At 33.5% G+C, this 121,896-nt stretch overlaps 11 protein-coding genes and 2 long non-coding RNA genes across 16 annotated transcripts; 10 read left to right on the top strand and 3 right to left on the bottom strand.

Moving 5' to 3' along the window:
- The first annotated feature begins 836 nt into the window (after nucleotides 1-836).
- Nucleotides 837-3,184, top strand: LOC105328124 (uncharacterized). Its single transcript, XM_011428924.3, has 5 exons — nucleotides 837-997; nucleotides 1,508-1,659; nucleotides 2,517-2,681; nucleotides 2,972-3,018; nucleotides 3,111-3,184. Exons 1-5 carry the CDS (start codon nucleotides 948-950, stop codon nucleotides 3,135-3,137), a joined length of 441 nt encoding a protein of 146 aa, XP_011427226.2. The 5' UTR covers nucleotides 837-947; the 3' UTR covers nucleotides 3,138-3,184.
- Nucleotides 3,185-5,546: 2,362 nt separating this feature from the next.
- Nucleotides 5,547-20,154, bottom strand: LOC105328305 (phosphatidylserine decarboxylase proenzyme, mitochondrial). Of its 2 annotated transcripts, XM_011429231.4 has the most exons (7): nucleotides 20,065-20,154; nucleotides 13,649-13,707; nucleotides 10,556-10,695; nucleotides 6,989-7,225; nucleotides 6,531-6,825; nucleotides 6,138-6,298; nucleotides 5,547-5,919 (listed from the first exon to the last, which is right to left on the bottom strand). In XM_011429231.4, exons 1-7 carry the CDS (start codon nucleotides 20,106-20,108, stop codon nucleotides 5,683-5,685), a joined length of 1,173 nt encoding a protein of 390 aa, XP_011427533.3. In that variant the 5' UTR covers nucleotides 20,109-20,154; the 3' UTR covers nucleotides 5,547-5,682. The 2 variants fall into 2 exon arrangements, with proteins under 2 accessions (XP_011427533.3, XP_011427448.1); XM_011429146.4 differs by lacking the exons at nucleotides 10,556-10,695; nucleotides 13,649-13,707; nucleotides 20,065-20,154 and adding an exon at nucleotides 7,694-8,310.
- On the top strand, nucleotides 20,137-41,131 carry LOC105328438 (squamous cell carcinoma antigen recognized by T-cells 3). 2 transcript variants are annotated; one of them, XM_034481502.2, is made up of 23 exons: nucleotides 20,137-20,341; nucleotides 24,456-24,582; nucleotides 25,526-25,630; nucleotides 25,757-25,941; nucleotides 26,078-26,183; nucleotides 26,323-26,447; nucleotides 26,918-27,073; nucleotides 27,200-27,341; nucleotides 27,536-27,643; nucleotides 28,964-29,026; nucleotides 29,120-29,178; nucleotides 29,310-29,419; nucleotides 29,581-29,693; nucleotides 29,811-29,884; nucleotides 30,666-30,836; nucleotides 31,001-31,184; nucleotides 33,838-33,998; nucleotides 34,288-34,371; nucleotides 34,598-34,702; nucleotides 37,717-37,806; nucleotides 37,914-37,997; nucleotides 38,248-38,411; nucleotides 40,867-41,131. In XM_034481502.2, exons 1-23 carry the CDS (start codon nucleotides 20,168-20,170, stop codon nucleotides 41,054-41,056), a joined length of 2,880 nt encoding a protein of 959 aa, XP_034337393.2. In that variant the 5' UTR covers nucleotides 20,137-20,167; the 3' UTR covers nucleotides 41,057-41,131. The 2 variants fall into 2 exon arrangements, with proteins under 2 accessions (XP_034337393.2, XP_034337392.2); XM_034481501.2 differs by having other exon boundaries at nucleotides 20,138-20,341; nucleotides 30,666-30,839.
- A 3,300-nt stretch (nucleotides 41,132-44,431) lies between these two features.
- LOC105340608 (beta-1,3-glucan-binding protein-like) lies at nucleotides 44,432-53,948 on the top strand. The gene is given in 14 exon segments (NM_001305353.1): nucleotides 44,432-44,463; nucleotides 45,579-45,693; nucleotides 45,848-45,949; nucleotides 46,421-46,552; nucleotides 46,873-47,100; nucleotides 47,428-47,567; nucleotides 48,415-48,489; nucleotides 48,592-48,652; nucleotides 48,795-48,977; nucleotides 49,068-49,145; nucleotides 49,927-50,044; nucleotides 50,506-50,577; nucleotides 50,920-51,058; nucleotides 53,654-53,948. Coding segments are annotated over 13 exon segments (1,668 nt in total). The 5' UTR covers nucleotides 44,432-44,463; the 3' UTR covers nucleotides 53,879-53,948.
- A 130-nt stretch (nucleotides 53,949-54,078) lies between these two features.
- LOC105340606 (uncharacterized) lies at nucleotides 54,079-62,185 on the bottom strand. Its single transcript, XM_011446747.4, has 13 exons — nucleotides 62,028-62,185; nucleotides 61,143-61,237; nucleotides 59,968-60,080; nucleotides 58,850-59,033; nucleotides 57,825-57,929; nucleotides 57,613-57,689; nucleotides 56,840-56,953; nucleotides 56,140-56,236; nucleotides 55,675-55,843; nucleotides 55,410-55,501; nucleotides 54,998-55,165; nucleotides 54,760-54,882; nucleotides 54,079-54,528 (listed from the first exon to the last, which is right to left on the bottom strand). The coding sequence occupies exons 1-13, from the start codon at nucleotides 62,104-62,106 to the stop codon at nucleotides 54,505-54,507; spliced, it is 1,440 nt and encodes a 479-aa protein (XP_011445049.3). The 5' UTR covers nucleotides 62,107-62,185; the 3' UTR covers nucleotides 54,079-54,504.
- Nucleotides 62,186-62,275: 90 nt separating this feature from the next.
- Nucleotides 62,276-66,663, top strand: LOC105340605 (meiotic nuclear division protein 1 homolog). The gene is made up of 6 exons (XM_011446746.4): nucleotides 62,276-62,412; nucleotides 62,504-62,569; nucleotides 65,165-65,338; nucleotides 65,430-65,537; nucleotides 65,684-65,843; nucleotides 66,286-66,663. Exons 1-6 carry the CDS (start codon nucleotides 62,410-62,412, stop codon nucleotides 66,390-66,392), a joined length of 618 nt encoding a protein of 205 aa, XP_011445048.3. The 5' UTR covers nucleotides 62,276-62,409; the 3' UTR covers nucleotides 66,393-66,663.
- A 527-nt stretch (nucleotides 66,664-67,190) lies between these two features.
- On the top strand, nucleotides 67,191-68,829 carry LOC136273941 (uncharacterized). Its single transcript, XR_010712162.1, has 3 exons — nucleotides 67,191-67,703; nucleotides 68,367-68,422; nucleotides 68,602-68,829. It is a non-coding gene; the product is annotated as an uncharacterized lncRNA (long non-coding RNA).
- An 11,538-nt stretch (nucleotides 68,830-80,367) lies between these two features.
- Nucleotides 80,368-85,248, top strand: LOC105340604 (N-acetylglucosamine-1-phosphodiester alpha-N-acetylglucosaminidase). Its single transcript, XM_034481499.2, has 6 exons — nucleotides 80,368-80,720; nucleotides 81,331-81,383; nucleotides 81,538-81,663; nucleotides 81,785-81,971; nucleotides 82,177-83,910; nucleotides 84,796-85,248. The coding sequence occupies exons 1-5, from the start codon at nucleotides 80,563-80,565 to the stop codon at nucleotides 82,271-82,273; spliced, it is 621 nt and encodes a 206-aa protein (XP_034337390.2). The 5' UTR covers nucleotides 80,368-80,562; the 3' UTR covers nucleotides 82,274-83,910; nucleotides 84,796-85,248.
- Nucleotides 85,249-89,692: 4,444 nt separating this feature from the next.
- On the top strand, nucleotides 89,693-95,961 carry LOC117692725 (N-acetylglucosamine-1-phosphodiester alpha-N-acetylglucosaminidase). 2 transcript variants are annotated; one of them, XM_066079705.1, is made up of 6 exons: nucleotides 89,693-90,230; nucleotides 92,413-92,465; nucleotides 93,341-93,466; nucleotides 93,588-93,774; nucleotides 93,968-94,019; nucleotides 94,145-95,961. In XM_066079705.1, the coding sequence occupies exons 2-6, from the start codon at nucleotides 92,420-92,422 to the stop codon at nucleotides 94,157-94,159; spliced, it is 426 nt and encodes a 141-aa protein (XP_065935777.1). In that variant the 5' UTR covers nucleotides 89,693-90,230; nucleotides 92,413-92,419; the 3' UTR covers nucleotides 94,160-95,961. The 2 variants fall into 2 exon arrangements, with proteins under 2 accessions (XP_065935777.1, XP_065935776.1); XM_066079704.1 differs by lacking the exon at nucleotides 89,693-90,230 and adding an exon at nucleotides 90,242-90,699.
- Nucleotides 95,962-97,717: 1,756 nt separating this feature from the next.
- LOC136273940 (uncharacterized) lies at nucleotides 97,718-102,758 on the top strand. The gene is made up of 5 exons (XR_010712161.1): nucleotides 97,718-97,998; nucleotides 100,763-100,815; nucleotides 100,989-101,249; nucleotides 101,361-101,547; nucleotides 101,680-102,758. It is a non-coding gene; the product is annotated as an uncharacterized lncRNA (long non-coding RNA).
- Nucleotides 102,759-103,480: 722 nt separating this feature from the next.
- On the top strand, nucleotides 103,481-115,083 carry LOC105320356 (N-acetylglucosamine-1-phosphodiester alpha-N-acetylglucosaminidase). The gene is made up of 6 exons (XM_066079703.1): nucleotides 103,481-103,677; nucleotides 113,216-113,268; nucleotides 113,444-113,569; nucleotides 113,671-113,703; nucleotides 113,815-114,001; nucleotides 114,135-115,083. The coding sequence occupies exons 1-6, from the start codon at nucleotides 103,586-103,588 to the stop codon at nucleotides 114,244-114,246; spliced, it is 603 nt and encodes a 200-aa protein (XP_065935775.1). The 5' UTR covers nucleotides 103,481-103,585; the 3' UTR covers nucleotides 114,247-115,083.
- Nucleotides 104,821-109,281, top strand: LOC109617679 (putative nuclease HARBI1). The gene is made up of 4 exons (XM_066079701.1): nucleotides 104,821-105,468; nucleotides 106,070-106,182; nucleotides 108,223-108,334; nucleotides 108,548-109,281. Exons 1-4 carry the CDS (start codon nucleotides 105,042-105,044, stop codon nucleotides 108,931-108,933), a joined length of 1,038 nt encoding a protein of 345 aa, XP_065935773.1. The 5' UTR covers nucleotides 104,821-105,041; the 3' UTR covers nucleotides 108,934-109,281.
- On the bottom strand, nucleotides 108,548-111,607 carry LOC136273938 (myb/SANT-like DNA-binding domain-containing protein 4). Its single transcript, XM_066079702.1, has 4 exons — nucleotides 110,874-111,607; nucleotides 110,267-110,334; nucleotides 110,010-110,168; nucleotides 108,548-109,920 (listed from the first exon to the last, which is right to left on the bottom strand). Exons 1-4 carry the CDS (start codon nucleotides 111,089-111,091, stop codon nucleotides 109,616-109,618), a joined length of 750 nt encoding a protein of 249 aa, XP_065935774.1. The 5' UTR covers nucleotides 111,092-111,607; the 3' UTR covers nucleotides 108,548-109,615.
- Nucleotides 115,084-121,896: the final 6,813 nt, after the last annotated feature.

Raw genomic sequence — 121,896 nt, 5'->3', positions numbered from 1 at the left:
GTTTATTCCGCGTTTCACCTGGAACCTCTTTTTCATGTAACGTGAAGGCAATGGTGAATGAGATTATCAAATAACATTTCTGGCGGATATTGAAATTATTCAAATGTTATATCAATTCAAGAATTTTACATAAGTATACTCATAAAGAGCCGTTCTTGTATAAGTGAATGACAGGCAATTGATATATACCTGTATTAATTTTTCTTGGTATGTACAGCTTTTGCAATATTGTAGATCAACAGGCCACCGTCCATGGGTCTTTTATTTATCGTGTGAAAACTTATATCTTTTAGATAAAAAAAAACACAATACAGTTGGATTTCGCGGGAGGTGTTGGGGAAGCTGTGAATATTTTGCTAATTTTTTAATAGCTTAATTAGTTTTCAACGGGGAAAATCAACAGCAAAATATTAAATATATCATCCTTGTAGCCGTTAATTCCAAAAGACAAAAATTTAATTCGCAAATAATAAATGTACTACTTATTTTTGAAACCTCCTGCACTATTTATATGGTTTCTAGACAATACGCAGTAAAAGAAGTGAAAAAAAAATTGGACACAAAACGCCAAAATTTGCATCTGCACCAGAACCTAGCTATAGTGTAATTATTTGAAATTTTCATGAATTCATTATTTTGATTTTAGAGCAAAGTTTTGCTTTGAAGTAAGATGTTTTAGTTACAAGAAACACCCAGGTGAAGTGGTCGAATAAACATGATAAACAACATACGCTCTATAATTGATATCACAAAACAAATTGATTCACAACTTTCCGAAAGAAAAAAGTATTATACAGAACGAATTAACACGCGCAGTCATCATCTTATCTTGTCTAAACTGTCTGTACATGTACTGATAAAGTCTGGGACTGTACTAGTGACGGGGCTGACTGTGGGTGACTATCGTGATATACCAGTACTAAGGAATTGGAACAAGTCTACAGACCATGAAAGGCCTCCTTCTCTTGGCGATTTCCTGCTTTGTAGGAATTCAGTGGTAAGACCCGTTAAGGTTGTTTGGGACACCTCCATGTTGTGACGTACTATTTATCGAAATAAACAATTTAATCATATGTTATTTTATAGTTTCTTTCCCGTAATTGTTACCTAACAGCGTAACGCAGTGGGTTCACTACTAATATGTTAGTCGTGAGTTCAAATCCCGGTGGGTATTTTAAAATTTGAACCCTTCCCCAAAATTTTAAAACGTATTTTTTGGTGATATGTTGTAATATTTGAAAATTCTAAACTGGTGAAAGTTTTTAAATCATAATGAACTTTGATCAACGTCAATATTGACAGATGTCCCATATCACCTTGATTATAAGATACACAGAAATAAGATCACAGTTCTTTTCGAAATGATTTTATTTACTATTTTCAATTTTTTATAAAAATACATTTGATTTTTCAGTTAGAAACAGACTGTTTAACTTGGTTATTGTATGGAAAATACATAATGCCTATGTATTACTGAGTAACACATTTATAATTGTCATGTGAATAGCAACAGTCCACATGGTGGGAACCCCCACGGGGGTCAGCTGTTGATTTGGGAGCTGACCAATAAACTCTGGACCCTGGGGGACCTCGACCACAACGGATTCCTTACCCTTGCAGAGCTTGAGAAAGAATTCATCACCAACTTTGATCACGACGGTAAGGTCACTAAACAATAGACATCGGTTTCTGTAGGATAACAATATTTAAAGTTTTTTTTAGGTCGGAAATGATTGATACATGCGCGGATCCAGAATTTTTTCCGGGGGGGGGTGTAATTGTGTTTGCCGGGGGGGGGGGGGGGGGGGTTCCAATGCATATTTTTGGTAATATAAATTTAAATTTTCAAAGGGGGGGGGTGTCCGGACCTTTTATCATAAGCTTTATATATACTAGTTCTATAAATGGGTTATTTGTCTACAGAAAGCAGTACATCAGACCGATCCTACACTTTTTTTTTAACGAAATACTATACAGGTATATAGTAGTGGAAACCTTGAAAAATACAAGTAAAAACATATAACAAGCTGTCACTGGATAGTTTCGTTCTAATATTTGGGAAGTTTTATTTTAAATTCTAAATTCTTTCTATTTCAAATGGTACATTTGTACGTATATTGTAGCTAGATATGCGTCATTGCCCGCTGAAATTTAGAGCATTTATTTGAATATAGAAATGGATACATTTCTTGATTAAATCTACTGTCCTTTCCGATATATTTCATTTATCAAATAAAATATACAACATGACTAAAGTAGTTATGTTGTATATTTTATTTGATAAAATGAAATATATCAAAATAACATATACAATAAGACTAAAGTATTCATGTTGTACGTATGTTTATTTGATTAAATGAAATATATCGGAATAACATATACAATATGACTGAAGTATTCATGCTGTACATATGTTTATTTGATAAAATGAAATGTATCGGAAAGGACACTACATTACTGAGTAACAAATTGAATCTAAAAATTAACATTCTGTATAACCTCTGACTTTCTTCCAGGGAGTGGTTGCGTCGTGAGTCACGAGTTCGTCCATCAATGGCAGCACAATTACATGGACACCCATCAAGCCTCCGTGCACGTGTTCGAACATTTCGACATGAACAGAAATGGCGCCATCTGTCATGATGATATTGCAGCCCTCTTTACTGCTACAGACCATACCAGTAAGTTGATTTTCTTTAACAAGATGGTTGCTATTTGATTTGTTAAATGATATCACAGAATATCTGTCGCCAAAAAGGGAACGTTGGATTAAGATTTTAACAATGCATATTATGTACATGTAGTTTCCAATTACAGATATGGCATATCTCAAAATCTAAATCTTACAATTTGGCACTTTTTCATGGTTAATCTCATGTCAAAATTATTTCTATAAGATGTGGAATATTGAATCGTATATAGGGTTTTCAAGAATGATAATTTACAATTACCTCATTGCTGTTTATTTCAGAGGATAACCTCTTGGAGAAAGACGAATTTGATAATTTGTTGCTCTTTGTAAGTATAAATCATCTAGACTATAAATTAATATAGAACACAACAAAAAGATATAATGTATATATTATCAAACATTTATTTAATTGTTTCAGATATATGGACAAATGCCACTTCCATAGGAACATTTTATGACATTTTTGTAATAAAGAATCATTATGGCATAACATTGTATAATTGAACTATTTTAATCCTTTATCGATAATTATTCATTTATGACTTCAAGTGCAAATTTGGTTACACCTACATATTGTAACTGCAATATTTAATACTGTACTGTACACATCTTCCCTCACACGTGACAAATAACAGCCTGGTTAATTTGTTCTGTTTCACCTCAAAATAACTTAACAATAGATATGTTTTGAATTCAATTATTATACAGTAAACATAGGGTTAAATCCTATAATTTATACGTTTTTGTATACGATTATTAAAAAAATAATCGAAGAGCATTATCGTAAGTTACTTCAACTTCTATTCAATATAGAAACTGAACCGTATTCAACAGTGTATGTGTCGCCGCGTATGTTGAGGCATGCTAAAGGATTTAACAGGCACGTAGCATCGTTTTTGAAAGTGGGGGGGCCAGACTCATCCAAAAAATCTTGACAAGCAAAAAAAAAAAAAAAAAAAAAAGGAAAATGTTATGTTCCCCAAAATCTTCAAAATCCTAATCCGTGATAACTTCAATTTCACTACTCATTTCCTTATTTTCATATCAATTTTTTACATACTCCCAAAAAAGTGGGGGGGCCAACTCAATGATAATTCCATTCTTTATATGTAAATTTTAAAAAATTTGTTGCTGCGAGAAAAAGTGGGGGGGCCAGGCCCCCCCTGGCCCCCCCCCCCTGATGCTACGTGCCTGTTTAAGGCTAGTAGGCTGGTGAGCTAACGCATTTTTACTCAACTATGGTGATGCAAGATTCACAACTAGCCGAAACGTCTATATCATTTTCACCATTTCCCGGAGATTTCTTATTGAAGTTCTTCCATTTTTCACAAAATTTCCGTGTCATTTCTTCAGCATATCTTTCCCGATTCACCGCTTGCTCCATGTAAACTTCAGAGGGTATCCTTGAAAATTGATTGTTCCCGACATGAACTGGTCGGGATCCTGGAATATCAGGAACAACCAATAGATGCTTGTCCTGTCGTCTGTGCATTGGTCGCTGCAGCCAAGCTTTCCTGCGAAAAGGACCTTCCAGCACGATTGTCTCCCCTTTATCGGTGTCGGTTACAGTAATGGCGGGAACAGACGACTTAACGGCTTTTTCATAGATTTTAGAAATTGTGTACCATGTAGCATTTATGATGGACGCCACCAAAGCGCCGATTGTTGCGGTAAACTCATGTTCTTCGGCGCTTGTTTCTGAAACCACCATAGCGACGATGCCAAATGCAGTGAAGAAAACTAGATAAGCAAAGAAAAACGCTAAGGAGTGCCAGGATAAAATTCCTATAATGACGTGGTTATTCATTCGATAAATGATCATCATTAATTAATTAAAAATCAAAAAATTTATGCAAGCTGAACACTCTTGAGCACGAAGCAATGTTTTATGAATACACAACTAATTTGATATTAGAACACATAGAAATCACGTATGTTTTGTAATTCTACATGTAACAAACTAAATACACTAGAAACTGCATGTCTAAAACATTAATTTTAGCTTCAATTCCCCAGAGGCAGATATTATCTATAGATATATTGGTCTAGATGATAACCACGAAATATTGTACCGGTTTCTCGAATTGGTTTAAATTTTAAACTTGAAGAATATTTGCACTAAAATGTACTCACATCCCCCAAAATGCAGAAAGAGTTGAAGTCTATGCCATTCACTCATGCATTCATAAATAACACCCGTCGGGAAATCTTTGAGCAACAAAGTCAGTTGCATCGCTGTTGCCAAACCAAAGGCAACAATGATTAATTCAAAAGCATATTCTGAAAGAAAAGCACAACTATAGCTCTTCATCCGACAAAAATAGCTAAAACCTATTGACGTGTTTACCTATTCACTAAAAGTTTAATCTTACCGTGAGCAAAGTTATTTTGATTGAAAGTTTGGCGGTGAACAAGAATGACAATTTCCATAGACAAGAAGTACATGGCAAAGGCTTCCATAATAACCCGGAAATTACGCCTTGATTCTACCGTTGTTGTGACGTAAAAATGAGTGAAATGATGTCCATGGTGCTTATGTTCCATGTTAGACATAAAATTTAATTGTTTCTTTTAACTGACCGGGTGTGCACATCCGGGTAACGCTTGATAAGGGATTGAAATAACATATGTACATTTAATAACTACTTTTCCTATTACCGGAAGTTAGCAGTGTATTTTTGCCACAAAACATGTTAAAGGAGAAGTTAGAAGTACACGTGTCATTTATCATTGAACGAAACTGAAAAGATGTTGCAATCAAGAGAACCGAGACAGCATGCCAATAGGTCTAGATACGTTGTTTATGCACATAAAAAACACCGTTACCTACTAGAGACAACATAAAGCGAACATATTCACACTCTTCACATTTATTTCTCGCTTGCAACAAGTTTTCAACATGAAAACTATACAAAAATCATTTTTACTCTTTGTCAATTTGAAAGTAAAAGTGGGATGTATCACAGTTAACGCTGTTCATTTCCGGTCTGCTATGATGTTTTGCACGTTCCCATTGGTTCTCCCATCCGAACCTTCTGGTCGTTGTTGACGTTGAATTTAAAGTTCTCGGGGGCCTCAAATATCAGTACAACGGTAGACCCGAGATTGAATTCGCCAAACATTTCACCCTTCTCCACGTGAATGGGGTTTTCTCGGAAGTCCTTATCGAAGTACACACCAGGGGTATAGCGGGTGTCAGGGTGGTGTTTCACGTTTGTCATCACTTCCTGCAGCATAAAAAAAACAACAGTAATAAAGACAATTTCATGAAAACTTTCCTTGATTTTTGATGTTTATATCCACAATAACTTATCAACTATCGAACTTCAAGCGAAAAAACACACGCTAAACTGCATAGGTATGCCCGGAGTAAAACGGCACAGACCATATGTAGGTATAAATGCTATTGAAATAGTCAAAGATTCAAAGATTAGGACATTTTTACCTGATCGCAGTAGATTTTGATTGAGCCCACGTTAGTGGCACCTACAGCTGTATAAGAGAAGAAGCCGTGTTCCCAGTTGCCCATGTACGCCACGCGTTCGTTCAGAACAAAGAGTCCGTGGATCCAGCGCGCTATTCCTGGACTCACGCTCAACAGTTCACCTGTAAACCATCAAAACAAGACCATGACTTGCAAAGTCACACATGTGGATGCAACCTACTCATAGATGCGATTGAACATAAGAGCTTCGATGTATGGAACTAATTTATAACAGATTGCATTATATACTTTCACAAATACACGAAACAAGTTTATGGTGTAGGTTGAAAAGATTTAGACATTGTGGTGGATAAGTAAAAACGAAGTATCTACTTATTTGATTGAAGTGCTAACCTGGAAAATGGCGTCTGTAGTTAATAGTCCATTTGGCGGCAGAATGAAATCGATGGTAGTCCCCGGGGGCAAGGTACACAACACAATGGTAAAGTTTGTTGCCGGGTTTGACCTTTAGTCCACGAAAGTACTCCTCATCTGTCTGTTTGGCGAAACGCTTGGACTTCTTAGAGTTTGAATTCCATGTTTGGGGACCCAGGAAATGCTTAACCGAGTAATTGATGCCTTTAACCTGCTCCAAGATACCGTCTGTCACTTCACCAAAATGAAGGATCTTGCCGTCTGCAGGGTTTGTCTAGAGGCGGGAAAAGAATATTAATACATGTGTATCAAAAAGCACAGCTTGCCAAGGACAAGAATAATATCGCAAAATCTACTTTGATATAGGACACGCATGATATAGCATCATGTAAATCTTAAACATTTTTTTTCATCTTAAATGTTTTCCTCCTCCTTACCAGTTCCTCCTTTTGTGAGATCAGTCGAATGTCTGGTTTCAGGACACGACGGAAGAATTCTCCCAGGTTTTTGTAGTTCTGTAGTTCTGTTTCCATGGCTTCGTCCACCTTACAGTCGAACATCCAGACGTAGAGTCCCAGCAGGGGGCGCCTCAACACCACTGGCAATTCTAATTGGTTGAATTTCCCCCATGCTCTGGAAATTGCCTTTAGTGGCATTATGCGGTACATTTCAATCTGTAAAAGATTTGCGAGTTTTGTAGAAAAAAAATAAGAAGCGTAAAACTTAATTTTAATAATCTTAAAATGAGTGCATTTATTCTCTTTCTTCAATCAACTGACTAAAAAGTGTATGTATTAGTAAGTCCTTCTTAGTCAAAGTCTAAGTGTCGTACAGTAATAATAACACGACTACGCCCTTTATTTGTTTTAGATCTGCAATTTTAATATTTATTTTCAAATTAGGTAATAAAGATGGTTGATTATAATTTGGGGCCACTTTGGGTCACCTTTCCGCACGGAAAAGCTGTTAGTTGAATTCTCTAAGCCCCTGAAGTTCGGAAGACCCGCGCTTACAACCTGTGTAGAAAATTAAAACAATTCCAACCCAAAAACACGACATCATGCCATTTTTTCCGTTTTTCAACTTTTCAAGAATACAAGAGCAACGTCAATAACCTTAAATCGTAAAGGCTCGCTTCTTACCGTTCGGTTTACATGTCTATGTCCTCGTTTCTTTCGAATGCTGGATCTTTTGCGCACCACATTGCGAACCGAAAGGAGCTTTTTAATCTGAGTCAAAGGTATCCCCCAACCAAGCCCCTGAAACATGAGCTGTCGTCTGTTAATGGTAGTAATTCTGGACCAAGCTTGCCATCTCGCCATTTCCCATAACGTAGCCAGAAATTTTCCGGTTCGTTTTTTTCCCGTTAGCAATATCGCCAGTATGATTGTACTGTACAATATGCTTTGGTCAAAGTCCACTTCAGCGAGTGGGAGAGAAAACAAAACAATCATATTGCCCGTCACCTTTTAGTCGCGTGACTCTTTGCGTTTTCTTATTTGATACAAATCAACTACTGCAGTCAAAAAAGTGCAAATTGCAAATACCGGTACAGTTCTTCTCTAACCAAGTTTTAATAATAATTCAAAAATTTTGAGTTCCGTCGGGTAATTTATCCAAAAACTTCCAACATGCGTCGCAAATCTTCTCCGATGAAACATTGAGTACTTAGTGAAGACCAGAAAACTGTTACATTAAGAAAATTGGATGGTCACTGACGACCAAAATGCGTTCTCCGGCCAGGGAGATTCCGCGCAGTGAATCCGCGCACGGTCAAGTGGGGGTTTATATAGGGAGAGTCAGAGGGATGATAAAGTACACGGTACTTATTTATAGATGCACCAGTTATATCACCTACGTGTATAAGTACTGCCTTTGTGGTCGTTTGACACCCATTTTGATCCGGTGGTTTAAAGGTACTGTACCTCGTCAGCCGAGTTTACTCTAACCTGTATCAAAGTGCCCCCGTACCTATATCACTCCATTTCTCGCCTTTTTAATTTAATATCTCAAAAGTCTATAATACAGTGTAATAATTTTTACTGAAAAAATCTCCCCATCATAGGGAAAAGTAGTTTCATAAAAAGATTTTCTAAAGCTAATTTAAAGCTCACAAATCGCGTTTTACGACAGGTTCCCAGATGTCTTAAGATTTCTTTGCGCAAATTTACATGTAACATTGTGAAAAACTCACTGAAATATTCCATAACTATCTTTTCCCTCTGAACTTTTTTGTGTACAGTAGAGAAATTATTATAAGATTTATTATTTCATTTATATTATTTTTATATTTATTTATATTATTTAGAAACTATTTTTCTGCAGGTCACTCTGAAAATATGTAACGTGAACGCAATTATTAATGTTAATTGTCGTTAGGCTAAAACGCAGAAAAATATATTAAACTGTGTTCTGATTATTGTGCAATGTGATCAAAGTTGATACCAGGAATATGCAGTGTGCCCATCCACAAGGAACATGACCAGAATTTTCCCCTGCTATCTGTGCCTGTTATCTAGGGACAGGATCATGTACCCAGGGCCAATACGACAGCCTCCGTGAATCATGATGACCTTGTAAGGACCAATCAAAGCATAACTGACCAGTCACATACAGCTTACTTTATGTGAGTGAGAAACTCTATACCTAAATGTTACATCATATTGAATACCAGTAATTAATATTTTTCCTATTATAAAAGAAAAATTTGAGATCGAGTGTACAATTTAGCAATAACATATAAATTCTAATAACATTTAACAGAAAAAAAAATTTTAATTTAAGAGTTGTTTCTTAATAAATGTAGTTTTAATAAAATCATGCAATTTACTCTAATTTTCTTGTTGGTATTTTATTTATCAACAATATTTTACGCAGACTTTTTTTCTTACTTCTCTACAGCTTGAAGTTTGACCACCTTTTTTTCATAATCATTTTTTTGGGGGTAAGTATTTAAAAAAAATTCCTACAGTTCATTCATAGATTGATTTAGATATGATTAGATGAAGTAATCTTTAAAGTTAAATAAACTACTTAGTTCAAATTTTTTTTTATTCAATTACTAAACTTTATCAGGAACAAATATTTATTTTTTTCCCTTTGAAAATGCATTTATTTTCTGTAAAATTTTGTCTTTCAAAATCACTTATAATCTAAATACATGCAAGTACCAATCTTTAAATTAAATAATAAAAACCTATAGAAAAAGAATGGAAAAGATATTTAGTTTCAATATTGATTTATTACATTATTACTGGTGAAATTTTGTGATTGATGAAACAAGTAAAATACTGCAAGGATTGATATATCTTTGAATTCTTTATCAGATGACTAGCATGGACAGGGACTCTTCTACCCGAAGTCAAGGCTACACCACCAGTTTCGGGGCTAGCGGAAGATTTTCACAGTTTTTATCTTGTTTGGCGTTTATCACCATAAAACAAAGAGGATAAACTCTTGACAGTTGACACATTAAAAAAACCAACTACATGTGTACGTTCACAAACACATCTTACATAACCTTATTTTATATATAAATGATATATTTTACTATAATTATAATTATATATAAACTGCGTTCATTTTTTATTTTAATATGTAACTATTCTTTTTGCTTTTAAATGTACTGGTATGCATCAAACCCTGTGCCAACTGATATGAAGCCACCTTGGAAAATTGTTATAATAGTCATCTCAAGAGCGAAATATTTATTTTTGAATCAAATTGTTAGCAAATTTATTTTGTTTTTATTTTTACACACTGATTTACCTTACCTACATGCCCAAAGAATAAAGGCTGAGTCAGCAGAGGGCAAGCAAACAAATTTTTAAAGGTGGGCTTACATTGCAGATTGAGACCTATAATTACACATGCAACAAAATGTGAGTTTTCCTCTGTCATTTCTATTTTTACCCCATGCAGTTGGTGTGAAGTCTAACATCGTCATGTCATCATCACACCAAGGCCGGACATTACAACGTTCACAACCCACTCTCTGATCATACCCTGTTATTAGTCGTGTGTCCATCCTTTGTTCGCTGTTCGGAGTTCCTTCTGCCAATGAAATGGAAGCAGACGAAGGCTGTCCCGCTTAACCACAGAGTACCTCCCAAAATTTTCACATATGTCTTTGTCTTTTCAGGACCTGTGAAAAGACTTCACAGCTATGAAATCTGTACACACAAGTGAACATTCACCGCATAAAGTAGAAACCACCTTCCTCATATATCAAATGCATAATAAATCTGTTGGAAATGACACCTATTTAATTTATATTAAAGTAAGAATGGTATAATGTAGATTCCTTAGATAAATTAAACATGAAGAATTAATTTTCGCATATAATCGCAAGAGGCAATCCTACCAGATTTTAAAATCTTGCTTTCATTTTTCAGACAGTTTAGAACTAGAGGAAATTATAACAAAAAATTGGAGATCGCAATTACCGGTATATATTCTAACAATTTGATACAAAAACAGTACAATCATGGAATGAGTACTCACATAAAATAAGGAATTTACAGTACCAGGTAACTTATAAAAGTTTATTTGAATCTTTGATCCAAAGGCTCATGTGAGCATTTCTAATCAAAATTTGTCAGTTGTCTGTCGTTGGCATTGTTGTGTCAACGTTGTTGTTATAAACTTGTCATATTTTCATCTTCTTCTCCAAAACCACTGGGCCAGTTTCTATCAAACTTCAGTGAATTTTTTACACACAAATATTTAGAGAGAAATCTTTAAAATTCTTATTCTCAAAAACCATCTAATCAGAGAAGCTGTATCTTTAGCAGAAGCATACTTGGGGCTTTAATTTGTGAGGGGGTCAAGTTTTAACATAGGAATATACATGTTTAAAGAAAAGTCTTTAAAATATCTTCTTTTCAGACACCAATAGGCCAAAATGTTGTTACTTGTCTGTAAGCATCCTCAGATAGTGTAAATTTAAGTTTGTTCGAATCAAGATCCTCTGGGGTAAGGGTCACAATATTGGGGTGATTTTTTTCAAAACTGAAAAACAAAAGAAGCTCAATTTTTAACTTAAAAATATGCTGAGAAAATTTCTTTAAAATCTTTGAAAATCAAGATATATATACTCCACTAAGTTTTCTAGATATTTTGTATTTGATACTCTAAATATGGTCCAAAATTTTTGTTGGCTATTGTTGCTCCGGTGTGCGATGTGGCCTTTGGGCCTCTTGGTTTTTTTTTCTTTCCAGGATTGACACCAGAATTGATATATGTTGACATCATAACTAGTATACAGTATGTAACTTAAGTTTAAAATAGATATGAATGGAGATCAATGTTATAAAATAAAACTAATTATTGAGTTAATTCAGACTGCATATGGACAGGAATGTGAAATGTATTATACAACCAATTGCAAACAAGATATACCCTGGTATGATAACTTTAACAAAGACCTTAGCCAACTATTCGATTCCCAAATCCATGTTCTTTTGATACATTGAAACTTTTAAAGACACCTCACAGAAGTCATGCTATAAATGTAGAACTAATTGTATGAACTTTCATCAAAGACTTTAAATCAATCCCAAAGTAATATACAAGTATACACATATGTATGTACTGTATAACACAATACATATATAACCTACAGTGAATATGCCTATACATGATTTTTTTTAAGTTCAAGATGTACTTTGTATTAATAAAAACACAACTACATGTGATGCAAACATGTATATATTAAATAGATATATTGAGAATAATGTCTTTAAAAATTAAATTCATGCTAGTTGTCTAACTTGTTGAAACATCAACTTTTGTCAAGTAGCATGCCTGCTTAATACCATGTATAATGCAACTTAACCGAAAGTCGGAATCAATATCGTCATTTTCACTTCTCATATTATAGTACTGCTTCCTGTTTCTAGATCCCCAAGTATCATGTGACACAGTGTATATAAGCAGAGTTTCTGCACTCTTAGTCAGAGTTCTGAACTCACAGCTGAGGGTGAGAAGAAGCTGTTAAACAGCAAATAGGCTGAAACCTAAATAAATAACGTGCCTGCATAAGGCTTTCAAGGAATCTTATGTATGTGTTGTGTCGGCAGGTAAAACAAGATATCAGTGAGCCAAAGCTCACTAGTGATACCCCTGCTCTGATGTGAATATGCAAATTAAGCAAAGTTAACATTAAACAGAAAGTTGGCATCCAGTTGGTACAAAAATATATCCTACAATACGGCATGCCTGAACAAATATTGTGTTAAAATTTCAAGCATCTGTGATATATAGTTGCTGAGAAATCTTTGACGAAAATTTGTTTGAAACATTTGGCTAAAAATAAACAAAGTTGACGTCCGATCGGTACAAAAATATATCCGACAATATGCCATGCATGAACAAATAGAGTGGTAAAATTTAAAGCATCTGCAATAAATAGTTGCTGAAAAATCTTTTAATGAAAATTTGTTTGAAAATTTTGGCTAAAAATAAACCAAGTCGTCATTTAACAGGAATTTGACGTCTGATTGGTACAAAAATATATCCCACGATATGGCATGCCTATACAAATACAAATGTATTGTGGTAAAATTTCAAGCATCTGCAATAAATAGTTGCTGAGTAATCTTTGACGAAAATTTGTTTGTAAATTTAAGCTAAAAATAAACAAAGTCATCATTTAACAGGAAGTTGACGTCCGATTGGTACAAAAGTATATCCCACAATATGGCATGCCTAAACAAATAGTGTGTTAAAATTTCTAGCATCTGCAATAAATTGTTGCTGACAAAAATGTGACAGAAATTTTTGTTACGGACGGACAGACAGACAGACACACAAGGGTAAAACAGTTTACCCCCTTCTTCTTCGGAGCAGGTATAAATATAATTTCTATTGAGGAAGTGTGTGCTCTACGATGGAGTGGATGATTGTAAATATTGCTGGTTTATATCTTTGATTGGGAAATTAAATTTTTATCATTATTCCTCTAACAGAGCAACCGAATCTATGAACCCGGAAAAATGTTACACAATTGAAAATAAAGTATTATATGTGTGCAACTGTATTCACAGTCACTTCTAGCTACTGCTAGTACATTTACATATACATTTTCATGTACTTACGCTTTTTTTCGGGGAAAAGGACAATTCCTCTGGCAGTTCTTCTCACAGTTATCTGCCATCTGCAACATTGGGAGAAAATTTTTTTTAACAAAATGTTGTAGAAAACATGGTAACAGGTGGCCAAGGGGCAACATTGCACCCCTGAGCATCAAAGGACAACTGATTTAGTACTGGTGATAACTCTGTCCAAAGCAGCTTTATGGAGACAAAATACCAAAATGTAATCAGACTGGTAAAATGCACAATGTCAAGTTTTTTTCAGGAAAATACTTGACATTGTGCATTTATCCTACTTCTTCATTCTGATAAAATTTAGTGCGCAATGTCAAGTTTTCTCTAGGAAAATAATTGACATTGTGCATTTTTCCTACTTCTTTATTCTGATAAAATTTAGTGGTTCTTGAGTAGAAGTTAATACAAATACAAATACAAATATTTTATTGGCACAAACACAATTACAATAATTGGCAAAGGCCCAATGAATATATAAGTACATCATTGTATGTTTACAATAGTTGCAAGTACAGTATATATATTTTTACTGATCTATATAGATCAGTTTAACATTTCCTTAGACTAATTGACATCTGTGTTCAAAGCAGTCATTAATGAATTTAACAGTAATATTTAAAATAGTATGTATTTCACTATTTAAACATACATGTAAAATGTATCTTTCTTTGTCCAAGTTATTGGCAATATTTATTTTACTTATCTTATAAAAATTACTAAAATAGCTGTTCCTTAGATGAGAATAGGCTTTACATTGAAAAAGAAAATGAGTTTCATCTTCAATTGCACCAGTTTTACAAGCATTACAATATCTTTCATTCCTAATTGTGGCATTATATCTACCACTTTCTATTGCAAGTTTATGTGCACTTAATCTTATTCTACTAATAGAGGATCTCTCAGATCTTTTCCTGAGTATATCAACATAAGGACTTCTTTTTCTCATATATAATTTTTGAAAAAATGAAAGTTTTTCTGAACTAAAAATTTTTGATGATTGCTCTTGGATACATTGGTCAATGATTCTTTGCTTTATGTTTGGTAAAAAGTGTAGGATTGTGCTTTTATAATTACTAATGTTTGAGAATCCCAAATTGTCTACGATGCCATAAATTTTCTTAGTCCAGGAATTGGAATTGATCGTTCCCTGATATAATTTAAATGCCAAAGAATTAGATGTTATCAAGTGATTCCAATATTTAATGCTTGAGAATGAGATTTTAGACCAAAGTGGTAACCTGTTTAATTCTGCCAAACAACCAGCATTAGATGCTTTGCAATGTAATCCAAGTATATCTTTAAGAAATTTTACATGAAATTTTTCGATAACTGAAATATCTTTCAATGAGAGATCCACTCCCCATATTTCACAACAATAAAGAAGTACAGGAAGTACAATAGAATCAAAAAGTTTTTCTAAGAGCTTACATGGATTATCAATACCAATTACATGTAATATGAAAATTTAACAGATGGATGGATGAACAGACACACAGATTGACAAAAAAAGATCAGAAAAGTTCACTTGAGTAGAGTGAACAATAATGGTGGCAAACAGACTCAGGAAACATAGGCAATCACTAGGCATGCAGATAGAACCAACAAACTTGGTACTCTTGTACAAGAAATGTGCTATATATGGCAGCCTGTCCTGTCTTTAAAGTGATCGACTCATTTGTCATTTCTGATCTGAGGGGGAACACATTAGATGCATATCATATCATTAGGTACATATCATATCATTAGATACAGATACATATCATATCATTAGATACATATCATTAGACACATATCATTCTATATCATTATGAACATTTTTAATCAGATTAAATTCATTGACAGATTACTTTCAAATCACTCACTTATTATGTTTGCAAAATTAATGAATAAACCACCAAGAAAGTCCTTTTTACCGTATTTACAAATTGTCATTTCTTACAAATTACATGTAAACAAATCATCCTAAAAATTCTTTAAGAAATTTCCTTAGTTCAGTTGAAACAAATTTCTTTTTATTACATATTACTGGTAAGCGATTTGTTTGTGAATCATCTGAAAATTTTTACTTGCATGGGCATATTTTCAAATCTTACTAGGATGGCATCAGGAAAATAAATCACACAACAACTAATTATACAACAGAAACAGCTAAATCTAATGGTTTGAGTCACATTATACCGTTATTTTCCATTATAAAACAGTTATTGTCAAAAAAAATTCACCAAACATTTTTATGGCATATTTTTCTCATAAGATTTTCATACGTCACACGAAACACACATTGTGTTTGTGACTTCATATTTTCATTTGTACTCCATCACATTGATTTCACTCAATGTAAGTGGTGTATAACTTCAGTTTTGCCTCCTGTTTATGAGAATTTTGGTTATTCATACATTTATCTTCTTATATTTACATTCTACTGTGTTTTTCCATTAAATTCCGTGATGTTTAAATGCCTCTAAATGCAACACCTATTCACTGCGTATGAATTTACATGTAATTTACATAAGTAGTTCTCAAACAGTGATTTCTATGTAATCGGTTAAAATATGTATTTCATAAATGTTGTCAAAACACCATGTTTTATAATTATTCAACAAAACAGTTGACTTTATTGTTAAAAGCAACATTTCAATAGTTATTTTTCATGGATTATATTTTCATGCTCGTCGATCTCATCTCAACGGTCTCTGTGAAAACCAGTTTAAACCGGTATTACAAATCAGCTGTTCTTGCTGTTACTAATTTACTCCCTCCGTGGTCTTCACTTTATATCGATTTATTTCAGTAAACAATTGATTTCTTCAGTAAGGGAATGTAAATATAAGCATTAAATGATTTATTTTTGACGTCGTCGTGTCAATAACTGCCGTCAGGTGAGCAGACAAATTATCATAACGCGCTAATGCGCGTTATTCAATTTGTCTGCTCACCTGACGGCAGTTATTGACACGACGACGTCAAAAATAAATCATTCAATGCAATATTGTAAGAAGGACTGTGAATGACAGCATCATCTAGCCGCCTAACTAAAATTCATTTTTTGAAAATTGTCTAATTAAAGTTATTTTTTTTAAATAATGTGAACATTTATTATGACATAAGTCTACAGACTGAAATACATTTCAAAAAAAAAAATTTGCTTTGTAAATTTTCAAAAAATAATTAACAGATATGAATTAAAATGAAATTTTACTTTAATATCTAACGTAAACATATGATTATTAAGTTTTGATGCACATATCGGCCGCTAAATAATATTTTCCTCACTCATAGAGACCGATTTTAATGAAAGTAATCTACCAATGTCATTATGATAACTTAACAAAACTATATGATGTGATGGTCAGACTAGTTTGAATACCAGCGCCATACAGCTCAGTTGGTAGAGCACCTGACTAGTGATCAATGGGGACTGGGTTGGAATCCCAGTGTGGTCCCATCCCCTTTATACAATTGGTGCCGTGCCAACCCCTTAACTCCTACCAAGGGATGAGGGCAAAGATCATTGAAGGGGAAGAATGTGACGGTCAAACCAATTCAAATACCAGTGCCAGATAGCTCAGTTGCACATAGAGCACCTGACTTAGACTTAGGGGCCTGGGTTCGAATCCTGATCTTGTCTGTCATTAGTTCTCCCATCCTGTTACAATGAATTTGCTGTGCAAATGAAACTACCACAGTTATCAAGAAAGAGTTCATTAACTTATGTAAATAAGGTCTTCCGTTTCCAATGGAAGACCTTAATATAGTGATTGTAGTGTTTCTTCTTATTTTTTTTTCATTTTTTTTTGTCCACAAGATTTCTCTGAGATGGCTGGATAGATTTTCTGGAAATTTTGAGGAGTGATGGAAATTGATAATATCTCAAGGAGTTTTTTTCAAAATTCATTTCTGGTCGTCCGTTTCCTGTCCCGTGTCAAAAAACCTTGTTCCCTCGAGATCTCAGAATCGGCAAACACTTGAACATCTAAACTTTGTGGGATGATAAGACCCATATTTGTAGATGTGCTTAAACTATTTTGTTTTGTTCATCGTAACTTCCGGTCGTCACCAGAAGAACTTCAAAAATAAATATTTTTACGCATTAAATTTTTTTTCCTTAGAATAAATATATAAGAATAAATCTATACATAGGTTATCTATGCCGATGTTTTATCAATAAAAAAATTCTACTTCCGGTGAGATATCTCAATTATCCCAGGAAGCTTTTTTAAAACACATTTTGTACCCACAAGATCTCAGAAACTATATTAAGTGATCAAAGCACAAAACTTTCATGGATGATAGACATTTAATTGAAGATGTGTTTAACTGGTTTCATTTTGTCTTCCGTCACTTCCGGTCCAAATAGGAAGAGTTCAAGCAAATCGAGCTGTTTATCAGTTAAACTTTTTCCAAATGCTATTTGTAGTTACATGTAGCTCGGTGAAGAATAAATGTACAAAAAGCAAGTATACAAGAAATATTTCACATTGAGCACTTCCGTTTGTCTGTTACCTGTCCCGAGACAAAAAACCTTATTTCGACGAGATCTCTAAAACGGTAATGACTTGAACAACCAAACTTTGTGGGATGATAGAACTATGTATGTATGTACATGTGTTAACACTATTTTGTTTAATCCGGTGTAACTTCCAGTCGTCACAGGAAGTACACCCAATTTTCATTCTTTAAAAATAATTTGGTTATTTAGCATGAAAGTAACCTTTTAGCCATAGAATTACAAAAGATTATCTACACATGGTAAAAAAAAAAACCCAAAAAAGTTCTACTTCCGGTGAGACATCTCAAATAACTCAGGTAGCCTTCTTTTTTAAAAACAAAGTACCCACAAGATCTCAGAAACTGTGAGATATCAAGACACAAAACTTATATGGATAATGGACATTTGATTGAGCATGTGTTTAACGGGCTTCATTTGGTTGTCCGTCACTTCCGGTTCTCACTCGAAGTGCTCAAGCAATAGAATTTTTTTTTAACTTTAGATTTTTTTAAACATTTGATCAACGTGATGAACAGTAACGTACCGTAGGTAAATGTACTAAAATATATTTTTTCCATTTCTTAAATCACTTCCGTTTGTTCGTTTCTGGTCCCGAGACAAGAACCTTTTCTCAAAGAGATTTTATAACTAACAAAACCTTGAACATCCTAACTTTGAGGAAAGACAAAACAATGTATGAAGTTATGTTTACTATGTTCTGTATGATCCCGCGTAACTTCCGGTCGTCACAGAAAGTACTCAAAAATTGACATTTTGTCTTTTTGTTTTGTTTAACTTAGAAATAATTTCTTGGAAATTCCTTTACAGTATATATTATATCCCTTTTCTTTTCACAAGTTAGAGAATTAAATGGATTTTTATGTGCAGATTGATACATGAGGAACGAAAGACCTTTTTGTTGCGATAGCAACAAGAGTCTAGTTATTTTTATTGTTGTAGCTTAACATAAAATTATTTCAATTTTACCCATTCAAAAAAATAAACATGGTTTAACAAACAAAATTAAATAAATGATTTTATATTAGTCTGAATTTTACAGTAAAAATAAGAAACTAAAAATTTTTATCAAGTGAAAATATCCATTATAAATAGTTACGACGAAAAGAAATTCATATCATAAAATCGATTAATATTAGCATCAAAACGTCCATGTGTAACATAACTAAAAACAGCACAAAAGTCGCTCAGACCGAAACGCATCATCGTAAACCAACGGATGATTACGCGTCATTCCTCTCTCCATCATGGGTGATGAAGAGAGGAACAACGCGTAATCAACCATTGGTTTCCGACAACGATATGTCATATATACTTCTTTAAGAGCGAAACGTCTAGATACCTACCTTTCTACAGCTCTTGAACTTGCTTAAAACTCAGCACCGCTCGTAGATGGGCTCGGTCACACAGGTACCTGGTATGTAAACCCTTCGATTTCGTTACACCCAATTGCACACCTGAAACTCTTGGCCAACTTGTTAGTATTCCCTTTGTGGTCTTTGGAATTCATGCATTTTATTCTTATTTCATGTGCATATTCTGTTTGTAAATTATATTTTGACCAGTTTAATTGATGTTTTATAGTATTTTTCTGGTTTGAAAAAGTGCGTAAAACTTGATATGTTCATTGCGAACCGAGTAACACGTACGTCCACACAGGTGAGACCTCTACAGCAAAATACTTTAAACTGTTAAGAGGTCTGCAGCTTAAATAGGAGTTGTAGGGATAACGGTGGTGAGAGAAATATGGCGGACAGTGCCTATTTACGAGCGGTGTTCAGCTTTAAGAAGAAATATCTCATCAAATATATAATATATTTAGCAGCGTGTGTCTTTAATGTTATTTAAATAAAATGTTTTGAATTAAAAAAAAATTGAAAAATAAGGTTTGACCTACATTTGACTGGCTTTCTGAAGCAGCCAGTAAAAAGGCTTATCCATTTTAGGAACTCTTTTCTAAAGGAGGTAAAAAAAATGTAAAACGAATTGAAAGCGCACAAATGGCGGAAAGCATGGAAAAAGCAGAAGCCGATAAAACAATTGAGGAGGAGTGCGATGAAAAAGAGGATACTGAGGATGCAGAAATGCAGTCTGATTCCAGCGAATCAGAAGTTGATAATGATGAGGAGGACGAGGAAGCAAACAAAAAGAGACTTGAAGAACTTCAGAAACAGGTCCCTCTAATATAATATTTGGTTTTTATCTAGTTTTACGTCGCGTCTCTTCCAGCGTTTAAACTTAATCTTGGAGGCAGTTGGAGGTTGGAAGATGATTATCAATGAAAATTTCTGTTTATTTTAATTATATTGTAAATACTGAATTAGTAACAACACGTCGTATTTTTGTTACAGTTTATTTTAAAAGAAACATGTCCAGTAAAATGTCTATATAGCTGTATTTACCTACCTAAAGTAACTTTAATATGAAAATGGTTGGACAATTGGACTGAGTGCAGTTAACATGGTGCAGTTTGATTTTTGTAGAACAATTTATCAGTTTATATGAAACACACAGGTGATACTTTTGTACCTGAGGATACACTTCCTACAGTGAGGTCGCCTTTAACAAATCACTAAGTAAATTCGCGTTGATAGTATGTAACCAAGCCCGAGTTAAATTCATAATACAACATTGTTTTATTGTACCATACTTGACTCATAACATCATATATATCTTTCCCAACAACCAATAATTGAACAAAAATTATTGCTGTACTTTGATGAACGATGTTTTCTCCTTTAGCGAATCATTTTCTCCATTACCGAATCATGTGATATACAGCTGATTTTTTTTGGTTAGGGACAGTGTCGAAATAAGTTTTAATATGCTTTAAAGCATAAATAAGAAAAATGGAAGGCTAATATTTTTTTTCATTTTGAGTGAAGTGTTCATTCTATTGAATCTGACAATTCATGAAAAAATAGCTATGAATTCAATGGTAAAAAAAATGACTGCATGATTTGTAAACTTTGATCCACCAATTTATTAGAAATCATTTAGTTTTTAGTCATTGTAAGTCATCAATATTGTTAATTTTATGAGATACGTGTACATATGAACATCTTTTCATGAAATTACAAAGAAATATACAATGGATCGAGAAAAAAATGACATACGAGGGTTTTCCAAAAATTGCGTAGACAAGTGACGTTTTTCAGTTCATAGAACTCACAGAATGATGAAGTTTGTGTCGCAACGGGTTTAAGTAATTTGCATTGAAATTAGTGTCGATATTAATTAAATACTGTACCAGATTGGGTTTTTATAACATATGTGTACTACATCATAGATTTAAAATAAAATAAAATACATAAAATTGCCTAGAAATGTGTTTAGCGATTGTATAGTTAAGCAACCAAAAAACAAAAACAGGACCAAGTATTGACATCCAGCAAAGAAAAAAAAAAAAGAAACCTCCACTGATAGAAATGGAAGAACAAATATGGGGAAGACAGACGTTTTGAATCGGCGATCATTTGTACTATGAAATATTTTAAAATGAATCTAAAAATGTATAGTGAATGACTGAATGTGCAAACTGGATAGGTGTTCAAGGAAAATAAATATTTTCCATGACCTGTACATGTATGGAATCAGCGATCATTTGTACTTATGAAATATTTTTAAAACAAAATTAAAAAAGTATAGTGAATCTGCAAACTGGATCCATGTTCAAGGAAAATTATATTTTTAGGAAATAATCTACTGAATGTCATCGAATATGAATAACTATAATTTGTAAAGCATGGGTTTTTAAATCAATAAATATTTGTATTAATACAGGGAATTGGGGAAACCAAAATATGGTTGAAATCATAATCGAATGGAAAAATGTTCTAGAAAATGGGAATGAGATGTGTTTTTAAAATCTTTTATTGTTGTTTCTGGGTTTTTTTTTTATTGAAGCAGATGTGCAAATAATCTTAGCGGTATCAATAAATTTTGACATAATCCCTCCATGATCCCCGCATCTCGGTGATTCGTTATTGGTACCCTGACTACCCACAATATTATAGCTAATATTATTATTCTCTGATTAAGAAAATGTTGGACGCTTTCAGTGCTTGTAGACAGATAATTTTTTTAAACATCTGAACCAAATATGCTTACATACAATGAGCCGTTCACATCAGAGCTCGATCAACCGAAAAGTGAAAGTAGTCAGCTGCACGCATGCTTTTTGTCTGCGTCTTCAAAAAGCTTGTTCATGTTTGTTTAGAAATTACGGCATAAAACAAGATAAAATTTAATAATTTCATGATAAGTAATTAAAACAAGAATAACTCTACATAACAGGATATGTTAAGTTAAGTAATAAGTATTGAACCTAGAAAATAGAAAAATACAGAATTGTTTATCTGAAAGTGATTCGTTAACGGAGACGATTCGTTAAAGGCAACCTCACTGTATATCTTTAAGGAGAAAAGGGTTACAAAAAGGGTACATTTTAAAAGCATTTGAAAATAAAATAGCAAATTACCCAAGATACTTGTAGGTCACTATGTTACAGAGGGTACAATGGTAACGCTCATTCAATCTTTATTTTATCTTAACAGTTTTTCATATTGATATTTTTCGCCCAAAGTACTCCTGTCTCAACTCTCATTTTCACTGATTTTCATATATATATGTGTTACCAACAATCCTTGCTTTGCGTGCGGCTTTGCCCGCGGTGCCTCTCGCTGCGCTCAGTATTAAGCTATTTTTATGAAATTTTAATTTCTATGCGAAACAGATAAAAAAAATTGCAAGGAATTTACAACCAATGTTTGCACTGGGTAGTTTTTAAAAAGCAACTTAGGGCAAAGATAATTAAAACATCACTTCTTTTGAGCAGTGTTATTGCAAATCTAGCATGAAAGTTTATGCTACGACTGATGTTTCAATGAGTGATGAGTCAGATGACACTGTCTAGTCAGTGTGTATTACAGTTGTGATTCGCAACAAAGATTCTGATTGTCGCATTTATATAGACCTGCCCATTTATCAAATGCATGTTGAGAACATGATGCTAACACATTGAAACAAATGTTGCAGAAAGAAAACTCATAATAATGTTGTACTCACAAGTTAAAAATTACAGTCGAGAGTTATTTGAGAACAAACTGGGCGATGTTTAGTACATGTGTAAATGATGTTGGTGAAAAAAAACAAAGAAAAAGTTCTCTAAAAGCAAGGATAGGGCATACAGATTAAAGTCACAGATAGTACTTTGCTCGTCGAATAATGTTATTCAGTTTATTGTGAGGATCGAGATTCGTCAGAAACTCTTTAGTGAACAAATATATTTCATGTTACCATTCAAAATGTACACGTACAATATCTGGAATATAGCATAAGTTGGAACAGAATATTTTTCCTCACAAAAAGCTTGCTGCAAAATGTAGATCCATAAATTGTTTTCTGATCAGTGTAAAGTTAAAAATTATCGCTTCACGTAAGTACAACTTTTTGTACAAATGCTCATTGAAGAAAAAAGTATGATTGGATAGCTAAATATACCTACTCAAGGTAGGAAAATAAAGCTATGTATGTAATTCAAGCTATGTTGCTAAATCTAATCAACTGTGTTGTGCAGATTAATGTGTAACATTACATCACTACGGGACAGAAAGAAATGTTTAGTAATGAAGATTTTTCATCAAAATATCTGTTTGTTTAGTACGATGCTTCATTTGATATCATTTACCAGTGAACAGGCTCTGGGCTGGGTTTTGTTTGTTATTTTTGTTTTGTTTTTTTAATGTTGGAGATGTCTTTTTAAATCTTTACCTGTAAATGTATTTATGGTGTTGCACTAGTTGACTAAATAAATTAACATACTATGAAATGCAGTGATGATTGAATAGTGCTCTCAATAATCAATAGTAGTCAGGTTTAGCTAAATATTGAGTTAAAATATCAAGTAAAGACTTCATTTTCAGACCCATTTTAATATTATTAAAGAAACTTGATGAAATGGAGCCATTTGAACAAGAACTTGAGATTTGGGTAATTGTGCCCTGAAAATAGAAACCTGACATATATGTAGACTGTCTATTTCATTGTCAGCCATTTGGGCATGGCTCTTTGAAATCAACAAGATTTGTCCAAATCAAGTGCTGTTCCTACCAAACTGTGAATATTTCACTTAAAGCCCACCAGCATGATTTTCAACTTGTTCATGTTATTTGGATGCAAAATGTTGATAGCTACTTCCTACCAAAAGTCTAAGGTCTTGTCAAGCTGGCTCTAGCTTTTTTTTTCATCTTTATGTATTTATTGAACTGTGTTTTTGATATCTGACAGATAGAAGAAAATACCTACTTTTACGATGGCCATACAGAGATGATCAAAATACTGCGTAATACAGGGGAGCTAGAAAAGCTGAGGGAGGCCCGAGAGAAAATGAGCCAGTACTTTCCATTGACGCAAGGTACATTTCATACTTACAAACCACAAACCAGTATCTTCTCCTATTTCCTAACACCGAGGTTTTAAAAATGGAAAAAGAAAAGCCATAACTGCCTATCTGTATACAAAATATTTAACAGTTGCTACAAGGTAACCCATTGAAGTTATATTTTTACCCAGCTACTGGTACCCAGTATCATACACTTGATCGGTTGCACACAGCTATCACTTAGAGTTATCAAGAGTTAAAAATGAAATATGTATATAAATGGGACCCAGGTTTTACTTCGAAAGATCAAGAACTTTGAGAGGTTGGAGTTAGAGAGATCAAGAGTAAATAAATTTGCTGAATTATATAGAGACAAGACTGCTGCTTGGACTATCTTAGATCTGAAGTTGATTGGAGAAAATTTTTAATGTTAATGTTTTTTGGTGCAAAAATAAGAAGCTCTTGACTTTTTCCTAGCATCATAAGATTCCCTTTAAGTCCATGAAGAAGTCTGAGAGTGAAAGAAGAATTATTGTGGCATCCTTCCAATAGTCTGGCAACAAGGAGTATTTGATTTTCTGATGTATTTACTAATAAATCATTTTTAAAAAAGCGTATAGATAATTGACAGATACTGCTTCAAGTAAGGGGTAATGAAACTTGTCTCTGTCTTGTATCTGTATGTTTTGAAAGAGCATGGTATATCTGTGATATAAAAGGATAACCTTGAAGCAGCCTTTTCATGCCTTGTGAAGAGATGGGTAATCATGATGTTTGATCATGCATGTGTACAGAAGTGATGAACAGGATCCTGTCTGGTCTTGGTTTATATACAAACAAAGAAACATGCATATTCCTCGAGTGTATGTTACACTCTTAAAGTGCTTGCTCTTGCTCTCATTCGAAGTAAACTTAAATTGAAGAGATGTGTAGATTCTTTGTTATTTCATTGATTATTTTGATATTTTACTTTCAGAATTATGGTTGGAATGGCTCAGAGATGAAATTCCTTTGGCAACTGATGAGAAAGAAAGAAAACATGTTTATGACTTGTTTGAAAGAGCTGTAAAAGATTATCTATGTAAGTACATATGTATATGTTGAATTCATACAGAGGAATTGATTTTTCTTTTTCTCACATCCTTTGATATACTGGTATGTCTTCTAGATATGATAGCAATATAAAGCTTTATTTTGTAATTTTCAGCTGTAGATGTTTGGTTGGAGTACGTACAGTTTTGTATTGGAGGAATGGGACAGATTGATGGGATATCCCACATTCGTGATGTTTTTGAGCGGGCTTTGGCAACTGCTGGACTCCATGTGGCAGCGGGTTCCAGTTTATGGGAGGCATACAGAGAATTTGAAAATGCTCTGATGAGTGGATATATGGTAAGTCAGGATAGAATTTGTCTTGATTATTTGAGGTCCTATTGGTTGAATATGGTAAGAAATAATTGAGAAACAGTCAGGAAATGAGTGGAACAATGAACCAAAGATTGAAATGTATGTGATGTTGGTTTTTTAGCCTCAGCCAGGACAAGTAGCAACTCCAGAGCAGGAGGAGAAATTCAACTCTCAGCAGGATAGAGTAGTCTCCCTTTTCAAAAGGCAGCTGTCTATTCCTCTAATGGGCAAGTTTCTTTCCTTACTTTAGCTTGTAGTTATTCTAGATGCCAAGTGATTCTGAGATTTGACTGAGTAATTATACCGTGATTGAAAGGTGAATCAATAAGCTTGAAATGAAGTTTTTGTGCCTTAATTGTTTTATAGATATGCAAGAGACCATGAGTGAATTTAAAGAATACTATGAGGATGAAATAGACGATGGAACCAAAGAGGCCTACAATAAAGCTCTTGAGAAACTTGAAAAATTGATGCCATATGAGGAAGCTTTAGTAAGTGTGTTGTAATACCCTTACATGAATTGGGTGACTGTCGAATTCACTAAATTGAATGGGGACATACAATCTTGTGAAATATCAATTGCGTAATGTCATTATTCTTGGGAATAAGAAGAACCTCTGAACTTAAATTCTGACCTTAATAGTATACAGTGACTAAATGAAATTCTAAAATCTAATTCTGAAGTATGAATTGTATACTGTAAAATTCTAATTAGATGCGAGGAATTAATTTTTGCGTAAAATGGTGAATTCCACATCTCGTGGATTTTAAAATCTTGCTTTAATTTTTCAGACTGATGTAAGCTATTTAAAAGTAAAATTAAAAAAATTGGCTATGTGATTTTTAACTCTCGCAATTTGATGCAAAGACATTGAATTGTGGAATTTTATAAAAGTACTTGCATAAAAAAAGGAATCTACAGTAGATTAAAAGCTTTTATTTCACTCTGTTACTATTACAGACAGCAGCTGAACCTCCCAGGTTGGATGCCTATTTGTCCTACATTGATTATGAGATGACCCATGATGATCCAGCCAGAATTCAAAACATCTTTGAGAGAGCCCTGCAAGAAAACTGTTTAAATTCAGAATTGTGGTTGAAATATGCAAAGTATCTGGTGAGTAGTAAATTCAATTTTAAAAGTGAGGGACACTCTCTTACTATGAACTACTGTCACGTTTTATAATTACATTATATTATGAATATGTTTTACGTTGTTTTGTTTTTGTAATATTTTTGAAAGGATCACAAGAGACTACAGGTTGAGACTTTAGTCTTAGGGATGTACGAGAGATCTGTCAGGAATTGTCCGTGGTGTTCCCAGTTGTGGCAGAGATATGTTCTGGCTATGGAGAGATTTCACAAACCTCAGAAAGAAATCAAAGGTAGACTTATCAGTTTAAATGTTTCTTCTACTACTGTAGTATCTCTTGTGCTCAGTACATTTTCGCTTCACTCAGAGACTGAATATTTCCTTTTAAAAAGGATATCGTGTTAATGCTAGGTAAATCTGTGTACTCAAAGAATATTTGTTATGTACAAATGCTAAATTAGTCGTTGTGTAAATCTGTTTCCTCAGAGTTGGTGGACAGAGCCCTACAGTGTGGTTTTAACCCGGGGGCTGATTACCTGGTTGTGTGGAGTACTTACTGTGATTATCTACGTCGAAGAATCAAATGGAACCAAGGTGAACATCTTGCAACTACTGTATTGTCTCTTGTATTGTACACACTCATGTATAATATGCACCCCAAAAGTTACTATAATACAAGATTACAGGTACATATACCGTATTTCACGGAATTTAGGTCGATACTTTTTTCCCCTGACATGTGGACCTCGCCCTATTCATCGCTTCGCCCAACTTATGTTTTTTTTTTTTTTTGGTTGGAATTTTGCAAAAAATTATGCAACCCTCCAATAAAATCATGAGTGTTTACTATAATACTGCTTGAATTTCTGTGTAAAAATCGTATGGATTTTAATCAATATACTGTAGTAATTTATCATTTAAACAAAATTAAATGTAAATAGATTTATTTCTTCTTACATTTCTTACTTAGATCACTGACTGAATCATTAAATGCTGTCGTGCATTTTGATCGTGTGCTTACGATAACAGGAAATCGATTTCGCGTGGTAAAAGTAAAATGAGAACCGTACAAAGGGTAATTACGGGGGGAAAAATCGTCGGGTAGATATAAAAAAAAAACAATTTGTTTTCATAATAGAATTCATGAACAAGTTTTTTTCTGTATATTTTTAACATAAAACTTTCGATGAAATTTTAGCCAGGTGTCTCTGAAATCAGTCTGGGTAGCGCTGACTTTGTTTATACACAGTTGAACTCTCGGCACGTGCTACTCGTGCCTGCAGGCTTCAATAAGACCAGAGGTTGACTCGTGTGTATATACACAGTAAAAAGTCGCATAGAGACACAGGGTGGCATGTGCTACCGTAGTCATGCCTCCAGGCTAGGTAACTATCCCCCGGTTAACACCAGTTTGTACACATGGCAGGGAAGTAATAAAAAACGATCTTAAATTAAAACCGGCTGTACTGAATTATTTGGTTTGAAAATTTTGACGCAATTTCAGACATTTTCTTACGATGTTTTCAAGAAATACATTTTATTTCCCTTTTGTTTAAAACTGTGAAATAAGATTAAAGGCTACTATATGATAACGTTATTGGTTTAAACCATTTATTCATTAGAACTAGCGGTAATTTTTCGACCAATTCTTCGAAGTCGACCTATTTATACTTTTTTTTATATTATGGCTAAAAACGGCCTCCTTCGCCCAATAAACCGTATCGACCTAAATTCCGTGAAATACGGTATTTTGAAATCTGGAGCCTTCTTCTACCACATTCTAAATTAAAGTACATGCTAAAATAAGATAATAATTTGGTATATCTAATTTTTTAGCTGGTATGTTGCTTTAAGAGAATATTCATAAGTTGCTGTTTCTCATTAAAATGGTTTATTCTCTGTGTGTTTTTATAGACCATGAGGAAGAACTCGATTTATTCAGGATAACCATTGAGAGCGCTGTCAACTTCCTAGCATGTAAGGTTTCTAGTTCCATTTACAACAGAGTTTTTCTGCAGTGCTTCTTGTTAACATCTAAAATCTGATGATTGGAATTTTTTTACTTGACAGATTATGGTGTAGAAGCTGACCCCAAAGGAAGCTTACAACAGTTCTGGGCAGTGATAGAGGTAATGTTAGGGATGAATTGTTCTATAGATCAACTAATTATGAATGAAACACAAATTTTGACACACTTGATTTTCTTTATCTACCTGTACATTTTATAGGTGTTATAAAAAGACTTATATTTCTGTTACAGGGCAAGTTTTGTGGAAATATGACTAGGGCAAGAGAAATCTGGACTGAAATCATGTCAGCAGGCAGGAATCATGAAGCAGCTCTATGGCTAGATTATCTCAGATTGGAAAGGTACATTGTCTGCATACAGAGCTTTATTATAACTGTATTCAGATTCAGTCAATGAAATGACAAACATGTAGCAATGCAGTAATTTGCTAATGTAAATCTTGTACAAAAAGGTATATAGTGCATTAGATTTGAGTTTTTTAATCAATGAATGTTATTAACAGGGCATATGGTGACAACAAACACTGTCGTAAGCTGCTGAATCGAGCTCTCAATGTAGTGACAGATTGGCCAGAAGCTATTGTGGAGGCAATGATCAACTTTGAAAGGGAGGAGGGTATGAATGCAATATATTCAAAGTACCTGTATATTCCTTTAGATTAATATTTATGTAAGTTTTATAAGCTTATAATAATTTTTTGGATGATGTACATGTGGAATATGTTAATTACAGGAGATCTGGAGCAGTATGATGCAGCAGTTACTAAATGTGAAGTGCACATGGATGCAGTCAACAAGGAAAGACAGGTGATGAAAATGAAGTTGAACTGAATTAGAAAATCGACAAGGGGTGTTTTACATGTGTAATAAATGAATTTACAATTCCTTTTCTTGTACAGTGATTTTTGGGAGTTGATTTTTAATCAACTCTCCTATGCAGTCACGCGGACAAACCGAAAGTGAAACAGTGTTTGGACCTCAGCACAAATCATTGCTCCTGACAAGACTTAGTTCTTGAAAATAATTGATGAATTCGATATAATGTATGCTAAAGCATTTTTTTAAACGAAAATTATTTACAAATACCTTAAAAATAGTCAGATTTTAAATGGTACGAACAATTTAAATATTTTTTGTAGTCGTGTGTATTCCTACGCCAGAGTTCAATATAGTCTCGTTCAACTCGACGCTCGGCTGTCTCCGTAAACCCTTGTCGGAGATTTACGGTGTCAGCCGAGCGTTTGGTTGAACGAGACTAGAGTTCAATATAAAATAATTGCTTGGGTCCATACAATTTTCGAGAAATATTTCTACCACTGATACATAGTTTGATTGAATTAATTTTATCTTTAAATATTACTTAACATGATTCATATGGAAGTTTCTCGACATTCTAGTCGAAAAAGTTCAAAAATTCATATTATAAAAATATGCGTAATTCAAATTAGAAACTACGTATACATGTACTTGTCATGCCAAATAACATATCATTGATTTTAAAATAAATAAACATCGACAAAATCAACTCCCGTCAGTTCTTCAGTACTTTGATTCAAGTTTCTTATTTTGATTATTGAATATTTTACAGGAAGCTGAACAAGAGGAAAAAAGACAAAATAGAAGGATAGAAAAGAAACAAAAAAGGTTTGATGCCAAGCAGAAAGGGAAAAAGGGTCCAGGACAGAAAAATGACACAGAGAAATCCCCAAAGAAAGTCTCTGAAGGAAAAGCAGGGAAAAATGAGAACAGGAAAAGAAAGGTGGTGAGAATCTCATTGATAAATCCTCTCATTTTTGTGTTTATTGCAGAACAATTTGTTTATCTTGATGTGTGTGGAATCTATAACTGTTACAGAAGAATTTGTTCATCGCATTGTACATCAAGTATTTCATACATTATAAGTTATAATACAATTTTTTACAGTCACAGGAAGAGCCGAATGATTTTAAAGTACCTGAGGTACCAAATTCTAAAGGACCACCCCCTCCTGGATTTAAGGAACCACCTCCTCCTACAGGGCAGAAGGGACCTCCACCCCCAGGTTTTAAAGGACCACCACCCCCAGGGTATAAAGGAGCAGAACCTGCAACCAAAAAGCCCAAAATAGGTACATAATCTGCTTTTAGTAAAATAGTGAAATATATTTTTTCCTTTTTTTTTCTTGGGCCAAAAAAAATTAATGATTTGTTTCTCAGGCACCGCCGCATCAGAAAAAATCATCGCCGCATCAAACTTTTTTATTGTTATTTTTCTGGATTTTTTATATCTTATCATTATCGGTTTTCTCTATTATGGAATCTATGTTTACAAACGCTCAGAACAAATGCTTGTCTCTGTCAGTGAAAAACGTTATTTTATCTGAAACATCTACCCAGTGACCAACCTAAGGGCTACCTGGGCTAAATACAACTTTATGTAAATATAATTACTCGCTTTGTGGTCAGTAACTTCGCCAGAATTTCCTCAGAAAGAGAGGTTGAAGTTGCCCTGTATTCTGAGTTCACGATCGTGAAAGTTAACTCCAAATGCAATAAAATGATAATCATCTAATTCAAAAGACATTTTCATAGCCAAAGTTAACCCCTGTTGTGATTAATAACTAGCCACTGTCTTATCTTCAGAGGTTATAAATACTGTGCACTGAAAATTACAACCGATGTTTATCACTTTAGGTGCTGATATTAAAATTAGTTGGTAACTTGTAATTAATTAATAACACTGCCAAGTTAGTGCTAAAATAATCATGAAACCGTTATCTTTAACTCAAAAATTCTGTACAACCAACTATATGACGGTTGTAATTGGGTCAAAGGGTTGGACTAATACCTCCAAAATACACTTAAACACATAGACTGATTTTGTTTGTCATTTAGCCAACACAATTACGAAACATTTCAGCTACAAAATGTATGAATACACATGATAAATTAAATTTAAAAAAATTGGATAAAATTTTAAATTTTTTAGGAGTTGTTTTATTTTTAATTGACTTACTTCTAATCAAATTCAAATTAAGGTTGAATCTGTGTATATAAATGTATTATCATTAGCATTATGCCATTGTCAAAGAATGGAAGTCTACCTGATTTCTCAAATTTCTCCCTATTTTTCTGTGAGGGAGAACTTCAGAAGTGAAGTCTCCCTAAGCTAAGTTTGCTCTGGGTTGGTCCCTGTTAACACAACCACTGAAATTTCTTTGTTATCTTCAGAAATTGAAGCCTCTGTGATATTGCATAGAAACAGGAATAAAGGACACTTGTATTGTTTGAGAATTTTATGATGATTTATTTACCTTTCCTTGATTTCTGTCCTAAAGGCACTGAAGATTGATAAGAAAACACCCCAAATGAATGCTTTATTTGATAAATTTTTATATGGCAAATTCAACTTGTAAAATGCCATAAGAAGTCCCCTATTTCAGTTTAGACTTCTGTGGAGGGGAAAGATGGGCCGCAAAATGAAGCGGGGCATAAACCATTTGTCTTGTTTGTTCATATGCAAAAACTCAACCTTATAAAAGGAAACAGAACAGTTTAAACTAAAAAGAACAAATTAAAACAAATGTTTAAACTTTGCCAATATATGAGCTTGATGAATATCTGCTGATGAGTACACAAATAAATCATATAATATGGGTTACCATCATTGTAAATTTTGTCTTAAAAGAAAAAAAAAAAAAAAAAAAACCTGCCTGCCTTATCAACATTTCAAAACTTTGGCCCGAGAAACTAATGATTAATTTTTTTTGGCCTTACAAGGAAGGTTTTTTGAAGACTATTTTTGTCAAAGGTTCGTATATGATAAAGACCTTAAATGGCCATTGAAATGAGCAATATAATTTGTTATCTTTACTGATCTAAACTTATATTGAATAGATATACCGGTATTTGTTAAGGTTATACATAATTTCTAACTTGCTCCAATTGCCTTCAGTTTAAAATATAACATCATAAAGTTAACCCTTTTTTGTAAATATCATTTTTCGCATAGAATTGCTTATTTTCAATCAATTTTTCTTCCAAGAAACATTTAGCAACTATTTGATAAAAAAAAATTTCATCAAAACATATCTGGCCAAGACTAACTACTGCAAGTACATGAAAAATAAAAATTTGGTTGTTCAGAGCTTTGCTATGTTGAATTACCAGAGATGAAATTTCAGAAAAATGAAATTTTTTGTCTTATTTTGACTGAATTGCATGATAATGCCATTTCATTTCTGATGTCATTAACGAAGCAGTAGTTCATATTATAGCTGAACACCACTCGTAAATAGGCACTATCACACAGGTACATGGTATGTAAACCCTTTGATTTCGTTACATGCGATTGCACACCTGAAACTCTTGGCTGACGTGTAGTATTCCCTTTGTGGTCTTTGGATTTTATGCATTTAATTCTTATTCTATGTGCATATTCTGTGTATAATTATATTTTGACCAGTTTATTTGATGTTAGTATTTTTCTGGCTTGAAAAAAGTGCTTAAAACTTGATAATTTCATCTCAAACAAGTAACGCAGAGAGGCAAGATGTATGTCCACATAGGTGAGACCTCTACTGCAAAATACTTTAAACTGCTAGGAGGTCTGCAGCTTATATAGGATTGTAGGGATGACGGTGGTGAGAGAGAAATATGGTGGACAGTGCCTATTTACGAGCGGTGTTCGGCTTTAATGAGACAAGATGATGAAACTGTTCTGTGAAAAGAAACATTCTAACAGTAGTATACATGTTAATGAAATGCTTCGATCTGCTGTAGATGAAACCCCCAACAATGGAGCTGGAGGGGACAGTCCAACCACGCACTCAGATTTTGTGGAAAAAGCAGAACAGGATCCAGACAAATCCAGACGCACGTCCTTTGTCAGCAATCTGGATTACTCCATAGATGAAGACAGGATTGGTCAGATATTTGCTAAGGTAGAGAACAGAACAAATAACAAGACAAAGAACAGCACATCTTTGTTTACAATAATACAAATGTATGGTGTGAAGTCACATTTTGATGAGAATTTAAGGATCACTTAGGATTTTCAAGGCATACAAGTTAAAAATTACACTAAGATTTATTTTAAATCTCTGAAATGTTCAACAACATGTATGAAAAGTACATTTAAAAGATACTAGATAGCAATGAATCCTTTTATTCAAGAGTTTTTGAATTGCAGATTTTGTTAAATATAGCAGACATATATTTCATTCCTTACAGTGTGGTGAGATGACAGATATTCGATTAGTGAAAACAATCAAGGGAAAGTCAAAGGGATATGCTTATGTGGAATTTAAAGATGAGGTAAGCATAGAATTGTAATTTTACTTTTCTTGAAATCATAAAACAAGAACCTTGCAAGTGGCCTTCCTCAAAAAGTGTATTTCTTTACTAATGTTTCCCTCAGTTTACTATTTGACTCCTTGACATCTCTGCAATTCTGTCTGTTGTCTGTACCGGTACATTGTTTTTTTTGGATGCTTTGTTTAGTTGTGTGTGCTTATACATTATAATAAATAACTTGCTTTAGTTGGGTGTGCTGGAAGCTCTGAAACTGGACAGGACGCCGATCGAAGGCCGCCCAATGTTTGTGTCCAAGTGTGAAGACAGAAGCCAGAAAAAGGCTCAGTTCAAGGTAGGGACATGTGTCATGACTTGTGCTTTTATTATGATGATCAAATCAACTCTGAGAAAGGGTCTAATGTGTTATTGAATTACAGGGAATTTATGTTAAGGATCACATGCATTAAATCTGTGAGAAGTTATGTTTCTAAAATTATTGACTATACTTTGAACTCTATCCAATTTGAACTTTTGAATGTCTCAGCAATTCAGCAGTATCTCGCACAAAATGGCTTCTATCATGAATTCTTGTAATTTTTAGCTCACCGAGACGAAGTCGGGGGGAGCTTATGCTATACCCCCGGCGTCGGCGTCGGCGTCGGCGTCCGGACCTGGTTAAAGTTTTTGTTGCAGGTCCTGTATCTAAGTAATTACTAGTCCTATCTTCACCAAACTTGCATGGATGATGCATCTGGACCTACTTATGGACTTGAAAGACTTGGATTCTGAATCTGGGTCATGAGTTTCAGATGCTGGGGGAGGTTAAGGTTTTTGGAGCAGGTTAAAGTTTTTGGTGCAGGTGCCCTTTGATAGCAATTTCTAAGTTATTACTGGTCCTAAGTTCACCAAACTTGCATGGATGGTGCATCTTATGATACTGATGCACCAGACAGGCTTGAATGCTGAATCTGAGCCATAGGTTTCGGATGCTGGAGGAGGTTAAGGTTTTTAGAGCTGGTTAAAGTTTTTGGAGCAGGTGCCCTCTGATGATTATATCTTAGTTATTACTAGTCCTAACTTCACCAAACTTGCATGGATGGTGCATCTTATGATACTGATGCACATGACAGGCATGAATGCTGAATCTGAGCCATAGGTTTCGGATGCTGGAGGAGGTTAAGGTTTTTGGAGCAGTTGCCCTCTGATGATTATATCTTAGTTATTACTAGTCCTAACTTCACCAAACTTGCATGGATGGTGCGTCTTATGATACTGATGCACATGACAGGCATGAATGCTGAATCTGAGCCATAGGTTTCGGATGCTGGAGGAGGTTAAGGTTTTTAGAGCTGGTTAAAGTTTTTGGAGCAGGTGCCCTCTGATGATTATATCTTAGTTATTACTGGTCCTAACTTCACCAAACTTGCATGGATGGTGCATCTTATGATACTGATGCACCTGATGCTGAATCTGAGCCATTGGTTTCGGATGCTGAATGAGGTTTAGTTTTTTGGAACAGGTCACATGTTTAATAGATAATAGTACTATTTCAAACTTGCATAGTTGATTTAACTTTAATATAAACGAATCGCAGAGGTAGCTTCAGATGCAGAGCCTGATCTCCAATATCAAGGATGCTAAAAAATATATCTTAGTTATTACTGGTCCTAACTTCACCAAACTTGCATGGATGGTGCGTCTTATGATACTGATGTACCTGACAGGCATTGATGCTGAATCTGAGCCATAGGTTTCGGATGCTGGAGGAGGTTAAGGTTTTTAGAGCTGGTTAAAGTTTTTGGAGCAGGTGCCCTCTGATGATTTTATCTTAGTTATTATTAGTCCTAACTTCACCAAACTTGCATGGATGATGTATCTTATGATACTGATGCACCTGACAGGCTTGAATGCTGAATCTGAGCTATAGGTTTCGGATGCTGGATGAGGTTTAGTTTTTTGGAACAGGTCAAATGTTTTATAGATATTAGTACTATTTCAAACTTGCACAGTTGATTTAACTATAATATAAATGAATCGCAGAGGTAGCTTCAGATGCAGAGCCTGATCTCCATTATCAAGGATGCTAAAAAAATCTCCTACCTCACTTAAACCTGCTTGATAGATGTGTTTGTTGTTAAATGATATAACATGATTCCTATGATATAGTATTACATGTATATGATATGATACACTATTGTTTTATATGATACAATGTTATATCATATTGTTTATATGATACGATATGATATTGTATCAATTTTTTTGTACATTATGATATGATATTGTGTCATGTAATTGTTATGTATAGTGTTGTGTATTATGATACAATATTGTATAATATGATATTGTATTATATATTTAATATTTTATCACATGATATTGTTTCATATGATATTGCAATATGTAATATTGTATCATATAATACGATATCGTATAATATCGTATAATATGATATTGTATAATATGATATTTTGTTTATATATTATATTATTATATCACATGAAATGTATTATATTATATGTAATATATTATATTGTATTATATGATACGATATTGTATAATATGATATTGTATCATATAATATATTACTATATCACATGATATTTTATCATATGATATGATGCAATGTTGTATCAAATCATATGATATAATATCATATTATGTATCAAATATGATACAATAACATACAATACAATATCATACTATATTATACAATATAATATCATATGTTACAATATTGTGATGTTTTATGTGATATGATATTGTAACATGTATTACTATATTGTATCATATATTGCATAATGATATTGTATTATGTGATCATATACAATAATGTATAGCAAGATACAATGTCATATTATATGTTACAATATTATATTGCATAATTATTTATTACAGTATTATATTGTATTATATGATACTATATTGTAAGTATCATAGGATGCAATATCGTATTATATATTATTGTATTGATAAACATTGTATCTTATAATACCGTATGAATTGAGCATATGATTTTCATACAATTTTTTTAACATATGATATACGATATTGTGTCAAAACAGTTTCCATGAATATCCAAGATCATTAACTATGATTTTCATATCATATGATAAAGGTGGTCTCATAATGGTGATGCCTCATAAAGGTGATGTCTCGTCTCGGTGAGCTTTGTAATCTGTGATTACCTATGTTTAATTATCAGAGGGTACTGTCATCGTTGTGTGTTCTGTTAAAGAATATAAATGAACATGTATGTGGAAGACAAAAGTTGATTTTTGGGGTCAATAGATTAATGGTATATGAACAAATTCATTGTAGTTTATTCATATGTATATATACATATTGTAATTTCATGTTCCTTAGTTTTCCACTGCAATGGAAAAGAACAAGTTGTTTATTAAGAACCTTCCATTCACGTGCTCAAAGGATGCTCTCATCCAAATCTTTAGCGAGGTATTGTATAGATAATTTACTTATTTCAAGCTTTACCTACATATTGCAATTTTTACATATATGCTGCAGTGTGTCAGCGTTTAAAACTTTGAAGTGTTTATTTACAGCATGGACCAGTGAAGGAGGTTAGAATGGTCACCTACAGAAGTGGAGCTCCCAAAGGGTTAGCTTATGTTGAGTTTGAAGATGAGGTATGCTTTTCTTTGATTGTTCATTTTAGATTTGAGATTTATATAGCGTGTAAAAATATTAATTTATGCCAGGTGATTTTGAAAGGTTTTACTGTTTTTATAAAAATTCTTCATTCATGAAATGAATTATTCCTATTTTCTACATAAAAATAAGAATTAAGTTCTGACTAGAAAATGCTGAAGATCACATATATATCTAGCATACATAAAAAAATCTAAAGATTTTACATGGAATCTCTTTTGGTTATAGCAAGATGCAGCAAAAGCTGTGATGAAGACAGATGGACTAAAGATTGGTGACCATGAGATTGAGGTTGCAATCAGTAACCCCCCACAGAGGGGTACCCCCATAAATGTCCGGGAGGAAACGTCATTTACTCCAACACTAGGAGGAGGGAAAAAGGAAACAGAAACGTAAGGCCTTTTTTTTTTAATTAGTTGTTTTACAGATTTTTTTGGGGGGGAAAAAGTCCATTGGGTGGCTACAAAAAAAAAAAAGAAGAAGGTTCAAGGTTCAAAGCTTTTAATATGCAGCCATTTAACAAATGAGTCTTGGAACAGAATAATTTTTTCATTTTTTTGTACCAAAACTCCAAAGAATAGACAAGGGAGTGTCGGACGGAGTGTAGGTTCTGAGATCAGCTTCATTGGTTTTAGCTAAGATTTCATCAACCGCAACGTTCTGTTCGCTGATGACACCATATATCGCATCGCCAACAGTCTGTCCATCTTTACATTTCGTAATCAAAGTACTGAAGTACTGAAAGCCGGGCTCTTTTGGTGTGTCTTTATGCATATTGTGTAGTAAAGACTGAAAATCTCTCTCTCTCTCTCTCATGCTTTTAATGTCAGCAAAGTGTCAGAGAGTGACCAAATTTTGTAAGCGGCTATAAGCAAAAAATATGTCTGTCTAGTAGAAGTTAAAAAGTTCAACAGTTGCTGCCTTGAATTTTGCAACTCATTATATATTCAATCCCCATTTCTTCATCGCGCAGCAAAGTAGTTCATGGAAATTCATTTGCATTGTATGTGTCCAAAATGCATAGTAATGTTTTAAAAACATGTTATTAATAAGAAAACTAAAAAAGATAGACAATTCATTCGAAATTTAAAAAAAAGAAACAAAATGCCAACACTTTTGACAAAACATGGCTCTTTGTGTAACTATTTGGTATAGCGGAAGCTTTACATTGACGCTGTTTGGTTTTTTGTTTACTTTTGAAGTTGTGCTATTTATAGTAACATTGGCGATTTGCCTGTCTATAGCCAGGACTCTGCTTTCAGCAGAGCCCGGCTAAAAACCGTCCTACATTAACTATTATCCTTAAAACATTTAAATTCTGTTTTAAAATAAAACGCGTGAAATGCTTCACATGCCTTGTTTTTATTTCCTCGGTTTACAAAACGCTTGAATCATATCTACTTAAAAACTTGGTGCTTTAAGCGTTTACGTGATTTTGATCCGGAGTATGTAAAATCAAAATAATGTACGTCCATTTCCAGATTTTTTATAATGATTGAAGTGGAATTCGGTCAGCGGGGAAAAAAAATTGGTTGATTTGAATTTTTTTTTTTTTTCAAAACTGCAAAAAAGGGGGTAAGCGGATACATAAAACAACTTATTAAAAAAAAATGTCCTAAGGATAGATTTGAAATTTTGAGAGAGAAATGATATTGTAAAATATGCCTGCAGAAAAACGTGAGGGACAAACTAATATGACTTGATTTAATTGTAATTGTCATTCCAGATTTTTCATTCATTTTCACATGGCATCACCCTGAGACAATATCTAGATAGAGGAATTTTTGTTAGAGTAAATAATATTTAGTTTACAATACTATTGGTTGACTGATTTTAAAATATACATGAAATCTGAATGGCAGTTTAAGTATATATGATATAGAATTTAGATAACCATTTTTATAGTCATGTTAGTTGTAAAACTGATAGAGTAGCTGTGATAAACGATTATGAGTAATAAGAGGCCCATCGGCCACATTGCTCACCGGAGTAACAATTTTCAACTCTGCCCCCAAAAGGTAATTTTCTATAGTTAAAACAGTCCAGTACAAATGGCCCCTACTCACCTCTATTAACCTTTTAACCTAAGGAGTAATTTTGATTTGAATATTCTTCAAACTATCTGTCTTCCAATTACCTTTTCATACACTTCTTTTCTTCAAAGTAATTATTTGCTTTTTATTTCCATGTATACTTTACCCCCCCCCCCCCCCCCCCCACTTGTGGCTCATTTTACACTTAAAGGATCATAGTGAAAATAAATTTGAAATATCATTCAATCTTAGTTTTTATGGCATTAGTTGAGCTGACATCCATCATTGAAACTATGTATTGCTTGCAGCCTCCAGGTTCTTGAAAGTAAAGTTCATTTTTAAAGGTTTTAATAATCATTTCTAATATAAACTTTGACCCCTCATTGAATCCCCCTTCCGACCCCTAGGAATTCATAGCCTAACAAGCTTCAATCGTCCAGTTCATGATATTGGTTTTAATATTACTTGATATTTTGCTCTAAATAAAATTCTTCAAAGTTTCTGCAAGATATTCCATGAAGTTTTAAGTAATTTTAGTATATGTACATTTGCCACCCTTTTGGAAGGGAGCGTAACCCCTAATTTGAAAACAGTTCATTGTGAAGACCTTCACAGAAGGATTTCTCAAATTAGTTTTGATTGAAATTGGCTCTGTAGTTCTAAAGAAATGATAAAAATATAAAATGTCCAAAGTAGTGACTGCGACTTCATCAACAGACTTGATGATTTAAAAAAATCTCCAGAGCTTTTGGCTCAGGTGAGCAAAATCGTTTGTTAATTCTTTTGCTAAAAAAATTTTGATTTCAAACTTCAGGAGAGGAAAGGCGCGTACTCAGCTGTCTCTGGTACCAAGGTCAATACAGCGAACTCCAGCCCCCTCCAAGGGAGCTAACCCCAAGAGTAACCCCTTGCCATCCTTGGAAGCAAACGGACAAGCGGCAGCTAGTGCTACAGCCACCAAGATGAGCAATGACGATTTCAGAAAAATGTTACTGAAGAAATAACTTTATATGAAGGATTCAAACATTGTTAATTATTTGTTAATGTCTCTGAATAAAGTGCTTAGTGTTATGACTTTTTATGTGTCTGAACATTTTGATGTCTGACGTAATTGACATTCCCGCTGATAAGGAATAGTACATGTCCTCAATCTTCGTTTAAATATTGGGAAAATGAGTGGTTACTACTATAACAAAAACAACCCGTTTGCTTTGATTATTGATAATATTTTCGACAAGGGAAATGGTATGCTTGTGTTCTCTCTCTCTCTCTCTCTCTCTCTCTCTCTCTCTCTCTCTCTCTCTCTCTCTCTCTCTCTCTCTGCAATGCAGTGTAAGTACATAGATTTTCTCTGTTTAGATTGTCAAAATGAACAAAAATACTTTTTTTTTTCGAAATGACATTAAAGTCTTCTAACTTTATAAAACACGCAATACAAAAAGCTATTTTTCATAGATCGGTATGTAATTCACTAATTGTAGCTTTTGAGAAATGATATTGTTTTCATTTATCTGTTATGAACATGAAAAAATGATATAAACCTCATGAATTAAAGTTAAGGATAATTCCTACAGCGTTTGAATCAGTCCATGTCATTCATAGTTCTATAATAAACAGCGCTGACGTAATGCCGGACGATCATGATTAAGGAGCGACCAGGGACCTTCAGGTCACCAGGTGGTTTCAACGATAAGACAATATGTACAACAACTTGCACAATTCTATTCTAGATGATTCTTGTGATAGCACTGTGGACTCTCTTGTTGGCAAACTCAGCGGCAGGGGGTTTCCTCTGGAAATGTGCTCTTATCGGGGAATCTTACGATATTAGGCACACGAGATGCACGTGCATGGAAACCGGCTACTTTGAATGTCATAAAATCTACAAGGCTGAATTTACTTCTCGAAAAGGTAGAATTGATAAACGCTTGTCATTTCTTTACAGTTCTGACTAGCCGAGTTGCGCTTTCCGTCTTGGGAATGAATCAATGTTTGCATTTATTTAGAAGCCTTATTACCGAGTTTGGCAAAGATATTGCGGAGGAGATACAATACACCGCCCCCATTGACCACCTCAACTAAAGGTACCACCAACTCGCCACCACCGTACACCACCCAGACCCCTCCCAACCCACACACGACGGACGCCCCCACCTCGCCCGTCACACACGGAGCCGCCACGGTCAACCATCACACCCGATCCCCACCCCCACCCAAAGCTGTCCTCGGATAATGTCAAGTTGACGTCAAAATGAATAAATATTTCATGAACAAGAATAATGTGTCTGTTGTATTATATGGAAATAAATACCGGTATAAACAATGCCGAGTGAACAGTATTCACTGATCTTTGATGTATCCTAGAACATTTTGCTTATATCTTTTATTGCGAACTTTTATGTGTTACTAACTTGAAACAATGCCGATGTCCCTATCAACCCTATCCCTTTCTCTTGCGGGGAATTAACATCTACGACAATTGCTGTTTACCAGAAGTCTTCTGAATTTAAAAAAAAGTCAAGGGTCTATTCACATCAAAGTTGGTGAAGATTATATCTATGTCATTGGGGGGGGGGGGGGGGGGGGGGTTAGCGCAATGCCCATTCTGTTTAGTCGTAATTAAAATACATTTGTTATTCCCAATCAAATCTATTAAAATATATTATAATACAAGTTCGTAAAAGTACAATTTCCAACTATATTCAGTTTTTGATATATTAAACAAACAATAATAAAAAAAACAATATCGCGTTAATTTTCGGTGCATCGAAATCACAACATAAAAGCCCAAGTAATATAGGGTTAGCTTATCTAGATAACCATTTAAAAAAATTTGCTCAAGCCATTCCAGTGACATCAAAGTACGCTATTTAAATGTGACTGGCCAAGAATATACGGACTTGTATTATTTTTTTCTAAAACGTTCAATTGTTGGAATATAAAATGATATTTTTAATGTAAAGTTGGTCATCTCTCCACGTTTTTTGCTGTTTGAAATCGGTTTGTTTTCCATTAGAACTTATTTGGGCTTGAAAAAAAAATATGGAGCACAGACCCACTCTGAAAGAAGACATTGAGGTTCTAAAAAATGACAGTGTAAGGAGGTTTTGATACGTATACGCCAGTTCGAATCAACACATTTCAAGTTCATTAAATCGAACATAAAAAAGCATGTCATGTTAGCGGCCGTATACATTGATCTGAGTTCTTTTTGTCCTTGTGTCTTTTACTAATTAACAATTTTTAATTGTCAATGAGTCCATGACTAATTATTGACAATTAAAAATTGTTCATTAGTAAAAGACACTTGTTAAAAACTATCATGTCTCCTGAGATTGTAGTTTTAGCATTTCTATCTTGTATACATTGGAACCGGAAGTAAATTCAAAGATGCCTGTTGGTCGGGGAGTAAGGGGAGGGTGGTTTTACAATATCCAACGTTACAAACTTAAAGGTTGAAAAAAAATCGGATTCTTGACACCCCTTTCTTTGGTCGCCTGTAAATTCAGTGGCGCAGTTACATTGAACCGAAATCTGTTGTATACATTTATATGTATGTGTATATAAAATGTTTCATTATTTCACCATCATTTAATATGTTGTTCTTTGTAAAAAAAAAAAAAAAAAACTAGTTTAAATATGTCTCAAAATTCTTTTTCTTTAAAAATTTTGTTAAATATCTAGTAAGCGAAAGGTGTCCACAGGTTTATGAAATTTAAGACATTAATTCTTTCAATGGTAGATTTGTTTGATAGGGTGTACCGGGGCTTAAATGTTTGGTAAACACAATGAAAAATAATGGTTTAAACTGTCATTCTGAATGAAATATGAATAAAATAAGTCACAAGTATCTGAGTTTTGTCTATTTTTGACTAATGAGATATATCTACAATGTCGACAGCCTCTAAACAAAAAAAAAACCGGAGTGAAACAAGCTCTTGGCATCTTCTTTTAAATGATATCAAATTGAATATAGGTATAGGCTTTTCCCACATTTTAATGTAGAATTAATGTCAAGAATTCGTTTCATTTTCTACGCAATTCCTTTAAGGCCGTAAAGTACTGGAAATTAATTAATTAAATCAATTAAGACGCACCAAATAAAAGACACTGGAATAATTTAATAGATCATGACTTTATGGTATGTTAAGATTTCTGAGATAGGTTAAAAATTCTCAAATATTATTCTTTTTTTTGTAGAGAAGTACATGTACTCAGAGTATGCACGCACGCTGTAGCTCTAGATCTCTGACCAAAGTCAAGGCCATCTCAATACCCTGGGTATCTCGGTCTGTATTGACGCACAGTTTCAGCTCCAAGTAATAATGGAATTTAAGATTGGAAAACTATAAATTCGTATAATGTCATCTCTGTCCCTTAATTTCTTTGGACGCTGTCCCAAAACAACAAGGTAAATGTAACGCCTTTCTTTATAAATTCTATTAAAAAACTTAATTTGAGACATTAGTTTTTTGTTCAATTGAAAAAATGAAAGTTACAACGATAAGACTTAACGTGAAATAATGAACATGCCCTGAAGTTGAAATATTAATTGATTAAAAGATGTATAGCGCACTTGATATACGATTTTGCCTACAATATAGCACTTTGCAAACATCAGACATTTTTAATATTATACAATATTTTAGTTGAAACGCAAATAACACAATTACCATGCTGAAAGAGTCTTTAATAATTATCTTACTTGACATCATTGAAATATTCATGTTTTGTTATATAGGATATATATGAATTTTGTTATATAGGGATATATAGGAAAATAGTATATGATAAAAGATTGGATATTTGACTATTTGAACCACACTTAACCAAAGAAATTTGATTAAAATTATGTTTACATTGAATTAGTTTAAGTATAACGTGGTCTTCGTATTGAAAATTAGACAAATAATTCAATTACCTGGTGTTTTTTAAGGTCAGACGACACGTTCCTCAAAAATCTTTTTTGTATCTCCTCGTAATGAAGAGTTCCAAAAAAAATATCAATTTTATAATTACTTTAAAAATGATTAAAATTTACTTGAATTTGGTTATATGTCTAGATGGTCGAGTGGTTAGAACCGTGGTCGCTCACTGCCAAAAGCGTGTAGGTTCTCAAGGTCGTGAGTTCAAAGCCCCACCCCGGCGGAGGTATTGTTCTATTATAATGAATTTCGCTGTGCTGTAGATGTATTTATTTTTATATCAGCAATCCAAGTGTATTTTCAAGAAGATTATATAGGATATTGCATACTCTAGTATTTTGCAGAAATGCCTGGCAAGGTATCCTAAATTTTTGCAAGAAAGCTTGTCAAAGTAATAGTAAACCATTAACAAATTCCTGGAAAAAGTTATCTAAAATTGAGGAACGTGTCGTCTGACCTTAAAAAACAAGTTGTGTTACATTCGTCTCATTTGGATATTTATAGATCAAAGTTTGAAGATTAACGGATATCACTAGGGCCCATTCAGTATAATGACAAGTCCGTGCGATACCAATTGTAATAAGTACATGTTTGATTGCAGATGAGTGCGTTGGGTGTGTTAGCATTAGTCCTAGTTGTGACACGGACTGTGTTGTCCATACAACCCGCCATTGTGGAGCAGTACAACGGTCATGGGGTCAAGTTCACCATCCCAGGTCAGGGTCATTCTTGTTATGAACGTCATTCTTATAAGATTCCTATAAGATAGAAAACTGTCAATTAGATATTTAAATAAGCTTCATATATTTGCCATAATTTTAACACACAAAAAATATTATTTGAATAAAAACTTCAAAATTTCAACATCAGATGATGGTAACTACGACTTTGTTGCCGTCCATTACTCCATTAACCAGCCAATCGCAGGCGTAGGCGCCGGTCAGTGGGCGTTTGATGTCCACACTAAACAAGGTATTTAAAATATTTTTCGTTTTACGTATAATTAATAACGAAAATTTTAAAGATCTGTGTAACCTCGGCAAATACATTTACTATAGCATGAAATTAAGAAACGAAATCTGTATTTAACTTTATATAGATGTCATTCTTTTGATTCTTTTCCCCTTTACGTATGTCATTTTTCATATTTATGTATGTACTAGGGTCTCCTGTAAAATACCCACTTCTGTACTTAACTATGTTTAATTTGTATTATCTGATGAGCTGAAAAGCTTAAAGAAATAAAAGAATGTATGTTTATTTATCAACAAAAACCGAAATATGGACAATTTAACACTTTCTCTCTTAAACGCTATCGCCAAGTTCATAAAAGTGTTTATTTCATAGACTATCAAATGAATAATAATACTATAAAAATAGTAAGTACAGTAAAAATAAAACACAGTGTACTTCCCTCTGTTTATAAATGAATTTCTTTTTGAGGATCTTCGTTCGTCCACACCAATGATTTGCCAGCCATTCAGGTCCACAAAGGGGACACAGTATACTACTGGCTGCACGCCCAGAAAGGAGGGACGCCGAGTGAACTGTTGGGACAGTCCGCTGTTATTGGAGGTATACTGTATAGATTCGGTGCAGTGGGATCTTACTGTAGGAAACACATTGTTTTACTGGCAGATTCAACTCCTTGTGTGCATTGATGGGATTTCACACATAAAAGAAACTCAAAAAATAAGATAGAGTTATTGATCTTTTGATATCATATGTAGACGTGTATCATTGCATTGACCTTTATTTACACTATGAAGCATTTCAAATTTTGCAATGTTGTGATTAAAGGGAGTTTTTCACACGGAAGATAAAGAATTTTTTTCTTCAAAATTTTGAAAGCTGCTGGGTGAATTTGCTTAAGTTTTGGTCTTCCTCTCCAACAGATCTGACAACAACTCCAAAACCAACAACAACAACGACAACAACAACAGTGAGACCCGTGGTTACCTCCAAAACTACGTCAGCGCCGTCTGGCGGGAGTCACGGCTCCGGCCACTCCTCAGGGGGTGGGATCCTGACCCAGACGATGATAGAGACCCAGTCTGCCGGGACGTCAGGCGGACAGAGTCCGGGAGGGAGCTCCGTGGGCTCATCAGGGGGAACTCAGCAAGGTAGATAGTTACTATAGTTACTAATCATAGTTACTTGGGTTTTATCAATATTCGTGGGCATCAATTTTCGTGGATTTATTAATCGAAAGTGACTGTTTCAAGGATACGTAAATTCGTGGTGAATGATCCTGTGGATACAAAAAAAAATAGAAATTGCACTTAAAATTCAATGAACATTTTATTTATAGTGGATCAACTCGATAACGAAATTTACGAAAATAGGTTTTCATAATATTGATGAAACCACAGTATATAAATATATGTACAAAATAAATTTTTTAAATTGAATTCATCAGTTACTCTTTCTTTAATTTTTCCCATTTGTAGTATATTCTGGAACGGGATATGTTCAACATGGAACATCTCAGCAGTCTTGCACCTCATATCCATGTCTTATATTCGAGGATAATTTCGATTTCTTGAACTTCGAAACGTGGACACATGACCTCACAGCCGGTGGAGGCGGGGTATGTACATTCATATATATTTACATCTACCAAGTATTATTTCCCTATTTCTTACGGAAACTTATAGTTATTTCATAGTATTATTGAAACAGCCAAACTAAAATTTACACGCCCCATTTATCGATTGTTTGAAATCTACAGCGGCTGAAACTGACAAGATGTTGACAGGACTTTTAAAAATTGACACGCCCTGTTTATCAATTGGTCGAAAGCTACAGCGACTTAAGAAAAATCATGGACTGCACGAAATAATCATGATGATGTCAGACTCAGTCTTACAGGAGACGATTTGGCTGTTTCATTTAGATAACTTACTTATGTACATTAACAGTAATTTAGTGAATTTTACTAGCTTTTCATAATCTATTTATCAATTAGTTAAAAGAAAGATGTTGATATAAACAACAGAATGCTTTCTTTGACGATTCGTGCGGGTTATAAAGGTAGCGATCATTGCAGAAAAAAATTACATAACCCGCGCATAACGCGGGTTATTTTTTTTTTCTTTCTGCAATGTCGCTACCTTCATATCCCGAATGAATCACCAAAGAAAGCATTCTGTTGTTTGATTGAACTCCAAGTTTTAGTTAATTCAGATCGTAGATTGCAAGTAAAGTGAATTAATTACATTTTCCGCAATCCTCATTTTCATACATCTGGATATACACATGTATAAAAAATAGTGTGTATATGAACTAGACAACTTACATAATATTTTAAATGTGAAACAAATGACGAGGCAATAACAAGTACAGCCGAAAAAAAAAGAAAAGAAAACAATACATTGGGAATGTGTCGTTTATATTACATTTACTTTGCATAATTCTGTTTATTTGTATTTTCTTAGAATTGGGAGTTTGAGTACTACACAAATAACAGGACCAACAGCTACACAAAGGACGGGAAACTGTTTATCAAACCCGTGAGTAGAACATTCTTCTGTCAGAATTACCCATTCTGAAATCACCGAGCGATGCTGAATTATATCTATATCAATATAATATACATTGTACTGTCTTCACAGACCTTGACAGCTGATAACTACGGGGAACATTTCCTGTCATCAGGCACTTTAGATCTTTGGGGTAAGGCCATCTGAATCAAGAGTTCACACAACAAAGTACCGTATACATTTTCTTCATTTATACACAAACTCTAACAAAACCCCATAGGCCATATTGCTCACACGTACAATAGTCCATGTACATGTATGTTGATGGTTTTCAGGTGGGGAGCCAAACTCATTATGCACAAGTAACCAGTTCTGGGGGTGTAGCCGACAGGGCTCCCCTGAACACATCATCAACCCCATACAGTCCGCCAGGCTCAGGAGTGACAAAGCCTTCAACTTCAAGTACGGCAAAATGGAGGTCAGGGCCAAAATGCCCAAAGGAGACTGGATCTGGCCAGGTGATTTCCTGTCTGTCTTTTTAAACACAAACTATATAGGGCACTTCACGTTTATTACATGTATTTAATTCTATTCTAATAACTAAACAGCTATCTGGCTGCTGCCTCATAGAAATGCGTATGGAGGCTGGCCCGCTTCTGGCGAAATTGACGTAGTGGAATCTAGAGGTAAGTGTTATACCTAGACAAAACAACAAGATACACTTTGATTATTTTTGTTAAAAATCAAAGTACAAAGCAAAGTCGAAAACTTGTGGACATGTAAATCTATTTAATTGTGATCATTCTGTTTGTTGCCTGTGTCTACTAATCTTAAGACATTATCTACTCATGAAACTATTTCTAATTATGAACTTCACTATGTATTAATTGCTTGAAAATCGCTTAAATACCACAGAGCTTGGTTTTTACGATTGGATCTATTCAATTCTATTTATTCTCTCAAAACCATGTAAATGTTATAAGAGGTACATGACATATATGTACATATACCGGTACATACAAACAGTCTGGATGAGCTGAGCTGGCTCATTTTGCATATGGAGACAAGATCTCATAAATATTCGTAATGAATTTACATAATTTTTTTTTTAAATAAAGAGTTGGTATTCGGCAATAGATTAATGAACTTGATAATATTTGGTAGGACATAGTATTTTCTTGCTAAAAATTTTTTCTAATTGAAGCTAATGCATTGCATTCCAAGAGATAATGAAATTCGTCCTCAATTTGGTTATTATTACACAGATTGCAGATTCTTTCGTGACATTGTAAATTATTCTAGCGACCAACCTCTATCGGAAAACGATGGTTACTTGTTAAATTTCACAAGATTATTTCAAAATTTTCTAGATAGTGTATTAAATATTTTTCACAAACAAACGTCTAGATAAAGCTGAAAGACATGGAATGATATTCTTTTAACTTCAGTTTATATTATCATTAAAAGGCAACACAGACTACCATGATGAGAATGGTAGAAGTCAGGGTGTGGACAGTTTTGGGAGCACTCTTCATTTTGGACCAGTATATGGCTATGACCCTTACGAGAAAGCTCATGGAGAAATGCAAGTGTTTTACCACAGTGTTTGTATTACTCTAAAGTATTCACTCAAGGCACAGTATATAAATTTATCTTCTATAAATATAACTACTGTTCAAATTTAATATCTCAAAAACTGATATGTTGAATACAATTGAAATGTCGAAGTTATTTGATCTAACCACTTATTTTTTAAGTATTTTACCCTTGATATCCCAGATACTCGGATATCTCAAAGTTTTTAAACAGTCCCATCTAGTTAGAGATAACGATGTTTAACTGTATTTTTAAAGATAAAAGTTCTACTCTTTAATACCTAAAGGTATTAAATTTTTCTCTGGAAGTAAAAAAATATTGATAGGTTGGCAATGTCCTGTGCTCAAACCAAAGTACAATTACAAGTACTTATCAAATGGCATAATGATTGCAACAAGTTGGCATAACTATACTTACACATGTATCAACATCATTCTCTTAATGTTATAGGACAATTCCAAGTGGAACTCTGAATGACGATTTCCATATCTGGACACTGGAATGGGATGAAGAACATATCAAGTAGGTATCCACCTATCTCAAGCTGTAGCCTAGTTACCTCATCAAGATGATGCTTTTTAGTACTAAGGCTTTAGTCTCGACAAATCTCCTGAGAATGCTTTACAACTCCGAGCAGCCAAAAACGGGTTGTCCACCTCACTTTAAAATCAAGGAATTCAGTGCAAGTGACCTCTCTCTGTACCTAGATCCTTAAAATTAAAGATAAAAATGTCTCTCTGGAAGACTGTTCTCATAATGAGATCAAATTATAAAGTATTGATATTACCAGGTTACTATTACCTGGTAAAAGATTAAGGGATTCTATCTATCTACAAAGATTGCTTTCTGGTGAATCTTTGACAGGGTGTCATTTGAGGGACAGGAAGTCATGAATGTGTCTCCTCCACCCGAGGGATTCTGGAAGCTGGGAGAACTGGACAAAACCAACATCAACAACCCATACAAGTACACCAACAACAAAATGGCACCGTTTGATCAAGAGGTACTTTATCAGTTTGAGAATTTTGAATATAGGGAATAAGTGATCTTTTGAAATTTGGATTGAAAAAATTTCATACTGGTAGTTATTAGCTCACCTGAGCCAAAGGCTCAAGTGAGCTTTTCTGATCACAATTTGTCCATTGTCTGTCGTTGTCATTGGCGTCGTTGTTAACTTTTCACATTTTCATCTTCTTCTCAAGAACCACTGGGTAGATTTCAACCAAATTTGGCACAAAGCACCACTAGGTGAAGGGGATTCAAGTTTGTTCAAATGAAGAGCCACGCCCTCTTTAAAGGGGAGATAATTAAGAATTATTGAAAATTTGTTGGTATTTTTAAAAAATCGTCTTCTCAAAAACTATTCGGCCTGAAAAGCTTAAACTTGTGTGGAGGCATCATCAGGTAGTAAAGATTTAAGTTTGTTCAAATCATGGTCCCCGGCGGTAGGATGGGGCCACAATAGGGGGATCATGTTTTACATAGGAATATATAGAGAAAATCTTTAAAAATCTTCTTCTCAAAAACTATTCGGCCAGAAAAGCTTAAATTAAAATGGAAGCATCCTCTGGTAGTGTAGATTCAAGTTTGTTCAAATCATGGTCCCCAGGGGTAGGTTGGGGCCACAATTGGGGGATCAAGTTTTACATAGGAATATAAAGAGAAAATCTTTAAAAATCTTCTCAAAAACTATTTTGGCAGGAAAGCTCAAATTAAAATGGAAGCACCCCTAGGTAGTGTAGATTCAAGTTTGTTCAAATCATGGTCCCCGGGGGTAGGATGGGGCCACAGTAGGGGGATCATGTTGTACATAGGAATATATAGAGAAAATCTTTAAAAATCTTTTCAAAAACTATTTTGTCAGGAAAGCTCAAATTAAAATGGAAGCACCCCTAGGTAGTGTAGATTCAAGTTTGTTCAAATCATGGTCCCTGGGGGTAGGGTTGGGCCACAATTGGGGGATCAAGTTTTACATAGGAATATATAGAGAAAATCTTTAAAAATCTTCTTCTCAAAAACTATTAGGCCAGAAAAGCTCAAATTTGAGTGGAAGCATCCTCAGATAGTGTAGATTCAAGTTTGTTCAAATCATAGTTCTCAGGGGTAGGGAGGGGTCACAATTTGGGGGTCAAGTTTTACATAGGAATATATAGAGAAAATCTTAAAAATCTTATTCTCAAAACATATTAGGCCAGGAAAGCTCAAATTAAAATGGAAACATCCTCAGATAGTGTAGATTCAAGTTTGTTCAAATCATTGTTCCCGGGGGTTGGGTGGGGCCACAATTGGGGGATCAAGTTTTACATAGGAATATATAGAGAAAATCTTTAAAAATCTTATTCTCAAAAACTATTAGGCCAGAAAAAGCTCAAATTTGAGTGGAAGCATCCTCAGATAGTGTAGATTCAAGTTTGTTCAAATCATGGTTCCCGGGGGTAGGGTGGGGCCACAATTGTGGGATAAATTTTAATATAGGAATATATAGAGAAAATCTTTTTAAAAAATCTTTAAAAAAAAAACTATTTGGCCAAGAAAGCTCAAATTGGCGTGTAACCATCCTGAGATAATGTAGATTCAAGTTTGTTCAAATCATGGTCCCTAGGGGTAGGGCGGGGCCACAATGGGGGATGAATTTTTATATATAGAGAAAATCTTTAAAAGTCTTCTTCTCAAAACTATTAGGCCAGGAAAGCCCAAATTTGAGTGGAAGCATCCCCAGATCATATAGATTCAAGTTTGTTTGAATAATAGTCCAGGGGTAGGGTGAGGCCACAATGGGGGATGAATTTTTACTCAGGAATATATAGAGAAAATCTTTTAAAAATCTTCTTTTTAAAGACTATTTGGCCAGAAAAGCTTAAACTTGTGTAGAGGCATCCTCGGGTAGTGTTAATTCAAGTTTGCAAAATCACAGTCCCTAGTGGTAGGGCGGGACTGTAATGGCGGTTTGAATTTTTACATAGGAATATAAAGAGAAAATCTTTAAAAATATTCTGAGAAAGTTTTCAGTCCAGAACTCAGTGTGAAAACTAAGTGTGAAAGCACGGGTTATGCAGATTTAAGTTTGATGAAACCATGATTCCCTTGAGAAAAGTGGGGCCACGAAATGGGGGTATATAGGAATAGAGAAAAATCTTCTTACAGGTACAACAACAAAAGGGGCTTGGTATTTACCAGAAAATAAGAGGTTGATAAAAATTGGCAGATTTTACTGTACTCAGTTGTCAAGATATTTTGATACTGTAATGCTAATTTGATCAGAATTAAGGCAATTGTTGCTCAGGTGAGCGATGTGGCCCCTGGGCCTCTTGTTATTAATAAAACTGGAACTCTAAAGCACAATTTGTCTATCAGCTTAGTGTCTTTGGTATGAAATTTAAAGAATAATACTTTTTATAATGCCTATTACATTTGTCATCTTTATAATTCTAATGTATCTTATTAACATTGTTGAAATGTACACAACTGTTTTCAATGCCTTAGACCACTCACAATTTCCAAACAACCTCTACACCGCGCCTTATAATGCAAGTAAATTTCATTTTGACAGAGTTGAAATTTCATCTTTGCCTACATTTGCTCTGTTTTTTCTCTCCAGTTTTTCATCATACTGAATGTAGCTGTGGGAGGTGTGGGCTTCTTCCCAGACAAGTTCAGAAACTCTCCCTACCCCAAACCCTGGAATGACAAGTCAGAGTTCACCGCACGGGACTTCTGGAACCACAAGAGTCAGTGGTACCCCACCTGGAACCCAGACCAGAACGACGGAGAGCAGGCCGCCATGCAGGTGGACTACATCAGAGTGTGGAAGATGAAGCCATAATAGACAGTTTTATAGGGAAATAAAATCATAATAGACAATTTTATAGTGAAATAAAATTTTGTTATAAACTGAGTTGATTTTGTGCCTTATTTGTTTTCACATACACATACCTCGAACTGTATTCATATGTAACATTTTTGAAACACTCTGTATACTATAAACATACATTTACCATGTTTTATGAATAAGGAAATTAGGCCTCAAGAGGAAATATCTTTATTGACCCTTTAAAGTGCAGGATTTCTGACATTCATAACAACACTTAAAATACATTAATTGATAAAAATCACTAAAACACTTGAAACAATTAATACCAATGTATGTATAATGTATCTTCATTTCATTAATATTCCTGCAACAGATCAATTTAGCTTGCATTGTTTCAAACATTACAATTCATTTCATGAAACTGTAATACTTACAAAATACAAATGTACATATATAGAATAAATGTATCCATCTACATATATATGGCACATAAGTCTACATTTTTTCAATATGATGGGGTCACGCCCTATCTTTACATATTGCCCTCTGTCTGCACTTTAAGTGACAGGTTCTGGACAGTAGAGAAACTCCACACTTGTAATAAACATCTTTTAAAATCTCTCATAATTCTTCAATGTTTATGTCATTTTCACCTCTTCTTCCTGGAAAGACCAATCAAATTTTACTTACTTGCATTCAAATTCCAAGATTATTTTGATTTTTAACTTCCTGCAATAACTTCTAAATTCAATTGCTATAAAATTTGTTTACTCTAGCTATTTCAATGCATGTGGCTTTACAATTTGAGAATATTTTTTTTTATGTTCTGGTCAGAGAAATGTAAAGCAAAATCATGAAATTAATGATCCAAAGCTCATAGAAATAGACAATACCTTGTCCCCATAGTACATATCCAGGATATGGTTGGCTGCTGTTCTAATGGCCTCATTACTATGGTACTCCAATGCCTCAAGCTTAGCCATTCCCTCACACTCTTTCTCAAATATGTTTTTTCCCTGTAAAATATGAAAGAATATCAATAACAGTTACATGTACAATGTGTATATCAAAATTGCAAACGCAATTTGCACTACCAAGAATACCAATCTAGTTGAATTTTTGAACCCTTACATTTGGGGTCATTCTGATTGCCATTTCACACAGTGCCAGAGCTAGATTTAAGACTTCGACGTCATGAGTCTTCAGCACGGGGACCACAACCTGCAACATCTTGGATTCTACCAGATGAGTACAGATGTCCTCGCCATGACAGGCCAGATTGCATAGAAGGTAAAGTGCCTGCAAAAGTATAGATAAACATATACGTATACATACATGTGTTCTGTGTAATAAAATATCTGATCACTTTGTTTTCATCTTGAAATCAGGTGATAATCAATATGTAGAAATGTCAGACTGCAGTAGCTTATGTCATATTACATAGAAATGATTACTAGTGAAATGCTACAGTATCATGTGCAGTTAGCACTGAAATACAAAATACTGTGGAACTATTTAGTAATCATCAGAAGAGCCCTTTTACCTCTGACTTGATGTCAAATGCAGCAGGCACCTGCTCCAGAACATGGGATAGAATAGGACCAAAAGTTACTTCCTTGCATACATCGATATCACCTGAATTTAGTAAGAATCAATTTGGTTAAATACTGGGTATCATGGAAATTACGGTACTTGTATATTTTCAGAGCACTAAATCAATATATCAGTACTGTATCAATTTTTACTTTAAAAGTAAACTTTTTGGCTTAGTTTATAATAAACACATTGACAACTTTGTGAAGGGCTACCTGTCATGTTTGAGAGAACCCACAGTGTTTCTTTGCGGGCATGTCGTAGGTCAGAGGTCAAAAATTTACAAAGACTGGGTAGTAACTCGGCATTCTGTTTTGCTTCCAGTGTGTATTTGTCTGGTCCACTGCAGATGTTTCCAAGACAACGAAGCAATGGGGTAACAACCTGATGATCAAACTTTTAAAACTGTATTTTGGATCTTTCTAAATCTATGACGCGTTTTAATTTGTATAATATTAGCTTTCAATATTTTTGAAATGCAGAGGAGAAAAACTCATTTAAAAATGCTTTATTTAGTTGCTTTACAGAATTATTTCCAATAGTTTATTTTGCTATACATGAATCATGAAAATTGAAGTGGTTAAATTTGATCAATTGAAATGGAGAAAAATTGCCTCCCACCTCCCATTATAGTGAAATCCCAGAGTGAATGCTTCTGATCTTACATCATTGAGTCATACCTGTGGTTCATGAGGCTGTATGTCTGATAGAGACACCAACAGACTGACAATCTTGGTTATCACCCCTTGAGTTGACAGCTCTTCCAAGAATAGTCCACTTTGAACATTAATAGCACATTAAAACCATTTCAATTGTAAGTTGATTGTGAATAAGAAAGACCAACATGTGGTTATTCAGTATATTTTAACAGGAGCAACACAAGATGGAGATCCATTTAATATACAGAAAATACTTTCAAATGTATTGCAATATTTAGGCATGCAAAGTAACCTAGCCTTTAACAACCAGTATAAATTGTTTGTTCTAGTTTCTCTTCAACAATAACAATGAATTAATGCAAAACTCATTTGTTTATTTTGTTGTTTTGAATATAAAACTTGAGTTGTACATGTCTATACATGTATTTGATCATAAAGGATAGCTTTAAAAAATAATAGGCTAATAAAATTGAAAATAAAAGGAGTATGACATATAACAATGCTTTAAAATCGTGCTCACATGCTTTTGTACATTTACACATCCACATCCATGTTGAGGTAGTTAGCAATCCTATTTATCACCACCACAAGATCATTATTATACATGGCAGCTTACTATAAAGAGGTCTTGGAGAACCCCCCTCCCCCTCCATCAAAAAAAAAAGAAGTGATAAAAGGGAGAAATATGACTAGAATGATTAGATCTCAGAGAATAGCTCACCTGGTAGCAAGGTATGTTAACACCCAGGAGACCTCTGCTAAAACACTGACATTTTCTGTTGAGAATGAGAGGTGAGGAAGTAGATGTGGGATGACTGAAGCCTTAATCATCTCACTGTTGAAAAGATGTACCATGATTATATACAACATACTCTTAACATAGACTACTAGAATAGTACACATACAGTACCGGTACATGTATATACCAGTGACGTGTCTGATATGTTCATATCAATGTACTATAGTCTGTCCCAAGATATTTATGCAGCACATTTGGACGATTTTTAAAAAAAATACACATACCTGTGAAAGAAGTGCACGTGTAATAGTTGAAAGGGATAATTTCCAAGATAATTTCTTTGACACATTATCAATTGTCACTCAGAAAAATTCACAGGAACGAAAACAGATTCCTTACGGAGATTTATAATGGGGAATGTTTACATCTTTACTCCGTTCGGAATACACTCGGAATACATCGCGCACTATTTCAACGTTATCATCCGGGCTTGCTGCAATACAAAATCTCCGTAGACATCACATTTTTTAGGATTGTATCGAAACCTGATATGCTAACAGGGGCGTTTTGAATGAGAAATCTTGGAAATTTTTTATACTTTTGAATGAACATCGTTTGAACCCTGAGGTATTTATAAATATCAAGCAATTAAGCAAAATGTGAATTCAAAATATCTTGGGACAGACAATAGGCATGTTATCAAGTAAATATTAAATATCTTTTTTCTTTTCAAGGATCGATCAGAAAATATTTACCTGCAAATGTCTGTTGATTCTTTGGCCAGATTTGACAAAGCAAACGCAGCAGATTGAACGACTGATTTATTAGGACTCTGTGGAAGAAAAATATTTATATTTAAACACACATTTAATAAAAAAAAATTCTTTGAAATTTACCTGTAATATTTATTAATCATAAGGACACTAACTCATACATGTACTTGTTTTCTAAAAAAATAATGACTTGCCTGCAAGAGTTGCACCAGAGGGGGGATGATTCCCTGAGCCTGGAGCAGTTGTCTACATTCTGCACTGTCTCCTGCCAAATTCCCCAGAGTCCAGGCACTCTGATCCTACAGACAGAATTAATGTACATGAAATCAAGTTGATGCCCAAAAAAGTATTGACACAATACTTGCCTTTTTAAAGCGCTAAGCATAGCTCAGCGCTTTATTGTCGTTAGACTTCTACTTCCGGTGCAAGGAATAACCGCCCCCTATGAGCAGAAGTTTACATCATTTAAACTGGTTAGGGAACCAGTTTCAGGAGCTGCACGGGCTAGTACGGGCTACTGTGAATTTGATGTACAGGGCTTACATACATCATTGCAGGGGCTGCCACGCAGTGATGAGGAAATATATCGCGTATACAGAAACTAAAGTGTTATATACATACATGTATATCTTTTACAAACAGAAGCTGGGTTAGCGCTTTTCAGTACTATGAGTACTTTGATTTACAATAAGCAGGACACAGGGAGGTAACAGTGTACTGTTTGTGGGTATTTCCTAAAGGGTTTTTATTATTGTAATCCCTTATTGAACCCAAAGAATTAATATCCACGTAAAATCATGAGAAGTGGTCTTCGCAGATTTAAAAATCTCGCTTTTATTTTTCAGAATTCAGAGAATAATTAAGCTATACAAAATTATAAAAAAACATTTTTATTTGTCTCTTGCAAAATAAGGAAAAAAACAGCATTAAAATTCGATTCAGTTTATACAAAGATTTCTTTTTAGATATTAACTTCAAGCATAACTAAAACTTAATACAAAAGAAGGAAAAAGTACATTATTTTTTAAGTGTCATCAAATTTATAAGTAATAGAATAGAAACATCTTAAATTTTAAAAACTTTCAGCAAACAAACTTCAAATATTAGTACTTTTAAGTTAATTTTTATATATATACATGTAAATCGCCTGTACTCTATCTGTTCTAAGAAAAACAACACTCTATGTCCACTAGACTCAGTAGACAAGGCAGCCATTTACCTGTAACTGAGGAATTCCACTACTCAGGTAAGTGACCAGGTAAGGAGCTACCTGTTTACAGATAGCCAGTGAGTGGTCAGTAGTTCCTGCCGAGATGTTTGTTATGCACCATGCAGCCTCAAGTTGTTGGGCCGAGTCATTCCCAGTGTAAATGCCGACCAGCAGGTTCAAGGCGTTGTCAACCCTAGTTCAGAATCACCATGATATCTTATCTGTACTATGTGTTGAGATTAAAATCTTGTATTCTGTTTATTTAATCAAAGGACTACACAGAAACTTCAAAAACACAAATCATACTACATGTGTACATGTAGTATAGGGATGAACCATATGTTTCAAGAAGAAAAAAATCTTAATTTGCCTAGTATAAAACCCAGATGTGCCTTATGTGTATAAGAGTTATTTTTTTAGTGCAATTTATGCAGATGCATGCAATTTTCAAGGATTTTTTTTCTTTTCAAGATACAAAAACCCCTGTATAAACAGATCTGTTAGTTATGTATAAATACATGTACTAGCAATTTGATTTGCTCAAAATTTAAATAAAAAATGATAAATTAGTCATTAATTTAGTGAATACACATGTACTAGTATTTTATTTACAGGATAACAGTTTTGAAACAAATAAGTATCGTTATTAAAGAGTACTTTAACATTCTTTGATAAAAAATCATTTTCTTTTCAATATCCCATAAGGCCACACCAATATAATTTCTTGTTTGTCAGACATCCATTGAAAAAAGATACGAGTGGGCGAGGGATTAAATAATAAAATTATTATTTCTTGTAGCCAAAATTTTTAGGTGGTACATGAATAAATTGGTGCAGAGGGTTATATTGTTTTCTACTTGTTTCTGATTTATATATTAAAACTATTTAAAATACAAAAAAAGAGCGGAAAGAGAACAGAAAGAGAACAGCGCAGAATTTCCTGGATGCAGAAAATTAATAATAATAATATTAGTAGTATAGTTTTAATCAAATACAAGAGCGCAGGGTACGACGAATTAGAAAATATATTGGTGTGGCCTACAGCCTACTTAATTTTTCATAATTTACCAAACAAGGAAATAAATAGAAATAAGAAAGAAAAAGAATCTAATAAATTAAGAGCATACTTAAAGAAAGTGTCAATGTAAGCTGTTCCTTGGGAGAATGCCTGTCGAAGCGTCCTCAAGTTCTCTTGTCTATGTGGTCCTGGTTTCTGAAGACTTCTTGCTGCACTCAAAACCTTGAAAAAAGTAACTTCCATTGAAAACTCAAAAAATTTTCTCACATATATAAATCCATAAACTATTTTATATCCACTACCCCTCCTCAATTCAAAATGCTTCAATATGTCTAAATGTAAAGAAATCAACAAAACATTTTCCCCCTAGTTTTTGAGTCAATTAATTAAAAAAGAAATTAAGTGATAACTTAAGAGAGAATTGAAACATTTGAGTGTTGAATTACTATACGAAACCCAGTTTTGGTTGCTAACAGTAAAAAGCACATTCTATTGATATAAACTATCCCAACTTACATGTAGAAAGAATGTGTTTCAGGTGCAAAAGTATGCAATATATACCAGCCTTACCAGGCAACATGAATGACACAAAATATTGAATTTTACTTGTTATCAAAAATATGTTTGGTCAAAACATAAAATTAGATTGACTGAGTAACACCGGTTTTGTTTGGCCTTCGATATCATGGAAACTTTCTATATAAACTTGCCTTGAAAAACATAAACTTAATCATGTTTAAAAAACAAAAGAGAAAAGTTAAGATAATAAATTAAAGGAATTTAAAGCACACTAAGAATCTGTAATCATAATGCAATATGGATCCTTGGTAACAAAGGACTCATAAGGCCTATAAAAAAAAATTGTGTGTTTAGGGTAACACTGATGAAAAAATTAGGTTAGGTAGGTAGGGATTTTTTTTTATTTTATCATATTTTTTCTGCATTAATCCTAAGAATGTTTGTTTGTGTCACATTTAAAAAATGATTTTTTATAGAAATAATATAAAATTCACAATCGGATAAAAATTGACATCTTAAAATGGTAGTATAGGGGCATTTTTATAGGTTAGGTCGGGTTACCCTAAACACACAACTTTTTTTTTAGGCCTAAAAGGGACCAAATTTTTAATTACCCGGTACAGAGTGTTAAAGTATGCAAACTTATCACAGTCACTGAAGTGATACACCAGTAAATGACTAAATGTTGGTACAAACATATGTATGAGATGATTTATCAGTCATTAACAGTTAGACAATTCATTTCAACATAACCATAGAACTTACTTCATCATGGGATATTTCATCAGAAAGCTCCTCACCATCAATAAAGCGAAATCGCTTGGAACTGAGGAGTTTTTCTTTTCTATCTTTTCGAATGGCTATCAATAGGAAAAAAAAAATAACACCATTGGTTGAGAGGTTATTTCTCCTCGCAGCCTTGTGATGGATATGTCATGACTGAACATCAGAATATATCACATGTTGTGTATCAGTGATCAAACATGTATTTGTATGGCACAGTTATTCACTGGTATTCATTGATTAAACTGCAAACAAAGCTATCAATATTCACAAATACCATTATATCAAAATCATGAGTAACCATTGGATCAACTGTTATTGACCAATTTCAATAAGTGACACTCATTGTCTTGTACATCTATGTACATATGGTTACATACGTATATTATATCTTATTATTTCATTTGCAAGTGTTACATCACCTATTGAAAATTACAATTTTTATAAATCTAATATGAATACTATGTAAAAAATCAAAATTGGTGATTTCACCTTCCTAAATAAGGAATATCACTTAGTAGACATGTTGGTAGAGATACCGGTATACAAATACTGAATAGATGATATGGCGAAGATATCAATCATTCAACTATGTGATATCACTAAATCAAGTAGGTGATGATGACAGCATCAAAGTTACAACATGGAGATATCAAACACACAGGTTATGTCTTACGAATACGTAATATTACTTTTTGAAGTGCATTGTTATCATATATAGTATATACTATCTATGTATCAGCAGCATATCACCGTGATACATGTACTGATGTATACCCGTACTTAGCACAAAACAAGTGCGTTTAATGAACATGTCATCACTTGGATATAAGTACTTTTTGCTACTGTTATCTAAATTTATCTTACCCAATTCTTCTTCTTTATGTCGCTGCCTTATTTTCGCCACATTTTTGGCTCTATGCTTGTATTGCGACTTTCTTTCCATCCCGCTTTCTTTCCTTCCAAATAGAAGTGATAACGAGCCCGATGGTTTTTTTTTTATCTTCTTGCGACATCGATTTTGCCATGTTTACTATATGTAAGCCGCTTTCGTTATGTAATGATGAAAATTATCCATATAATATATAAAACCAATTAACCTTAATATGTCTTATGCCGTCTAAATTTGATCGTTTAGATACATGACCATTGCTAATCGGAATCGACGTTCAAGAGATTTGAAAATGAAAGTAGGAAAATGGCGCTAAATTTAATCGTTTGATTGGATTCGAATGCCATTGCTGATAAAATGGTATGTATCACATCATAATGATCATTTACTGCAATAAAAATTAGCAAACAGTTTTTCTTGATTATTATTTGCGATATGTTTTTGATTTTAGTCGAAAAAGCGGGGATTAAGTGTGGAAGAAAAAAGAAGCAGAATGATGGATTTCTTTTTCGAGAAGGTACGCAGAACTTTGTTTAAATAAATGAAATGTAATAATTAAGTCAGTAAGATAACATTAATTTTTAATTTGAGCTAAAAAAAATATCGAGATTACAGGACGAAGAGCAACAGTTTTTAGCTCACCGAGACGAAGTCAGGGGGAGCTTATGCTATACCGTCGGCGTCGGCGTCCGGACCTGGTTAAAGTTTTTGTTGCAGGTCCTGTATCTAATCTATTTCTTGTCCTATCTTCACCAAACTTGCATGGATGATGCATCTGGACCTACTTATGGACTTGAAAGACTTGGATGCTGAATCTGAGTCCTAAATTTCAGATGCTGGAGGAGGTTAAGGTTGTTGGACCAGGTTAAAGTTTTTGTTGCAGGTGCCCTTTGATAGCAATATCTAAGTTACTGCAGGTCCGTACTTCACCAAACTTGCATGGATGGTGTGTCTTATGATACTGATGCACCAGACAGGCTTGAGTGCTGAATCTGAGCTATAGGTTTCAGATGCTGGAGGAGGTTAAGGTTTTTGGAGCAGGTTAAAGTTTTTGTTGCAGGTGCCCTTTGATAGCAATATCTAAGTTACTGCTGGTCTGTACTTCACCAAACTTGCATGGATGGTGTGTATTATGATACTGATGCACCAGACAGGCTTGGGTGCTGAATCTGAGCTATAGGTTACAGATGCTGAAGGAGGTTAAGGTTTTTAGAGCTGGTTAAAAGTTTTTGTTGCAGGTGCCCTTTGATAGCAATATCTAAGTTACTGCTGGTCTGTACTTCACCAAACTTGCATGGATGGTGTGTATTATGATACTGATGCACCAGACAGGCTTGGGTGCTGAATCTGAGCTATAGGTTACAGATGCTGAAGGAGGTTAAGGTTTTTAGAGCTGGTTAAAGTTTTTGTTGCAGGTGCCCTGTGATGATTATATCTAAGTTACTAATTCACCAGACTTCCATGGATGGTGCGTCTTATGATACTGATGCACCAGACAGGCTTGGGTGCTGAATCTGAGCCATAGGTTTCGGATGCTGGAGGAGGTTAAGGTTTTTAGAGCTGGTTAAAGTTTTTGAAACAGGTGCCCTCTGATGATTATATCTTAGTTATTACTTGTCCTAACTTCACCAGACTTCCATGGATGGTGCGCTTATGATACTGATGCACCTGACAGGCTTGAATGCTGAGTCTGAGCCATAGGTTTCAGATGCTGGATATGGTTAAGTTTTTTGGAACAGGTCACATGTTTAATAGATAATAGTACTATTTCAAACTTGCATAGTTGATTAAACTGTAATATGAATGAATCACAGAGGAAGCTTCAGATGTAGAGCTTGGTCTCCATTATCAAGGATGCTAAAAAATATATCTTAGTTATTACAGGTCCTAACTTCACCAAACTTGAATGGATGGTGTGTCTTATGATACAGATGCACCTGACAGGCATGGATGTTGAATCTGAGCCATAGGTTGCGGATGCTGGAGCAGGTTAAGGTTTTAATTGCTAGTGCCCTCTGATGATGATATCTTATTATTACTGGTCTGAACTTCACCAAACTTGCATGGAGATGCGTCTTATGTATACTGATGCACCTGACAGGCTTGAATGCTGAATCTGAGTCATAGGTTTCAGATGCTGGATGAGGTTTAGTTTTTTTGGAACAGGTCACATGTTTTATAGATGATAGCTTGCATAGTTGATTTAACTATATTATAAATGAAACGCAGAGGTTGCTTCAGATGCAGAGCCTGATCTCCATTATCAAGGATGCTAAAGAAATCTCCTACCTCACTCAAACCTGCTCGATAGATAGATGTGTTTGTTGATAAATGATATAACATGATTCCTATGATATAGTTTTGTATGGTATGAAACAATATTGTTTAATATGATACAATATATTATCATATGTAATATTATAAAAAGTTATATGATATGATATTGTATCAATTTTTTTTTATATTTTATGTTATGATATTGTATCATGATATCGTTATGTATAGTATTGTATATTATGATACAATTTTATATTGTCAGGTGCATCATATTATGTATCAAAAATGATACAGAATCATACAATATCATACTATATTATACAATATAATATCATATGTTTTAATGTTATGATGTATTATGTAATATGATATTGTAATATAATACTATATTGTTTTATATATTATGATATTGTATTATGTGATCAAATACAATAACGTATAACACAATACAATGTCATATCATATGTTACAATGTCATATCTCATCATTGCTTATTATGGTATTTTATTGTATTATATGATATATATTGTAAATATGATAGGATGCAATATTTAATTTTATATTATTGTATTGATTAACATATGAACATATGATTATCATACAATTTTTTAACAGATGATAAACGATATTGTGTCAGAACAGAATCCATGAATATCCAAGATCATAAAGTATGATTTTCATTTAATATGATAAAGGTGGTCTCATAAGGGTGATGTCTCATCTCGGTGAGCTTTGTAATCTGTGATTACCTATGTTTTTTTTGTTGTTGTTTGGTTGGTTTTGGGGGTTTTTTGTTTGTTTTTTGCAATAAACTTGTGTAATTTTTTCTTTGTAGAAGGACTTTTTTCAACTGAAAGAATTAGAAAGACAGTGTCAAAAAGAAAAGGGAATCACTTCAATGTCTGTAAAGGAAATTCTTACTAGTTTAGTGGACGACGGAATGGTTGATACTGATAAGATAGGAACTTCTGTTTACTTTTGGGCTTTTCCAAGTAAAGCTAGTCAGAATGTAAGAAAATGCTGTTAATATCTTTTGTTTTATGATAAACATCTGGTTTAGTTTTTCTTTGATATTAGATCTTTATAAATCAAAATTTCAGAGAAAACGAAAACTAGATGATTTAACAAACAGGATCAATGATTTGGATGAAAAAAGAAGAATATTGGCAGACAATGTAAAGAAAGCTAAAATAGGAAAGGAAAATTCAGTAAGTTTTCTTTTTGCATTATAACTTGTTATTGAAATTAAAATTGATATTCAATTTGATGCTTGTAAACTAGGATAAAAAATATCTTTAAGAAAACTACTTTAATATTCTTTTTAAATCGCAAAATGTCTTGTTGGATTTCAAAGGAAGAGAGATCTCAATTACTGAAAGACTTGGAGGAGAAGAAGCAAGAGAAAACTTCATTGTTGAAAGAAATTGAAAAGTATCGAGAATGTGATCCTGAAGTTTTAGAGTCAGTGAGAAAGCAGACTGGAGAAGCCAAAGAAGCAGCTAACCGCTGGACAGGTAGTTTCATCCAAAACAGATGATCATTGTAAATATGTAGTACTTTGTGTAAGAAAACTACTCTATCTTAGAATGAAAATTCTGCAGATAAAGTATCTTTCTTGATAAGCAACTCTATCTATTGCCAAATGTTTTAAACATAATAGTTTACATTTTTCTATTAATTTTTAGTGCATGTTGAGTCACGATTTAAGAAGACCCTTACTATTTTGATACTGTACATGCTGTACCAAAAATAATAGTTGTAGTTGCTAAAAACATGTACATTTTTTTCTGAAATTTTGACTAAATGATATCAAATTAAGATATACATATTCGTCACAAGCCACAGGTTCTGTATCTATTGTTTTGGGGGTTTTTTTTGTGTGGAAGTAATACTTCCACAAACACATGCTGCATTTATTGCATATATATTATTTCATTACTTGAACTTTCATTTCAGATAATGTTTTCTCCACCAAGTCATGGATTAAAAATAAATTCCAGTTTGAGGAAAGTGTTATTGACAAGCAGTTTGGAATACCTGAAGATTTTGACTATATTGAATGAAAATGCTGACCTAGTCTATTTGATTTTCATTTATGTTATTGCAAAACAGTTTCCTTATATACTAGAATACTGGCAATGTTGTTCATAGGTTTTGTATGACCTCAAATACATGTATATTATCCTGTTGATACATGTATGTTGCCATCTTATTTGATTAAAGATGTTATTTTCTTTACTTGTGAATCGTAATACACATGTCAGAAATGTTACTTGAAATCATTCAAACTTTTTTGTTTCTATACTGTTAATTGAATTATACTGATTACATTCATTTTTGGTTTTTTTATTACTTATACCTAAAAAAAAACATTTGTGAAAAGTATACTAGGCCTAAAAAAAACATATCAAACAAAGTGTAAATAATGGTTCTGCCAATTTATTCAATCCATTACCTCTGAAAGGAATTGAGTCTTTGTGCCGTACGCCCCCCCCCCCCCCCCCCCCGTTCAAAAAATGACGGTGCAAACAAATGTGACCCAAGAAACAAACCCATGAGTTATGTCAAATATACTCTATATATAGAGAAAAAAAATTACAGTCGTTAAACATTTCTCTTACTTTATATACGATTATTACTAAAAGTGCCCCTAACCATGCTAACACTCCATAAACAATTAAAATTTAATGTTATCCAGAATTTCATGACATATTTTTTACTCAAGTTTACCCTATCCAAAAATAATGCGTTGTATACTTGACAATGAACAAATCTAATTTATACAAACATATCTAAAGTATACTTTTATTGGACTGTATCCGATTATTTCATAGCTATCGGCACCTAAATATCTAGTTCTGTCGAACGACGGCATGTAAAACAGTACTAGTGGGAATATAATTTGTTAAGTTTAAAACATATTTTCGAATATTTATATGATATATTTGGATAAACATGATTCACCAACGATTCACGGAAATATTTTCAAAATATTGATGCGAGACGGTGCAAATCTAGTACATAATATACGATATACGCCTATATTATTTCTGTCATATAAAAATTGCAATGTAGTTCAATAACTGGTTTACCATTAACAAGGAAACTGAGTTCGAACAGTTTTGTGGGTCATTTAGGCTCAACGACTTTTCACACGGTGTTGAACCTTTAGAAATTATTCGTTGTTTTACATTCAAATCAAGTAAATAAATTCTGATGATTCATACAAGAAGACCACAGAAGACAGAGACGCAGTATGGTAAAAAGGATCCCAGAGTGGCGGCGATCTTGCTTTTGGGACTTTGTGTTTTACCAGGCCCTTCGATTCAATCGACTACTATTTCGCCAGCTTCGCACGTGTGTGTGCTACCAGAGTAAGTTGTTTGTTAGTTAGTTATAATGAACATCAGTTATAGGTTCCACATGCTTACACAACTGATATATTCTTCCAAATGCTTAGAATATCATGTACATCCGATTTTAAATGAAATTGATATTAAGCGATGCGATTGACATTTTCTAATTTGGGGGGGGGGGGGGGGCACTCAATTGATTTTGATAAATACGTTGATTGTTAACATTCAAAAGGTACCGTAACATGACCCATGCTGAAATTCTTCAGAGTATCATCATGAAAAGGCTACACTTAAGATTTTTAAAGAAACTAACTAGTATATCTGAATTTCCCATTCCACCGAGGTACACTTATATGATAAAGTATTATAAAAATTCAACATGACCGTTATTGCTGAACACTTTGGATGAAATTCTATATCATAATATGGCCATATTTCTTCAGAAAAAACGGACTTTGGTTTTCTTTGCGGTAATCGTTAGGACATAGTTTAACGCATGCTGTGTAATATAAATAAATACATACATTGTACATATGTTTAGAAATCAAACAAAACCGGCAGTTTTTAACCTAGCACATTCACAACAACAACATAACAAACCAACCAACACCCCCCCCCCCCCCCATTTTAAAAATAAAGCTCTTTTTTTTTCATTTGACTGAAGTAAACTTTTCTATGCAGTGGGTCGATGAGGTGTTGCAGCGATTACTATCAGACACTAAACGGAACTTGTCAAGGTAAGACTTGTAACAGCTAAACTTGAATTACATTTATCAGAATAGATATCGAAAATGAATAAACTGGGCATTGACTTAGATGTTTTTGATATTGAGCATATTAACCGCATGGGTAAATATTAGTGTAATATTAAAAAAGGTTGTACATAATTTCAATTTTGAAAAACGATCCTCTTCAGAATGCGTTGGTTCATTTGGTTTTAACTGTTCTGTGCCATGTCCCCAAGACTATTTTGGACCAAGCTGTGCTTCTGTGTGTCAGTGTGGGAAAGATGAGTGTGATGCCAAACTTGGATGCCGTAAGGGTACAGTAGGACTTCTAATAGATGTTGTTGTACATTTCTTTATTTTGTAAATGATTTTTGCAGTATCTTGATAGCGAGCGCAGCTCCCTGGTGTAATGAAGAATAATAACCCCCGTAGAATAATGACCGTGGGTCATTTTTTGACGTAGAATAATGACCCCCCCCCCCCCCCCTTGCTGAAGAATAAGTGGATTTTTCTGAAGAAAAATGATCCCCGTAGAAAAATGACCCCTGCTGTAAACAAGAATAGAAATTGGTTACCCCGTATCCAAATTATTTGAATTTTCACTCTGTTCAACTGATACTGAAGTTATAAAAACCGAACTTGTAAATAGAGCACTGTACCAGTTATCGGCTTATATATAACGTTTTCTTTTCGTATCTCCGTATTTCTTGATATTTTTGGACAAATCTTGACTTACTTTAAATGGCAATTTTCTTGTTTATCCATCTGATACATTATATTATTATTAAGAACTCAAAATATCTTGTTTTTGTGCTTTTTAGCACGCCCCAAATTTGCCATGTTTTACGATTTACTGTACCAGTTATCGGCTTTGCGATAATAACATGATATAGTAAAATCCCTGTACATATTGATTTCATACTCTGCATCATATAATGTAATTTGAATTATGCCCCTTTTTGGGTAAGACTATATAGGCAGTAGGGGTTATGATATAAAAACAAAACTCATAAATTTATTCGTTTAGTATCATACAGCTATACAAAAAATTGTAGACTTTCAATACACAGTATTGCGCAATCAGGCGTTCAACTGCGCTGTGAATGTCTCAGAGTTTAATGAATTCCTTTTGTTTCTACATGTTATATGTATTGATATTATGTCAAATCAAAGAAGGTACAAATGTATATAATAACATATCACAAATATGTCATACTCTAGTTTTAACTTATTACGTCACTTCCCCCACTGCTGAAAGTGCAAAGATGTAAACCAGCGGTAAACAATGGTCCTTCAGGCTCATGGTTAAATCATATTCAAGAAAGTTTTCAAGCAAACTTACTTAAATTTTCTTTATTCGAAACAGAAAAAAATCTCGGATAGTCGCGTGCTATATAAACCCGAACTCTAAGTTTAATCAAGTATACATATATTTACATATTTTATCATAAGCTGCGCTCGCTACAACGGTCGCACCTTAAATATTATATGTTTTTGCAATTGTATGTGATTTCCAAACTTTGTATATATAAATACAACAATGAAAACCCCGAAGATATCAGACTCGTCACTAGGAGTTTTACCAAACCGCACATCTGAAACTTTGTTCCAAAAGCTGTTGTCAACAAATTGGGTGCTTATACCGAACGAAGCGAGGCTTAATGGTAACACGTATAATTACATAAGAAAAAAGTGAAAAATAGAAAATGAATCAGGGATACTAAGGCTGAAAAAATTTCTTCTAGATCATGGGCGCCGTATATTAACTCATTTATTAAATGAATGACGCTTTTTCTATGTTTATTGTTTAACTCTATTAAAAACTTTCAAGTTTTCAATGGAAAGTAACTTAAATGAAAAAAAAAATAACTAAGCACACCAGATAAGTTTCAACCGTGCTTTATTCAGGAGATAAGACTAGTTTTACGTATGTTTTATCAAATTATTTGATAAAAAATGAAAACATTTACCTCAAGGAACCCATCTTTTAGAGACTAAATAAAATATATTTAAAAAATTTATCAACTTCACTTATGAAATGGAAAAGCATTAAAAGAAGAAATAAATTTTCGTAATCACGCACTTTTTTCGGCTTTTATATTTCCGATGTCACAACTTTTGCATCATAGAGACCATGTTTTAACATTAATTTCAATGTAACCATAAATAAAGAAAGGGGTCGAACTCTGACCCAGATAAAATCTACCAGCTCGCTTCAAAAGCCTAATAAATCAAATAATTTTAATATCATTTGCAATATGTATGTTGTTTTCAGAAAAGAGATATCTGAAATACACTTATGCCGAATTTCAAGTTGATGCGTCTTAAAATAGCGGAGATATGCGTCATTATTCTCTCAAAGTCGCCAGTTTATTTTTACTCGGACATTTTCCGGTCCAGGGTTCCCGATGGGATTTTGCCTATGACAACAACAGTATTTCAACAAGTCGAGGAACATTGACACTAATCTTTTAAAATCTCACATCGAACGCACGCTACTTACATTCTCAAATTCTGATAACATTCCCTAAATACTCTCCAAACTGAACTTTTTTTTTGCAGCCACATCAACTTCTGACAACGCCGGCCATTGTGATAGCTAAATAATGTTAAACTCAATTTCATTGGTAAATATTCCTGATGGTCCAATCAGAATCAGTCTTTCTCGAAGACGTCAAAATGGCTGGCCCTGTCAGAAGGAATTTAGGACTTCGCAATGCAACGAAAGTCCCCAGTTCAGGATAAATCTAAAGGATGTGGTCAATAAGGGGATCAAAAACAGAAATAACATTCTTTTGCCGTCGTTTTTTTTTTATATTTACCAATATAAATTCTTATGTCTGTACAGTAGTAATGCCGTTTTTATTTTTAACTTCAACGTGCTTAAATAGACCTTTCTATGGGAAAGCACAGTGTTTTTAAAAAAGGGAAATATTACTGCGATAGCATAATTGATCAGATTTTTAAGCATTTCAAATACGTCATACATTGGAGAAACTTAGGAAAAAAATAAAGACCACGTGGCCACATTTTTTGAGTGAATGCTAGCTTGTAAGCTGTGAAGAATTGCCAGTTGTGATTAGTTAAGTAATAGTCATTTTCCCATGCCAAGAGATTTTGATCTGCTTTAAAGATAAGTAGGAGCTAGTATGGGCGACTTTTTTTTTTTTTTTTTTACCACGCAGCAGTATCTACTTCAAATCAGTAGTATGTATGGATCCACGTCTATGTGTCATGTTTTTTACACTGAAATTATGTATAGTTTATCTAAAACATTGCTTGTCAATTTGCTTGTTTGTTTGTCATTTTTACAAGCAATATTTTGAACAAGCAATGTACAGATTAGTGAGAAAAATATTAAAGCAATATGTATTTTTTTAGAATTTAATTTTGGTGCAAAAACCTGTTAGTATGATAAGTCAGAATGTAACTTAAACTTTTATGATAAATAAGATTTTAACAAATCATTAATTTTTCTTAAAAGAAAGATATCTCTTCAAAGGAATATATAGCAGATAAGTTTTTGTACAGGTCGACAATAATTCTGTTCTTAACGGCTTTTCCCCACCAAAATATGGCTAATAGCTATTTTTGTCATTTTAGAAGGAAATAACTTTTTCGTAAAATAAAATTTCAACATGAAAATTGCAGCTCATATTGCTTTATAAAAGGGATATTTTATTGTATAAATTTAAGTTAGCTAAAGTTAAAACAAGTAAGTTGGCAACGACCACAATTAAAAGAAGTGCAAGAACTAGTGGAAATATGTCGCATTGTAAGCATATTTATTATTTAACTAGATAACTATTTTAGTGGTAAGCTAGCTTTATTAGTCCTGAAATTACACGCTTCTTTTATTGTCTTTTTATTGTCTTTTCCGTATTGATCTGTATATAAAAATGTTGAAGATGCCTAAGTTCCTTTTGAGTTTTCTTTTTTCTAAGCTCTTTGATGCAATTAGCTACTACATGTATTTGGCAAGACATATTTGTGCTGGAACCAGAGTAAGTTGTAAGTTTTCAGACACAAAGCATCGTTTTTAGCTCACTGAGACGAAGTCGGCCAGGGGGGAGATTATGCCATACCCCCGGACTTGGCGTCCGGACCCGGTTAAAATATTTGGTGCAGGTCCTGTGTCTAAGTTATTACTTGTCCTGTCTTCACCAAACTGGCATGACTGGTGCATCTGGACCTACTTATGGACTTGAAAGACTTGGATGCTGCATCTGGGCTATGAATTTCAGACGCTGGAGGAGGTTCAGGTTTTGCTGGTAAAAAAAATCGGTGAAGGTGCCCTTTAATAGCCATTTCTAAGTTACTACTGGTCATAACGTCACCAAACTTGCATGACTGGTGCGTCTTATAATATTCATGCACCTGCCAGTCTTTAATGCTGAATCTGATCCATAGGTTTAAGATGCTGGAGGAGGTTAAGATTTTGGAGCTGGTAAAAATGCTTTGGAGCTGGTGCCCTCGGATAATTATTTCTTAATTATTACTGGTCCTTACATCACCAGACTTGCATGGATGGTGCATCTTATGATACTAATGCACTTGAGGGGTTTTAATGCTGAATCTGAGCCATAGGTTTTGCTGGAGAAGGCTAACGGTTTTAGAGCTCGTTAAAGTGTTTAGAGCAGGTGCCCTTTGATAATTAAATCTTTGTTACACTGGTCCTAACTTCACGAAACTAGCATGGGGGTGTGAACTGTGACACTAATGCACTTGACTGGCTTGAATGCTGAATCTGAGCCAAAGGTTTCGGATGTTGGAGGGGTTGAGGTTTCTGAGCTGGATAAAGTTTTTAGAGCAGGTGCCCTTTGAAAGACAAATCTTTGTTATTATTGGTTCAATTTTTATTTTTTTTTTCAGTAGATTATGTTGTGATTCTGATGCACTTCAAATGCATAGATGCTAAATCAGAGCCGCAGATTTCAGATGCTGGAGGAGGCTAAGGTTTTTTTTGGCACAGGGCACATGTTTAATAGGTAAAAGTACTATTTCAAATTTGCATAGTTGACTTAACTGTGTAAATGATTCGCAGAGGTAGCTTCAGATACAGATTAAGATATAGAGCGTCATTTTCAAGGATGCTAATAAAAACCACCTACCTCACTCTAACTTGCATAATAGATACATGTATGTTAGTAAATGATAAAATATTATTCCTATGATATTGTATTGTAGGATATGATACACTATTGTATTGTATAATACAAGATTATATCATGTAATATTATATCATAAAAATTTGTATGATAGTGTAAGATATTGTATCATTTTTTGAGTATCATATATAATATTATATAAATAGTGCCTGTTTGGGAGGGTAACTGTTGAAATTGACACCCCGAGAAAGCCATTGTCAACCGACGATTTCAAATTTGCATAGTTGACTTAACTGTGTAAATGATTCGCAGAGGTAGCTTCAGATACAGATTAAGATATAGAGCGTCATTTTCAAGGATGCTAATAAAAACCACCTACCTCACTCTAACTTGCATAATAGATACATGTATGTTAGTAAATGATAAAATATTATTCCTATGATATTGTATTGTAGGATATGATACACTATTGTATTGTATAATACAAGATTATATCATGTAATATTATATCATAAAAATTTGTATGATAGTGTAAGATATTGTATCATTTTTTGAGTATCATATATAATATTATATAAATAGTGCCTGTTTGGGAGGGTAACTGTTGAAATTGACACCCCGAGAAAGCCATTGTCAACCGACGCGAAGCGGAGGTTGACAATGGTTTTCGATGGGTGTCAATTTCAACAGTTACCCTCCCAAACAGGTACTATTTATTTTATTATACAGAATGTCTTAATTTTAGAGAAAATTTCACTGCTTTTATATAAAAATGACATGAATTGTACGGCGAACCGTAGGCGCGTAATTTACGCGCATGTAACAATTCGTTGTGGTACCCGTTGCCAAGTGCGTTGCTAACGCTGAGGGTGATAGAACGGATTATCAACTGCATCTAAGCCAATCAGATTTCAGTATTTAACATGAAAGTATAATAATGTATAAATATTTATAAAATACTTTATTGTATCATATGATATTGTATTTAATGATCTCGTATCATATGATATGATACAATGTTGTATCTAATTATATTTTATCATGTGAACCAGTATCATATTATGTATTATATATTGATATTATACATTTAATATCATAAAATACAATATTATATGAAACAATATCAAACGATATCAAACTATATCATACATAATCATATCATATCTTTCAATATTGTGATGTATTATTTGATATGATAATGTATCATATGATACTATATTTAATCATTAATCATGTTTTGATATTGTATTGTGATCGAATACAAAAAATGTATAACATGATGCAATACTGTATCATATATGATACAATATTATATCTTGATATGTCATTTCATGTAACAATATCATATTCTTTCATTATATATCACAGTATTATATTGTATCACATGATATATCACATGATATTGTTTAGAATCATAAGATGCAATATTGTTTTTTTTAAATACAGTCCACCTGCTGTTAAGGCCACCTTTAATCAGCGGCTACTCGCCATGAGCGGCCAGTTTCAATCCCGCCCGTTCAGTTCACTGCTTTAGGCGGCCACCTGTCTAACGCGGCCAGTGTTTTTAGGTCCCGTGGTTTCAACACGCCTGTTTTCAACGGCCATTTTGTCTGTTTTGTCACATGACTTCTTACTCTGACATGTGACCCCGTATCGAAAGAAGCAAAACTTTGACAGCTGATGAGTTAATGACAAATAATTGAGTGTGTAATTTGAAGTCTGCTGAGATTTAATGAGATAATTGATTATGACACCTGTTTGGTGTTGCTTATATATCTACATGTACTTCTATACTTCATTGCAAAGTTATTAAATGGTCAGTCTTGCGCTTAACATGTACAGCAATTTGCCGATAATACGCACATTTTTTCTAGAAAATTTCTTTGGGAGAATTAAAGGGGTGGTTATTATACACCCCAAGGGAATTTTGACACTTTTTAAGAGGTTAACATTGGCTATCGTAGTTCAGTACATAGCTTTTGTACGGAGACGCTACTTCTGATTGTTTACCGCATTTAATCAATTTAAAATTATTGTTTGGGCGTATTTAGGAAAAAATGTTTTGCTCTGAATTCCTTGATAGATAAATTAAATTAAAACGGCCATTTAAAATTAATATAAAGTGTTTATTCAGCAATCCGAGCTGTGCCTTCACCATCTCGTGTACGCTGCCATTACAGAAGCTATAAATAAATGTGTGCAATAGAGCCAAAATGAATAAACTCGGTGGTGTTTTCTTCTTCATTAAACTAAAACCTGGAATAAGAGGCCACCTGTCTTAAGCGGCCAGTTTGTCATTGTCCCACAAGTGGCCGCTTAAAACAAGTGCGACTGTAAGTGTATTGATAAATATTGTTTCTTATATTACCGTATGAAATTGACATGATTATCAAACAGTTTTTTTTACTATATGATATACAATATTGATTCAAACAACACTACAGTATCCATAAATATTTAAGATCATTAACTATGATTTCCATATAATAGGATGAAGGTGATCTCATAAAGGTGATGCCTCATTAAGGTGATGCCTTATTTCAGTAAGCTTTGTATTCTGTGATTACCTATGTTTGAAATGGGGGGGGGGGGACTTATCCGAAACCTAAACAAGCAAAATAATTAAAGAAACGAAACTTATCCGCACACCTTTAAAATCCTAATTCGGATGATGGGGAAATGTAACACACTTCTACTGTATTTTGAATTTTAATTACCTTTTTTTATTGCTCTTAAAAAAGAAGGGGGACTATTTCAAATTCAATTTTTATATGTAGATATAAGAAAAAAGTTTGCTGCGTGGAAAGAATGTGTCAAGTAGAGGGTGGGAAAGACACCTACCCGTCCTTCCCTTATGCTAAGTGCCTATAATAGATTCTGAAACTATATAATTTGTTTAGTCTTTTTTGTGGTTTTTGGATAAAACTGTTCCGAACATTGTAGCATAAATGGTCACAGAGTTTAAAAATGTGAAAACGGGCCGGTCACATGGGTAGTACATACTAGAGTAGGAGATGGTATTAAAATTTACCTTTCGCCATATATATCATTCAAGATGAGATAATTGAGATGCGGGGACATATATCTCATTTTGCTCCCTAAAAATAAGCCCATGTTCGGGCTTTCTAATGCCAATATTTGAGACAGTCACTATGCAAATATCTATTTACATTCGCTGGAATTGCCTGTACACTTCGCACTGAATTCAACACTGTAAACAAACCCGGTCCAAATCGGTCCATAAATAAATAATCACTGCATCACAGTAGTCCCCCTTGGATACTAGGCGGAACAATGGTTACTAAAAGGAAATTATTACTGACAAAATAATTGAAAATATCTCCGCCATTTAGGAGCAAATTTTACGGAAGCACTTTTTAGAATGACAATTTTACGCCCTTTCAGATGGTGGTTTTCTTTTTAGCTCACCTGAACCGAAGGTTCAAGTGAGCTTTTCTGATCACCCGTTGTCCGTCGTCCGTCCGTCCGTCCGTCCGTCTGTCTGTCCGTCCGTCTGTAAACTTTTCACATTTTCAACTTCTTCTTAAAAACCACTGGGCCAAATTTAACCAAATTTGGTACAAAGCATCCTTATGGAAAGGGGGTTATAAATTCTTAAAATAAAGGGCACAGCCCTTTTCAAAAGGGAGATAATTGCGAAACAGTAAGTATAGGGTGCATGTTTTTAAAAATCTCAAGAACCACTGCACCAGAAATGCCAATATTTACACAAAAGCTTTGATATATAGTGAAGATTCTAAATTGTAAAAATCGTGACCCTCAGACCAAAACTGGGGCCCCAGGCGGGGTTCAAAGTTTAACATAGAAATACATAGGAAAATGTTTAAAAAATCTTCTTCTCAAGAACCACTGCACCAGAAATGCCAAAATTTACACAAAAGCTTTTATATATAGTGAAGATTCTAAATTGTAAAAATCGTGACCCTCAGACCAAAACTGGGGCCCCAGGCGGGGTTCAAAGTTTAACATAGAAATACATAGGAAAATGTTTTAAAAATCTTCTTCTCAAGAACCACTGCACCAGAAATGCCAATATTTACACAAAAACTTGTATATATAGTGAAGATTCTAAATTGTAAAAATCGTGACCCTAGGACCAAAACTGGGGCCCCAGGCGGGGTTCAAATTTTACCTTAGAAATACATAGGAAAATGTTTAAAAAATCTTCTTCTCAAGAACCACTGCACCAGAAATGCCAATATTTACACAAAAGCTTGTATATATAGTGAAGATTCTAAATTGTAAAAATCGTGACCCTCGGACTAAAACTGGGGCCCCAGGCGGGGTTCAAAGTTTAACATAGAAATACATAGGAAAATGTTTAAAAAATCTTTTTCTCAAGAACCATTGCACCAGAAATGCCAATATTTACACAAAAGCTTTTATATATAGTGAAGATTCTAAATTGTAAAAATAGTGACCCTCGGACCAAAACTGGGGCCCCAGGCGGGGTTTAAAGTTTAACATAGAACTACATATGAAAAATGTTTAAAAATTTTCTTCTCAAGAAATGTAATGTTACAAGGAACTGCTGTTCAGGTGAGCAATGTGGCCCATGGGCCTCTTGTTTAGTAACCCTCCAACAAACTTATCCATGAAACATAAAAGTATTAGGAATATAAGAAAAACTAGACACGATCTCGTTGCGAGCAACGAGGAGGTCTTCCGTGCGATTTTTTTAAGGTTATATGACCTTGACTTTGATATTTGACCCCTTATCTCCTTATTGGGGCAACAAAAAAAAATTGATGGTTGAATTTTATTAGGAACATCATTCTCAGCATTTTATTCTATATTGATTTTCAAAATAATGTTTTTTAAAATATTTGTTCTGTTTGAGGTATGTTATCAAAGTTTGGTACTTCTGGCCCCTTAAAACCCATTAAAACCCCTTAATACGGAACACATGATAAAATAATTATAATATGTTGTTAAATAAATGTGAGATGAACATTTTTGCTTCCTAAACATATAACAAAACATTTTTCAGTAAAGTGCTATGAAAGAAAGACTTTAGAGCCCTTTTGGTCCCTAAATTGAAGGGCCAGCCCATTTTTCTTGGCATCATACGAAAGTTCTTTTGATATTAAACATATTTTGTACAACAAGTGTTTAGAAATTCTTTGCCGTTTTTGAGCTATCTGGGATATGATATTTAAGGGGCCGACCCCTAATCTCCTTATTGGGGCCAGATAACGAAATTTTTATGATTGAATATTGTTTAAAACATCATTCTAAGCATCTTTTATTCTATATTGCTTTTTAAAATATTTGTCCTTTTTGAGATATATTCGATTGAAATTTTGGACTTTTGGCCCCTTAAAACCCTAATTACGTAACGCATAATGAAATTTTTATAATGTATAGTTTTATTAGTGAAAGATGAACATTTTTGCTTCTTAAACATATTACAAAACATTTCTCAGTAAAGGGCTATAGAAGAAAGACTTAAGAGCCCTTTTGGCCCCTAAATTGAAGGGCCAGCCCCTTTCTCTTGGCATCATACGAAAGTTCTTTTGATATTAAACATATTTTGTTCAACAAGTGTTTAGAAATTCTTTGCCGTTTAAGAGCTATCTGGGAAAGGACATTTTAGGGGCCGACCCCTAATCTCCTTATTGGGGCCAAATAACGAAAATTTTATGATTGAATATTGTTTAAAACATCATTCTAAGCATCTTTTATTCTATATTGCTTTTCAAAATATTTGTCCTTTTTGAGATATATTCGATCGAAGTTTTGGATTTTTGGCCCCTTAAAACCCCTAATTACGTAACGCATAATAAAAAATTTATAATGTATAGTTTTATTAGTAAAAGATGAACATTTTTGCTTCTTAAACATATTACAAAATATTTCTCAGTAAAGTGCTATGGGAGAAGGACTTTAGAGCCTTTTTGGCCCCTTATTTAAGGGACCAGCCCCTTTTTCTTGTTATCAAACGGAAGATCCTGTAAATATAAATTTTATTTCTTCTATATGTTATGGTAAAATATTTTCAGGAAAGGAGATAAAGAACGAAAACCATTAAAAATTACGTCGTTTTTTTAAACTCGATTTTCGGGTCCAGGCGAGCTTCGACGCCTTTGAAGCCAGACAACCACAAATGCCTTTAAACACATCTACAATCTTTTGTCTACAATCCCTGAAAATTTAAATTCAATATCTTTTTTCGTTTAGGAGGAGATAGCAGGACAAAATGACCCTCTAAAAATCACTAAAACGTCAATATCTCCCGAACGGAAATGACGTCATTAAAATAAAAAAATATATATAAGGTTTTTATCAATATCTACAAGATCTGAAATTTTCACGAAAATCGGTCAAGTCGTTTTCAAAAATTCGCTTGTACAAAAAAGCGTTAGAAAAAAAAAAATAAATAAAAGGGAAAAAGAAACAAAGCAATAACAATAAGGTCTTCCGTTGGAAACGGAAGACCTTAATACGAAGATTTTAATATTTGAAATGTGAACCCTAAATCGTTATTTCCAGCAAAAATATACCAAAACTTACTATTTAGAATCGGTTTATATAATCAAGAGTCAACAGGAAACATTTTATTAACCATACGAATTTTTATTTTGTCCAGCTGGCTGACATTTAACTTCTTAGCAAGCGACTTAAATACTTATCTTTTAATTTAATTTAGCATTAACCTTTTTAGAATTCTTGTACGTTTAGGGTATATAAAAGTAAAATGGCGAACGACGGTTTGTATAACAGTGGGTATCTAATTTGTAAAGTTTGAAATATATTTCAGAATATTTTTATATTATGATTTACCAACAATTCATGGAAATATTTTCCATAATGCTGCGAGGCAGTGCAAATCTAGTACATAATATACGATATACGCATATTATTTCCGTCATATATAAATATTCCAAATAGTTTCAATAATTGTATTAACCATTAACAAGGAAACTGAGTTTGAACAATTTTGTGGGTGATTTAGGCTCAACGACTTTTCACACGGTGTTGGACTTTTTCGCTGTTTTACATTCAAGTTATTTAATCCTGATGTTTCATACAAGAAGAACACAGAAGACAGAGACGCAGTATGGTAAAAAGGAACCCAGAGTGGCGGTGATCTTGCTTTTGGGATTTTGTGTTTTACCAGGCCCCTCGATTCAATCGACTACTGTTTCGCCAGCCTCGCACGTGTGTCTGCTACAAGAGTAAGTTGTTTGTTAGTCAATTATAATGAACATCAGTTATAGGTTTCACATGCTTACACAACTGATATATTCTTCCAAATGCCTAGAATATCATATACATCCGGTTTTAAAATGATATTAAGCGATGCGATTGACATTTTCTATTTTTGGGGGGGTGGGGGGGGGCACTCAATTGATTTTGATAAATACGTTGATTGGTAACATTCAACAGGTACATTAACATCACCCATGCTGGAATTCTAAAGAATATCATAAAAAGAATACAATAAAGATTTTTCAAAGGAACTTACTAGTATCTAAATGCACCATTCCACAGAGAAACACTTGTATGATAAAGTATCATAGTAGTTCGACATAATTCAGCATGGCCGTTATTGCTGAACGACTTCTATAGCAATATTTCTTCAGAAAAACGGACTATTTTTCTTCGCGGACAAATTTGTATAACTCATTCTGTGTAATATAAATATATATGTGTAGAAATTAAGACAAAACCGACAGTTTTTAACATAGCAAACTCACAACAACAACAAACCAACACCCCCCCCCCCCTAATTTTTAAAATAAAGCTTGGTTTTGAGATTTGACGGAGGTAAACTTTTCTTTGTAGTGGGTCGATGAGGTGTTGCAGTGATTACTATCAGACACCAAACGGTTGTCAAGGTAAGACTTGCAATGAAACAGCTAAAATTGTATCAGAATTAATATCGAAAAAACTTGAGTATTGACTCAGATGTGTTTGAAATTAACCATATAAACCGTATGAAGAAAAAAATAGTTTGATTTAATAAAGGTTGATCATAATTTCCTTTTTTAGAATGCGTTGGTTCATTTGGTTTTAACTGTTCTGTGCCATGTCCCCAAGACTATTTTGGACCAAGCTGTGCTTCTATGTGTCAGTGTGGGAAAGATGAGTGTGATGCCAAACTTGGATGCCCTAAGGGTACAGTAGGACTTCTAATAGATGTTGTTGTACATTTTTTTTAATGTTCTCATTGGTTTTCGGAATTATCTAAAAATTTATGGTTTTGCAATTGTATGTAATTTTCAAATTTATTTTGTAGATATGAATTCAACAATGAAATCCTTCAAGACATCAGACTCGTCACAAGCAGTTTTCCCAAACAGCACACCTGAAAGTTTGTTCCAAAAGCTGTCTCTAACAAATTGGGTGCTTATTTTTACTTCTGCATTTGTTGTGGTTTCCGTAGCCATAGGATGCGTCATCTTTGTCAGAAACAAAGCAGAGAGGTAAGGTTGAGGACTTCATGGTTTGCTTTTTAATCTACATACTTTTTTGACGGGGTAGATTCAGTGGATACATTTATGTAATTGTGCTGTCAAATGCCGGTATGTTTGTAAGAAATACATTTAACAAAGTGGCCCTTTTACGCTTCCAAACAAATCAGTGAAATCGTTTTTTGACATACAATGTAAAATAGGATTTTTTTTTCAGAGAACAGAGACGTAACCAAAATGATTTTAGCTCGGAAATGGAAGTTAGGGAGGACTTCGATAATGCAACAAAAATCCCGAATTCAGGATATATCTAAAGGAAGTGATCATTAAACGGATTAAAAACAGATATAGCATTCCTGTGCCGTCATTATTTTTTTATATTTACCAATACATGCATAAACACCGATGTCTGTAGCCATGTCGTTTGTATTTTAAACTTCAACGCACGTGCTTGAACAGATCTTTCTGAGGAAAAATAGTGTTTCTGTTACAGCGATAGCATAACTAATCAGATTATGACGTTATGTCATATATTGGAGAAACTAAGAAAAAAACACCACGTGATCGTTACCACACTAAAGCAAGCTGTGTAAGAATGCCAATTGTGATGAATTAAGTAGGAGTAAGGACCACAATTTTACCACGCAACAGTGCCTACATGTACTTAAAATCAGGCGTGATCGTTTGGTTCGTAGGATCAGATTTTGTTGATACATGTACATATAAATAGGAAAATGAGAATTTCGTACACCTTTGAACTATCCAGTCTGTAATAAAGCGGGATCCACATCTCTATGTCATGCTTAGGTGATTTTGTTATAACATTGAAAGTATGCTCAGTTTTTACACTTCTATGGATAAAAAATTCCATTTACTTTTGTAAAAGCAGTTTGGAAAATAAATGCATTTTTCGATTACAGTGACGTTTTCATTGCTTGTCAATTTGCTTGTCACAATTTTCTTAAACATTAAATTGAACAAGCAATGCGCAAATGAATTTATAAGAACAATTTAGAAGGAGGTACCTTTTGTTATACAAATGTAAGTCCCCTTAAAGGGGCATGGTCACGATTTTGGTCAAAAAATATTTTTCCGATTTTGATATTTACAACGCTTCAGTAAGACATTTTTAAAAGGCATCCGAAATTTGTGTATCGTTTGTTGAGTTATAAGCGAGTTACAGAGCTTGGAATTCTTTGCTATGTAAACAAAGCGTTTGTTTACATTTTGAACGTTGAAGTGAAAATTCCAGTTTTATACCTAAAATGAATGTGTTAAACGTTAGGAACTGTTTATCAATGCTTAAAAAGAATAAAAGATTGAAAAATAAGCTGGAAAAGAATATTTAACTGGAATATTGAACATATGTAAACAAAAACAGGGCACGAGCCTTGTTTACATGACAAAGAATTGTGAGCCCTGTATCTTGCTTATAAATCGACGAATGACTCTAAAATTTTATTTACACATTAGAAATGCATTTCTAATGCATTGTTAATAATAAAAACAGAAAAATAGAATTTGACCAAAATTGTGACCAGGTTTGCAACGACTGCCGGAAGAAATAAGTGCAAGAAAAGCGAGAATTTAAGGTGATGCAGGTACACATTGCTTTATTTGGAAACTAATTGATAATATAACTTAGCTGATAGACTATCCTTGTTAATTTACCGTCAATAAGGAAACAATTGAAAAACAATTTTACCCAGTCTTCTTTTTTGTTTCAATGTCCGTTTACACTTAAAAATGTAATTGTTAGGGGTTTTTTCGTTCAAGCATTTTAATCCTGATGTTTTATAGATATTAAAATAAATGAAAAAGCAAGCGACATGACTTGTATATATAAACCAAGTACATCGGCGATCTTGCTACACGTTTTTGGAATTCTTTTTTTACTCAGCTCTTCGATTCTTTCAGCTACCATTAGGCCAAACTTGTGCAGACAATCAGAGTAAGTTGTATGTTTTTATAACTTAGTATTCTGTTCTCAGAGTAAGTTGTATGTTTTTTTTATAAGTATTCTGTTCTCTTTAATACAGACACGTAGTATCGTTTTGAAAGCGCGCGTATGTTTTGGGTGGGGGCAAACTTATCCAAAATCTTGACAAGCAAACACAAAGACAAGAAAACCCTAGTCCGCCAGTCTTGTAGAGTTCTTGTAAACTTCCAAGTTGTAGCGCAGAACATCGAGCCTACCAAACTTCTACTATACCGTGAATTTACATTCAATTTATCTATTGCTCCCAGAAAAGTGGAATATTAGATGGAGGGACTCTTTCAAACTTCATTTTTCTATTTGAAATATAAGAAAAATGTTTTCTGCGATAAATAGCGGGAAGTTGGGGTATGGAAAATGCTTCCCTCACTCGGTCTCCCCTGATACTATGTGCCTGTAAAAGATTTTGAAATTATATAATATGTTGGGTCTTTTATGGCTTACGGATACAACGGTTGCGAACAATTTAGCATAAATGATCACATACTATTAAAAAATGTGTTGCTTAATGGACCGAGCATAAACGTTTCTTTCATATTGTATTTTTACTTTACTTTGATAGAATTTCTTTTTATCATATTCAATGTTTGTTTAGCAAGCGTAGATCTATATATCAAATATATAGTCCACAAAGAACTAGAACATTGATGCGCAAAATGCCAATCGTACATTAGTAACTGCTTATGTTATTTGGTTAGCTTGTTTAACGTTTGTCAGAACAAATACATGTACGTGTACTGTAAAATACATAATGCGACTTTCTAGAAATTGCCTGCTCTACATTAACCAAATTTGCATTGACTAACATATTTTATATCTGACGATGTATTTTATTTTCAGATGGACAAAAGAAAACAAACATAAAGCCTCCCTCAATCTTAGCTTTTAAATAAGAGGAATATAAGGAAGATACTAAGAATATAATATTTAAAATGTGAACTTTAAACTCCTTACTTTCGGCAGAAATGAACCGATACTTACTATTTAGAATCAGCTTATATAACCAAGAGTCAACAGGAAACAAAATATCAATTTTATCGATCATGAATACGACTTTTATTTAGTCTGGCATTTAACTTCAGAACAAGCCACTTACATACTTATCTTCAAATTTGATTTAGCACAGATACTGTGTAACCTTATGAGACTTCTTAGACGTTTAGAGTAAATAAAATTTGAATATGTGTTACGCTAATATTGATTTTCTCATAAATTTCATCCAAATATATTAGCAATCAAACTACATGAAATCTAAAGTCTACTTCACTACTGTAATTTAAATTTTTATATTAACCCCCCCCCCAAAAAAAAACAACAACAAAGAAACATAAAACAAACAAAAAATCCAAAAAGAACTAAAAAAGACAGACACGCTCTGATGATTTGATCTCTTTATTGTACTTTTCAGTGGATCAATGTACTGTTGCACTGGTTACTATCTGACCGAAAATGGTTGTCAAGGTAATCATTTGATAGTAAGTCCATGACGATGAAGTAGGTAATTTTGGGAGAAAAAACATTGAGCATTCATTTAAGCTAATTGTCTTTAACCCATAGAGTAAAAAAAATGAATCAAATCAATTCAAACAAGATACTTTATAAGCTATGTTTATGGTATAACAAGACACATTCATTTTCAGAATGCGTCGGTTCAGTTGGTTTAAACTGTTCTTTGCCATGTCCTCCTGAATATTTTGGACCAAAATGTGCTTCGCATTGCCAATGTACGAAAGATGAATGTGATGCAAAATTCGGCTGCCCTAAAGGTAAAATAATACTAGGATTTGCTTTAAATAAATAAATAATAAATTTGCAGATAACAAGAAAACATCTTTTGAGAATTGAGCGGTAGTAGAATTACTAATTTACTTTTGCTCTTGCATGAATATTTTTTGTAGATATGAAAACAACAATGAAAATTTTCAAAATATCAGCCTTGTCACAAACAGTTCCCCCAAACATCATATCTGAAAATTTCTTCCAAAAGCTGTCTTTAGCAAATTGGGTGCTAATATTCAGTACTGCAATCGTAATAGTTTCTGTAGCCATAGGATGCATCATCTTTGTCGGAATCAAAGTAAAGAAGTAAGGTTTAAAACTTTATTATCTGCTACTCAATCTAAATACTTTTTCAAAGGATGGAAGAGGGGTGGATTTAGTGGATATATGCAATTGTATTGTCAAATTTAAGAATTACATTTTTACAAAGTTTCACTAATACATTTCCATACAAAAACTTAAAATCGTGTTTTGAAAAAATGTTTAATTTTTTTTTCAGAAAAGAGAGACGTAACCAAAATGAACTTAGCCCGGAAATTGAATTAAAGGAGGTAAGCTTCTTAATCTAATATTTCTGAAAGGAGGGTGGGGGGTGGATTTGGCGGAGGGTATGTAAAGTGTCAAATGTTAGAAAAACAGTGATATCATGTTTGACATGATTTATGATTTATTTTTACTAGAAAATTGAAACGTAACCAAAACGACTTCATCTTGGAAATGGAATTTAAGAAGGACTTCAATAATTCAACATGGATCCCGAGTTCAGGGATATCATAAAAGGAAAAGGCCATTAAAATACTCTTATGTTTATAACTATTCTATTAGGATTTTAAACTTTAACGTGCTTAAGGTACTTCACGACACTGAGACTTATACTTTTTAAGACACTACGTCACAAGATGGCGATTTAAATGTTTTGTTAAACTGTTTGTATCAATCGATTCAGATATATATCGTCTTAGCTCAGTGATTAAAGTATCAGGCTTGTGAAACGGAGGTCATGAGTTCGAATCCTCCTGGGGCTTTTGTTTATGTTTACTGAATGAAATTTTTGAAAATATAATTTTTTATCTAAAATTGCACATTTTTTCGCCTATTTGACATATATACTTCTTATCCATTATGCTTTCTATCATAATCAAGTAATTTTCTGCTGATTTGAGAAACTATTTTAAGGTGTAGTGAGGGACCTTAACACAGATCCTTCTGTCATAACGGAAATATTACATTTACCTAAAAGGGTCGTAAATTTGAGGTACATTGTCCGTGCGTATAAAAAGGAGGTGTGGGAAAAGACAGATTCCAGTTGACTACTGGAGAGCTGCTTTTCTCACACCTCCTTTTTATACGCAGGGACACTACCTCAAATCTCCGAACCTTATAAGTACATGTGTGCAAGTGCATACCTATGATCTGACGCCCCGTGGTCAACAGATCTAGAAGCATTTTATCTATATTTCCGACCCGGTGTCGACAGGCTCATCACTTGACTAACTTAGTAACTACCCATTTTTTCCATAAACGCAACCAATAATGCACTATTTTTATAGCGAATGTACTTATAACCAATTTCTGTAGAATTTCCGTTATGATACTTCTAACAAACATAATGCTATTGAAAAGGAATATTAAAGCAATAGCACAATTGATAAAATTATAACGTACATGTATTTTAAATACATCATGTACTTGAGAAACTCATTAGAGGCTACGTGATCGTAACCACAGATTTTTTAACCATATACAGGCTAATTTAGCTGTACCAGTATGCCAATTGTGATGAATTAAGAAGGAGTAACGACCAAATTTTTACCAAGCAGCAGTATCTTCTTCAAATCAGGCTCTCTAGTTGATTTCATTCTGTAACAAAGATGAGTTCATGTCTCTCTGTCTTGTTTGCGTGATTTTGTTACCGACTGAATGTATGCACAGTTCTTATGCTTGTATTGATGTGTTATCACATTAATTATTGTAAATCCATATAAAAAATGAATGGGTCTCTTTCGACTACAGTGACGTTTTTGTAAATTCACACCAGGTTTGGGGTAATGCTAAATGTAATTTTAATGCATTGCAATGCATTACACGTTTTTAAAGTAATGCTAGTAATGTGTAATGCCACAAATTTAGCATTACAAGTAATGGTAATGTGATGCATTACTTCCAAAAATCTAGTGTAATGCTGGCATTACTATGCTATTTATGTATGGTCATTTTAAAAATCGTGATAAATTGAATAACTGAAATTGTATTTGATTAAAAATTATTTTAAAGAAGAAAAGAAAAAAATCTTGAGATAAACTTTTTTAGTTGCATCTTTAGAAAATATAAAACAACACATTTTTTAATTGTCAAAATCATTAGCTATAACAATACAATTTAATAACATTTTAAAAAGTGCTCTTATCAAAAGTGTCAAATCATTTGAAAAAAAAATTACTCTGGATAATTAATTGAGCTTTCATTAAATTCTTTACTGTTAAGAATGAGTCAGCAACACACAATGCCCTCAGGATAATCTCAAGTATCAAAACAATCTATTGTTTTCAGAAATACTAAACACCCAACCCTCTTCTCTTGGTTGTGTTTCAATAGCATAGAGGACAGACATGCTCCTTAAAAGGCAAAAAAAAAAGAATGTGCTGTCTTACCATTATATCTAAAACCTAATTCCAATATTATTACCCATTTGAAAATAATCTCTCTCTCTCTCTCTCTCTCTCTCTCTCTCTCTCTCTCTCTCTCTCTCTCTCTCTCTCTCTGTGTGTGTGTGTGTGTTTATATTAAGTACATTAGTTTGGACTAAGATAAAATACAAGATTCATGTTTTGTATTTTTCTCTTATTGTCTGAACACAAAATAATGATAAAAATTGCCAAACAGTATCTTTGATTCCATATTCCACTCTTTCTGTAGGAGGTTTATTTAATATAGCTAGGAAGATTTTCAAATCTGACAGGATGCAGTTAAAAGATAAAACCTTTAAAACTTTGATGATCTTATAGTGCAACAGCAATCTTGTATAACTTAATTAATTTGAACCTGATAGTGAACATATACCTGTGGATATGCTAAACTGTGTTTCATATTTAAAAGATTTCCAAAAACTCTTTACTTTAATTTTCAAAACTTATTATTGACTTTTCATAAGTAATGGTAATGGTAATGCATTACTTTACTTAAGTAATGGTAATGTAATGCATTACTTCAAGAAAATTAAGCATTTGTAATGATGACCTAATGCCCAAATTCAGGAAGTTATATTAATGGTAATGTAATTCATTACTTTACACTCTAATTCGCCCCCTAGGCCTGATTCACACACATTATATTTACAAGTAATGCGCATACTAGTATAATTAAGATAAATATTTATGGAAGTACCGTTTGTTGAACAAATGTAAGTCTGCTAAAGTTAATTCAGCAGTAACCACCAATGAAAATAAGTACAAGAAAAGCAAGAACTCAGGATAAAGCGAAATAGTGAAGATATGTCCTGTCGTAAGCTCAGATACATGTACTAAAAATTAGTACGATAATTTTTTTCATAAAAGATAATTTCCCCAAGCGGTATTCCTATAATTGGATACAAATTGTCGATGTACGTGTATCTTAGTTGATGCAATAACCTTGTTAACATATCAACAATAAGGAAACTGTTGAATAATAATTCTACTCAGTTTTCTTTTTTTCTTTTTTTTTTTTGTTTTTTTTAATGTCCGTTTACACTTGAACATATAATTTTAATAGCTATTTCATTTTAATTAATTCCGATGTTTTCTACATAATTATTACGATAAATCAAAAAGTAGGCGACATGACTTGTATATATAAACCAAATTTATCGGCGGTCTTGCTACAATTTTTAGGAGTTCCTTTTTTACTCAGCACTTGGATTCAATCAACTACCGTTTTGCCAGACTTAAATCTGTGCAGGCATCCAGAGTAAGTTTTATGTTCTTATAGACATTCTGGTTTTTTTTACTAATAGATTTTTAAACTAAATAATTACGTTATTTGGTTTGTTCATGGTTTACGAATACAACAGTTAAGGTTCACATACTACATGTAGTATCATTATTTGACAATGATAGAATTCTTTCTTATCTCTTCCATTGTTTGCTTAGCAAGCGTACCAATCAGTCACAAATACACTTTACAAAACACTTAAGTGTACCCCCTAAGGAAATTGTATGATTAGATAATTATAGTATATAATGATATAAAATTTTCTACATTTCATAAACGGTATGTCTTTTTAACAATGTCAAAGCTAAAATGAAACAATATTGATTACAATTATTTACCCTTGACAAAACCTCAAAAACTAGAAGTTAGTGTTTTTCAGCATGTGCTTCATATTAATGGCAACTTTTTGCGGCTGACGTTACGTTACGTCGACTCGATATATCCCAGTGAACTTGAAATAAAAGATACCACAGAGTCTGCTTCATCCGTTTCATATTTGGATATTTTACTGGAGATGGACATTAATGGTAAACTAACACCACACCGTATGATAAACGTGATGACTTCAATTTTTCTATAGTCAACTTTCCTTACTTATGTAGCAATATACCTTCATCGCCTGCATATGGTGTTTTTGTCTCTCAGTTGATTCGATACGCAAGGGCATGCTCTTAGTATGAACAGTTTATAAGACGAATCAAGCCACTGACAAACAAGTTTATAAAACAGGACTATCAACAGTCTCGCTTAAAGTCATCTTCTCGTAAGTTTTATGGTCGATACAACGAATTTGTCATCAAATACAATCTTCCTCTGGGTCGCATGCTGTCTGACATTTTTCATACTAATTGTAAGACCATAATTAATCACCTAATTGTCTAAGGACTTTTCCGATTTTTTCCCCGATTACGACAAAGAGCACACGGCGGGTGTGACTGGTCATCAGAGAATGCTCACTCCTCCTAGGCACCTGATCATACAACTATCTATTTGGAGGTCAGTGTTGCTCTGCTTTGAAATTGTATTTCGTTTAATGGATTTTTGAGATGGTTCACGGTTTGTTATTGTCATTTTTTCATTTAGTAATATTCACAAATGAAAAAATACTTCAAATCGGCCAAACAACCGTTGAGGAAAATACTAGACCCGTTGGAATGTTGGTGTCTGAATTGCATTGTTTATTTCTTCCTCGATATTGCTTTAAATAGTTGGCTATACGCATATATAAAAAGTTAACTAACATAATTTTTCGATGCTATAACCGTATCGTCATTTCCATCGACAACCAACAATAATCCGCAAGCTCTGGGGAGATTTAACAAGACCGGATGTTTTCTGGATATCTTGCAAACGTCCGTATTTTTTGGTCAAAACCAGATGTCAAGATCGCTACAACATTTTTAACCAATTGAGAGTTAGATGAAAATCAGCCACCCAAATCCAAGACAAAAGAATTTGTTTATTTCATATAATCAAAACTTTACCTTCGATGAACACTTAGAACCAGGGTTCAGTGGTTACCTATAATGTTTTGTAACTGCTAGTATAATTTACAGTTTATAGACTGATTAGCTTGTTTAACGTTTGTCAGTGAAAATTTATGCAGTATAAAATATAAAATGCCAATTGCAACTAGAAATTGCCTGCTCTTTATCAACCTTAATGGCACTGATTGATAGATATTTTGTATTTGAAGATGTATTTTATCAAAAAGGACATGCAAAACAAAAACAGAACTCATTCCCCCCACACTCGTCCATTATATAAAAAAAAATATGATACATATCAGTAATATTTTTATGTGAACCTTTTCCTCATTACTTCCGGTAAAATTATACCGATACTTACTATTTAGAATCGGTTTATATATATAATCAAGAGTCAACAGGAAACACGTTATCCATTTTATCGACCACACAACTTTTATTTCGCCAGGTATTAAATGCTTCAGAACAAGCTACTTACATACTTATTTTCGAATTGATTTACCACAAATATCACATCCTAAGACTTCTATACTCTGCCCAAAGTTTCTTCTTTCAACATTTTTGCTTAATATTTCGATAATCATAAAAATTTTTGTGTCCAACGTTCTTTCATCTACTATGATGATCAAATACTTTCAGATTTAAAACGTCCCCTCTACCGATAAATGGAAAGTCTAAGGCGATTCGCTGTGCAAACGACATGAAAAGAATCCGGATGAGAACGATGAAAAATTGTGCGATATGTCCCGAGTTTTTCCGAATGCAGAAAAGATATAACGAATTCCCACTATAAATCTCCATAAACATTTGAATTGTTCAGGTTAATTTCCCCGAGTAGAAATAGATGAAATGTCTGCGAGGAAATCGTTTTCCCCCTTACATCGATTTCAATTGTACTTCTTTGACAAGTAATGTATTATCGTTAATATTCGTCAGGAAACAGTAACCTTGGACAGACTAAAGACGTTCAGCATATGAAAAAAATAAAATGATGATAAATATAACCTCTCTCCCTCCTGTTTATTCGTGCATGATATATTCAATTTGATAATGTGTTTCGTTAATTTACTTTTTTTGTAACTTTCACGCAAATCTACGGTCAACGTACTCAATGTAAAGTAAACATTTTAAAGATCAAAATGCCCCAAAAAACAAACAACTAATAATAATAACTCTCAACAGACACGCTCTGATGATTTGATCTTTTTATTGTACTTTTCAGTGGATCAATGTACTGTTGCACTGGTTACTATCTGACCGAGAATGGCTGTCAAGGTAAAAGAAGATGGGGGAACAAGATAGCGCAAATGCACATTTTGTTTAGTCGTAAAATACAATTTCAAATTTAATTTTTTTAACTAAATATACTTGATAATGTTAAAATACAATTCTACAAAGGCCCAATTTTTAACTTAACTATATTAAGTTTTGAATATTTTAACAACCGATAGGAAAAAAATCTAAAGTTTTGGTTCTATCGAACCCACAACCCAAAAACCCTTAACCTATAATATTATATAATGTCTGCTGCTCTAACCACTGAGTCACTTCTGTCACAACAAACTACATTGTTAAATTCTATATGCGACTACAACCACTAATTTACGGACTTTATTATTTTTCCAAAACGTTCCATTGTTGCGATACAATATGACATTTTTACAGTAAAGTGGGTCATCTCTCCATGTTTTCATTGTTTGAAATCGGTTTGATTTCCTTTAAACCTTATATATACACTACGACAAAAATATGGAGCTCAGACCCACTCTATAAAAGAAAAGGCATTGAAGTTCTAAAAATGACACTATTTGGAGGTTTTGACACTCATGCGCCAGTTTAAATCAACATATTACAAATATTTAACATATTTAAGGGTTATAAATCAATGTTATGGTAAATATACAAGAAAGAATAAAGAAATTATGAGATTTGTTGATATTTTAATTCAATCCTCATATGGGCAGTTTACACCCATCTTCTTTGAAAGAAAGTCAATGGCGATGCAGTAGGTAATATTGGGAGAAATAACATTGAGCATTCATTTGAGCTAATTTCTTTTAACCCAGAGAGTAAAAAAATGAATCCTAAATATTCAAACAAGATGCGTTATAAGCTATGTTTATGGTATAACAAGACACATTCATTTTCAGAATGCGTTGGTTCATTTGGTTTTAACTGTTCTTTGCCATGTCCTCCTAAATATTTTGGACCAAAATGTGCTTCGTTATGCCAATGTACGGAAGATGAATGTGATGCAAAATTCGGCTGCTCTAAAGGTAAATAATACTAGGATTTTCTTTAAATAAACAGATAATAAATTTGCAAAACTTCTTTTGAGAATTCAGTGGTAGTAGAATTACTAATTTACGTTTGCTCTTGCATGAATATTTTTTGTAGATATGAAAACAACAATGAAAATTTTCAAAATATCAGCCTTGTCACAAACAGTTCCCCCAAACATCATATCTGAAAATTTCTTCCAAAAGCTGTCTTTAGCAAATTGGGTGCTAATATTCAGTACTGCAATCGTAATAGTTTCTGTAGCCATCGGATGCATCATCTTTGTCGGAATCAAAGTAAAGAAGTAAGGTTTAAAATTTTATTATCTGCTACTCAATCTAAATACTTTTTCAAAGGATGGGGGAGGGGTGGATTTAATGGATATATGCAATTGTACTGTCAAATTTAAGAATTACATTTTTACAAAGTTTCACTAATACATTTCCATACAAAAACTTAAAATCGTGTTTTGAAATAATGTTTGATTTTTTTTTCAGAAAAGAGAGACGTAACCAAAATGAATTTAGCCCGGAAATTGAATTGAAGGAGGTAAGCTTCTAAATCTAATTTTTCTGAAAGGGGTGGGGGTGCATTTAGCGGAGGGTATGTAAAGAGTCAAATGTTAGAAAGACAGTGATATCATGTTTGACATGATTTATGATTTTTTTCACTAGAAAATTGAAACGTAACCAAAACGTAACCAAAACGACTTCATCTTGGAAATGGAATTTAAGGACTTCAATAATTCAACATGGATCCCGAGTTCAGGGACATCATAAAAGGAAAAGGCCATTAAAATACTCTGATGTTTATGACTATCCTATTGGAATTTTAAACTTTAACGTGCTTAAGGTACTTCACGACACTGAGACTTATACTTTTTAAGACACTACGTCACAAGATGGCGATTTAAATGTTTTGTTAAACTGTTTGTATCAATCGATTCAGATATATATCGTCTTAGCTCAGTGATTAAAGTACCAGGCTTGTGAAACGGAGGTCATGAGTTCGAATCCTCCTGGGGCTTTTGTTTATGTTTACTGAATGAAATTTTTGAAAATATAATTTTTTATCTAAAATTGCACATTTTTTCGCCTATTTGACATATATACTTCTTATCCATTATGCTTTCTATCATAATTTTCTGCTGATTTGAGAAACTATTTCAAGGTGTAATGAGGCACCTTAACACAGATCCTTCTGTCATAACGGAAATATTACATTTACCTAAAAGGGTCGGAAATTTGAGGTACATTCAACGTGCGTATAAAAAGGAGGTGTGGGAAAAGACAGACTGGAGAGCTGCTTTTCTCACGCCTCCTTTTTATACGCATGGGCACTGTACCTCAAATCTCCGAACCTTATAAGTACATATGTGCATGTGCATACCTATGATCTGACGCCCCGTGGTCAACAGATCTAGAAGCATTTTATCTATATTTCCGACCCGGTGTCGACAGGCTCATCACTGGACTAACTTAGTAATTACCCATTTTTTCCATAAACGCAACCAATAATGCACTATTTTTATAGCGAATGTACTTATAACCAATTTCTGTAGAATTTCCGTTATGATACTTCTAACAAACATAATGCTCTTTAAAAGGAATATTAAAGCAATAGCACAATTGATAAGATTAATAGAATCATTCATTATTACGAGTGTGGGATAGTGAAATTCCACCGAGGGGACAAGATTCACGGTCTAGGACGAGGCTTTGCCGAGTCCTTGACCGTGAATCTTGGCCCCGAGGTGGAATTTCACTATCCCACACGAGTATATAATGAATGATTATTTTTCTCGCATTATATTACCTTAAATATGATGTTTGACAACTTTCTGTTATGACGTTCAAAAGATTACTTTCGGTTTATCCTTCCGCGTGCTTCAAATAGTGCAAGTCAAAATGAGAGCATACGACAGTTTTTTAATTAAAAATATGATAAATTGTAATTAATTAAGCAACACAATTACTAAATAGGTAATCTCAATGCACCATTTTGCATTTCCCTACAGTAAACAACGTTTGTTTATGTTTTAAAACGGTGTAGTAATACACAGTGTAAGACAGAAAAATCTCACACTGCTGTCTCACACCGGACAAACCGATCTCACACCGGTGATAATGCGAGAAAATAACGTACATGTATTTTAAATACATCATGTACTTGAGAAACTCATTAGAGGCTACGTGATCGTGATCACATATTTTTTAACCATATACAGGCTAATTTAGCTGTACCAGTATGCCAATTGTGATGAATTAAGAAGGGTAACGACCAAATTTTTACCAAGCAGCAGTATCTTCTTCAAATCAGGCTTTCTAGTTGATTTCATTCTGTAACAAAGATGAGTTCATGTCTCTCTGTCTTTATTGCGTGATTTTGTTACCGACTGAATGTATGCACAGTTGTCATGCTTGTATTGATGTGTTATCACATTAATTATTGTAAATCCATTTAAAAAATGAATGTGTCTCTTTCGACTACAGTGACGTTTTTGTAAATTCACACCAGGTTTTGGGAAATGCTAAATGTAATTTTAATGCATTGCAATGCATTACATGTTTTAAAGTAATGCTAGTAATGTGTAATGCCACAAATTTAGCATTACAAGTAATGGTAATGTGATGCATTACTTCCAAAAATCTAGTGTAATGCTCGCATTACTATGCTATTTATGCATGATCATTTTAAAAATCGTGATAAATTGAATAACTGAAATTGTATTTGATTAAAAATTATTTTAAAGAAGAAAAAAACATTCTTCAGATAAAAATATTTTAGTTTTATCTTAAGAAAGTATAAAACAACACATTTTTTAATTGTCAAAATCATTAGCTATAACAATACAATTTAATAACATTTTAAAAAGTGCTCTTATTAAGAGTTTCAAATCATTTGAAAAAAAAGTTCTCTGGATATTTTAATTGGGCTTTCAATACTGTTACTGTTAAGAATGTGTCAACAACACAAAATGCCCTCAGGATAATCTCAAGTATCAAAGCAATCTATTGTTTTAAGAAATGCTAAACACCCAACCCTCTTCTCTTGGTTGTGTTTCAATAGCATAGAGGGCAGACATGCTCCTTTAAAGGCAAAAAAATGAATGTGCTGTCTAACCATGATATCTGGAAGCTTAAAACCCAATTCCAATATTATTACCCATTTGAAAATAATTTTTCTCTCTCTCTCTCTTTCTCTCTCTCTCTCTCTCTCTCTCTCTCTCTCTGTTAATATTGGTACATTAGTTTGCAATAAGATAAAATACAAGATTCATGTATTTTTCTCTTATTGCCTGAACACATAATAATGATAAAAATTGCCAAACATTATCTTTGATTCCATATTCCACTGTTCCTGTAGGATGTTTATTTAATATAGCTAGGAAGATTTTCAAACCTGACAGGATGCAGGATAGCATAGAGGACAAACATGCTCCTTAAAAGGCAAAAAAATGAATGTGCTGTCCAACCATAATATCTGGAAGCTTAAAACCAAATTCCAATATTATTACCCATTTGAAAATAATCTCTCTCTCTCTCTCTCTCTCTCTCTCTCTCTCTCTCTCACTCTCTCTCTCTCTCTCTCTCTGCTCTGTGTGTATCTGTGTTTATATTAGTACATTAGTTTGGACTGAGATAAAATACAAGATTCATGTATTTTTTTTCTTATTGCCTGAACACATAATAATGACAAAAATTGCCAAACAGTATCATTGATTCCATATTTCACTGTTCCTGGAGGATATTAATTTAATATAGCTAGGAAGATTTCAAACCTGACATGATGCAGTTAAAAGATAAAACCTTTAAAACTTTGATGATCTTATAGTGCAACAGCAATCTTGTATAAGTTAGTTAATTTGAACCTGATAGTGAACATAAACCTGTGGATATGCTAAACTGTGTTTCATATATGAAAGATTTGCAAAAACTCTTTACTTTAATTTTCAAAACTTATTTATTGACTTTTCATAAGTAATGGTAATACATTACGTTACTTAAGTAATGATTATGTAATGCATTACTTCAAAAAATTAAGTGAAATAGTTGTAATGATAATTTAATGCCCAAATTCAGGAAGTAATATTAATGGTAATGTAATTCAGTACTTTACAATGTAATTCGCCCCCTAGGCCTGATTCACACACATTATATTTACAAGTAAATCGCAGTATTGCTATATTAGGATACAAATTGATGATGTACATGTATCTCAGTTGATGCACTAACCTTGTTAATATACCAACAATAAGGAAACTGTTAAATAATCATTCTACTCAGCTTTTATTTAAAATGTCCGTTTACACTCGAACATGTAATTTTAAAGGCTGTTCTAATATAATTAATTCCGATGTATTCTACATAATTATTAAGATAAATCAAAAAGCAGGCGACATGACTTGTATATATAAACCAAGTTTATCGGCGGTCTTGCTACAAGTTTTTGAAGTTCCTCTTTTACTCAGCACTTGGATTCAATCAACTACCGTTTTGCCAGACTTAAATTTGTGCAGGGAACCAGAGTAAGTTTTATGTTCTTATAGACATTCTGGGTTTTTTTAAAAATAGATTTTAACACTAAATAATTATGTTATTTGGTTTGTTCATGGTTTATGAATACAGCAGTTAAGGTGCATTTACTACATGTAGTATCATAATTTGACTATGATAGAATTCTTTCTAATCACTTCTATTGTTTGCTTAGCAAGCGTACCAATCAGTCATAAATACACTTTTCAAAACACTTAAGTGTACCCCCTAAGGAAATTGTATGATTAAATAATTATAATATATAATGATATGGAATTTTCAACATTTCATAATCGGTATGTCTTAACAATGTCACAGCTAAAATGAACAATATTGATTACAATTAATTTCCCTTGACAAAACCTCAAATACTAGAAGTTAGTGTTTTTCAGCATGTGCTTCATATTAATGGCAACTTTTTGCGATTGACGTTACGTTACGACTCGATATATCCCAGTGAACTTGAAATAAAAGATACCACAGAGTCTGCGTCATCTGTTTCATATTTGGATATTTTACTGGAGATGGACATTGATGGTAACCTAACAACAAAACTTTATGATAAACGCAATTACTTTTATTTTTCTATAGTCAACTTTCCTTACTTATGTAGCAATATACCTTCATCGCCTGCATGTGGAGTTATTGTCTCTCAGTTGAATTGATACGCAATGGCATGCTCTTCGTATGAACAGTTTCTAAGACGAAGCAAGCTTTTGACAAACAAGTTTATAAAACAGAACTATCAACAGTCTCGCTTGAAGTCATCTTTTCGTAAGGTAAGTTCAATGGTCGATCCAACGACCTTGTCATCAAATACAATCTTTACTGGGTCGCATGCTGACTGACGTTTTTTATACTAATTGTTAGACCATAATTAATCTTTTCCGATTTTTCCCCCGATTAAGACAAAGAGCACACGGCGGGTGTGACCGATAAGCAGAGGATGCCAACTCCTCCTCGGCACCTGATCCTACATCTATATATTTGGAGGTCCGTGTTGCTCTGTTTTGAGTTGTATCTCGTTTTATGGATTTTTGAGAAGGTTCACGGTTTGTTATTGTCATTTTTTTCATTTACTTCAAATCGGCCAAACAACCGTTGAGGAAATACAAGAGCCGTTGGGAATGTTGGTGTCTGAATTGCATTGTTTATTTCTTCCTCGATATTGTTTTAAATAGTTGGCAATACGTATAAAAAGTTAACTAACATAATTTTTCGATGCTATAACCTTATCGTCATTACCAACGACAACCAACAACAATCCGAAAGCTCTGGGGTATATTAAACCAGACCGGATGTTTTCTGGATATCTTGCAAACGTCCGTATTTTGGGTCAAAACCAGATGTCAAGATCACTACAATTAACTTTCTTAACCAATTGAGACTAAGATGAAACCAGCCACCCAAAGGCAAGACAAACGAATGTGTATATTTAATATAATTAAAACGTAACCTTTAGTGAACACTCAGAACTAGTGTTCAGTGGTTATCTATCATTTTTTTGTAACTGCTAATATGATTTACACTTTATAGACTGGTGAGCTTGTTTAACGTTTGTCAGTGAAAATTTATGCAGTGTAAAATATAAATGCCAGCTAGAAACTGCCTGCTCTTTATCAACTTGAATTGTACTGATTGATAGATATTTTGTAATTGAAGATGTATTCTATCAAAAAGAACATGCAAAACAAAAACAAAACCCCTTTCCTCAAACTTGTCCATAAAATATAAAAAAAATATGATGAATATAAGTAATATAAGATAAATATGAAAAAATGAATTTAAAATGTGAGCCTTTTCCTCATTACTTCCGGTAAAAATATACTGATACTTACTATTTAGAATCGGTTTAAATAATCAAGAGTCAACAGGAAAAACGTTATCCATTTTATCGACAACACTACTTTTATTTCGTCAGGTATTAAATATTTCAGATCAAGCAACTTACATACTTATTTTCGTATTGATTTACCACAAATATCACCTCCTAAGACTTCTATACTCTGCCCAAAGTTTCTTTTTCAAACATTTCTGCTTAATATTTCTATAAGGAATAAGGAATCATTCTTTGCGTATTATGAGGTGATAATTTCAGTCGGGGCGTGATCAAATCCAATAAGGCCCGAAGGGTTTCATGATTGATTTGATCACGCCCCGACCGAAATTATCACCTCATAATATTCAAAGAATGATTCCTTATTACTTATATTCATATAATTTTAAGCCATCGTACGATTAAATATATAAATATAAATTAGCAAACCCCGCTGGCGCCTCAATTTGGCGTCATTTGTATTATGGGTTATATAGTACAAAATCGATACGTAGTGTTATTAAAGGCAAAGACACTGGAAAATGTAAATATATAATCATAAACACCTGTGTGCCCATTCTTTCATCTACTTTATTGATCGAAGTAAAGATTTTCAGATTTAAAACACCCCCTCTACCGCTTTAGGTTTCAATACACAACCAAAAATAGAAAGTCTAAGGGGATTTGCTGTGCAAACGACATGAACAGAATCCGGATGAGAATGATTAAAGTATTGCGCGAGGTGGCCCGAGTTTTCCGAATGCAGAAAAGATATAATCAAAACATAAAATCTACGGTCAACGTACTCAATGTAAATTTTAAAGATTAAAAAACCCAACAAAACAAACAAACATAAAACAAACAAAAAATCCAACAACAAAAAACCCCTCAAATAAGACAGACACGCTCTGCTGATTTGATATCTTTATTGTACTTTTTAGTGGATCAATGTACTGTTGCACTGGTTACTATCTGACCGAAAATGGTTGTCAAGGTAAATTTTTGAAGTCCATGACGATGTAGATAAAAAATTTTGAAAAAAAACCCTATTATGCATTCATTTAAGCTAATTGCCTTAAACAATTAGTGAAAAGAATGAATATTTGATATTCAAACAAGATCCTGTTTAGCTATGATTATAGTATTTCAAAACCCTTTCATTTTCAGAATGCATTGGTTCATTTGGTTTAAACTGTTCTTTGCCTTGTCTTTCTGGCTATTTTGGACCAAGATGCACTCTCCATTGCCAATGTGTGAAAGATAAGTGTGATGCTAAATTCGGCTGCCCAGGTAAATTAATATAATGATTTTCTATAGATACCAAAACGCTTTTTTCTGACCAAATTTTAATTTCATTTTTTTTTTGGTATATTCATGTATTGTTAGTTTTGGCAGATGAGGATAAAACATCATTGGAGATTTCAATGGGTAAAGTATGGCTTCTTTAAGATGTTGTTCATCTACATCTGTTAACTTTCAAATTAATTTTTGGCATTACTGCCTAATTTGTTTTTGAACTTGCTTGAATATTTATTGTAGGTATAAAGACAACAATGAACATTTTCAAGACAACGACCTCATCACAATCAGTTTCCCTAAACAGCACATCTGAAAATTTCTTTCAAAAGCTGTCTTTAAAATATTGGGTGCTTATCTGTAGTACTGCATTTGCAGTGGTTTCTGTTGCTATAGGCTGCTTCATATTTGTTAAAATCAAAACAAAGAGGTAAGCTTTTTAGTCTATTTTTGGGGGGTGGGGTGGGATGAGGGATCTGATTTGGCGGAGGGTTTGTTATATGTCAAAGGTAAGCAAAAACGTAAAGTCGTGTTTAACATGATATATGAATTTTTACCCTAGAAAACGGAGACGTAGCCAAAATGATTTCAAATCGGAAATGGAATTAAAGGAATTCTTCGATAATGCAACGAAAATCCCGAGCTCTGGATATATTTAGAGGAAGTAACCAGAAAAGGGATTTAAAGCAGAAACAACTTTTCTCCGCTCCAAGTGTTCGATATATTTTAACATTACAGTGCTAAAGGCGGATCTCTCTAAGTCAAACTGCAGTTTACTAAAAGAAATGTACAGCATACCTGAACAGACTGCTACGTATTTTGATTATCTCATGCTGGAGAAACTCAAAGGTGGCTACGTGATCGTTGCCACATTATATTATTTCAGTCTTCTGACAAAGATATGATTCAAAGAAAAACAAGTTTGTGTCAGATATGCCAATTGTGATCAGTTAAGTGATAGTAAGGGCCAACATTTTCACCAAGCGGTAGTATCTAGTTCTAATAAAGCGTTGATTGTTTTCCCAGGGTCACGTTTTGTCTATAAATATATGTAAATAATAAAAAAGATGATAATTTTTGTCTTTGGACATTTTAATCTGTAATAAAGTTGAATCTACGTCTCTATATGTTTGGGTGATTATAATATTAAACACTGAGAGTATCCACAATTTTTATATAATTTCGTTAATGTATTGTCACATTAATTTTTTTGCCCGGCCCACTTCATAAGCAGTGACCACGGTGCACAGCACCGGGTGTTGACTGAACTGTTGAAATCGTGTACCGCAAAACAATGTAGTTCCAACTTATAGGGGAATGTAAAATGTTTATTATGTGAGTCAGTCTGTGAAAGTTTACATCTGGTATATATTTAAATACGGGGTGTTAAATATCTGACCCTCCAAAGAGTACTAACATTAACTATATTAATTCATGACTGTTTAGTGTCTCTATGCAGTGTTTAAGTATGCCATATCATGAAAACTATTTAATACACATTGCAGGATTGTTTTTTGTTTTATCAATTAATGATCATATCGTTTATTTTTATGAACTACAAAGAAAGGAAAGAGTATGTAAATCTTCTTTAGGGGGATGTGCAGTCATTTTGTACATTTGAGAATAAAAATGAAAACATTTCTTGAACTGGCTTGTTACTGCCTTAAGCTGACCAAACATGTTCACTAAAGATTAAGAACAATTCAATTTTAGAACATGAAAAATCCTGTGTCTATGGAGACACCTTGACGTTATATTTTCATGGAGAAAAAAAAATAAACGACAATTCAAACAATATTTATTGCATGTGACCAATCACCCAAGTTTATTTTTCATTTATACAAGGATAATTTGTGTAATTTTTTTTAAACAAGTGGGGTAGGGGACCAAAAAGGTTATTTTTAAATAAAACATCAGTTCGTGGTAAACGTATCGTAACGTATTTGAACGTTTCTGCACGTACAAAAGAGTCCCAGATCGGGGACTCGTGTCATGATGTTCGGATCAGATCGATATTAAATCGGGAATTCTATCTAAAACAATCTAATCGGAACGTTCGTTATCGAATCTAAACAGGCAATGAGATTCTGCCAGATTGCATCACCTGAAATATGACTATAGTGACCATAAGTTTTAAATCTAAAGTCGCATCGAATTGCATCACCTCTTATCTATTTAAAGCCCTTGTTACATTGACACTATTTATACTCCGATGGCACACGAATTACTAAAAGTTGATCTGCATGTATCTTAAATGATGCACTAACTTTGTTTATATACCAACAATAAGGAAACTGTTGATTAATAATTCTACTCAGTTTTCTTTTTTTTTAATGTCCGTGTACACTTGAACATGTAATAGCTATTCTAATATAATTAATTACGATGTTTTCTACATAATTATCAAGATAGATCAAAAAGCAGGCTACATGACTTGTATATAATATAAACCAAGTTTATCGGCGGTCATGCTACAACTTTTTGGAGTTCCTTATATTCTCAGCACTTGGATTCAATCAACTACTGTTTTGCCAGACTTCAATTTGTGCAGGCAACTAGAGTAAGTTTTATGTTCTTACAGATATTCTGGTTTTTTTCTAATAGATTTTATAACTAAATAATTTTATTTGGTTTGTTCATGGTTTACGAATACAACAGTTAAGGTGCATTTACTACATGTAGTATCATAATTTGACAATGATAGAATTCTTTCTAATCACCTACATTGTTTGCTTAGCAAGCGTACCAATCAATCAAAAATACTCTAAGTGTACCCCCTAAGGAAATTATATGATTAAATAATTATAATAGATAAGATATGGAATTTTCATCATTTCATAATCGGTATGTCTTCTTAACAATGTCACAGCTAAAATGAAACAATATTGATTACAATTATATACCCTTGACGAAACCTCAAAAACTAGAAGTTTGTGTTTTTCAGCATGTGCTTTAAATTAATGGCAACTATAAATAATTATAATATATTAGATATGAAATTTTCATCATTTCATAATCGGTATGTCTTCTTAACAATGTCACAGCTAAAATGAAACAATATTGTTTACAATTATATACCCTTGACAAAACCTCAAAAACTAGAAGCAAGTGTTTTTATGCATGTGCTTTATATTAATGGCAACTTTTTTTGTGATTGACGTTACGTTACGTCGACTCCATATATCCCAGTGAACTTGAAATAAAAGACACCCCAGAGTCTGCGTCATTTGTTTCATATTTCGATATTTTATTGGAGATAGACATTGATAGTAACCTAACAACAAAACTTTATGATAAACGCGATGACTTCAATTTTTCTATAGTCAACTTTCCTTACTTATGTAGCAATATACCTTCATCGCCTGCATATGGTGGGTTTGTCTATCAGTTGATTCGATACGCAAGGGCATGCTCTTCGTATAAACAGTTTATAGGACGAAGCAAGCTACTGACAATCAAGTTTATAAAACAGGACTATCAACAGTCTCGCTTGAAGTCATCTTTTCGTAAGTTCTATGGTCGATACAAGGAACTTGTCATCAAATACAATCTTCCACTGGGTCGCATGCTGACTGATGTTTTTCATTCCAATTCTTAGACCATAATTAATCACGTAATTGTCTACGGACTTTTCCGATTTTCCCCCGATTACGACAAAGAGCACACGGCGGGTGTGACCGGTCAGCAGAGTATGCTCACTCCTCCTAGGCACCTGGCCCCGGGGCCATAAAACTTAGCTAGCTCAGATCTGAGACCGAAATTTGAGACGGTCTCAAATTTCGGTCTAAGTCTCAGACTTGGTGTGCCATAAAAGATTCTTGTCTCGGTCTCAGTCTCACTTTCTTAGTTTGGTCTCACTTTTGAGCTCAGAAAGTTAGACAAGTAAATAGGTGTCTAACTTCTTAGTTTTTGCTCACTTTCAATATGGCTTCCGTGGGTGCGAGATTGAATTTATACAACATCATTCAGCGAAGAAGAAAGACGCCCCGTCCAAGAGTTTTTAAGGACAGAAGCAACCCACTGGAAGAACTCCCCGCAGATGAAGTTTTTAGGAAGTACCGTTTTAGGCCAGACACCATTCTATTTATAGTTGGTATGTTCTTTGAAGACTTGGTTCATCCAACATTAAGAAATTCCCCTCTGCCTCCTTTGCTACAAGTTCTGGCTGCCCTGAGGTTTGTGGCGACAGGATCATTTTATAACTTAGTTGGAGAGTCCCTGGGTGTAGCCAAATCTACTACTGGCAGAGCCGCACGCTATGTCTGTCGTCTTTTGGCAGGGAAAGCAGGGAATTACATAAAGTTTCCGAGGGATGTTTCGTCCTACAAGAGCAGATTTTTCGAAATAGCAGGTAAACTTTCATTACTTATCTCCTCGTTTGTTTCTCTTCGTAATGTTTACATACATTTTACCCCAAACTTATCCCTCATATGAAAGACAGTCATGCAAAATTTTCCGCTTCGATTTCTGTCAAAGTTGGTATTTCGGTAGAAAAATACTTAATAAATAACTATTTAAAAAATCAGGAAAATTCATCGATAGGTAATGGAGATAGAGCGTTTTCAACACTAGCGTTTTCTGCAGATGTTCACTGAACCGTATTTTTATACCGGTGTCGCTAAACACCCGACACAATAGGCCTATTTTACCAATCATCGACGAATTCTACTGAGACATTCACTTTTTATCATAATTTTTATTACAATGTTAATATTAAAGCATGCATGTAATAAAATCCCAATCAATAATATAAATTGTTAATGGAATCATAACTTGTATCGTTAGGGTAAATAGGAGCTCTTGATGCATTTTCTTACTTTCGTTTTCAAACGCCACGGTCGATTTCTGATCAAATCATTTTGTGTATTTTCTTCGCAAGTCGAATATATGAGGTAAGTGTAAAAACATGATGAAAGTTGATATTTGTCGTAAATGTAGAATTTGTGTTTCAGGATTTCCAAACGTGGTTGGATGTGTAGATGGCACGCAGATAAAGATCAAGGCACCGAATGTTAACGAAGGGGAATATGTAAACAGGAAAGGTTTCCATTCGTTAAACGTCCAGGTAATATTTTTTTCCAACAAAATGGACTATAAAGATTAAAATAATATAAACACAATGTATCATTAAGTTAAGATATATAGGATGAGCCATGTGCGGATCCAGAAAAAAACATTCCGGGGGGGGGGGGGGGGGTCAAGGGTCAATCCCAACCCTTTGGTTCTGTGCATGTGTGCATTTGCTATTGAATTTTTTAGACATTTGGACTTTTATAGCTAAATTGGCTGCGTTCAAGATCATAGCTGCTACATTATAGGGCTATATATGTACGTTGCAGCCTCAGTGTTAAACAGTTAGCTAACCTACCCACTACATGTACGTAGATATTTGTAGCCTGAATATTTCATGCAATGAATATATTAATCAAATTCACGATGGCTATCTTAGATACCACTTCGTCACAGACATGAAACATATATATTTAGTGATACTTTGTTCATCCTATAAGTTATGAAGAATTTTTGCATGTATATTTCAGCTTAAAATTAACCAATTATGTCCATGTTATTATAGTCTGTCCCAAGTTATTGCTTCCATCACTTTTTGATGATTTTTAATAAAAATACAGACATGTGTGAAAGAAGTACAGTTAAAATCAATGAAATGAAAAATATCCAAGATATCTTCATGGACAAATTATCCCTTTTCACTCATAAAATTTCACAGGAACGAAAACAAATTTCATATGGAAATTTATAATGGGAAATGTTTACATCTTTTCTCCATTCTCCAAGTACTCGGGACACCTCGCCCAATTTATCAATGTTATCATCCAGGCTTATAAATGGCTGATGCAATGCAAAATCCCTGTAGACTTTCTATTTTTGGATGTGTATTGAAACCTGAAGCGTAGGGGGCGTTTCAAAACAGATAATCAGGAAATTTTTCATATTAATGGATGAATGTAGTTTAAGCACAAAGGTATTTACTATTTATTATTATTCCAACTTCAAATCATAGACCTAGTGGCCCACCAAGCTGCTGTTCAATATACCTAGACATCTACGGCCTAGCGGCTAGGCTAGCTGCTATGATCTTGAGTGCAGCATCTTATCAACATGGTTCCACATTTTTATTCATACCATATTATTCACCAAATTTCCCAATTTATTGTTAAACTTTCTTAATTATTATCTATAGTCTGTCCCAAGATATTTATGCTGCACATTCGGACGATTTTTAATAAAAATACACTTACCTGTGAAAGAAGTGCAATTGAAATAGTTGAAAGGGATATTTTCCAAGATAATTTCATTGACACATTATCATCTTTCATTCGGAAAAATTCACAGGAACGAAAACAGATTCCTTACAGAGATTTATAATGGGGAATGTTTACATCTTTTCTCCATTCGGAATACACTCGGAATACATCGCGCAATATTTCAACGTTATCATCCGGGCTTGCTGCAATGCAAAATCTCCGTAGACATCACATTTTTTAGCATTGTATTGAAACCTGATAAGCTAACAGGGGCGTTTTTACTGAGAAATCTTGGAAATTTTTCATACTTTTGAATGAACATCGTTTGAATCCTGAGGTATTTATAAATAATTTAATTATGGTTGTATCGCGGCATTTGATTGGATAGAAAAATTTAGTTAAATTTGTATAACCTGGTTTGCACGTCACAAGACACGTCACAATGCACCGACGTACTAATTCACTTGACGTTACGTTTGAATTTTGAACAGATTTATATCATTTTAAAAAGTAAAACGGACTCAATTTGTACAGCAAATTCCAGAAAATTAAATTATAAGGAATGAACTCAATATCTACCCAAGTTATACTCGTATAACCTGGGTTGGAGCAATTTACGCTTTTTTATAATCCGCTTCGCGGATTATAAAGCGTAAATTGCCCCAACCCAGGTTATACGAGTATAACTTGGGTAGACATTGAGTTCATTTCTTAAATATCAAACAATTAAGCCAACCGTGAATCCAAAATATCTTGGGACAGAGTATAGCAGAATTTGCTTAACATTATCTAGTTAATTACAACTATTTCATTGGACTCATTTTTTCAAAATATTGCAGATGGTATGTGGCCCTGATTTTTGCATCACAAATGTTGTCGCTAAATGGCCAGGATCTGTGCACGATTCTAGGATTTTTAAAGAATCTGTATTATGCAGAGAGTTTGAAAATGGTATGTTGTTTGGTATGTTCTACCATGTTGTTATTCTATACCCTCACCATCTATCTGAAAATAAATTTATAATAATAAGAATTACTTAAATAATTAAAAGGGGGTAACAATTAAAGGTTTTGTTCTCTATAATTCCGATTTAAATTATTGCACCTTTATGACTGTGTATTCCATCAAATTGAAAACTGACTATTACAAATAAAATTTATGCAGGACACATACAAGGGATGCTGTTGGGTGACTCCGGATATTCGCTCAAGACTTACTTGATGACTCCATATTTAAACCCCACAGAGGCACACATGCAGCGATACAACACGGCACATTGCAGGACAAGGGTGCTAATAGAGCAGACTTTCGGGATTCTAAAAAGAAGATTCTCCTATTTGCACAGCGAACTGCGATTATCACCACAGAGGGCATGTGTTGCAGTGGTTGCCTGTTGTGTGTTACATAATATTGGCATCAACAGAGGAGACATCATCTCAAATTCCGATGACAATGACCTTAATGTCGCTGAAGATGTGATAGATGGTGTAGTTGACATGGGGGGCAATGGGAAAACTGTGAGGGATCACATTGCTCGTAATTATTTCTGAATTACCAGACAATTAATGACTTTGCATCTTTTAATTCTGGTAATTCATTTTTTTTTATCAAATCAAACTATACTTTTCAAAATTGATAAACAGTTAATTGTAAAATAGAAAACTTGTAACCAATTTTATTTGAGACATACATGTAGTTATATTAAGGCAGATATTTTCAACATGCAAAGAACAAATTTCAATATTTTATAAATATACAAAGTTGATTTGATTTGATTTATGATAAAAAATCTCACAAAGCAAGTTTCAGAGAGAGAGAGAGAGAGAGAGAGAGAGAGAGAGAGAGAGAGAGAGAAAGAGTATTGGTACATATGTATTTGACTACTGTATGTTTTTGTTGACACTTTTTACCATATTTAAGTTTCAAATAAAATTTACTTGTAATATTGCCCATATTTACTGACGTTATATATTTCCTTATTTTAACTGCCTTTACCATATTACCGTAATAAAATGAGCATGAATCTGGGAGATTGATATTACATGAATGGAATTAGAATATTTTATCAAATAACATGTTCCTTTTTAAAAAGCTATAAAACCATATGGTAATTTTAAATAAATGTATGATCAAACAAAAAACCCCCCAAAAAAACCACACACAAAAAAGGCAAAAATATCAATTACTAGCTATGAGGAAAGATTTTTTTCAAAATACTGGGTTAAATCTGCGTTAAACTTCTGAAAATTGAGAGAGAGACAAGTAGTTCAAAGAGCCATTTCTTAAAAAGTTTTTCTGCATCTCGATTAATTCCAGTTCTGCAGACACTTTCTTCATTTTCAGCTTAATGTAATCACTCTCCAATCTTAATTTGTCTTTCTCAGCTTCCAACACCTCCAAGTGTATCTCGCTGATGTCCCTACTTCTCTTTCTCTTGGGAGGATTCCCGTCAGCCATCTGCTGGACCGGTACACTTGTACTGGTACATGCAGTCCTGCATGAAGCTTCCTCTGATTCTGGAAGTTGGGGTTGATCTCCTGCAAGAAACATCCTAAATCAGTAATGAGAACAATGAAAATAATTCAATTGAAAATCATTCTAGATAAGATGATGTTTAATTACTTACCTGTAGCTGTACAAGCCGTTTCCAAACCCCCATCAATTCCATCCATTGAGGGCTTTCCTGCTAGGAAGGTCAACATGGCCTCATCCATGGGGGAGGGAGACGGGGGCTTTGGTCCACCACCTGTCCCTGGATACTTAGTTTGACTGTTGATTTTTTTGGCTTAAAAAATGAAATGATTTACTGTAAATACAATGATTCATGCAAATGCACATTTTGAAAAATCTCTACAGAATTAAAAAAGTGATTATGTATGTTACCTCGCTGCTTCATATTTGACCATTGCTTCTTAACTTGCTTGACTGTTCTCTTTTTGACCGTTCCCTTTCTATATAAAGAAAAAGGAGACAAAATAAGTTTTAGTAGTTAATGGTGACAGTGAATGCTTTAAATTGTAATTGAATTATCCTTTTTTGTGTGTTTTATTTAAAGGAAACTATCAGTAGTATCCATTCCAGAATGAAATGTGCATCCGTGCCGAATATATGTGTGGTCGAAATGACGCGACACCCACATTTGTTACTAGCTATGACGTAAAATGTAAACAGTCTGAGTCTCTATAAATAGTTCCTAACTAGGGAGTTCATAAGTCTTTTTTAGGTGAAGGACTTTTTATTATTCGTCAGACTCTGTTGACAAAATGATATGGAAGAGTTGCTTTGCATTTATGAATATAGCTTTTATCTCTTTCGTATACCCAACTATTTTTTTATACGACACATTCACTGAAAAGCTGATCTTGTCATATTCACGATTGTATCGAGCTGCTGAACCAATAGAATATGCATGAGAAAATTATTTTGAAAATAATTATTGTGATTATACTATTTTATTTTCAACATGTTTAAAAATAATTAAGCGACTTACGCATTAACAACGTCCGTTACTTCAAGCCAGGCTCGGTTTTTCTCGGCCTTGCCGCTACTCGCCCCTTTGAACTTTCCATCAATGACTTCAATTCTTTTGGAAACTTCTTCATAGAGAACTTCCCTCTCCAACGGAGTCCAGTATGGCTCGTTTTGAACCTGGTTCATCGTTTTTTCGACGTTTTTGCTTATGAGATAATCAATTTCCCGTTCACCCATATCGGCTGCTAATACGTTGATTGACGCTGATGACTCAATTAACGTAAAATGACGTAACAATATGCATACGAACTAGGAAAAGATAACACTGAATAATAGTTACATTTGTAAAATTTATTTTCATATTTTTTTATGCATATATTTTTATTGCGCAATATAGTGGGCGTGGCACTGCCATGTGTCAAACAAAGATCATCCACAATTCACTTGATATCCTGCTAAGTTTAGATCTCACTTTCTGTCTCAAATTAGACTTTCTTAAGTGAGCTTAAACTTCCTTTATGGCACACTCTAAGTGAGACGAACTAAGTTGAGATCAATATCTGAGATTTTTTTTTCGGTCTCAGATCTGAGCTAGCTAAGTTTTATGGCCCCGGGGCCTGATCTTACCTCTATCAATTTGGAGGTCTGCGTTGCTCTGCATTGAATTTGTATTTTGTTTTATGGATTGTTGAGATGGTTCACGGTTTCTTATTGTCATTTTTTCATTTAGTAATATTCTCAAATGAAAAATAGTTAAAATCGGCCAAACAACCGTTGAGGAAAATACTAGAGCCGTTGAAATGTTGGTATCTGAATTGCATTGTTAATTTCTTCCTCGATATTGTTTTAAATAGTTGGAAATACGTATATATAAAAAGTTAACTAACATATACCGGTAATTTTTTGATGCTATAACCGTATCGTCATTTCCATCGACTAACAACTCTGGGAAGATTTAACCAGACCGGATGTTTTCTGGATATCTTGCAAACGGCCGTATTTTTGGGTCAAAACCAGATGTCAAAATCGCTTCAACGTTCTTAACCAATTGAGAGTTAGATAAAAATCAGCCACCCAAAGGCAAGACAAACTAATGTGTTTATTTCATATAATTAAAACTTTACCTTTGATAAGCACTTAGAACCAGGGTTCAGTGGTTACCTATCATGTTTTGTAACTGCTAGTATAATTTACAGTTTATAGACTGATGAGCTTGTTTAACGTTTGTCAGTACCAATATATGCAGTGTAAAATATAAAATGCCAACTATAAATTGCCTGCTCTTTATCAACCTAAATTGCACTGATTGATAGATATTTTGTATTTGAAGATGTATTTTATCAAAAAGGACATGCAAAACAAAAACAGAACTTCTTCCCCCACACTCGTCCATTAAATATAAAAAAAATATGATGCATATAAGTAATATTTTTTTTAAAATGTGAAACTTTCCCTCATTACTTCCGGTAAAATTATACCGATACTTACTATTTAGAATCGGTTTATATATATATTCAAGAGTCAACAGAAAACACGTTATCCATTTTGTCGACCACACGACTTTTTTTTCGTCAGGTATTAAATGCTTTAGAACAAGCCACTTACATTTTATTTTCGAATTGATTTACCACAAATATCACCTCCTCAGACTTTTATACTCTGCCCAAAGTTTTATCTTCCAACATTTTTGCTTAATATTTCGATAATCATAAACACCTTTGTGTCCAACGTTCTTTCATCTACTATGATGATCAAAGTAAAGATTTTCAGATTTAAAACGCCCCTCTACCGCTTTAGGTTTCAATACACAACCAAAAATGGAAAGTCTAAGGGGATTTGCTGTGCAAACGACATGAAAAGAATCCGGATGAGAACGATGAAAAATTGTGCGATATGGCCAGAGTTTTCCCGAATGCAGAAAAGATATAAACAATTCCCACTATAAATCTCCATAAAAATTTGAATTGTTCAGGTTAATTTCCCCGAGTAAAAATATATGAAATGTCTGTGAGGAAATCGTTTCCCCCTTACATCGATTTCAATTGTACTTCTTTGACAAGTATGTGTATTATCGTTAATATTCGTCAGGAAACAGTAACATTGAACATTGAACAGACTAAAAAAAAATTAAATGATGATAAATATAACCTCACTTCCTCCTGTTTATTCGTGCATGATATATTCAATCTGATAATGTGTTACACTAATTTACTTTTTTTTGTAACTTTCACGCAAATCTACGGTCAACGTACTCAATGTTAAAATTTTAAAGATTAAAAAACGCAACAAAACAAACAACTAATAATAATAACTCTCAACAGACACGCTCTGATGATTTGATCTTTTTATTGTACTTTTTAGTGGATCAATGTACTGTTGCACTGGTTACTATCTGACCGAATATGGTTGTCAAGGTAAAATTTTGAAGTCCATAACGATGTAGATAAAACATTTTGAAAAAAACAAACCCATTATGCATTCATTTAAGTTAATTGCCTTAAACAATAAGTGAAAAGAATGAATATTTGATATCCAAACAAGATCCTGTTTAGCTATGATTATGGTATTTCAAAACCCTTTCATTTTCAGAATGCATTGGTTCATTTGGTTTAAACTGTTCTTTGCCTTGTCTTTCTGGCTATTTTGGACCAAGATGCACTCTCCATTGCCAATGTGTGAAAGATAAGTGTGATGCTAAATTCGGCTGCCCAAAAGGTAAATTAATATTATGATTTTCTATAAATACCAAAACGCTTTTTTCTGACCAAATTTTAATTTCATTTTTTTGTATATTCATGTATTCTTTGTTTTGGCAGATAAGGATAAGACATCTTTGGAGATTTCAACGGGTACAGTAGGGCTTCTTTAAGATGTTGTTAATCTACATCTCTTAACTTTCAAATTAATTTTTGTCATTACTGCCTAATTTGTTTTTGCACTTGCTTGAATATTTATTGTAGGTATAAAGACAACAATGAAAAATTTCAAGATAACAGCCTCATCACAATTAGTTTCCCTAAACAGCACATCTGAAAATTTCTTTCAAAAGCTGTCTTTAAAATATTGGGTGCTTATCTGTAGTACTGCATTTGCAGTGGTTTCTGTAGCTATAGGCTGCTTCATATTTGTTAAAATCAAAGCTGAGAGGTAAGCTTTTCAGTCTATTTTTGGGGGGGTGGGGTGGGATGAGGGATCTGATTTGGCGGAGGGTTTGTTATATGTCAAAGGTAAGCACAAACGTAAAGTCGTGTTTAACATGATATATGAATTTTTACCCTAGAAAACGGAGACGTAGTCAAAATGATTTCAAATCGGAAATGGAATTAAAGGAGTTCTTCGATAATGCAACGAAAATCCCGAGCTCAGGATATGTTTATAGGAAGTTACCATAAAAGGGATTTGAAGCAGAGACAACTTTTCTCCGCTCCCAGTGTTCGATATTACTGATATATTTTAACATTACAGTGCTAAAGGCAGACCTCTCTAAGTCAAACTGCAGTTTACTAAAAGAAATTTACAGTATACTTGCATTTGAACAGACTGCTACGTAATTTGAATATTTCATGCTGGAAAAACTCAAAAGTGGCTACGTGATCGTTGCCACATTATATTATTTCAGTCTTCTGACAAAGATATAATTCAAAGAAAAACAAGTTAATTTTGTGTCAGATATGTCAATTGGGATCAGTTAAGTGAAAGTAAGGGCCAACATTATCACCAAGCGGTAGTATCTAGTTCTAATAAAGCATCGATTGTTTACCCAGGGTCACGTTTTGCCTATACATTCAAATAATAAAAAAGATGATAATTTTGTAGCATCTTTAAACAGTTTAATCTGTAATGAAGTTGAATCTACGTCTCTATATGTTTGGGTGATTATGATATTAAACACTGAAAGTATTCACAATTTTTATATAATTTCGTTAATGTATTGTCACATTTATTTTTAGCCCGGCCCACTGCATTCGCAGTGGCCACGGTGCACAGCACCGGGTGTTGACTGAACCGTTGAAATCGTGTTCCGCACGACAATGTAGTTCCAACTTATAAGAGAATGTAAAATGTTTATCTTGTGAGTTAGTCTGTGAAAGTTTACATCTGGTATATGTTGTGCAGTCATCTTGTACATTTGAGAATAAAAATGTAAACATTTCTTAAACTTGCTACTGCCTTAAGCTGGTCAAATATATTACCAAAAGATTAAAAAGCAATAAATATGAGGTTCTTCATGTTGTTTTTCTCCACAAATTATGCGTACTAGAACAGAGCAATGCCTTTTTAATTACTCAGAAGAGCTGCAGATTCATTTTGAAATTTAAAGATCCGAAAGAATACAAGTTTAGCTTTCTAAAAAAAGCTTACCGTCTTTAGAACAATCCCTAAACAGCAATTAGTTATCAGAGATAGTTTAATTCTTTCTATATAAATGTCACCTTCCTCTACGTAGCATGGCGAGTGAAACATTTTATGTCATGTGTCGTTTAAACCTTCGAGTCTAAAATTGATAACTGCGTACCTGAGCTTGTAAGTTGAGATCGGCTATAGAGTAAAAGAGATCTTAGGTAGGGTCGTAGACTCGTATTATTTTTATAAAATCAAAGTTATCCCACCGCATTTATCTATCTAAGGTGGAGATAACTTTACCTATATTAGGCATACCGCATCAATTTTTTTTATTTTGTATAAATATTTGAATAAACAATGCTAAAAGAAAAACAAATAATTTCAATTGATATTATAGAATGTTACTTTCAACTAGTTGGACCTGAAAACCAAAGGCTGAATTTCATTCATAGCAATTTTGTATTGCTTTTTCGTTTTCTCACTTTTTAAGATTTGAAATCTACGAATTTTGTTAAGTCGTACATGAAACAGATCATCAGAAAATTATCTCCCTTGCGCCGAACAGTATTTCAACCAATGAAATAAATGTAAATTTTCACATCATGTATTTTCTACCAATCACAAAGGAAAGGAAGTGCACAACCCGGAGATTGTAAATTATTTCAACTCGTTTTACCGCCTTCCAAGGAAGACGGTAATAAAAAGGGTTCAATTTTTAGAACATGAAAAATCCTGTGTCTATGGAGACACCTTGACGTTATATTTTCATGGAAAAATAAAGGACAATACAAAAAAATATTTGTTGTATATGACTTTCATCATCTAAGTTTGTTTTGTTGGGTTTTTTTTCATTTATACCATGATAATTTGTTTGGGGAAGGGGATCAAAAAGGTTATTGTTTTAGATAAAAGACATCAGTTCGTGATAAACGAATCGTCACTTATTTGAACGTATCTGCACGTACCAAAAAGTCTCAGATTGGGGACTCGTGTCATGATGTTTGGGTCAGATCGATATTAAATCAGAAATTCTATCTAAACAATCTAATTGGAATGTACGTTATCGAATCTAAACGGGCAAAGAGATTCTGAGAGTTTGCATCACCTGAAATATGACTATAGTGACCATACAATTTTAAATCTCAACGAATCGTTTAAAGTCGTATCGAATCGCATCACCTCTTATCTAATTAAAGCCCCTGTCCCACTGTCACGATTTATACTACGATTGCCCACTAATTACTAAAAGTTCAAAATCACATTTCTTCGTCAGGTTAGTCTTGCGATAATTCTATAAACGGTGCCTTTTTCGAATTTAGTACGACTCGACTACGATGTCTGCCCTACAATGTACGATGTATGTACGATAACAGGACGAGTTGTGGCGATTCATGAACGAATTATGGCGATTAAGTAACGAGCACTTTGAGATCTTCCTAAGAGTAGGTAAGATGGAAGACGATTTTTATACGATACTCTCACGAATGAGTACGAAATACTAGTAGTACGATTGATACACGATACTCCCACGAATAAATAGTTTTTACGATTATATATCTGTTACGTTAATCTATAAAGTGATTATTAAACTAATTAATGATTGCATTTTTGAATAAAATACTTACCTGGAAGTATTTTTTAATTTCCCAGAGGATGAATAATGCAATCAGAGTAACACTAGTGTTTAAATAGATTATGAAAGATATATGAAAAAGAGTACATGTAGAGGTATATTTGTGAGTTAAGATTACCAATACAATACATATTGTGACAATGTTTGCAACTGTGAGTAAAATTGTTTTGATAATTTGCTGACGGACGTTTATTATTGTATTTCTAAACGAACAAGAAGATATTGTATTAGTACATGAATTGTTTAGAAAATCATGAAATCTATAGTAGTAATGTTTGATTTGTTCCCTGAATAAGATTATCAATGAAGAACAACATTTATGAAGAAATAACAAGTATATGTAAAATATCGAAAGACAAGGTTCTGTAACAAACGTTCATAATTACTGAACGATGTACTTAGTAATCAAAAGAAGAATAGTAGTGTAAAACACTAACTAGTCTCGTATTTTTGTACTTACTCGTAGTACACTTAAAAGGTTGTCGTATTGCACTTGCCCCCGAACGCCAGTTTTCGTATTGTATTCGCTTCAAATTGAAAAAATTTCCCATTCACTCGGATGACTTTCGTGAAGAATCGAGAAGCAATCGCATGAACTCGTAGAATACTCGAGGTAGGTCGTAGGATATCCGTAGCATCGTAAGTACTACGAAGTTTTGCGAGTTTCCCACGAATGTCGAAGATTTATTGTGACTATGTGCACGAGTGCAGAATAAGTGCGATGTTTGAATTAGTACACTATCGTAGCTCAAAGTCGTGACATTGTGACAAGGGGTCTTAGCCTAAATACCTGAAAATGTCCTTAATCAGCTTCGATCGTAGTGTTCCTGACAAATCGCTCTACAGTGGGAGGCAAGCATTAATAAACTTCACTCCTTCGTATACATTTCTGCATATGATATACAGTTTTAATTTATGTTATAACAATTGACACTTTGTTATCTAATCACAGAAAATCAACATTCTATTTAACCGTCCCTCATCTAAATTTTTAAATAGGTTGTGTTTTTTAACTAGAAATTTACTTTCCAGCGGACGAATCTGCTGTCTTTTTTAAATTTTTGGCATTAGGATGAATAAAGTTGATTAAATGTTACTTTCTACATATCATTCTGAATTCTAGATGACCGATCGATTAGCATTATTGCGTGGACCCTGAGGTCCACGCAGAAAATATATAAGCGAGGTTAAACCGGATGCTATGGGTAAAAATTCAGCCTGCGCATGAGCTAGCGTGGTTCCTGTGCGTAATGGGTAGCTCAGGGAACCAGGCTAGCACAAGTTTATCTGAATCGGGATCGGGATTCCATGCCATATTCACACATAAGTTCAAAGGCGCTGTAATTGTAAAGTCGTCGGTAAATAGTAGTCAGTACAGAAACAAAGTATTCCTTTTAAAGAAATAATTGGCATGTGATATATACGAAAGACGAATAGGGCCACATAAAAAAATATATTTATCTCGTAATTACGAGAAATGATCTCGTTATTACGAGTTAATTATCTCGTTATAACGAGAAAAGATCTCGTTATTACGAGTTAATTATCTCGTTATAACGAGAAAAGATCTCGTTATTATGAGTTAATTATCTCGTTATAACGAGAAAAGATCTCGTTATTACGAAAAAAGATTTATATAAATGGTGCATTTCTGAAAACACCTCCAAGTCGACTGGTTCACTCTTTTTCTTTCCATAAACGTTAATTCAATTCTGATTAATTCTGAAATTCGGACATTATTCATTAATTTTTAAATAAAATGATCGGATTTGACATTTAACTATTATGAGTAAGTGGAAAGAACTTCATGTAATTTTCATGTCATCTTATATATTATAATCCCACTTCGAAGTAAATACCAGGTAGCCCTTTTCGTAAAAACACAATTCTATTGTTACAGTTGACTTTAATGACTATGTAGTTTCAATCATTGATATACAGGATTTACCTGAATTGTGTTCATACACAACCTATATGTATATTGAAAATAAATGATTTTGTATATCAACATTTTGGAGTCTGAAAACAAATTACATGTATCCTTCTAATCAATAAATAGTTCAATCAATTCATCAATCAACCTGCTTTGCTCCTTCTTCTGAAATTTCGTTAAAACTGATTGGTCCGATTTTATATCAAATTCTGTTTATGCTACTTAGCGATGATTATGCTAAGTATGTGTGTAATAAAAGACATTGCAGTAGTTCATACACTTGACATAAAGAGAATAGAATAATGAAACGCGCAATTTGGAACGATCTTTTCTCGTAATAACGAGATCGTTTCTCGTAATTACGAGATAATTAACTCGTAATAACGAGATCTTTTCTCGTAATTACGAGAAAATTAACTCGTAATTACGAGATCTTTTCTCGTAATTACGAGATAATTAACTCGTAATAACGAGATCTTTTCTCGTTATAACGAGATAATTAACTCGTAATAACGAGATCTTTTCTCGTTATAACGAGATAATTATCTCGTAATTACGAGATCTTTTCTCGTAATTATGAGATAAAAATATTTTTTTATGTGGCACTATTCGTCTTTCGTAGATATGAACTGTCAGTATTATGAAATAAGTTAATGTTATGCCGAAACTACAACATGCATCAAATAGCATATAAATTTGCAATGCTTTTATAGTAGGCGAGGTTAGAGTACTTCACGATTAAAAAATTTTAAGCATTAAAGTGTGATTGAATAATTATGTCACTGTATAAAAGTTTAAATCTCAAGAAAAATGCATCAAAATATCAAATTAATTTAAACAAAGCTGTCAGTGCATAATTAACAAAGTAGTGCGAATCGTAATGTGTGCGCAAATAGTAGAAAACGCCTGATACTATACATGCAGACTTCATTAATAGTTAGATCATAATTATTTTAGAAGTATGAACCCTTTAAATTCTGAGATTAAAAAGTCAGGGCTATACATATACATAATCCAACGTACAAATTTAGTGGTTTAAAGCAGGGGGCTAGAGTGGTTGGAATCTCTGATAATCTTAAGGCTTTCACGTTTCCGTTGGAAACACATGCAAATGGTCCACGTATTGTAGTCCTTTTTTTAAAGGACAGCAACTTGTTCTAAATATTATTCCAAATTTTAACTGTAGACGGAATAAAGCTATTACAATAAGAAGTTGTCAGACATAGCGGCAGACAGTAAAAATTGCCGTTAGACCTAACGTTAAATGTATGGTCAGTTAGAAAATATTGTTTAATTAACTCTAACAAGTATTGTTAAGTATTGGAGTGCTTAACCATTTTAAAATTATTTGTAGGAAAATACATTTTTATCACAACAAGATTTTAGTCGTGGGAAAAATGGGATTTCACTGGATCATTGAAGTGTTGCACTGATTACTTTTAGACACAAAATGGTTGTCAAAACAAAAAATAGAACATGTTACTACAGTGATCAAAACAAGCATTTAAATGAAAACGAAATCATGAAAATAATTTAACCCTTTCTGGTACTATGTCCGTGAAAAATGAATATCAAATTGTACAGACATAGGCTATCCCTTTTAAGAATGCGTTGGTTTATACGGCAACAACTGTTCTTTGCTTTGTCTTGCCTTGGGTGGTTTGGACCAAGCTATACAATAAAGTATCAATATGTTAAAATTGAATGTGATACAATTGAAAGTTTGGATATCCAATGAGTAGAGCAGAATTTTCCTAATACAGGTATTTAGATACGCTTCTTTCGACCATGTTAGAAATTAATGTCTATTGTCATTAACATATTATTTTGGCAGCAATCGAGACAATATCGAAAGTTGTCGAAGGAACAGCTGCATCGGAAAAGGGTTCTCCAGAAATCACGTTTATGAATATATTTTTTATGTTTCTGACAAATTAGGTGCTGACATTTATCATTGCCGTTGCAATGGTTACTGTTGTCATAGATTTGCCATCTTTGTCATAAGCGAAGCAAAGAGGCAGGTTTACCAACGCAATTCATGAATTACATGTTATTTTTATAGGTCCGCCGGGGGTGGGGGTGGGGGGGGGGGTTATCTTGTATGCAATAGAATTATTATAAAAAAAAATTATTGCATAACTCAACAAAGGTACTTAAGCTTGGATATAGGAATCTAGGAAGAAATTTGATGATGTTCTATTCTTTTTGTCTGATGAACTAACTTAACGCCACTTTCAGAAATTCACAGATCGACTGTGCCATTTGTGTATGAACACCAGTTATTTACTTTTTGAAGCTGGGAACGAATTTCCTTTCATTGGCCGATCTATTCGTTTGTTCTGTCATCGTTATATGAGGTTTTTTTTAATGTTGCCAGATTGGAACAAAGTAACTTCACAGTACATGATGTGAAAATTGTGACGTTTCTATATGTTACTGATAAGCTCATAGTTAGCAAATTAAAAGTTTACGTTAAGTTGTCCCATAAAAAAGTTTTTGTAATAGTTCTATAAAACGAAAAGCAAAATATAAGATATAAGATATGAGATAACACTTTTTGCAAAAATTGATATATGTGCAACCGAATAACAATGGTTTTCAGAGCACTTGATCCGTGGAATATATTGTATTCGCCTCCACTCTCATTTTCTTTGAAACTCTTAAAATCAAATCAAACAAAAAATCAAAAAATCAAATTAAGTATATTGTATGTTACATTTAAATTTTTCTTTAAAACTGAAACGTATCCAAAACGATTTTAACTCGGAAGTAGAACATAAGGAAGACTTTGTCGTCAGATTATGTACGTATAATTGTTTCCTTTCGAAATCTATTACTCGAAATAGATGTAAAAAATAATCAAAGTACTGAGAGTACTAAAAGACGGGGTCTTGAAAGTTTAAATTTGTAATTGTCCTGGATTTCCTCGAATATGCTTCAAAAATTTATGAGTTTGAAGTAGTTGTTACAATCTATGTTAATTCGGCTTTTTTACCAATTGTCTGATACTTTATCTTAATTTTACTCATTTCCGGCCTTCATAATTGTAGAAAATTGACACAACGGTATGTTATGTAAAATAAGACACCGAGGAAAAAATTAAAAAAATTACTACTAACCGGGAAAATCAAA

The sequence above is a fragment of the Magallana gigas genome, chromosome 3 (genome assembly GCF_963853765.1).
Source record: "Magallana gigas chromosome 3, xbMagGiga1.1, whole genome shotgun sequence".
Taxonomy (NCBI): domain Eukaryota; kingdom Metazoa; phylum Mollusca; class Bivalvia; order Ostreida; family Ostreidae; genus Magallana; species Magallana gigas.
This window is presented reverse-complemented; position numbering and strand designations above follow the sequence as displayed.

What these genes read in the sequence shown, in the direction of transcription:
- LOC105328124 (XM_011428924.3), top strand. Translation starts at nt 948, where the DNA reads ATGAAAGGCCTCCTTCTCTTGGCGATTTCCTGCTTTGTAGGAATTCAG. An exon ending in TGCTTTGTAGGAATTCAGTG is followed by an intron (nt 998 to 1,507) that starts GTAAGACCCGTT and finishes TCATGTGAATAG; the next exon opens with CAACAGTCCACATGGTGGGA. An exon ending in TTGATAATTTGTTGCTCTTT is followed by an intron (nt 3,019 to 3,110) that starts GTAAGTATAAAT and finishes TAATTGTTTCAG; the next exon opens with ATATATGGACAAATGCCACT.
- LOC105328305 (XM_011429146.4), bottom strand. Translation starts at nt 8,005, where the DNA reads ATGATTGTTTTGTTTTCTCTCCCACTCGCTGAAGTGGACTTTGACCAA. An exon ending in CTACAGACGCCATTTTCCAG is followed by an intron (nt 6,299 to 6,530) that starts GTTAGCACTTCA and finishes GATGGTTTACAG; the next exon opens with GTGAACTGTTGAGCGTGAGT. An exon ending in TCAAAATCTACTGCGATCAG is followed by an intron (nt 5,920 to 6,137) that starts GTAAAAATGTCC and finishes TTTATGCTGCAG; the next exon opens with GAAGTGATGACAAACGTGAA.
- LOC105328438 (XM_034481501.2), top strand. Translation starts at nt 20,168, where the DNA reads ATGGCGGAAAGCATGGAAAAAGCAGAAGCCGATAAAACAATTGAGGAG. An exon ending in CTCTGATGAGTGGATATATG is followed by an intron (nt 25,942 to 26,077) that starts GTAAGTCAGGAT and finishes TTGGTTTTTTAG; the next exon opens with CCTCAGCCAGGACAAGTAGC. An exon ending in AGAAAAAGGCTCAGTTCAAG is followed by an intron (nt 34,703 to 37,716) that starts GTAGGGACATGT and finishes CATGTTCCTTAG; the next exon opens with TTTTCCACTGCAATGGAAAA.
- LOC105340606 (XM_011446747.4), bottom strand. Translation starts at nt 62,106, where the DNA reads ATGGAAAGAAAGTCGCAATACAAGCATAGAGCCAAAAATGTGGCGAAA. An exon ending in GAATCAACAGACATTTGCAG is followed by an intron (nt 56,954 to 57,612) that starts GTAAATATTTTC and finishes TCTTTTCAACAG; the next exon opens with TGAGATGATTAAGGCTTCAG. An exon ending in TACAGCCTCATGAACCACAG is followed by an intron (nt 55,844 to 56,139) that starts GTATGACTCAAT and finishes TTTGATCATCAG; the next exon opens with GTTGTTACCCCATTGCTTCG.
- LOC105340605 (XM_011446746.4), top strand. An exon ending in TGGATTTCTTTTTCGAGAAG is followed by an intron (nt 62,570 to 65,164) that starts GTACGCAGAACT and finishes TTTTCTTTGTAG; the next exon opens with AAGGACTTTTTTCAACTGAA. An exon ending in AAATAGGAAAGGAAAATTCA is followed by an intron (nt 65,538 to 65,683) that starts GTAAGTTTTCTT and finishes TGGATTTCAAAG; the next exon opens with GAAGAGAGATCTCAATTACT.
- LOC105340604 (XM_034481499.2), top strand. Translation starts at nt 80,563, where the DNA reads ATGTTTCATACAAGAAGAACACAGAAGACAGAGACGCAGTATGGTAAA. An exon ending in CACGTGTGTCTGCTACAAGA is followed by an intron (nt 80,721 to 81,330) that starts GTAAGTTGTTTG and finishes TTTTCTTTGTAG; the next exon opens with TGGGTCGATGAGGTGTTGCA. An exon ending in GTCAGAAACAAAGCAGAGAG is followed by an intron (nt 81,972 to 82,176) that starts GTAAGGTTGAGG and finishes TTTTTTTTTCAG; the next exon opens with AGAACAGAGACGTAACCAAA.
- LOC117692725 (XM_066079704.1), top strand. Translation starts at nt 90,653, where the DNA reads ATGCTCACTCCTCCTAGGCACCTGATCATACAACTATCTATTTGGAG. An exon ending in GACCGAGAATGGCTGTCAAG is followed by an intron (nt 92,466 to 93,340) that starts GTAAAAGAAGAT and finishes ATTCATTTTCAG; the next exon opens with AATGCGTTGGTTCATTTGGT. An exon ending in AAAATTCGGCTGCTCTAAAG is followed by an intron (nt 93,467 to 93,587) that starts GTAAATAATACT and finishes TATTTTTTGTAG; the next exon opens with ATATGAAAACAACAATGAAA.
- LOC105320356 (XM_066079703.1), top strand. Translation starts at nt 103,586, where the DNA reads ATGCTACAACTTTTTGGAGTTCCTTATATTCTCAGCACTTGGATTCAA. An exon ending in AATTTGTGCAGGCAACTAGA is followed by an intron (nt 103,678 to 113,215) that starts GTAAGTTTTATG and finishes TGTACTTTTTAG; the next exon opens with TGGATCAATGTACTGTTGCA. An exon ending in GTTAAAATCAAAGCTGAGAG is followed by an intron (nt 114,002 to 114,134) that starts GTAAGCTTTTCA and finishes TTTTTACCCTAG; the next exon opens with AAAACGGAGACGTAGTCAAA.
- LOC109617679 (XM_066079701.1), top strand. Translation starts at nt 105,042, where the DNA reads ATGGCTTCCGTGGGTGCGAGATTGAATTTATACAACATCATTCAGCGA. An exon ending in TCCATTCGTTAAACGTCCAG is followed by an intron (nt 106,183 to 108,222) that starts GTAATATTTTTT and finishes AAAATATTGCAG; the next exon opens with ATGGTATGTGGCCCTGATTT. An exon ending in ATGCAGAGAGTTTGAAAATG is followed by an intron (nt 108,335 to 108,547) that starts GTATGTTGTTTG and finishes AAATTTATGCAG; the next exon opens with GACACATACAAGGGATGCTG.
- LOC136273938 (XM_066079702.1), bottom strand. Translation starts at nt 111,091, where the DNA reads ATGGGTGAACGGGAAATTGATTATCTCATAAGCAAAAACGTCGAAAAA. An exon ending in GTAACGGACGTTGTTAATGC is followed by an intron (nt 110,335 to 110,873) that starts GTAAGTCGCTTA and finishes TTCTTTATATAG; the next exon opens with AAAGGGAACGGTCAAAAAGA. An exon ending in AACGGCTTGTACAGCTACAG is followed by an intron (nt 109,921 to 110,009) that starts GTAAGTAATTAA and finishes TGTTTCTTGCAG; the next exon opens with GAGATCAACCCCAACTTCCA.